The sequence below is a fragment of the Mus caroli genome, unplaced genomic scaffold (assembly GCF_978045245.1).
Source record: "Mus caroli unplaced genomic scaffold, Mus_caroli_1 scaffold_13, whole genome shotgun sequence".
NCBI lineage: Eukaryota > Metazoa > Chordata > Mammalia > Rodentia > Muridae > Mus > Mus caroli.
The window spans coordinates 91358318-91502496 of record NW_028227268.1 but is presented as its reverse complement, the minus strand read 5'-3'; the positions used below and the strand labels follow the sequence as shown (position 1 = coordinate 91502496).

The following is a 144179-nucleotide window of genomic DNA, read 5'->3' as shown; positions in this document are numbered from 1 at the left end:
ACTGTCTTGTCCTATAGAAATTGACATACTCTTTGGAGCCCAGTTGCCATGTTTCATCCTCAGTATGGCCCCCATCCGCAGGCCTTTTTTCTGCATCTCAGTGGAAAGCCGAGTGCTCCCAGAGTGCTCTGTTTCTCTGGCTATGCAGAGTCCTATGCATTCTGGAGGTACATCAGGGACTCACCAGCACCGGGACAAGGCTGTGCTCATTCTCTCCCTGTCCTTCCGGCATCTGGGCCTAGTGCACACCACACCAGGAGCCACACAGGTGACTGTTGTCTGGGATGCTGGGGACCCAGGTGAGGGCTAGGGCAGCAGGTGCCCTTCCTGGAAACAGAATTGCGGTTTCCACTGGGGTATCACTACCCTGCTCCTGCCCATCCATCTAGTTGGAGTGGAGTGGACTAACCAAGATATCAGACAGGTCCGCTGGCCCAAGGCAACCTGATCTGATGGCTGCCCTGCCCTAGAGAGGCCCAGCTATGACTAGTGGCCAAGCCTGAGTATCGAGAGCACAGCTGCCATGTTAGCCATGAGCATGGACAGGAAAAGACAAGGAGAAAAACAATGAGCCAGAGTCAGACATAAAATGTTCCCATGAAGCCCAGGCTATGTGACACCAACACTAGCAAGCCTAGTGGGTGGTAGCTCTCAGAGAAGCCCCAAAAGAGCCCAAAGGTCTGAGTGGCACTTTAGCTCTGTTGCTTACTAACCAAGCTGAAGTTTGTGTCCCATGACCTTCAGTCTCTTCATCAGTAATGGGGATTAGCAACTTTCAAGGCCACTGTAAAGGCTACAGATCATATGCACATGGCAGTTAGTCCACTACTCTCTGTTCTGTGTTGTTAGGAGCCATGGTCTGGGTCTGTAAAACAAGGCAAGGTAGGTGACATTCAGGCAGCAGTAAGCCTCAGACAATGGGAAAATACAGAGAGGGAGGGACACTGGCAATATAGACAAAAATATTACGTTTGAGAGAAACTCAGCTTGAAATGTGTTTAGACAGAGAAGGCATCAGCCCCATAGCTGGAGAAGTCAGAGGCTCGTGGCTGTGTCTACCGGCCTGCCCATGGGGTGCTCTCTCCCTCAGTTAGTCACTGCACACAGCTACCTTGGCCCAGACACCTAGGCCTAGTGGATTTTTTTGTAGAAACGAAAAAAAGTGTCTTCATCAGCTTTCCTGACAGTTGGGAAACTTATTTCCAGAATGTTCCCATTCTAGAGGCCATTAAGGGCTCTGGCTAAGCCTGGGTCATGTGACCATCTAACCTGGAAGCCAGGGCAGAGGGAAGGAAAGGCCCCCACCTTCCCCTAAGCACAAATGGGCTGTGACTAGGGGAAAGGGCTCTCTAGGAAATATGGGTGTGTCACTCAAACCCAGGGTGGGGTGCTGGGCAAATAAGAACTTCAGGTGTGCCCTGCAAATGATGGGCCTCTGGTGGGGAAGGCTGAGAGGTCAGAGCAGTGAGCTCCACGCAGGCACCCTGAGCTGCAGCCCCAGCTGAGGCTCCTTATGCCACATGAACATGACTCAGCAGAAATGCTTGTTTTTGCAACAAGCTTCCCTCTGCTTCCCAGATTCTGCTTAGAAATACCGCTTGCCCTAGTCTCTGCCAGGCCCCATAGAGGCTCTCTACTCTCTCTGCAGTCTTTCCTTTGCCTAGGCCTTCTCTGCCCAGGGCAAAGTCTGGTGATTGCTGATGAAAAATCCAAGGCCAGCTTGCTCTTTGGATGGGGCTTTCAGCCAGCTGTGTTGCTGTCTCTCCCTGTCCCCATGCTGGCAGGGAAAGACCAGGACAGCTTGGTACAGAGACCCCAGTCAGGCTCCAGAGACTAGCAACCCAAGAGGCTGAGCCTAAGGTGTCAGCAGAATCCCTCCTGACCATGCTCAACATGTCTCCCCACCTGCAGAGGCAGCACTGGAAGTTGGAGAACTAAGATGGTCATGATTGAAGGCTCTGCTATGAGAGGAGACTCTGCCCACCGCAGGCTTTTCCTGGATAATTCTGAGCTCTGATGGTCTGAACCGCACACTGGCTGAAGAGCAGAAGGAGAGGCAGAATCCTTTGCAGGAGAAAGCTAGAGACATCATAGAAATGAACACAGAAACTAGACAAGCCAAGCCTGGGCAGCCTCACTGGAAAGAGCTGACACAAAAAAAAGGGACAGAGCAGTGTTGGCAGAAGGCGCTGTGCAAAAGGGCTAGGTGGGGACTGGGGTGTGGGGAGAGGAAGCTGGGGTAGCGACAAGACCACTGTTTACAAGTCCCAAAAGGGATGCTGAGGTATGAGAGAGCCCTCTGAATCACCTCTTCTTTTCCAAAATGGAGTGTACTGAATGAGACACCCCTTCCCTCTGAGACAGACTCTAAGAGGACTCCGGCCTCCTGAGAGAAGTAAAGAGAGCCTGACTTTCTAGGAAAGAATCATAACGTGAACGTATTTCATGACTGTTAAATCAAGGTCTCTTCTGAGAAGTTAAGATGGTGGTAGATGCTTGGACGGTAGCAGGAGTCAGCTGGACAGACGCAGAGCCTCCACGTACCCAAGCTATGTGGCGAAGTGGTTGAAGTCCGTTCACCAAGGAAAGCTACAGATACCAAACATTCCTTCCATGCCTACCCAGAGGTTCAAAACACCTTTCTTTTCCTCCTTCATTTGACACTTCAAACTTTATCAGGAGGAAAGTGAAAGCCATTTTTTTCATAGATTCCTAGCTGGGTTTATCAGAGTTCCCTTTCTTTCTTTCTTTCTTTCTTTCTTTCTTTCTTTCTTTCTTTCTTTCTTTCTTTCTTTCCTTTCTTCTTTCCTTTCTTTCCTTTTCTTTTCTTTCTTTCTTTCTTTCTTTCTTTCTTTCTTTCTTTCTTTCTTTTTCAAGACAGGCTTTCTTTGTGTAGCCCTGGCTGTCCTGGAACTCATGATGTAGACCAGGCTGGCCTTGAACTCAGAAATCTGTCTGCCTCTGCTTCCCAAGTGCTGGGATTACATTGTCAGCTTCAAAAGTGATGTGGCCTAGGAATGAAGAGATGGCTCAGAGGTTAAGGGTGCTTGCTGCTCTTGCAGAGGACCTGGGATCAGTTCCTAGCACCCAGATGGAGGCTCACAACCATCTATAACTTCAGTTCCAGGTTATCTGACACCTGCTGGCCTCCTCGGGCACCATGAACACACACTGACTAGTTGTAGATAAACACACACTAAAAATAAACATATCATTCTTTATAAAAGTCTGGTGGCCCCAGGTCTAGAGTGAGCACAGCTGTGCTATGAGACTGTGCTATGAGATGGTATGCTCACCCCAAATGTCAGACCCAAAAGGTCTCCTCTTTCCACTACCTGTGCTGGGGCCATAAGTGGCCCCCAGGCTGCCGCGAGAACATAAGCTACAGTACCAATGGCAGTAGCCAAGTGTACAGTGGAAGACATCACTTGTCTTAGCTCCTCCACAGAGCATCCTGAGGACACAGAGCCTGGGTGGGGTTGCTCAGCTCTCTGGGTGCCACACCAGAAGACTTTTTCTTTCCCCAGAACCTACACTGTGGCACCAGGAAAGAGCTGCACACCAAACCCAGCTCTGTGCACATTCCTCAGAGAAGCTACCCTTGACCAGGGCCTGCTCCCAGGGCATCTCTTGGCTGAGGCCTACACTGGAGAAGCCCGGGAGGAAAACTTAGCATCAGCATTGGATCCTTGAAGCCCCGGGACTTAGAGTTCACACATTGGCCACATCCCTTCATCTCTAGGACTCTGTACTCCTGACATTGGATAGGTGTGAGCAAGGATTTCTGGGATGCAGGACCCAGGGGTAGCCCCATTGACCCTAGCCAGAAGGTGCTGAATGTCCAGGGAAGGCAAGCAGGTGGGTTTCACTACCTCAAATGCATTCTGAAGTATGTGTCCAGTCCTTTCTGGGCTTCACATCTGGAAACTACTTTGAAGCTTAGACCCAAGCTGCTGAGTCTGGTCCTGGCCAGTGGGTTTCAGCCACTAACTGGCCTTGGTTCCCAGGCCACCCCCATCATAGTGATCCTCAGAATGGAATATCTGGACTTTTCTAAACAACGTGTCTGTGACTGAGAAAGGAATGGCCACACTCAACTTAGACTTCTTCTGTCTGTGACCTGGGATTATAAAAGCAAGCAATCCCTGACTAGGCCTGCCTAGCAAGACTCCCCTGTCCCCCAGGCAGGCCAGGTCTCTTCACTGATATCCTAAAAGAAAAAATGAGCAAATTAGGGAAGTTCAGTAGGCAGCAGATTCCTGACTAAGCATAGGGAAAGCCTGATGAGAAGCTATGAGTCTTGCAGGGCTCAGAGACAACCCTGGAGAGGACAGACAGTCCTAAGGAGGGGAGGGGGAAGGAGGGAGAGCGGAAGGGGAGGGACAGTGTAATTGTAACTACTCAGTGACTCTCCCAAGTGGGCCTTGATGCTGTCTATGCTTTACCTACATTTTCTTAGTTCTATGAGCGCTTCATTTGCACTTCTTCCAATGTCCCAGTTCAGAAGAGGACAGAAGACCACTCTCTTTTTGTCAAACAACTAATCTATTCATTTTTTTATTCTGTTAACAACTAGTTACTGGGTCCCACTGTATCCACCATGAATGGAAATCCCTCTATGGGTACCAGCATCTGAAGACGGTCAAGCCCCTTCTATTAAGTGGCCTTGGGTTTGCATAGAACTTTTGAGGCCCATTCTCATATATACTGACAGGCATACCCATGTCACTTATCATGGGGATGCAAGGCAAATGCCATGCAAATAGTTGTAGAGGATTATCTAAGGAGAGAGACAGAGAAAAAGTCTGTCTGTGTTAAATGTAGATTCAGCTCTTGGATTTCACAGCATTTCAGTCTGTGGTTGGTTGAACCCACAGTGAGACAAAGGCCAAACTTACACACATATATGTTATATACAACAGAAACAAGTTCACCCTCAACACAGTGACGGAGGACTAGCTGCTGTCTGCTGATTAATTGCCCTCGTTTTTGGCCAAGCCTCGCCTCAGAGCCTCCCTGGCCAGTCACAACACACAGGCCAGGGCTGGAATCCCCAAGTCAGGGCTGTGCCTTACCCAGCAACCCTTCTGCCTTGCTTGGCAGCAGCAGCCCCTCTGCCTTGCTTGGCAGCAGTCAGTCCTCCCTCTCCCAGCGCTGACCACGAGAACTGCTTTGCCATCTGGTTTGACCTGATTTCCCTCCTTTTCTTCCTTACACTGCAGGCTTGGGAGTCTGGGTGGGTGGTGCAGATGCAGCTGAGCTGGCAGATCAGTTGGGAGGCAGACTTTGCTCTTTTTAGAGGCCAATGGGCAGTCTCCTGGCATCAGGCCACTGGGGCCTTTGTGAAGGTATTCGGCCTAGAGACCAGCTATGCTAGCAGGTGGTATGGAAGACAGCATTGCTACACGTTCCTTCGGTCACTGAGCACTTGGGGCCACCAGCCTAGCTTTGTGCTGGGTCCTCTGTGCACCTTCTCACCCAGATGAATCCTGTCAGCCAGACAGACAGACTGAAGGCAGACAGACAGATGCAGTCACTTATTCGCTTTCATTTTGACTTTCATTCTGTCCAAAGTTGCCGTCACCATAGCAGGCTCTTATGTTTTTATTGCGAAAGGCATAAGTGTGATATAGGAAGAGTCTTCGGGTGACGTGTTCAGATTGCAGAAAAAAATGAAGGTAATGGGGAATTTTGAGAGAAGGCGAGAGCTGGGTGGGGCTGAGTAAAGAGAGCTCCGGCCTGCATGGGCATTCAGGCAGGGGCAGTTTGGCTGAGCAAAGGCTGGGCAGCCATACAAAAGTGGGCGTGTTGGGAGCCCAGGGCTGACTCAGACTGATGTCCCCTGCACAACAGAGAAGGAAGTGGGTGTTGAGAGAGGAGTCTCTCCATCTGCCCAGTGCCCTTAGTCCAGTCACTTGCCTCCCTGACTCTCAGATTTCTATCTTGTAAACCACATTTCATGATCTTCATCTGGCCTGTCCTATGGGGAACTCTGAAAGAAGCAGATTATGGGAGATGGGAGAGGCTTTAGGGAGGGGAGGGTGAAAGGCCCCAGGGGGGTCAAGATTACTTCAGTCACAGGGTAAGAAGGAGGAATTCCTGTGGCCAGCAGACCGGCTGGGCTAGAAAGAGTGGGCACAGCCTGCTTGCACAGGTGGCTGGGTGGGTGGGAAAGGCCAGGAGGCCAGTGCTTCCTGCAGCCTGGGATTCCAGAGTGTTTACAGGGTGAGGTATGTCAGAGGTCTGGAGGAAAGGCCTGGAAGGTGGAAGAGCAAGTGTGTCAAGGGTGCCTCTCCCCACCCAGCAGGCCCCCTATCCCTTTGGGTAGCACATGGTGGGGTGGCCCAGTGGGGGAGGGGTGAGAGAAAGTAACCCCACTTGTGCTCACCGATGACCTGACCAGTGTAGGCCACCGTGTTTCTCTAAGTGTCTAAAGTTGCCTCTCCAGTTCTGGCATCTAGAATTCTCTTCCTGGTTGTTCTGGACAGCCGATCCAGCACAGGCCTCCTACCGTCTTGGTTGTCACCTCCACTCTCTCAGCAGTCCCATGGTGAGCTTGTGTAGTCCTGTTTGTTTCATAACAGCCTTCCTCTAGCCCACCTGATTCTGGAAGCTTCCAGATCCCAGAGGAACATACTCCACAGCCAGTGAGATAAATTCTTTGAAGAATTTAAACCAGGAGACCAGAGCAATTAGACAGCGACAGCCCCTGTGACAAGGGCATATGAGCACTTGATTTTACTGACCCCTACTCTCCTGTGTGCTCCTTATTCCAGCCTGACTCATGTCAGTCTGAGCTGTCAGGTCTGATTGATGCTCAAATGTAGACAAAACAGCATTATGAGGACCTGTCTCCTGAAGCTGGGTGTGCTACAACTCAGTTCTTCAAGGAAAAAAAAAAGGAATAAAAATTAGAATACTCTATTATCTATGAGACAGACTCATGCTTACACGTGGTGCCTGCCAGCTCCCAGAAAGAGACTGTGCTGCGTATTGCTGGTGGAAATGCTACACACCACAGGCTCAGAAAGGTTTCCTAGAGCTGACACACAGATGAATGTAAGATAGAAGGGAAGCTAACGTGGGCTTGGGCTCTGGCAGGACCTCCATCCATCATTCATGTCAGTTTGAAGTCCGCAACCTGGGTGGCTTAGTGATAAGGACTTGTACCTACTCAGTGCAGGAGGGGGGTTGCATGAGGATGTCCCTTCCGTCAGGGCAGTGACAGGTTCAGTGATGGGACAAGCCTGGTCCTTGTCCTTTGCTGTGCTTCCTCCAGGGGAGGTAGTGCTGGAGGGTGGAGGGGCCTGAGTCCTGAAATAATGGACTCCAGGCTGCCTCCCTGCTGGAGGGGAGGGGCTGTGATGTGGTATGGTCTGTAGAGGGAACTGGATAAAAAACAGTTTGGGGCCCCAAAGAATTAAAAGAGTGGCCTTTGTCTTCCCTGAAGTCTGGCACCTTCTTGCCACCCGAGGTACTTTGCTGTTCTGCCATGTGACCTTTTCTGAATTTTAAGCTATTGTAGCAAACATTGCATAAAGACCTGAGATATAGGACCAACTAAGAAACACTTGGTTACAAATCCACTCTATACACTCAATGTGTGTAGACACTCAATCGTGTCCCGGCGATGCCACATTATGCTTACTTCATTTCCTGGAGATCAAAAGAAATGTGACCCTGAGTGACATTCCTGCTGATGTGGCCCAGGCATGCCCCTCCCTGAGGGAGAGGTGGGGAGGGCCTTCTTCAAGACAATAAAACTGTCTGGCATCTACCTCTGAAAGCATCTGCACTCCACAGCTTCCCTCAGCTGCACTGTTGAATGCCAGGTCCCTGAAGGTCCCTGCTGGTCAGTGTCACCTTTACAGCTAGGCTGAGTTAAACACATTCGCAGTCCTAGGAAATCTCTGTCGCATGGCATGAAAAAACATGGCTTTTTCTCTTTCCTGGACCCAGGGGAAGCAGCCTGTACTGAGAACCTTCTAGAAGGCTAGAATAGTGTTGATGTTGAAGGAAAAGAAGTGCAAGCAGGGGCACACAGAATGGAGAAGGCCCACGCAGCTCTTTCTGATGCCCATGGGTGCTCCTAGTGGTTACACTACCCCCACCTCTCTCCCAAAGAGACCCTGAAGCGCCACCCTCAGGAACATGGCCCCCAGATAAGGCTATGGTCAGTGTGAGGGGACAGACTACTCCCAGTAAAGCTTCTTTGGATGTCCTCTCAGAAGGCTTCCCAGACCAGGCCATAGCTAATCCTTCTCGAATTTTCCTTGGTAGCTCTAGGCTTATGCTTCTTGGATGCACAAAAAGGGCTCACATGGGCTCAGATCTGACCACCTTGCTTTCCTATTTAAAACCCAAGCTTCTCCACTCAGCTTCTCAGGCCCCGTGTGAATGACTCCGTGACTGTCTTTTCAGCTTTGGTCCTCAACCTCCCCCTTTTCCCTGAGAGTATGTGCTTCCAAATCTCACATCCTCCTCTTTCTTCTCCAGGGTGTTTGGTCCTCTGTGACTGTGTAGCTTTCTCCCTTCTCAGCTATCTCAGGCCTTCTATGGTGTTAGAGTGGAGTCGAATGTCCTGGGCCCCAAGTCAAAAGAGTTCTGCTCTGTGCCTGGTGTGTGGCCTGCTGTTCTCAGAGATTTGGGCTTCTCACCTCTAAGCTGGGCATCACAAAATCAGCATCATAAGACCACAGTGAAGAGCCAGCAAGAAGACAGGCATACAATACTGAGAGTAGAAATGATATCCCAAGGGCTCACTAAGCAGTAACCTTTGCCATTCCTTCATCTACCATCTCCTCCTTGAACAACCCTTAGCTGAATAAGCAGAGCATAGATTATTTAGCCAGCGAGGAGATTTGCAACCAGACTCTCCATGAGGACTTTGTGTGATACCATATAGAGGATACAAGTGGTGGCCACATTTGCTGGCATTTACTATCTCCCAGGCACCATGTGGGATGCTTAAACGCGTTAATCTGCTTCATCTCCCAATCCACTAATGGGAAGTTTGTAATTTATTTACCTGGCCGAGACCAACTTATCAAAGCCTATGATTTTTTTTTAAATGTTAAAATGGAGCCAACATGATAAGTCCATAAAAATTGTCTTTGACTTCGAATATTCCTTATATCCTAGGCTAGTGATGAACCCAAGGATTCTTTCTGGGGTTGAGGGGTAGCAGGCAGCTGCCACTCGGAGTCAGTCCTGATTCCTGCTGACCAACAATGTAGTGTCCTCTGTCATCGAGTGTGACGCTTTCCACTTATTCAACTGAAGTGTTGCCTGAAACCATATATGAGAGATACTTTCTTGCTTGTTAATTGATATAGGAGACCCCACCCACCATGGGCAGTACCACCAAGGCAAGTGGGTCTGGGCCGTGCAAGAAAGCTGAATGTAAATCAGAGGAATCAGCCAATGAGAATCATTCTACTTCAAGTTCCTGCCTTAAATTCCCGCCTTGCCTTTGTTTGTGATGTGCTGTGGCCTAGATACGTAATGCAAGTAAGCCCTTTCTCCCACGCTGATTTTGAATAGAGTGGTTAATTACAACAAGAAAAAACAAACTAAAAGACACATGCCACACACATGCACACATGTGCACATGCAGACTCAGACGCACGCGCACACACATGCACAGGCACAGGTGCACACCAGAATATCTAGGAAACTAGTTGGGAAGGTAGGAGGCAGAGAGGAACGACCAGCAAAGGGGTCAATAGCACTCCCTTGTCCCCACCACAGATAGCAGCACAGAGTGGACCTCAGTGTCTGAGCTCTGCTGCTGGCCCTACTGTACTGATCAGCAGTGCGGACCTAGGGGCACACTGGCATTTCATCAGGTCTGGGAGCTGCCTCAACTCCTTAAGAAGCCTCTCCTCCCAGCAGTCCCTGTGGTCAGGCCCTGCAAAGAACGCAGGTTTGTTTTCTCCGGAGCTGAGACTGGTCCCTTATCTCAGGCACTCTGACCATCACGTGATCTGGCAAGCTGCGCACAGGTTTTAGGGAAGTCTTTTTCTGACCTCCCTACCTCTGACCTCAGTCTCTGGTTCCTGTTGCTTCGAGACTGCGTGGTTACCTTTTATCCCCACAGACCGTGGAGCACCTGTTAGTCTAAGAGTTGCAGTAAATTTGGTAAGAAAAAATATTTAAAGCGATGACAGCAAATAATGTCTATCAGTGTTCTAGGGTTTAAAACATATCCTCGGTTTACAGGTGGTGACAGCTAGGCCTGCTGGCCTGCGTAGTAGCATTCATCCATCCATTTGAAAAATATTTATTGAGCAACTACAGGAACTGTGTCCTGTTGGAGTGCTGTGAGAATGATTATGTACCAAATAGGCATGGTTCCTGTATTCAACCAGACCACAGAGCAGGACTGGAGCTCAATGGGTAAGAACCTTGCTGTTCTTGCAGAGGACCTGAGTTCCATTTCCTGCACCTATAAGGTGGCTCAGCACTACCTGTAACTCCAGTTCCCGGGGATCCTATGCCCCCGTCTGGCCTCAGAGGGTACTACATGCATGTGATGCACATACATTCACACAGGTTCACACTTATATGCATAAATAAGAAAAAAAAATCTAGCCAGGTGTGGTAGCTCGTGACTTTAATCCCAGTACTTGGGAGGCAGAGGTAGGTGGATCTCTGAGTTCCAGCCTGGCCTGGTTTACAGATTGAGTTCTAGGACAGTAGGAGGTACACAGAGAAACCCTGTCTAAAAACAAATAGCAAGAAAATAAATAAATAAATAAAACTTAAAAACATTTTAGATTTCAGGATAGACATGGAAAGTGAATTGAAAACAATAAAAAGCAAAATAAGATCATGTGATTAATGTGGCAAAACACAAGGTGTCTAACAAAAAATGCTTTAAAAGAGGGACCCTGATGGACACTGTACTGGCTAGTTTTGTGTCAACTTGACACAGCTGGAGTTATCACAGAGAAAGGAGCTTCAGTTGAGGAAATGCCTCCAGATACAACTGTAAGGCATTTTCTCAATTAGTGATCAAGGGGGAAAGGCCCCTGTGGGTGGGACCATCTCTGGGTTGGCAGTCTTAGGTTCTATAAGAGAGCAGGCTGAGCAAGCCAGGAAAAGCAAGCCAGTAAAGAACATCCCTCCATGGCTTCTGCTTCAGCTCCTGCTTTCTGACCTGCTTGAGTTCCAGTCCTGACTTCCTTGGTGATGAACAGCAGTATGGAAGTGTAAGCCGAATAAACCCTTTCCTCCCCAACTTGTTTCTTGGTCATGATGTTTGTACGGGAATAGAAACCCTAAGACAGACACATACACACAGGTGTTCACAGTATCACTGCTTACAAGAGCTCAAAGCTAGAAGTAAGCCAGTGTCTATCAACAGCAAGAAAATAAAACATGGATGAGTACTGCCATCAGTAAGATGTTATTCAGCCTTGTAAGGGGAAGGTGTTTTGGACCCAGCCACCTGAGCTTTAAACATGAGATGTTGAGATCAGCCAATGGTGTAGGGACAAAGGGCAGTGGTACAGTGGTATGCTGTGTGTGTGCGTGCTTCTAATCCAAGCACTTGGAGGGCTGGGCCAGGAGAACAGTGAGTTCGAGGGCACCTTGGGCTACATAGCATGTTCTGTGCTGGCCTGGGCTATGAGGCTTCAGAACCTCCTCTCAACAATAAAGATAAAACTTCATTGTTCCAACTTAAATGAAGTCTCTAGACTAGATTCCCGAAGAAGACAGAAAATGGAGTGGCAACTGCTGCCGAGCTGGGGAAAGTGGGTGAGGAGGAGCTGCTTGGGGGTTGATGGTGGCGAGATGAAGGTCTACAGGTTGGGTACAGCAAACACACCGCACTTTGAGACCATCATTATGGCAGACTAGGCATTAGAGGAGGCTATTTTTACCATCTTTTATATAAAAGAGAGAGAGAGAGAGAGAGATAGGGGGGAGAAGGAATGATGGAGAAAGGGAGGGATGGATCCAGATCTCCAGGATGAGAAGCCTGTGCTACATCCTGGATTCCCACATGAATGTGAACAAGTCTTCCTGTCCCTTCGGGTGGCTGTTGAGTGTCCTGTAAGGTACTCATGGGAACCCCTACAACTGCACATGGTACACACAGGATGAAGGTGAAATATTCCCTATTGTTATCTCCAGTGCTAAATTAACAGCTGTTGGAATAAGCAGAGCAAGCGGGGCTTGAAAGAGCCAGTGGCTCCTACTCCTAAAGGAAGAAGCCTGTAAGCTTGGTCTTGTCCCATCCAAGTCACGTCCCTTTTCTAACCCTGAAGTGACTTCCTGTTACCTAGCACGCCTCAGCTGTCACAACTGATCATTCTTCCTCAAGATGCTGCCTTCACCTGTCCCAGGGACAGCACTTATTTGACTTTCTTTTCCCCTCCAAGTACCTCAGCCTCCTCTGTGGCCTGGCCCCTGCCTGCCTGCCCTCTGTACTTCAAGGTGCAATGACCTCTTTTCTCTTCCCACTCATTCTTGAGACCCCAGCCAGCCTTCTGGCATCCCCTACCACAAATGCATTCAGAACAGTCCCATCTCCACCTGGCCATTCCTTCAGTCTGGACTCAATATCGCCCTCCTATTCCACGCTGTCACAGGATGTCTAACTCAACATTCTAATAGGTGAGTCTAACATACACAAAATAAATAGCCTGTACCCAGTGTCTTAGTTAGGGTTTCCATTGCTATGAAGAGGCACCAGGACCAAGGCAACTCTTATAAAGGACACTTAATTGGGGCTGGCTTACAGGTTCAGTGGTTTAATCCATTATCATCAAGACGAGAGCATGACAGTATCCAGTCAGACATGGAGCTGGAGGAGCTGAAAGTTCTATGCCTTGATCCAAAGGCAGACAGGAGAAGACTGGCTCCCACATGGCTAGGAGGAGGGTCTCAAAGCCCACCCCCACAGTGACACACTTCTTCCAACAAGGCCACGCCCACTCCAACAAGGCCACACTTCCTAATAGTGCCACTCCTTGGGCGAAGCCTATTCAAACCACCACACCTAGCAACTGAGATTCCCATTGCTTCAACAAAAACCCTAGTACCATTTTTTTTTCTATTCCTCTCATATTTCACAGTCAACACACCAACAAAACCTGCCTGGTTAGCCTTTACACCATACCTAGAATCTATTCATCCAGTCCTAAGACTGTCATACTGTTTCAAGCCCTGATAGCCAACCTGTGCTAATAACTGGTATCTAATGAGGATTTTCCCTGTCTTTGACTTAAACTCACCTCTAAACAATTTATCTCCCAAATAACAATCAATGTTGTTCTTTGAAATGGTAAGATCACATCTCCTCTCTGACCTACACCTACATGGCCTCTCCTTTCATGTAGGGTAAAGGGCAAATGTGTATCATGTCTACCACAGCTATACTACCTAGAGGGCCAGAGTGGCCCTAAGGATGAGAGAGGAGAGGAAGGAACCTCTCTCCTCGCCCTGAGCCTGCACCCAGGGGAGGCAGGAGCACACACGCCTTCCTTTCCTTTCCGTGCACATTCCAGTTACTCAGAATGGAAATTGTAATTATGCAAATGAGAGTCTTCTTGAGGTTCTAAGTGAAGAGGATCCGTTGGTCTCTCAGATGAATAACTAAAAAAGATTAGAGCTAACTCTGTACTCCACCTCAGAGGGTTTGAGTATGGAAAGTAGTCAAGCTAGCATTTTGCAAGTACATAGTGGATCTTTTTTTCTAAAAGCTGTTTTAAAGTTCCCTGTTGTTCAGAACCCAAGGAATTTTGCCATTCTGCAAAGAGTTCTTCCTACGCATGGAGCCACCCCAGCAACTAAGCCAGCATGGAGATTTCTCCCCAGCCCACAACTCACCCACACACGCACGCTGTTGCTTTACGGTCTGGAGCAATGCAGTGGTGAGATTCTGTCACTTATGCACAGGCACACTCACAGTTGATGTATGACTTTGCTATAAATTGAAAGAGGGCCCCAGCAACCACTTACTACAAAAACATCATTAATTTTCTTTTAGATCCAGGGATGTCATGAAAACACAGCTTGCCCAGAGCCCCACATACTGAAGACTTGTCTTTGATGTTTCATATCTTTGGCCTAAACATTGAGGTGCAACCCTGGGCCACATATAACAGCCAGCCTTCTGCATTCCTGACCCAGGTAGCTAGGTGGCTGTTTCCTTGGGAGATTTCTTTTGTTCCCCAAATCCTCGGTGTCACCTTTGGGTTCTGCATCTGCTTCCTCATTGTTGTGGTGCTGCTGATGGAGGCTGTGGTTATCTACTGACTTTGGCTGAGGTTTCTAATTGGAGGTGGAGAAGCTGTCTACAGCCTCCTGGGTGGGCATGTTGGCTGACTGGTCTCACTACTGGGTTAAAACATGGTGAGCTAGGTTTGTTCTTGTTAGTTTCCCTACTAAGGAGTTGGTCAGGCTCCTGCCTGGAGTCTATTCCCCTAGCAGCTGGTGGGGATACTTTCACTCTATATAGTCCTGTGAAATACAGCTTTGTACTTTATAGCTCCTATGCAGCACGGCATCTAGTACCACTAATTCACCTTCCCCACGGAAGAGCACCCTGGATCTTATTATGATAGGGGAGGGGCATGTGATTGGAGTCCCAGTCAGGGTGAAGGAGTGATGTCTGTGTGGTGTTGTTACTGATGGAGGTGATACTGATGGGGCCAGCAGCAATGATGGATTTGGTGACAGTGGTGGTGGTGAGCTGGTAGTAGTGGTGGTAGAGCTAATGGTGGTCTTAGGGGTCTAACCTGCAGCCATTATGGCTGAGCTGGCAGTAGTGGTGACTATGGTGGTACTGAGGGGGCTGCTCTTGCAGTGGTGACTGGGATGTACTGTGGGGGCTGCTGCTGCTGCAGTAGTGACTGGGATGTACTGTGGGTGCTGCTGCTGCTTCTGCTGGTTCCTCCTGCTCCTTCTCCCTCTCTGATGTCTCCTACTCCTCACCCTGGCACACAACCATTGGCACTCCTAACTCCTGTCAAATTCTGGACAACTCTGGCTTTTCTCTTAGGTGACTGCTTCCTCCAGTTGGCAAACACATTACTATTCAGCCACCTGCTTCCCTCCCTTTACAGAGGTTTCCTGACACAGCCACACCTCCATGTTCTTTGTCTATATAAATGTATCCCCGCTTCCATCCCATGATCATTTCTGTGGGGTTTAGGGATGAAGTGGGTTTTTAAATAGAAGTTCCCCACTGCCTTTGGAACAAGGCTTTATATCTTACATCTTCTTTTCAGATTTCCTCTTTTCATTTGATTTTCTATATAGAGAGTAAGATCCACCCCACATGTCCCGGGCAAGCTTGGATCCTGGGTCTCTATTTCTCAAAATCTGAAGAGTCTGGGGATCTTCAAGTTTTGAGGATTTTTATAAGAAGAATTTTATTTTTTTTTTTTAAAAAAAGCATGCTTAAGCAAAGTTTTGGAAAATTAAATCCAATTTTAAACATTTACATTTACCAAATATTTGCTTCCAATACTGAAAACAAAACACAAAGCAATATAATTGTGCACTGTTCACAAGATAATTACAGAATTTATTAAATATATTAATTCATAATACATAGGCAGAGTAGCACAGTAATGAGATGCGAGGCTGAACAAGGGTGAACCGGAATGATGGATGTGTTCTTTGCATTTCATTTCAACTCATTTAGACACAGAATTAGCCTTCAGAGTCAGGATTTCCATAATGACAGTGGCCCTGCACGTGCTCCACTCAAGCTCACATGCCTTGCCTCAGCCAGCTCCAGACAGCACAGCACAGCTTCCCATAGGCGGTGAGAACTTAAGTTGCCTGCCTATGAGAGGCAGTGCTGTGTGCAAAGGTCTGCAGCCTGCCTGCTTACAGCAGCTGCTTCTTGCAACATTGGCAAGCTTTGCCCATGAACATGTCTTGGGACTAAATGTCCTCTTGGGCCCTGACAAAGGGGATTAAATGGCTGTCTTAGGTACAGCTTCATTGCTGTGAAGGGACGCCATGACCAAGGCAACTCGTATAAAGGAAAACATTTAATTAGGCTGGCTTACAGTTTCAGAGGTTAAGTCCATTATCACCATGGGGAGAAGCATGGCAGCATGCAAGCAGACATGGTGCTGGAGAGAGCTGAGAGTTCTGCATCTTGAAAGTAGCCAGGCAGAGACTCTGATTCCACACTGGGCAGAACTTGAGCATAGGAGATGTCAGAGCCTATCCCCACAGTGACAAACTTCCTCCAACGAGGCCATATCTACTCAAACAAGACCACATTTCCTAATAATGCCACTCCTTATGGCTAAGCAGTCAAACACGTGAGTCTATGGGGGCCAAACCTATTCAAACCACAATGACCAACATGGCTTCTCTTCCTTTAAGACACTTAGTGCTACTGGGAATTCCACAAAGCCTTGGAACCTAGCTTGGATATTTCTCTTTGCAGCATACTCTAACACTTAAAGAAATACAAAAGGGGAAAATCTGCCTGCTTGCTCAAGAGAAAAATATCAAGCTTTGCTTTGCCACATTTTCTCCCCCTCAGTATTGTCACAGGTGTACAAGTATGCGCACGCGAGCACACACACACACACACACACACACACACACACACACACACAGAGAGAGAGAGAGAGCACGTGAGAGAATCAGCTTGAAATAAAGCAATTGGACCCGATCAGACTTGGATTCAGATCCCATCTTCTCTCTTCGCTTTAACAAATGCACAGACTTAGACCGACTTGAACCCTTGATAGATCCTCTGAGGTACAGTTTTCACGAATACGAGCAGAATAGCAATGGTATCAATCGCATATATTATTTCAGGATAAAATAATGCAAAATAATACATGCAGAATTATGCTGGTCACAGCTACAGCTGTTTAGTGTTCATGGAACAGTAGCTGAACTCCTTCCCTTGACTCCTGAATTTAGCAAGTCTTTATTAAGTACAAGGCAGCAGGGAACAGATGTGGACAGAGCCAGATGTGGACATTTCCACCGACGAGTGCTGTGTACTAAGGACTCCAGCTCACAAGACCAGCAAGCTGTGAGGATGGAACAGGCCTGGATCATGAACATGAGATCTGGCTGACAGAAGTAGAGGGGTTTTTTGAGAACTTGTAGAAAGAAGAGTTGGTACTTTCCACCTTTGTGACTGAGCATCACAGTCCAAGCACCCCTGATGCTTGCGATTGCCTAATTTTCCCATAACTCCTAATGGCTGCATGACATCATCCTGCTTCTAGGTGTTGTGATCTCACTCTCACCCTTCCCTGTCATTTGATTTCTCAGCTATCAATTTGGAGCTATCACAGGCATCCCTACAACAAACATACACCTGACGGTTCTGCCCCTTGGGAATTATTTCCAGGTCATCCAGCCTGGGTCAAGGGCTATGAGCACTCTTGTCAGCTCTCTGTCAAGTTCTTGTCAATGGATTCACACACCAGGTGTTATGACTTGATGTAGTTTGTCAGAATGGGCTGAAGTAGAACTTCCCCGTTGTTCAGTTTTGACTTATTTTGATATGTTGTCTGATGGGGAGAGTGCCCAGTCGCCAGGCAGGAGGGGAAAAGGAAGCATTTCTTGTTGATGTGAGAGAATCCCTGAGACAGGGCCATTTATAAAGAAGAAAAGTTTGTTTGCCTCATGCCTCACGGCATTGCAAGTCTAGGAGCCTGGCACCAGCACCTGCCTAACATGTGGGGAGCCCTCCTGGTGTGGTAACAGAAATCAGACAGGTATGCCAACCCAGATGTGTCTTCCTGCACTTGGCCATCATGGGTCCACCCTCATGACCTCACCTAATCTCAGTCATCTCACAGGTGACACCTCCAGCCACCATGAATGTGTGCTGCACATTACACTTCCACCACATGACTGTGGAGCAGGGACAGGGGAGGACAGACAGACACATTCAAACCACAGCATCCGTGGAAGCTCACCCCAGGACAGAGGGAGAGGGTCAACCTGGAGGAAGTCCTGAACTAGAGGAGGTGCGGGAAAAGGCTCTGTTCTTCTTGTGTGCCCCAACCCCCCCACCTCATGGCTGTTGATCAGAGAAGATGGCAGCGGGATGACAAGGCCAACCAGCCACACGGGATCTGGCTTTTCCAGCTCTAGGGGTGGGGACTCTGGAAGTGGGTATGGCAGAAGCATCAGGGAGGGGTTGAGAACATGGCCCTGGCAGGGCAGAAAGGGAAGCTGGTGCCAGCTGCCCACAACCATGGTGCAGGGACTACAGTACAGTGTTTGCCGGAGGAAGAAGCTAAGGAGGGCAATGGTGCACAGCGTGAGAGACATCTGCAGTGCCTTGGGCTTCAGCGTGGGGACACCGAGTGCCTGAGAAAGGCTATTGTGAATAGATTTGAGAACTGTGGAGTTCAGCAATGGGTGGCCACACTGCACCAAAGCCAGATGACACCAAGCATCCTTGGGCAGACCCCATCTGGGTACCAGACTAGACCAGGCAGTCCACAATGTGAAGAGTGTAGCAGAATCATCACCTCGGTTTCTATCTGTCTTAAACACCAGCTGCTCCCGTACGCTACCCATGTCTGTTTACCTACAACGAGGAAATGATGGAGTTTGGGTACTTTATAAAGAAGAGAGGTTCATGTAGTTCACAGTGTACAGGCTGAAAGACTGAATGGCAAGGCTCTGACAACAGCCTCTCTGGCTATGTCCCATCTTTGAGACAGCCATGAAACCTACATGACAGACAGGAAGACAGCACAGGAAGGGGACAAGTCATGCTCACAAGAACTATTAAACCACCACAGAATTACCCTGCTTCCTTCTGACATGACCCCCACCCACCACCTCTGCCTCTTAATGTCCTCATTCTGGGAACTGGGCTTTTAATGTAAGAACCCTTGGGGTACAGTCTGGTCACACCTAAGCCATAGCAATGTCTGCATCACAGAGGGGAAAGGATATGAAATCCCTGGGGACTTGGGAAGGAGGGAGGAAGTAACAGAGATGGGAAAGGGATGACTTAGGAGAAAGCAAGACTGTGGGCAGCGCGTGTACGGGGAAGTGGTTCCTCTTCCTCTACTCCCCCAACCCCCACATCGTCAGTTAAAGCCACGCTGCTCATGAACATGCTTTGTGGAAAATAAAGCTCAGATCCAGTCCTGAACTGCTGTGGGGTAGACTGGACGCGACCACATGGCGGCTGGGAACCCTGAGGTAGGTCCTGTAGAGCCCACCAAGGGCTGTGTCACACGGTAACTCTTTTCTGGACACTCCCATCCCTCTGTGTTAAGTGTCCTGCAGCAACCATGGCAGGACCCCAGCAAGAGACAGCCTCCATCCACCTCTCTCTTTGCCCACTTTGGAGCCAGCATTATTAAGCAGGCCGTTTGATTTCACAACCTTTTTCCTGTGGTCAGAGTGGCACAGAATAGCTAGGGTACTGAGTACCTGGGGGACCATTCTGCCGTGTGGACAAGGAAATAGCACAGCAGCAGCCTGTACAGGTGGGGGCTAGCTCGTGACAAAACTAGAGGTGGTGCTGGTGGGTGGAATGTCCAGAGTTGGCTTTCTACTGTTGCCACAGCTGCTGTTCCCTAGCAACAGCGGCAGGCCCAGGTTTGCTGGTGGATCTGTGAGTTGGAGGTAATTGCCTGCCACTGGTATTTCCTCTAGCAATCCCTTAAGATGATGTGATACAACTTTGACCAGCGGGGCTTAAAAGGAAGTGTGCCGAGAGCTTCCAGGGAAGTTTTTGTTTACCTCATTTTAAAAACTAAGTGGGCCCTGCTCTGGTAACACGCCCACCTTCAACCTGCCTAGAAAACCCACCTTCAACCTGCCTAGAACAGGTGCTACGAGGGCACTGAAGGCTTCGCTGTTTGCTAGGAACCTTACAAACCCAGGCAGCACTCTACCCACAAGCCTCATGCCCAGTCCAGCACTTCTTGCTTTTTATTCTGAGACAGGGCCTCGACAATCTGCTCTGGCTCATCTTGCACTACAGCCCAGGCTGACCTTGAACATGCTATTCACAACCTCACCCTCCTGAGTAGCAATGGTTTGGTTTACTCATGCCACTGGGCAGCTCTGGCTGGTATCATGTGACTCTGAGAGATAAATATGAGGAAAGAGGCCAAGGGAATTTGAGTCAGTGGCCTGGCATTTGTAAGCCTCAGAAGCAAGGCTACCAGCTGCCCGCTCTAGACTCTGGCTATAAACGAGGTTATGCATCAGCTACCTGTAGCCAAAGCCATTCCTAACAGATCCAACACTGAGCTGCGCAAGGAGCGAGAGACCCAAGTAGACCCGGAGACTCCACGGTTAGCAGGCCCTGCAAAATCATATGCTATTTGTTTCCATTCCCCAAAAGTGTCCTGACATCATCATGCCTCAGAGATGACTCAGGGAATCACCCCCCTGTGCCTGTCAGAGCTCAGCTGATTTCGAACAAGTATTGAGAATGTGGGTTCCATGGAAACTGACAATGAAGAAACAGCAACGGAGGAAAGGAGGCATTTGAATCACAGTGCTGCAACCCTGAAAAATCCCAGCTTACCTCTGTCTACTAGCAGTTCACGCCCACCTGTTTCTCTGCTCACCTAATCTAGGTTGTCCCTGTCTCACTGCATCTCTCCCCGAGGCCCAAGGTGACTATTGCACGAGCTTCCTGCAAGTGACAATCATTTCTTAGTTACCTTGTTAGCCCTGGTGCCCAGATAGGGCGTGGCATGGTTTAGGAGCCCAGTCTGGAATGGAGGATACAATAAATGGATGCAGGAATCCTCCTGGTAGCAGGAGCAGAGCTGTGGGTTTTCAAGACTGAGCTGTCAACTTTCAGTAGAGCTGAAGATGAGATGGAACTGCAAGGACGAACATGGGCGAACTACATGGGCAAACAGCTACCACTTGTATTCTAGAATCATACGGCCTTGTGTGGTTTGAGACAGTCTTCCAGCTCTGTGGCTAGCCCCACTTGCGTACCTCTTCCAGAGTGTGGCTTTCATGGAACCCATTGTCATTAGTGGGGGCTGCTGCTTATACGGCATGAGGAATGGGGGTTGCAATATTCCTGCCTTTGTGCCTGAAGGCCTCAGTCTTCTCTCTCTCCACCAAGGCTTGTTACACACTGCTGGCCTCACCCCAGCATCTGACCCAGTTAATCTGGGATACGGCTAGGGAGACATTTCTAGAAGGCAGTGACTGAGCAGGAGAGTCATAGAGCAGACTATACTTGGTAAAAGGTGGGGAGGAGGAAAAGCAAAGCAAAGAGAATTACAACAAAATCCCCAACAGAAATTCAACTACTTGGAGGTTCTAGCTCAAAGCATACTAAGGCTTTATGCTACAGGTGGAGAAACAGGTCCAGAACGTCCCCTTGTTTTCCAGCCATCCCATGAGGACAGCTAAACACGGTATTGCTGAACAAAGCATCTATCTAGCTTTAGCTTCAGAAAATGAGACCAAATTTTCCAACAAATTGCCTTGATGAGGTTTCTGAATGCCCTTTTCTTAAGGTAGGGAAGTTTGAAGGAGAGATGGAAAACAGGACACCTGTTTCGTTACCCCAACTGGAAATAGGCTCAGCTATTTCCCCCAGGGTAGCATATGAATATTCTCTCCTCCCACATTTGCTGGAACCCAAGAACTTTATTCTAATTTTTAAAAAATTATTACTATTATTTGAGTTTTTGAGATACTTACTGTGTAGCCCTGGGTAGCCTTGAACTCAGGGATCCCCCTGCCTCTGCCTTTGCCTCTGAGTGCTCAGCCCTCACAGCCTTGTTGTAAAGGTGCAATACCCAACACTGTAGTCAGAAAAGTGGCCAGACAAATGGAGCTAGCCCCTGAGAGTGAAAATACCAGTTTGCCCAAACCCTAAACATAGAAACAAGTGGGGATTGGGGGAGTTTCTATCAGCCAGGCTCAAGAGCCAGGCTAACTCAGCATCGAGGCTGCACTCCCTGCCCTGGGAAAATCAGAGCAGGGCATGTGACTGTGGGTAGCCAGGGAGATGGTTTTGAGCATTTTCCATTCGTGAACACAGATATGCCTCGAGCATATCTATGTCAAAATCTATGTCGAATCCCTGGCCTGGGGTGTTCCACCCCTAATCTCCCAAGGGCAGAGGGTGAAGCCCTGCATAGCAGGTGAATATGGCACATGGCTGCTCCATTCTCATAGTTTCACAATTTCACATTTTGCTCAATTTGCGTGATGTTCCAATGACAGATGACTAAGCCAAAGTACCGATGTGGTTACCATGGCACCCTGCCATCCAACACAGCTGTGGAGCCACCCAGATTTGGAAGGAGTGTCCTGGGGGTCAGTCCCAGCTCTCAGATAGGTGTCAACAGAAGTCAGCTGGCTCACTGTGCTGGGCGTGGCTTGGCATCTGCTGAGCAAACACGCAGCATCTTCCTGGGAGGCCACCTTGACACACTTTGGCCCAACCTGTTCTCCTGAAGCTGGGGTTTTGTAAGAGGCCAAATTCCAGGCTGGGGCAGAATAAACAAGAGTACATGGCTAATGATTGTTGAGTTTGCCTGGAACACAACTGACCGCACATTTCAGAGGAGACTTTCCAACCCCACCTGACCTATGCCTACTGTTTATAGTGAAGCTATGAACAACCAGGGGCTTCCAGGTCCCCATGGTGTCTGCTGGTGATTTCTCTCTGTCCTTTGAAGAGTAACAGAGACATACCTGTTATCAATTTGGAGTTCTCTGTCTTAATCTGCTTAACAAGTAAATAATATCTTTCTGCTTAAAACCTTACACCCATCTATCACTTCACAGTCTTCAAAAAGATTCCCAATTCTACCAAGGTTTCAGTTTTGGGAGAGTGGGAATGGCAGTTCAAGCTCAGAGAGGGCCCAAAGACACACAGCCAGGAGATGTCTGGGTCAGAAGTTGAGGTTTTTTTACAAGCAAGTCAGGCAAAAACTGTGCTTATATTTGGTTTTCTGGCTTGGGAGATAAACTTCCTCTCTTGGTGGAGATACTGGGTCTAGAGTTGGAGGGTATGAGAGGGAACCAATGTATTTCCACCTCGGAGGTGGCTCAGAATATTGCCTCCACCTTCTGTTTAAATATAGCCACAGCCCTCCAATTGCAGTATCTATTTACCCTCTTTTGGGGTTCTGGGGAACCTCATACTTCTTAAGCATACACACACCAGTGAGCCCCATGCTCAACCCCCCTGAGAAGTCAGAGAAAGCAGCCAGCGGTTAGACAGTTGTTTCTGGCCTGCTACCATCCTGCCAAGATCTGAGCTTTCTAACCACTTATGACTTTGCACTTGATAGACTTCAAAACACACACACACACAGATGCGCACACTCATGTACACATAAACACACATATTTTAGGTTTGTTGTTTTATTTTATGTGTATGAGCATTTTTATGCATGTATGCATACTGTATGTATGCCTGGTGTCCTCAGAAGCCAGCAGGACTCAGATATCCTGAAACTGGAGTTATGAATGGCTTTGAATTATCACGTGACTGCTGGGAATTGAAACTGGAGCCCCTGGAAGAACAGCAAATGATCTGAACCACTGAGCCATCCCTTTAGCCCCTGTACTTGAAAAACCCAAGGTATATAAACTAGGTTAAAAATCAAGCATTTACCGATAGTAAATCATAAATAAATTTATTTTAAAATAATTCTTACCAGTTATACACAAATAATTATACTGTTGCTTAAAGATGTGTTTGTGTATTCGTACACAGAAAATTACTTCTTGGCTGGAGTGCTGATATCAAGGTATACAGAGAACCTTCAATATTGTTCAGAGTTGGTCAATATTTTGATTTTATAGTCGTGAATGTTGAGAACGCCAATCCACATAAGTTGGTAATAAAACAAGGCAGAACAATGTTTAGGGCCATTTCACAGCTTGCTGGGAATTCTGGCCTAATCCCAATACAAAATTCATCGAATAATTTTAAAAAATGAAACTCAAATGTGATGTTAACTTAACTCAAACAGCAAACTTTCTAATCAAACTCTACATCACAGCACAAACCAGAGCTGTTCTGATTGGCTGTGTGCATGCTGAGAAGTGGTGGGAGGGTACATCTGAAACCTTTGGAGTTTTGTTTTTTTGTTTTTCACTTAAACCATTCTGCTCTTGTGGGAGAAGAAAGTTTTGTCTGCACAGTACAAACATGGGAACGAGAACACGGCGGTCTCAGACATGAGCTGAGGCGTTTCTGACATCGGTCAGCAGCATTCTGCCAAGTGAACTCATGAGCTGTACAAAGAGCTCAGAACCAAGTCTGCAGTGAGGTTGCCGTGCCAGAAACACCGCAGACCCATTATGCACTTGGTTTGAGTTAATTCTGGTCTTTGTGTGCCTTACCATTTTTACCATGGTCAACTTAACTGTGACCCACATTTAGTTATGTGACTGTAAATGGGGTGTCCAGTCTTGGTTTTGAAGGAGGATCTAGGTGACAGTGACTTCATCACTAACCACAGCAGGTGGGCTAGATTAGTTTTCTAATCTAAAAGGAGCATGGAAATCCTCAGGGAGTCGACAGCGCCCACCCCATGGCTTTTGAAACAATTGGCTGTAAACTTCCAGTTCTCTAACTGCTACTCAGCTGCTGAGGACCCATGGGCCAGTTGATGTAAGCCTCTTCCGGTACACCATGGCCTAGCCCTGATGCCCAGCCATGGGTCTCCCCAGGCCTCTGGTGGGTACTCCAGATTCCCTGTCCAGTGCAATCAGCTGCCTCACTGGCCTGTCCCCTGCAGGCTCCTAGGAAGGCAGTGTTTAGCAAGGCTCTGGTAGGCAGGCTCCCCTAGCTGCATCTCTACACCTTTCAGGTTGTTTCTCCTGATTAATTCCCAGTTATTGCTGGGAAGCCCAGTTTAGGTTGGATTCTGCCAGTTCCCCAGAGCCAGGTGCCAGCTACTTTTAGCTTGATTAATTCTTAGGCCTTCCTGCTTCCATGATGGCTGCCATTCATTCGTGAGTGAGTGAGTATGTGTGTGTGTGTGTGTGCACTCGATCTTTCAAAAGCCCACACATTGCTACCCTCCTGGCAACACCATATGACACTGGCCTTGGTTTAGTTTTCCTCACGTGGAAACTGAGGTTGCATGAGGGATGGGTGAGGATAGGGTGCCTCTCAGATGTGTGGCAGTCAGTAAGGCCTCCATTTTCTCCTACACTCACCCCAACTCACAGCCTTGCCTCTGAGAACTGGAGTCACATAGGAACAACAAGGCCACAAATGTACTCCAGGCCTTGTGTTCCCAGTTGGAAATCCAGATTCTATGGCATTCGAGCAATTTCTAAGCCAGGCCAGCAATCTCCTGGTCATGTTAGCGCAAAGCCATCTGGGTTTGAATAACTCAGTGAGCAAGCAGTGTGACTTTAAAGACCCAGCTGCCCTGGAATGCATTTCTAAACAGGAATTAGCTGACACAGGCAGCATCAGCTGGAAAAACAAGGTCTGGGTTGGATGGCCCAGAGCTTCCCACTGACTTTGCCAGCTGGGTAGCACAGGCCTGTTGTCACTGCCCCCTCGGTAGCTGTGCCATTAGAAGCCTTGCAGTTGATAGGGGTCAGCAGTGGCTTGTTTAGTCCTTAGGGCTCCTGTTGTCATTTTTAGGAAGAAAATTATAGGTCTTTCACTCTCTTAAACCTGTACAGTAATAATTAGCCAGGCCCCAGTGAGAGGCGGGTTATCCTTGACCTTGGCTGCTGGACAGGGAAGTGACCCTTGGAGTCTGTGCAAATCCTTTAATCCTGACCAGAAGGGGGGCTGACAGGGAGGTATTTAACAGAGAAGGGTTACCATGCATATTAGTTCAGTTCTCAATTTTCCAAGTTTCAGGTGACCTTGAGGTCAAGAGCAAAGAACACTCAAGTAAGGATTAACAAACTAGGACCTACCATGCAGTGTGGCCTGAGTACACTCAGGCCTGCTTATCTATACCTTGTCTGGGTCTGTTTTCCTGTAGCAAGTAGCTGTAGCTTCCAACTCTAAATCTTCACTCCTAGACCCTTTATAAACCCAGGTCAATGGCCTCTGCCCTACTTCACAAAAGCCACATTTAAATTACTTAGTTCTCATTTTTAGACCTTTGTACTTGGATAGGTATGACTCTGTGACTTGCCATACCTATATCCAAGATACCTTGGACCCAGGAACTATGCAGGGTTAGTATGAGTCACTTCCAGACAGAACTTGTGTTCCTAGATATGTGCTATAGTTTAGTTCTCAAGTCTCCATGAAGGGTTATATGTCAAGCCTTGGTTCCCAGCTTGGTAATATTGGGAGCTGTGAGGGCATGCTAGGAGTCCTTAGGTCACAGGGAGTGTGCCTCCAAAAGCTATTGTGACCCCTGGTCTCTCCTCCTTCACTGACAGCCCGAGGGTGGGTGGGTTTCCTCTGATAGATGTTCCCACCATGGTGCACTGCCTTGCTGCAGTCCCAAAGCAAGTGTCCCCAATCCTCCAAAACCTTGAGGCAAAACAAACTTTCCTCTGTTTTTGTTTTGTTTTGTTTTTTGTTTTTTTTTTTAGAGACAGGGTTTCTCTGTGTAGCTTTGGCTGTCCTGGAACTCACTCTGTAGACCAGGCTGGCCTCAAACTCAGAAATCCACCTGCCTCTGCCTCCCAAGTGCTGGGATTAAAGGCATGCGCCACCACCGCCTGGCTAACTTTCCTCTTTGTAAATTGATTGGCTCAGGGATTTTGTTACAGTAGTGGAAAGTTAACTGACACAGCACAGGCCTTGGATATTAGAGCCACCAGATGGTCAGCTTGCCTTACAGTGCCTAGAGGCCCCTTCAGATCAAAAAGGACATTGAGCATGAATTGAGCATTTTAAATCCCTGAGATTTGATCACTGTTGCCTTATGAATAGGGTTTGCTAAGTAACCGGCTTATTCATACAGCTTTTTGTTAGAGTTCAATATAAAGTGTATAAGATGTTTAGAACAATGGCCAGCATATAAGAAAGTACACAATAAAATCTAGTGAAAATGATTTGTGTTAATTACTATTGAGAAAATATGCATTATTTTCATATATTATCTCATTTTCAACTTCACAATGACTGGAAAGTAGTGACTTTTTTTTTTTTTTGATACATACAGGCAATGATGCTCTAAAGTAAAGAGATAGGCGTTTGTTAAGAAACCCACCAAAAGCCACTCTGGGGGCTTGGGGTCTAGCGGGGTGGAGTAAAGAAAGGGGAGGGAATGGGAAGTGGTTTGTGGCCAAAGTGGGAACAGGCCTGAACATCAGAGAAAACATCTAGGTTTCCTCCATGGGTCATACGAGACATGGAAGTTTCTTGAATGAGGTAGGACACCTCTGTGCAGACACTGCCTGGGTTCCACGTGGGCATAGTGGGCATCACCACTGCCCTCCTTTTCATGACAAGATGCATATCACAAGACAGACGATGCCAGGGCAACTTGGGGACTGGAATTAAACATGACAAACCTGTATGTTGAAACTGACTGCTCCTCCCCCTTGCATGAGGAGGTCCTCTGGTCCTTTTGAGGAACTGTCCCAAGAAGGAGGGATGATGAGATTTCTACTTATAGAGAGCACAGCTCAGTTCACGTGACCCTGTGCCATGCTGAAAACAAAATGAGAGTGGCCAAATTAAAAGTTCTATCACCAGGTTACTGTGGGCAGTCGTGGGTAGCCTGGGTTACCATCTTGTGGTAACAATACCAGCATTGTGCTGACATTCAGGATTTAGTCCTTTAATATGCCACTGAGCAAGCAGAGAACACACCCACCTTTGTCAGGCTTACTGTCCTCTTTAATAACCCATAAGGTCCTGATCGGTTAGTATGAGAATGAAACAGCAACCATGAAACAGGTCAATAAAAGTCTGCTTGAGTTATGGGGGGGGGGGGGGCGCTCTCACTAAATTAATTAAGCTCTTTATATGCCCTGTGTTCTTCCTGACATTTTTCCAGTTCACTCTGAATGCTTGCAGAAGGATTTGTGCCAAGCTCTCAGAGGACTAATGCAAAACAAAAGCGGGGTTCCAGAGAATTCCTGACCCACCAGCAAACCGAGAGCCAGTGACTTTGGGTTGGTCAGCATGCTTCACTTGTGATCACACTCTGCCTCCCAGAGAAGACAAAAACAGGGAGCCACTGTTCTAATTCCAACTCAGGGTGAACCAGGAAGTGGCACCGTCCTCACTATGACTTCTATGTGTCCCCTCACCCCCCATCCCCAAATCAGACTGTTTTAGATAAAGGCACTGATAGTGGCTTCCCACTTTCTAGGCCTCTTCTCCATCTCGGGATAATTTATGTCTTTCCTGCTCACACTAGCTATTCCCGGAGGCCCCTGGCAGCTTCCTGAGACATCTTTGCAGGCACATGGTCTATTTTTGGCCTGGTAGGGACTAGACAATGATTAATGGATGGGAACTTTGGTTTTCTGGCAAGAGAAGCTTCAGTTTAGGCTGGAGAGGCCTTTAGGTATTGATCAGGTGCTCATCAAAGTCAAAGTGGGAACAGAGGTGTGTGTGTGTGTGTGTGTGTGTGTGTGTGTGTACATGTGTGCAGCCCTCACATGCATGCCTTGTGTATGAGCATGATACTGCCTCATACTCTTTCAAACTAATGTTTCTGTCCCTTTGGAGTTACAAGGAATTGTTCCACTTTGCAGCTCTTTAACATTGATGAGACTGTCCTTTACATTTCAAAGAACTGTGGAGCACAGATAAAAACATACAGTCCATCTCATTTTCATTTAAAGCACCTTACAGGAGCACCTGCCATGTGTGAGATAATAGTGTCTTACCATGCTTTGGGTGAGCAAGATGAAACCGATAGAGTTGCCTCTGACTTCAAGGAAATTAGACTGTCCTAATTTAAGAGGGGAATGGTTGTGATGAATGGGAGCCTGCTCACAGTGATAAGCCCTGACATTTTCATTACCAGCTACAATATGCAAAGTGCATGTGGATGTGCCTGTGTGTACATGGTTAGAAGGCCATTCTTATCTCCTGCCAGTGGATGCTGGTGGTCTCAGATTGCATTCCCACTGGTTCATAAAACTCAGTGCAGAGAAAAGGCAATCAGCTGGAGTCACGGGCTGTTGCAAAGGAAGAGTGAGTGAGCTGGGAGATCGACCAAGAAACTCTGGGCTTTTGTAGTAACTTAGATCGTGTAAAATGGGAAACAAAATGCTCATTTCTCAAAACCACTGGAACAATTGCCATGGTTTCTTACTCCAGGGTCCTCGTGGCCAGTTAACAAGCCTGTCCCATCCCTTCCCCTCTGGCTGATGCTTCCTTTCTCAGAGAGAGTAGTTTCTTTGCTCTCTGGAGAACAGGTGACTTGTCTTTTGTGGAAGGGAGGTTACCAGGAAGAACAGCAACCCTAGTTGGGTTACTTCCTGTTTTGAAACCTAAGGACTTGTTTGCAATCAAAGATGGGTGTAAAGGTAGCTAGAGAGTCTCTAGTGTGCCCTAAGGACTGTCTGTGGTGTGTAGTAAGTGCGCCTGGTAGGGGACTCTCGAACCTGTTTCTCACATAACAGTATGCGCTTTTTGAGAGGCTAAGTTGCTCTAGGTGCACGGCAACACACGGCAGCATGTGGTGTAGGAAAGGGGGCCTGCTGGTAGATGCTGCTCATCCTGTGATCTTCCTCCCTCACCACACAGAGAAGGAGCTGTTGGAGCAGTTGAGAACTTTTTACTTCCTTCAGCTCACAGGAAGCACAATACAGGATTCTCAAGCCTGACACCACAATCACCACCTTCTTTTAAGGTACCATCATCTTCCCCTGCTTTGATGCCTACAAAAATAGGCTATGAACCTCTGCCTTCCCCACTCACACCCTGGCCTTTCTGCAATGCTTAGTCCTTGCTGCAGTCAGTTCAGAATGTTACTTTATGACCCGAGCTTGGCTGGCCAGACTGTGACATCACCTGACCAGTGTGACTGGTTCAGGGATGGGCTGGAAGCTAAGCTAGGAGATAATTATAACTCCATCCATTAAGCACTTACTATGTGCCAGACACGGAACATCCAGCACTTCAATTGACTCTTCCAACAGCCTTGTGGGGTCAGCACTCTTCTTGCTAGAGGGGCTAAATAACCCATCGAAGGAACCTGATAAGGTCACTGTCTGAACCTGACTCCAGGACTCCAAGTTGAGACTTTTAAGTGTGAGAGTAGACATCAAGTGTTCTCTGGGTGTTTTCTTCAAGGAGATTATCCATTTTAAGTATGTATCTTCCAATGAGGCTGGCAATGTGGTGTGACAGAGGCCAATCTGGAAAGAGAAGAAATTGTAAGGCAGATGGCCATCCGGAACTTGGGAAGCTCCTCTCCTGCTCTCCTCAAACATCAGGGCAGCATGCGTACCCTTTATGTTCTCTCTCTCTCTCTCTCTCTCTCTCTCTCTCTCTCTCTCTCTCTCTCTCCATTCCCCTCCCCTCCCCCTCTCTCCATCCCTCTCTCTCTTTCTTCCACAGATGATCACCATATTATACATCTTGATTCATTGATCAGTTTTCCCAACTGAAACTGGTGTGTGTGTGTGTGTGTGTGTGTGTGTGTGTGTGTGTGCATGTATTCATCATAGTGTGGGATCTTTGAGATCCATTCCTTTCGGTTCAGGGTGAATCGTGGTCTCATCATTACTCATGCATATAAGGGGCTGACCTTCGAGAGGAAGGGCCTATTGTACCCTGGGATCTGAGTCACAAGGATCATGGTAAGAGGTGCATAATCTCTATAGGGCAGAGACCTGGCTAACCCCATTCTGATGGGACTGCTGGGCTCAGAAAATACTACCCCAAATGAAGCCTCAGAGCCAAGCTGCTCTTTGGCCTTCTGTCTCTCTTTGGTCTGTCACTCTGTCCTACTGAGAGCCTTATGAGCCAGAACTACTTCCACGGGTCAGAGATCCTTCCCCAAAGTCACTGAGAAAATCTAAAAAATACTAGTCTAACTTTCTTTCTTTCTACATGACAGCAGGTTATCAAAACAATCAAGACCCTCATTCCAAAGAGTCTTGCCCTATCCCAGAGAGGAGGAAATTCCACAGGGAGGGGCTTAGAAGGTTCTGAACCCAGGCTTGGCTGGGTTGTCCACTTGGTCTGTTAGTATTAACTCAGCCCCATTCATGTTGGCATTCTGCTGTCTCTCCTTTATTGTGTCTGAGCATAAAAATGGATAATTCTTTCGAGGGCTTAGAGTCCTAGACGACCCCCGTGCCTGCCAAACTCAAAATTACATCAGTGTGTTACCCTTTCTCTCTTCACAGGGGTGTCTACTGAGATCATGTGGCAAGAGTGACTGTCTACTGCTCCTCTGCTGGGAGGAAATACCAGGTCTCAGGTCTGTCGGCCTGAACTCTTTTAGATTGTGTGCTCAGTGAATTCACTTTCCTACTGAGAAGAGTTGATGCTAACACTCAGGACTATTGGATAGATTTAGCCTTCTGAATATGAACACACACAGTTGCTGCATCCACAGTATAGCCTGCCTTTCTCCACACACTCCCTTTGTCAACGGAGCAGTATTATTCTAATAAAATGGTTGCCATGCAACTGATGCTGGTTTCTTTGAAAACTTGACCATACACATGAAGCATACGTTATATGATATCATAAAAGTCCATAACAAAGTACTTAGAAGTAGTCAGAATCACAGAGATGATTGGCAGAGTGAGGCCAGAAGGTGAGGCAGGGAGGGAGCTACATTTTGGGACATATAGTTTCAATGTGTTTCATGAAATGAGTCATGGAGACCTGTTGGTGATGTTTCAACACTGTTAGAAATATTGAATGCCACTTGAAATACATACTGGACAATACTGACTTTGAATTTTCCAATTGCTTAAATCTATTTGGATTTCAGTAAATAGAAAATAAAATAAAAACTCTAATGTGTAGAAAACTTTACATGCCAACAAGGGATCCCAGAAAATCTCACAGTGATGAAGAAAAATACACAGTTTGCAACATTGAGAAATATTATTAAAAAAAAAGTCTTTGTACTGGGTGTACTGACTCACACCTTCCACCCCAAGACCTGGAAGGCTGAGGCAGGAGGATTTAAGCTGGAGCTACATAGGAAGAACCTATCAAAAGCCACGTGATTTAATTTGGCCTTCACCTGTGACCCATGAGGAGCTGAATAGAAACACTAGATCTTGTCTCTTCCCTCACTGTTTTTCAGTGTTAAACTGTGAGTGACGAGGTTCTTAGCCTTTTCTGCTTTGATGACAAAAATCCATCAGCTCTTTCATGTAATTTCTATATTTAAGTACACTCAGTTCCCTGCACTGGGTCTTCATCCTGCATTCTAGAATTTGCTTTATGTCTCTTAAGAATCATTACAATGATAATTTACACAAATATTTTACTATAAAAATATTTTGAAAAGATCGCATTTGATTTTTCTAATAAATTTTGTATTTATGTGTTCTGGAGAACTTAGGAGTCTTAGGAACGCAAGCATTATTTTTGCCATTTCGCCATGCAGAGAACTATGATCAAAGACCTGGTTTATTTCCATTATTTTTTTTTCAAAACAGAGTCTCATTGTGTATCCCAGGCTGACCTCAAACTCTCACTATCCTCCTGCCTCAGCCTCTCTAGTCCTTCGAAATGTGAGTACGTGTATATTTGTTTCCTTAAAATAAATAGCATTATTGGTGTAAATATGTGGGCTAGTTTTTGTTCCAATTTCTCCTGCAAGATTAGTATGTGCTTCTTTATGTGGTATATATAAAAAAATGTATGCATGTATATGTTCCAGCCCCATATTCTCTCTACATTTCAAGCACTGTCATGTTCTGGCTCCTACGAGGCTAGGAAACTACATGTATGGTTCTGATAAGAGCTAGACTCACCGGATAGTTTGTTTACACCCTATCGACCCTCCTGTCTCAGCAAATTCAACCTTTTTTCCTAATCCTACTTGGCAATTTCTCTGGCTTATTGTAGTACTGCAGTGTATTTGGTTCTATAAGTGCAGTTTTGTATCGATTATTGCAAGTGACACATGGATGTGAGCTAATTTTATATTGCACGGGTAACTAACCAAAATATTAAATTTAAAAAAAAAATTGTCCTAACTGCCTAATCTAGTGCAGATGATAGCAGAGTGGAAGGATGTCAGTGTCAGAAGGAAACAGATACAGACAGACAGACAGACAGCTGCTGATGGCTGTCTGTCTCTGAGAGTCTAGATGATTTCCTTCCTTCTGGCCTGCACATCTGTCAGGCCTCCTGAGCACTCCCTGAATTCCTGAGTCCCATCTTTTACGTGGTTTTCTTTTGTTTTTGGTGCAAACACCCTCCCATGGCTCTACTACCTTTACCTTTCAGGGTTCCCCCAGAGTGCACCAGGGTACTACCTGAGTTGGTGATGCCCCTCCATGTGGAAAGAAGAGCAAACCAAATAACAGAGACAGAGTGAGGCAGTGTTGCCATCCAGAACAGAAGGAGAGGTCCCCTCCTTTCTCCATTTGTGCCCAACAACTGTGTCTGAGGAATAACAGGTGTCAGACACATTGGAGGCTCCAGAGATACAGACACAGGGCCCCATGCCTTCAGACTCACATTCTGTAGGGACAGGACGCCAATAAACAGGTGAACACAGAAATGGATGAAGTGGCTTTAGATCATGCTGAGTGTTGTACAGACTAGATAGGGGCATCACACTGGAGAAAGAGGTGACGGGCAGCTCTGTAAAGGTGCAGTAGTCTGCAGGGGCTTGTGGATGGCCTTCATGTACGAGACTGCTCTGGAGGAGGGTACCTCTTGACTCTTCCTGAAGTGGTAAGGGCTCTGGGTAGAGGTGTGGGCAAAGAGGTTGGAAAGACAAGCAAGATTTCCTATTCTGTCACCTGACTCTTGTTCCAGAAGCTTGTCATGAACTCAGAAGTGTTTCAGACCCAAGGCCTCAGCAGTAAGGGCAAGGAGCCTCTGTTCCTCCCCTGCCCCTCCCAAGCTCAGACCCTTTCTTGCAGCTCATGTTTAACCTAGCCTTATTTTTAGCTTCCAGCTAGCTTTCCAGCTTTGCCAACATCCCCTTCATGAAAGAAGAGACACACTTCTCTTTGCAGTGGGGACACACCTGCCAGTGAGAGGCAGCATGGCAAAAGGAAGAAGCATTGGAGTGACAAGGGCAAGATTAGAGCCTTTGCCAAGTCCTCAAACTCAACGCCATGTTCAGTCAAAAATATCTCACTAGGTGATGGTGGCAAATGCCTTTAATCCCAGAACTAGGGAGGTAGAGGCAGGCAGATCTCTGAGCTTAAGGTCAGCCTGGTCTACAGAGTGAGTTCCAGGACAGCCAGGGACACACAGACACAGACACAGACACAGACACAGACACAGACACAGACACAGACACAGACACAGACACAGACACAGACACAGACACAGACACAGACAGACAGAGAGAGAGAGAGAGAGAGAGAGAGAGAGAGAGAGAGAGAGAGAGAAAGAGAGAGAGAGAATTCCTATATTGAAGAAACAAACAATAACAACAACAAAAAAATCTCACCTCTTCCAATTAGGGTCCCAACTAAGCAGCCGTATCCCTGACCTAAGATCTGACATGAGGAGAACGGCCACAGAACTCTTCTTCTGTGCAGGTGCTCCTTCTCCCCTTTTGTGAAGGGCTTGTCTTCTGGGCATGCCCATTATGGAGGATTAAGTTTTACACAGTGAATCCACTCCAGCATTGCAATTTCCCTTCATCAACACTAAGCCAAGGAAAATCTGGCATCTCCAGCTCCTTCTCAGTAGGCCATCTTTTGACAAATTTGTCAGCCAACCAATCAAATGCTTGGCACCATTTTAACTATACAAGCTTCAATATCAAACTGGAATCTCTGCTCAATGGGCTATATCAACAAGTTTGTACTGATTTAGTTTTATGTTCCTTCCAAAATTATCCCACACCCTTAAAATCTATTCCCACACAAATTTTCCAAATATATGCTTGAATGAATCAAAAATTTTAAAAATTTAGGTACATGGCATGCTTTGGAGTTTTGTGTCTTAACATGGTGACACAGATCTGGACCTTAAGAAGTATTCATGTTCCATAGTTAATAATGAAAGATTATGCCTAAAATTTCAATTTCTAAGTCCATTTGGAGAAAAATAAGAGTACGTTGCCATCCTGAGCTGGTCAGTGGGTGCTAAGTGGTAGCAGCTTCCTTTGGTTTAGATGGGCTTTCTAACCTTCTCAAGCCCCACTATTCTCCACAGTCTCACACAGAAACCACAAAGATTGGCAGCCACCACCAGAAGTCAGCAAGAGGCAAGGAGATACTTGCTGGAGTTTGAGAGAAAAGTGTGGCCCAGCTGATACCTTGACTTGAGGCTTCTGACCTCCAGAAATGGGAGCGAACGTTTCTGTTGTTTTCAGGCGCCTGTGTTTGTCACAGCCACATGACACAGCTTTGTCTTTGGATCTACAAGAGACAAAATTCTTTCAAATGGAACCAAATAAACTAAATGATTTTAACTGGGCAAGTTTGAGTAGAGTATTAGAAACAAATACATACTTTTGGAAGAGTCTAGAAAAGGTCTGATTTCTTCCAAGTTATCTTTTTCTTATCTAGATCTGAACTAGTACTAATGAAATCTAAGGATGAAGGGGTGGGGGGTGGGGGGGTGGATAAATGGTATAGGCGGTGAGCAGACACGTCATGCGCCCTAGGCCCAGCACATGATCAGCCCTATGGTCTCTCACAAGACTCCAGAGGAAGAGGTCTTACAGCAGATGGTTCACAGAAAGAAAACACATAAGGAGTGCAGCAGGGTGAGGGATGTATCAAGGAAGTGAAGTTGGCAGTAAGTCTATGAGACACTGTTCCATTGAGGGACACAGAGAGGGGCAGACACGTGACACCAACCAGGCAGGAGGGAGGAAAACCTTCAACCTCTGTCTTCTCGTGCCAGGGCCTCCCATTGGCTGAACTGGCAGGGAGCCCAGAGGACACAGTAGCTGCAACAAAGAGAGGGCGAAGGGCAGGGAGAGGATCCAGGGAACCAAATGGAGAATTTCCAGGGCAGCCAGGAATAATTCTTTCTGAGCTTAGTGTTCTCATCCCCACTCTGCCAACAGAAGATGAGGATGGCAACCTGAGAGTGGCTGGGGGAGGGGAGGGACACTAGGTTGGTAGTGAGTCGTAAGACCCAGCGGTAACTCCTTACAAATACCGAGCAAATAAAGGACCAAGGGACTGAACCAGCTCTCCTAAGGCATGCATGTTACTGTTTTCCCCAATGATAGACTTGGATGAACTATGCTTCAACTCCCTGTCATAAAAAGCACAGAGGGAATTGTACAGCATATTAGAGATAATTAACTTCAGCCAAATCAGGGCTGCCAGAATTCAGAAAGGACAATCTTATCCTAAACGGGCACCAAGGCTCACGTACAGGAAAGAAAATAGAAGGCAATTGATTCAAAACGTTCAGTACCTCGTAGGCTCAGGAGGTTTGAATGGAGGCATTAGTGCCTGCGACTAAAATAGCAGGTTCATCTGGCCGCATGTGACAGGCTGCAGAGAATTTCCTTGGCCATTGTGTAGTGGCTCAAAGTGGTGTCTGTTATCTAGGGGCTGTTAAAGCAGAGGCAGCAAGATGGAGCTTCCTTAGGGCAGCTGGGTTCTGAAGGGGAGATGACACGAGGCATCTCTGGGGAGCTATGTCTCAGCTCTCCTCTGTCCACAAGGACTGAACGATGGCACATCTGCCATGATGGGCTGACAGGGTCGGAGGCAGCGTTGCATCCTCGGAAACAATACTCAGGAGCTTTGCCTGTGTGCTGTCTTAACCAGGGAGGAATTCAAACTTAGGTTGTTCTCAGCACCCCACCATATGACTCAAGCACATTAGCTAGGCTCTTGGGGCATGGTCTTGGCAAGCCTTAAAGAAACAGTGTTGCTGTATGTTAAGATCGCCTGTGGGTGCCTGGGGCTGGGCTCCGAAGGTGAAGGATGCTGGAGAAAAGGCACCAGAGACGTTCTCCTTTACTTTCACATGGGTCTCCATATCCATCGGTACCATGGGGGGACGTGGTGCTGCTGGAGCCTGAAGGGCAGTGGTACAGAGGATCCCTGAGCCCTGATGGCAGGCCTGAGCAGAGCTGTATCCTCCCACTGCCTACCTTTCCACATCAGCACTTCCAGCTCAGTAAGATGGAGGTGGCCTTCTTAAGGAGGCCATCTAGAGCTTGTCATTTCTACTTCTTTCAGTGTGTGGGGGTGGGGCTGTAAGGGGGTGGGGCTGTTCTAGCTGGTACTCAGCTTCAGAGCTGTGTGACACTATTTCCACACATGACTCCTACTGATCCTATGGTGTCTGTCAGGTCCCGGTCAAAGTTACTCTTCCCTGTTAACTATGTGTCTCACCTATCGCTCTATCCCATCCTGTCTCTTTCTGCAGAGGCTCTGGGTCTCATTTGTGTCTCTTCCTTGGAAATAGCAACCCCTCCCCATATTACAAGATGGGCCTGAGGGCAGGAGCGTGTCTGTCTTCTTCTCTCCACATCTCCGGGACTTAGCACAGTACCTAGCATATAGTAGGTACTAAATAAGTCATTTCAGAACCATAGGCAGACGGATGGGGTTCTAACCTAAGCTAGATGCTTTTCAGATCTCTTTATCTGTCTCTTGGGATTCAGGTTTCTTGGCTCTCCAGCAGTGCCTGTTTCTGTAGCTCATGGATACAGCTTCCCTGGCACGTGCTGCCAACCATAAGCATGCTTTCTTTGCACATGAACTCCTAAGAAATAGACAAGCAGCACTTCCACTGGGGCTGCACCTCATTTCAGGTTTGGAGACTATATTCTCTAGGCCAAGATCTTGGATACTGACCTGAAGGGCCTTATCATCTCCCTCGCTACCTCCCCTCTCCCTACCAATTCCTCTACCCAATCTGATCCTAGGGGAGTAAACTGGGGCAGCAATGACATCATGAAGCCCAAGAATTATCCAGAAAATGGAAACTGAGGCTCAGATGGAGAAGTGAGCTTGCTGTAAGCAGTAAGTGGGTGATGGAAGAGAAACTGAGTTCCCTTTGGATCCATAGTCCATGCTTTTTCCAGTAGACTTCACCAGTTTTTAATAGGGTGAACCAGAGCCCATCAGGATAATCCTGTTGTCTCAGCTTTACCATCAGCAGATTGGGGGGTGATCAGTCAATTTCTGTATGTTATGTGTGTGTGTGTGGGGGGGGGGTGTGCGTGCAAGAGCGTGTGCGCATGCATGCGTGCATACAGGTTCACACTCCTTAGAAGGCTGTGTAGAGGTTGAAATGAGGGTAATAAAAGCGCCAAAGTAGCTTTCCCTTGACAGCTAGGTTCAAAGATCAAACCGGGAGTTTTGTGATTCGATCACTATAAATACACAGATGTGTCCTTCACAGGATGCCTGGTGTGAAGCGCCCATTGTCTGTTGGCTTCTCCACTGGGCCATCTATCTGTCCCCAGCTCCAGGACATCTGGTGTCTGTGGTTGATCCATTAGCAGTCCTGCCTGTCCCAGAGCAGAGCAATCCAGGACACCATGAAATATTTAAGCAGTCTTGACAGCAGATAGCTTCCTTTAACTGGATTCTGTTAGGATCATGGGTTGGGTTACAGATGAGGCCTGACCAGCTAAGGCTGAGAAGCTGAAGGCCTAGTGCAGGATTAACCACACCCAGCAAATGGACAGAGAAACAAACAACAGCTATGGTTCCCTTTTGAAAGATACATGGATAGAGAGCTCAAATGTTGGTCTTGCAGACCCCTAATTTTTAAGTCCTTGGTAAGAACCAAGGACTTACAAATCCATCCCAGACGCTGGAAAATCACAGTCCTGAGTCAGATCTGGGTTCCAATCCAGCCTGGCCTATTTCTAGCTCCTATGGTGAATTACTGCAGTGGGCCAAGACTCAGTTTCTTAGTGTGTGAGTTGGGGAGGAGCCACCTTACCTTCCAAGAATGCCATGAAACTTAACTGCTGTAAGGTGTGGGGAGGTGTGTGGCAGGCACACGTGTTTGTTTTGTCATGTTATGTTATGTCATGTTACGTCATGTCATGTTATGTGTTCTCTCCTCGCTCTGTGTTAGAAGGTACAGCTAGGCATGGTCTGGGAGGTGGAACATAACTGTGTTCAAGGTCACCTTCACTGAAACTTAATCCATGCCATTGGGCATCAGAGCACAGTACTCAGTGTATTTTACGAAACAAGTCTGAGGTACAGTTAATGCTCAGAGGTGTGAGTTAGGTACTGTGTTAAGTGCTTTGTCCACCATGCTAAAGGATAAAGAGTCATAGAGCACACTGGCAAAGCCTGTCTCCTAAGAACTGATGGCCCTCACTGGCTTTGTAGGCAGACCAACCCTGACTTCAAGTTCATGGCTATAAAGTAAATTGTTTCAATGGGACTGAGGAAAGCTGGTTGGGGAGTATATAAGAGTGCTTTAGAGTCACAATAACGAAAATTATTTTTCCTGTAGAAACGCCAACACTGAAAGTGTTTTTATAGCTGCATGTTCATGGCCATAAAATCCAAATTCTCCCAGCTCCCTTAATGTTACATCATGTTGGGCCTTCCCTTTCCCCACCAGCTCCGGCACTGGGAAGCATGCTGGCCCCTTCTTACCCTCTTTGTCATCTTTCCTCACATGTGATGATGAAGTCTCTTCAACAAGGCCTGTGTATGTTCACAGCTGCAGCCTTTCAATTTGTTGCTCCTGTGGTTTGGTGAGAGGAAGAGGAACCCTATAAAGTCAACTGTGTGTCATTTGTAAGACAGACACTTAGTGCAGAAGAGACGCTTATAGTTAAATGGCTGTGGTCTTTCTAAGCAACCTGGCAGCCACGGCCCAAACTCTAAAGTCCGAGCAGTTCACTTCTGCTGAGAGAAGCAGATCCTCTGGGCATTGTCCCTGTTAGTGCAAAGCAGGGTGCAGTCGGACAACACTTTTGATTTGGTGGTAATTCCCATGGCTGCACATGGGGTCTGTTCAGCCTCTGTGTAAAAACAAAAAACAATAACCAAGTATCTAGAGGCCCTTCCCCTCAAGGGTGCCAGATCCAACTAGACACATGGACTCTATTTCATGGAATCTGGATGACTCCTATCTCCATTCAACAGCCCAGGGGGAGGAGAGAGCCTTCTGAAGCTCACACGGGAGGAAGCAGTGGGGTTGAGATCTTCTCCAGAGAATTACATCATGTGCATTCAGGGCAGGATTCAACGCCAGCTCACACCCAACTCTACCACACAACCTACTGGTTCCCATCACTTGCCAGGGATGATTGGAGATATTAGAATATGGCAGTGAGCAAGAGGGGCAGACCTGTGCCCCCAAGGGGTTCCCTTTGAGAGAGCAAGACAAGCAGGCAGGTTCTGCTTGAGATGAGTCTTGCGGTAAAAATGTTCAGGTCTAAAACAGGCAGAAAAGATGAAAGCACATGGCCACTGTAGTAAGGGAAAGTTCTTCTGGGAAGGTTCTATTTATGACCCAGAAGCTGTGTGGTGAATAGGAGTCAGCCATAGCAAGGACATCAAGGGTGAAGGTCCAAAGGTTAGAACTAGCTCACCCTGGGACACGTGTGGAAGCAGGAGCAGCATGACCAGAAGGACATAGGATGATGGTGGACAGAGGCTGACCACAGGGTACAAGTAAAGAGACAGAACATCAAGTTGAGTTCAGGCCTGGAAGGTTCTGGAATGGGGGTGACAAATCAAAATGTATTTAGACGAGCCTTTGATGCTAGTGTGTCTGTGTCTGCATGCGTATGCATACATGTGCAGATGTGCATGCTTATGTGCACTGAAGTGGAGCACAGGAGGCTGCATAGAGATCAGGGAAGCAAGGTGACACCAAGGTGACACCAAGGCAAGCAGGAGTGAGCTCTGTGTCCTAAGATGGGGGAAGATGTGGGATCCATTTGAAAACAAAGCCATCTGGACTCAGAAGGCTCGGAGATGAACGGCAAGGGAGGAGAGGACACTCAGAATGGCTGCCACACTAATGATTCCAGTCTTGTGCCTTGAACACAGCAGGTTAGGTACAGGGATGTCTGCCTGGGGCTGTTGTAGCACAATGTGGGAGCACTGAAGAGCCCTGTTTCAAGACAGGCATGCCCCGCCTCTGCTCACATAGCAGGCAAGACATATCCAAGATAACACTCCTCTCTGCCCAGCGTCTTCCCGGAACATCAGCCAGCCAGGCCCTGCAGCAGCCAGGGTGCTGCACTCTCTAGATTGGGTTCCTGGAAAAACTGTTCCATTATTGATAAGGAGCCCTCCTGACATCACAGCAAGATGAAGAGGCGTTTCCTTACTGCCCTGCAGATCTGAGTTCTCTGGCTCAGCAGCAGGCTGGGGAAGGGACAGTTTAACCATGAAACACTGTCATCTGAAAATGCCAGAGAAACAGCATTGTAATAACTCACATTTGCTGGACACTTGCTCTGCATCAGCCATCTCCTTCCAAAGGACCACGGTCCTAAGAACTCTTAAGACAAAGGGCCAAGTCCTCCCCACCTCACAAGACTAGAAAACTGAGGCAAGGGGAAGCCAGGCAAGTTGCTCCAGGTTACCAAACTTGAAAAGGGAAGGGCCAGGACTAAACTCTACACATATGGCTCCAGTTTGCGGCACCCCACTCTGCTGAATAGCCCCAGCCCGTGTGAGAGGTAGGTCAGAAGTAGAAGGTGCTCTCTGCCTTTCCTAACGTAAAAGGAATTAGTTCGAGCTAGGGGGGCTGCTATGTGGTAGAGCATTAACCTAGCACGTGCATGGCCCTGGATTCCACTCCGACACCACATAAACATGAATCAGTGAGATGAGATGCCATGGAGAAACACTGAGCGAAGGCCATCCAGCCTGCCTGCTTCACTCCTCTGAGTAAGGAATCATGCCTAAACTGGGACAGCTAGGAAGCAGAAGTACTGGGATCTGAACAGAAGTAATATAACCTGAGGGCAGAGACTCCCCAACTCCACTGTACATTCTCATGTGTGCATACTGCACAGAATATTAGTGTCTCAGTGAAGAGCCCCCTCACAAAGCCCAGTCGAAGAATCACTCCAGAGCTGGGCTCCTGCTGCCCTGCTCCTCCTTAAGTGTCTCATTCTCTGACCTGGAGTCAGTGACTTTCTTCTTGTAACCTCAGAAGAGAGCCTAGATCCATTCCTCTAACCTGCCAGTGTGCTGCTTAGAAATCCTGGCTTGTTTCTTTTTAGTTTGCTGGATCCCACACTTTTCACCTCCCCCTCCTGCCTACTGACTTTGGCTGGGCACCTGCAGACTAGTGTGAGGCTGGAGGAAGATCAAAAGGAGAAGCAAGCTGATTCTCAAGGCCAGTCTCACTCTTTGCTATCTCTGTGGCCTGTTCTTTCACCACTCTCCTCTACCTACCATGTACACCATCTAAACTGTCCCAAAGAGGAAGCAGTCCTAGCTCTGACATACATGATACACTGTGTGACAGCTCATACATGCATGATGTGGTGCATCACAGCTCTGACATACATGATAAGCTGTGTCACAGCTCATACATGCATGATGTGGTGCATCACAGCTCTGACATACATGATAAGCTGTGTCACTGCTCTGACATGCATGGTGTGGTGCATCACAGCTCTGACATACATGATAAGCTGTGTCACTGCTCTGACATGTATGATACGCTGTCTCCTACTCCCATATTCTAGGTCAGGAAATGTGAGAGTTTGGGCCTGGAAGGGGACAAAGAAGAACTAAATGCTGAGCTGCCTTTAACTAGCTTCCTGCTTAGAAAGAAAGGTAAGGAGTAACCTGAGACAAGGGCTGCCCCACAGGGGTAGAGAAAGAGCCCTAAGGACTCAAAGGAAGAAGAAACACTTGTCACAAAAGGCCTTAGGTTTTAGAAAGCAGTCTGGAAATAAGACTCTCCCTGCCTGCCTCCCTATCCCAACCCCACACCACCTACCACGGTCAGGAACACGATTTTCTAGACCAGATCCAAATCTTCTTTGAATCCTTAGTAAAATAAAGCGAAAAATGATGAGCCTAGGTCTGGTCCCACCCAAGGACAAGAGCCAGACAGGCAGATATGCCCCGTGGACAACTCCCTTATCACCGCAAAGCCATTGTCTCCAAAACACAACTAACATATATGAGGCATGGGCATATATGGACCCTCATGTATTATGTATCATGCATGTCAGAGCTATGCGTGCCTCCTCTTTGGGGCAGTGTAGACAGAGGACACAATAGGTGAGAGGATAGAGGTGAATGCAGGTTGTGTTCAACGGGGAGCAGCTTTCAGTATTTATCCTCTCTTTGCAGTTTTAAAGTTGTTTATCAGTGGTGGGAGGCAGTGCAGGCATGTGGACCACTGCTCCTCTGTGCAGGTCAAAGGACAAAGGACAACTGTTGGTTCTTCCACCAGGGATCCAAGCCCCTGTTCTGTCTGTGTCTGTGTCTGTGTCTGTGTCTGTGTCTGTGTCTCTCTGTCTCTGTCTCTGTCTCTGTCTCTCTCTCTCTCTCTCTCTCTCTCTCTCTCTCTCTGTGTGTGTGTGTGTGTATGTGTGTGCATGATTCTTCTAAGACAGGTGGATGTCACTGGCAAATATTTTGGCAGCTCCATTTCAGATCACCCAAGGGGGATGAACTTGACAATTTCATTTCAACCATTCCTCAGAAGAAACTGCCAGCAATGAATGTGTTCTGAATTAATGGAGAAAGCCAAATGTGACAGCGCCAGACTCCTTGCCTCTAAAGTAGAACGAAGACCAGCGCCAGCATCCACCTTACTGGATCATCACAAGCTCATGCCGCATAATGGGTTCTAGTTAGGCAGACACTATGAATGCTCTTGTTGGCAGTGTGCTCAGAGGAGATGAGCAGTTTGGGCATCAAAGACATTTAGACAGAAAAAATAAGTGCTAGTGTTCTCCAGCACAGGGAGGACTGCACCTCACAACGGTCCATTGTCTGGTTTATGAATAAGTAGTGGGGAGGAGCTCAAAGGCCCCAAACAAAATAATGACAGAAAGGGAAACAGAAACTCCCTGATCGGTTCACATGGTGTGCATGTATTGAGACATCACACCACAGCCCCTCATTATGGACAACTATGTTAACTGAAATTATTTTAACTCGGTTTTAGAAAGTGGGATGACAACTGCCAGCAAGCCAGCACACTCGGTGGTAGGCTCAGAGATGCACAAAGCACGCTGCAGACTCTGGGGGACTCATTCATGCCATCAGCCCATGCATATGAATGAAGTAACTGTTCAGTGACCAATCCAGAGACAGCTTCGGAACAGAAGAGGATGGAACATTCAATCAGGGAAGCAACCAAAAACCTTATTAAAACCCACGGTCTGCCTCTTTCGTCTTTCTGAGCCTTGGTTCCAGTGTTTATAAAAGTGAGGGTAAGATAAGTAGACAGGTTATGGATATTAAATTAGAATACTGAGATGAGAATGGCCAGAGACAACGCTTGGAAAGTAGTAAGGGCTTAATAAATGCCACTCAGTGGGAATCTGAGGGCCACAGAAACACACACATAACAAATGCTTATTGGTATTCTATGGTATGTCAGCCTTGTGCCAGGTTCTGGGCATACAGAAACAAATAAAACATGGCATTGTGCGCTGCAGGTGCATCCCGTACTTTAACTGGAAATACTCGCCCCTTTCTATCTATGGCTCCCGCAGCCATGGATTCAACCCAAGGTCAAGAATAAATAAAGAACAACAGTACTATGGCCAAACATGTATAGACTCTTCCCCTTTTTTACTTCCTAAATAATACAGTACAGTTACTATGTATGTAGCATTTACATTACATGAGGTGCTGAGATAATCTAGACATGTACACAGGCACATATATGTGGTTATATGTAGGTACTACATTATTTTATGTAAGGGACTGGAGCATGTGCAGACCTTGGTACGGGGGAAGGTTCTCCAAAATAAACCAAGGAATATCACATGGTTTATTTGTGCATATGAAATGAACACAAACAAATCCATGAAGACGAGCTGATTGTGAGGGACATAAGGGACTAGCAATCCTCTTAGGTTATCTCTTGCATTCAAGAGCATGGCCATTTTCAGACCCAATTCACTTTGAGTGGGTTAAGAGACTCTCATATGATATGTAAGGGACAGAAGGCAATGTCAGGCATGCCTTAGTTCCCTTTCTTCACAATACAAGAATCAGACTATTATCCCTGGGACTCCAAACATAAGCTTTGCCTGGAAATTTTCAGTTTCAAAGTAGCAATAGCTTTCCTGGGTACCAATGTTCCTGAGACTTCCCCTTGGGAATTGTACCCAGGAAATTGTACCCAGACCCTTGCAGCCTGTGCGCTCTGTCTTCCTGTGCCTTGGGAGACTGCTACTTCCCCTGTAGGTCCTGGTGAGGAAAACAGGATTGAGAACTCTGATGAAATGAGGATGGCTGGAATATTTACACCCCATCTTCTCACTTACAAGTCCACAATGTGTTGTGTGGGTCCCTCTGACAAAAGCCCAACTTCCTGCCAGATGGTTGCCTCCAGGGTGCTCTCTATCCCTGTACCCAAAGGCCCAGGGGAGATGACCAGCCCCAGGGAATTGTACCCTGTCTCATGGGTCTCCCCTCACCTTTGGTCCATGTGAACTCTGTCCCCACGTGTTGTGTGACAGGTGCACAGTTCCCATGGTCCATGTAAACTCTATCCCCACATACCTCTGAAGTTCTTGGTCTGAGAACAGACCTCTTCTTTATTAAACTCTCCTCACATTTTGTTTAATTTGAACGGTGCCATCTGTTTCCTCCAGGCCACTGACTGACACCTCAAGGTATCTGTCCTGAAGGCTGCTATGCCTTGTGCATATATTTTGCTGGACTGGTGGAAAATAAGCCTGGAAATTTGGCCATAACAAGGTTGTCCTTTCAAATCTTCACACATCCTGTGTGCTGGTCAGCTGGGGCTGACAATTGGAGTTGTTTTTCTTCCCAACTCTTAGGAAAAGCTCTCAGGTCTATTCTCAGACCAAGAACTTCAGAGGTATGTGGGGATAGAGTTTACATGGACCATGGGAACTGTGCACCTGTCACACATGTGGGGACAGAGTTCACATGGACCATGACCTGTCCCTCTTGGTGTTTCACAGGACTCCATAGCATCATACCCACTAAGCTCCCAGGGGAACAGCCAGCACTCACTAAGGAGTTTGGATCCTTTCTTCTTCCATAGTTGCCTGGCTTCATTTCCCAAGGACTCCATGAATATTGCTCTAAATAGCTGTTCTGCTCTGTAGCCTTTTTTTTTGTTTGTTTATACTTCAGCAATGTGTAGAAATGTCATTCATATTTTTTAAAATCTCCTACTAGTGCCAAGCACCTCAAACCATAGAGAAGACAGTGGTCATTGGCATGGTAAGGAGTCTAATTATCCACTTACTAACTTTTGGGTTGAGCCAGTTTCTTAACCTACCTGTTAATGCCTCCATTTCCTTGTGTGTAAAATTGCATATATTACCTATCCTTAGATTTGCTAAGAAGAATCAATGGGTAAGATTTGAGAGGCGCCTATGCATAAGGGTGAGTATACCCATTGTTCCAGTTCATCCCTGTGACAGTCCTGGAAACATAGGAGACTGCCACAACTTTGCAACTTTCTGATGAAGCTTGGTTCCTACAGACTGTTACTGAGGATATGTTATATGACAAAACTCAAGCATCAGAGTGTAAAATATATATTAGCAATGGCTGCTGGGTATTAGGTCATTACCATGTACCAGGAACCATGATAAGCACTTCATATGCAGTATCCTGATTTCAGGTCAAAATGATTCCACAGAGAACCTGGGAACCCAAGGGTTAAGTTTCGTGCATAGGATCATGCAGAGAAAGGGCCTCCAGTGGAACTGCAGCCTAGTCTCTTGACCCAGGCTACCATGCTTTTAACTACCAGGAAAAGACAGAACCCACCAGGCCCCTCCACTTCAGGAATCGTCGGAAGTTGTCTCTGTAGTATAAACTACCATAAACCAGGCTGGCTTTCTGCTGTGACAGTGAGAAGCACAGCTTAGTGCTGAGGCTGGCAAGTGCAGCATCTGATGTAATCTGCTCTAGTATGGAATGTGCAATGGCTCACATTAAAACGAAAGATGGAGAAATAGCAGGAACACAGGGATGTCTAGAGCTTTACCAGCTGAAAAGTAACAGTTGACACCAGCAAAGCTGATCACAACAGCCACCAAATGGAGACATGAGAGAGCCCTAACTATCCAGGCCATGGTGTCCCCAGCCTGCAGAGCAAGAAAGAAGGGTGCTCTGACAAGGGCCATTCAGGAACCCATGGCTAGACCCAGCTGTACAACCAGCATCCCTGCCTTAGAGGAGCCCACCCAGAGAACAGCAGTTGTACGGTCACCCTTTCAGTGTTCTGTTACTCCTGACTCTGTTTGAGCTTGTATCACGAAGCAGAACAGGGAGAGTCTGCATTTCCCCTTTAAGAAGGTTCAGTCACTATCCTAGCTTTCTTCCTGCTGCTGTGACAAGCCACAGCAACTCAGCAGGAGGAAGGATTTATGAGGCTTCCACATCTAGGTCACAGTCTGTCACTGAAGGCAGACAGGGCAGGGACCTGAGGCAAAAATGATAGAAGAATATTGCTTGCTGGCTCATTCACCAGCTCATGCTTAGCTAGACTTCTAAGACATCTCAGAATCACTTGCCCAGGAAATGGCATCTTCCACAGTGACCTGGGTCAGTCTACAGCCATTACCTATTAAGACAATTTTTCACAGACAAACCCAAAGACCAACAAGATCAAGAAAACTGCTTGTCTGAAAGTCCTTTCTAAGGTGATTCTAGCCTGTCAAGTTGGCATTTAGTGCTAACCAGGACACTTCGGTGGAGAAGGCGAAAAATATTTGGAAAAGATGTGGTTTAGTCAGTTACAACATGAATATGGAGCAACTGTGGGTCAAACGTAATATGAAAGAGACCAAGATGAGGATAAAAATATAGAGGCCCCCAGACAGAACACCGATGGGACCTTGAAGAAAGCAGTTACCATGATAGAGGGGCTGGACTTTTGTTAAAACTAGCTCAACTGTGTATTGAAGCCTTCTGGTCCAAGGGACTTCTGGGACAGGCAGTCTGGATTCCTCATCTGGCTCCTCCCCCGGAACTGGCTTTTAGCCAGGGCCACATGACTCTTCCCCTGGGAATGACAATTGGATTAGCAATAGAGATCAGCTGACCATTCATAATCTCACTGGAAGTGATACCTCCAACAGAACTGGGGCTTCTCTTCTTCCTCTTTCTTCCCCTTTAAAATTTACACTACTATAGCCCAAGTGCTCCAAGTAAAGCTTAACACTCGCAGGTACCCTTTCTGTGTGTTTCGGGCCAAAGTTCTCTCTAAAGAGAGAGCTGAGGTTCCTTTAACCCAGGAGTCCATGGGCGCCCATGCTGTGTAAAACAGATGGAAACTGTCTGAGGGACAAGGAGGAGAAGAAGGAGAAGGATGGAGGTCACGACAGGCTTCTAAAACTCCTTTCAATATTCTTATCTCCTTAAGCTAGTTTGCAGGGGTCTCAATATTTAAAACCACATAGCAATGCCCCCCCTCCCGAAAACCTTTCTCAAAGGGACTGAAGAGAATTCTGTGAACTCTAAGTATTTTTAGCTGAGTGCACTTGGGGCACCCTAGGGACAACTTCAGTGTTTTTCCCCAGATACCTTGTCTGACCTGCCTCCCGAGACAGGCACAGGAAGGTTAGGATGCCAGCTCCAGAGTCTAACAGCCTGTTTCCAATCTTGGTTCATCTCAGACAACCTGCAGCTAGAGGCAGCTAATGCAACTGTGTTGAGTTTCAAATCCTTCCTAACAAATGGAGGCTGTAGTTGCACCCCATTCTGCAAGTGATCTTGGGAAAAGAAAAACACTGTGGACATGCTGGTACTGGATACTGTATGAAGACACTGAACAAGCAGGGCTTCTCCTTTCTCCCACCTTTCTTTGAAGGTGCTCACAGTGTACCACATGTCTCTTGCTCCTGAATGATTGTTTTACAGACAGATCCATGCACTCTGTGATCTCTGGTAATGACAATAATAAGAGGCCTGTGGCCTCTCTAAGTCAGAGACACTGCCTCAGTTCATTGTGTAATTCTTCCTTCTTCTTCTTCCCGCTTGGGCTGCTGCCAGCCAGAACCTGTGGAGCTGGCATTTCTGCTCTTCCACTAGCTCGGAGACTTAGTTTCTCATCCCTCCAGGAATCATGTGGGGGTAAGGAAGGAAGTAAAGGGGGTGGAAAAACTCTTAATTGGTTGGTACTGTCAAAGGTTGGCTTTGTCTTCTCAGAGGCTAGCAGGTGCTTTCAGTTAACATTCTCCTTCCCAGATGAGCTGTACAGTTTCTGGAGGCAGCCTTCCCTGGGCACCTGTGATACTAGCTCTGTTAATGTGGGCAGGTATCTCATTTGGCTAGCCCTTCTCATTTCCCAACATGGCCTCTCCATTCAGGTATTTCCTCCTAGACAAGGTAAGTTCCTCCTAGATCCTAGACTGGCATTGCTATTGCTGTTCTAAATATTATGTTCCTTCTTCCCCTCCTTTACTTGTCAACAATATGGGTCACACCCCTACTTCTTCCATGCTGCCACCAGCCACTGTAGCTTCCATAAGCAGGGACAAGACTCAACCCCATCTCATACCTCAGTTGCAAGCCACAGAGCTCTCCAAGACCCTCCCTGGACCAGAGCTGAACAAAGTCACCAACACTCCAATTCAAGCTTTGAGAAGTTTGTCACTCGCTTTTATACTATATTTTAAGAATTCTGCATTTGCTCAGCTTTCCTCAGCTAGCTGTAAAGTGTAGCAGCCATGGCTCTCTAGGTCTCCTATGGGCCAAGGGGCTCTACTGATTCTGAGGCTATCCCAAGAGGCCTGCCTGAAGAGGCAACAGCAAGGGAGATGCACAGGGGAACTTCCTTGAAGTGAATGGAGTCAGTTTGTACGAGGTTGGAGCTGGATCAGAGAACTGGCCAAGGAAGGCCTTATTTCACATATTACCTTCTCAACCACCCACATTGGTGGACTCACAGACCAGAGCTGCAAAGTCTCAATAATTAAACAGACATAGGAAAGAGCAGGAGTTTTGCCCCACCCCCTTTTCTGAACCCAAACCCAACTAAACACAAAATATTTATATGCAATGCTCATATGCTTTTATCATTTTCATAGAGAAGGTTGAGATTACTTGTATCAAATTTTGAGAGGCAGATGGTAAGGGAAGGTATGTACAAAGATGGCTTGACAACCTATGAGCATTTCCTCAAAGGCTGAAAAGACAGCAGCTCCTTCCTTCTCCCTGGCATGTCTTCAATACCTGCTAGCCTCCATTCCTGAGCTAGCTAGCTATAGTACCATGAGATAATCAACCCCCTTCCCACTTTCCAGAGGCACCAATGAGTGAGAAAAGCTAACAGAAATCCAAGGCAACATTGCAATGATTGGTATGGTCTAGAGCCACATGGTGACATCACAGTTAAATCCAAGGAAGCACTTATTTAACAGTGATCCCACAAGGGTAATAGAGCACTTGAAAAAAATCCTTGTTGGTTCAAATGTAGTGCACCTACTGTGTGTCTGTGATGCTGCAGACATAACACTAGTAGGTAGTACATTTGGTTATGGACAGTACCTAATTCTTGATTGCATACCACCACCAGTAATTTATTTACTATTCATTTTAGAGTCTGCTCTGGTACTTATAAAACAAGAATTTACTCTAAATGTGTGCTGTTACCTCAGTAGCAACCATATACTTCATATTTGTCTCACAGCATCAAAAAGATCACACCAAGAACTTGACCTGAACCTACAGGTACATTTCCCAGAATATCCTGCATCCCTGCTGTGGGCACATAGAGTGAGGTGAGCTCTGAGGTGATTTCCAGTGTTTCATGACTGGTACTGATTGACCAGTCTGAAGACTGCCTGCCCATGAGAATGGACTGCAGCTCAGTGCTGACAGAAGCCGTTTCACGAAGGACTGATGCTCGTGGCCAGTCATGACTTGTGTGCTCACTCTGCAGACCTACTTTGAATAGGAGCTGCGCTTGCTAGAGAACCTGCAAAGGCAGAGGACACCAGGCCTATTAGGGGAATGCTTAGGACCTCTTCTGTTTTGACCCATTACAGCTGAATGCCATAGCCAGGAGATGTTAGTCAAATTTACAAAAGAATAAAAAGTGACTGAAAGAGGAGAAAGTGTCATAGAGAGCCACAGTGGAGGAGGCTGAACAGCAACAATGTAGCTTCAGTCTACTGCAGTGTATGGTGTGTGCCATACATTGTATGATTCCATCCTGCCTGCCATGGCAAGAACAGCGGCCAGGATTACAGGTGTGAAGCCATGTGGGATGCCTACACTAGTCCCTACCATATATTCTTACATAGGGATTTGTCTTATGCAGAGAGAATATCAGCTTGTACAGACAAAATCTCTTGTAGAGACCCAAATCTCTTCTCTTAGCCCATATTCCCAGAGTGTAGCGAGGCAACTCAGTTTAGGTGAATTGGGCACAGAAAGAAACAAAGTATTTTGGTTTATGTGTATGATTTGCATACAGCATCCACTATGTCACATGGGTTTCAAAAATACTACAATGAATTTGGGCCAGCTGTGGGAATCTAACAACCCTTACTATGCCCGGAGCACCCAATATGAAAGATAGGACCCTTTGAGAGGTGATTTTGGTAATTTGCAAGGCAGTCGAAGCTGTCTTTGGAAGGTAACAGACTCAATAATTGCAACTGTGTTGTCTGTAGCCTGTGGGTCAAAGGAATCTTGGCAGTAATCTTGATGTGTTGGGTGCCCTGTGGTCTTCTGATTCTCAGTGGCCAAAACGTCCAACTTTTATCTAAAATCTCATATTTTTTTCTAGCTCTGAGAACATAATCGCATATAATAAATGGCTTCCTGGTTTTGTAGATGCTATTCCCAGGCTCTCTCCACAATTCTGGCATTTCTGTAATTAGCCTTCAGATCCCAGAAAAGGCTCTGTAACAGTCCAGGGGCTCTGAGGGTGGGCCCTTCCCCCTGACAACCTGTGCATTCAGCCCACAGAGAACGGCCATTGCTGGATGCATCTCTCTGAAGTACACCAGCCTCACGAGGCACCAACATTTTAACTTGTGCAAATGTTGCCTTGCACAGCAAACAGAAAGGGAAAGCAAAGCAAACTGGTAGCTACTCCATGTGTTTCTCTTGAACAGAACTGATTAATATTTTCCTTCAAATGACGGATGCATTGACATGTAGAAAACCAGATTTGTGTGCATTCGTTAACTTTGAAGCATAGTCTGGTACTAATTATTTTTAACTAACTAATCAGAACATTTCACTCATAAATAGGATTTATCAGTATAGTACATGGAAGGAGAGAACATATTATTATTTTAATTTGGTTAATATGCAGAATTGCACTGTGTATGGAATCACCTGCTTTTGCTAAGTAGCAGCAGCTGGAGCCACCAGTGGCTGTGAATGAGAGCACTGGCTTCCAGAACCGGCAGCTCAGGGCTGGACATGTAGTTTGCACCCTGACCTTTGATGTACATGCACTCCCCCCAAAGCCACAGTCTCCTGTTACTTCTGCATCTAGAACCAGTTACATTTGCTTTGGTGGTGGCAAGTGTGGGGAGTGGTGGCAGTGAGAAAGTGTCTCCCTTCCTCTCCCATCTGCTTGCTCATTTCCCTCCCCTTCTTCTCTCTCTCCCTCTCCTTCCCATCTCTTGCCTCCAGATACTGACAAGAAGAAGGCCCGAGGGAAATGCAGCTCAATGGCGAGAACATATTTATAATGCATGCTATTTCTTGCACCAAAAGTTAGGTGCAAGGACCACTAGTTGCATTTCCAGCACCCACATCTGGTGGCCACTGTCATACGAAACCCCAGCTACAGGGGTATATGACGCCTCTGCCTTTGTGGGCACTGGTACTCAATGCACGCACACACACATGTTCCACCCCCCCCCCCGGGGGGGGAGAGAGAGAGAGAGAGAGAGAAAGAGAGAGAGAGAGAGAGAGAGAGAGAGAGAGAGAGAGAGAGAGAGAGAGAAAGAGAGAGAGAATTAAAAATAAAATAAATCTTGAACTAGGTATAGTGGCTTAAGCCTTTAATCTCAGGAGGTAGAAGCAGGCAGATCTGATTTTGAGGCCAGCCTGGTCTACAGAACAAGTTCCAGCACAGTCGTGGCTACATGGAGAAACCCTATAACAACAACAACAACAACAAAAATGAACTTAAAATAAATAAAGATATTTTTAAAAATTAATGATTGCAAGTCAATTATGTTAATAAGGGATTCCGCACTAATCTACTGACTCTTCCCACACTGGGCCTGGCCATCACGCAGCCCGGCTGCTCTGCAAGCCAGCTCCCTGCTCTTACATCCTCCCATAGCATTTCACTCATGGATGTGTCCTCTCACAGTCTGATTTGAAGACCAATCCGGACCTCGGGGTTATGCAGTCTGTAAGGAGCCTGGGTGACCTCCCCAGGCCCTCTACACATGCTGTTTACTTCAGAACTGGGGTCTGCGCGGCTCCCTCACCAAGACAAGAGAACTTCTTTGGCCTCGCCTAGCAATGAAGAGTGGTGGCTAGTAGGGATCACTATGGCCTTTCTGTGACACACTGAAGCTAGGTCCAGACATGTTCTTTCTGTCCAGTTCTGGAACCAGACGGCTGAGGTCCCTAGCCTGGGAACATCCTGCTGTAGCACATTCTAGACATAGGCCTTGCCTTTGTGTTTTAAAAGAGGACAACTCCTCGTATGTTTTCTGGCTGGTTTGAAACTCTTCACTAAGAAGCTCTTTTTAGATTGTGGAATGCACGTTCACTGAAGAAGATTCAGAAGGACAGGAACCTATCTTCTTGAGAGCTTGTTCTAGCAGGGGGGCGCAGCTACTCGGATACCCTTGACTGAAGACCGGTCCTCCTTTATTTGGGGAAGGTTGTCCTCTTCGACTGAGCGCATGGCTTTGGGAGGGACGCACATGGAGCGGTGAGGGAGGAAGGGGACATCCGCCTAGCCAGCCAAATCAGCCGAATCAACCCTGGCAATCAATGTGGTGACAGATGTCAAAGCCATATCATCCTCACATCTGAAATCTATCTTATTGAAGTCTGAAAAGAGATATGGCTAAGAATGGAGGTGCATACTTTTAACCCCTGCACTGAGGAGTCAGAGGCTGACAGGTCCTTCTGAGTCTAAGGCCAGCCTGGTCTATATAGAGAGATTCAGGACTGCCATATGCAAAGAGACCCTATCTCAAAAATAGGTAGATAGATAGATAGATAGATTAGATTGATGATAGATAACAGACTAGATGATGATAGATAGATAGATAGATAGATAGATAGATAGATAGATAGATAGATAGATGTTAGTCTGTAATCCCACTACCAGGAGCTAGTCAGCATGAACACTCACCTTCAGAGTAGCCACTTCAGGCTGACTGTGCAGTGACAGAACTCAGCAGTAGGGGAAGCCTGGACTTCCTCTCTCTGAAGCTAAGAGGGTTTTGGTGTGTATGTACCATAATAAGAGTCTCATGGAAAAAACTGCACGCTTATGTCTGGGATTATGCCTGATATAATTCAGAACATCCTTCTGCATTATACAGCTGCACATAAGAAGCCGTGTCAAAGCCTAAATAAATACAGGCCCTGGTCAAATGGCTCTTCTGGCATCTAACATCCCAACCCTCTATATGTACTGCTATTTGCTCTTCTGGCATCTAACATCCCAACCCTCTATATGTTCTGCTATTTTTAATCTAATATACAAGAGCACACCATCTTCATATTTTTATATTGATTTAGTGTTATTTTGTGAACCAATACACAAGTCAGTAAAAACTCTTCTATAGCAAGGACTTAACAGCTACCCATAATTCCATATAAACTTACCATTTAAACCCACTATTAGACAACTTAGATGAATCTGTCCCCTTTGTCATTATAAATAATAACCACATTGAACATCTTCCTGTGAAAATCACTATTAATAAATAGGGCTATCTTGTTTGGATAGATTCCTAAAAGAAAATTACTGGGCCATGGAGTACAAAATGTTTTCTGAATGTCATGTTTCATGTTGTTCAATTTTTTTCCAAAGAGATGGTACTGAGTTACCATGGAAATTAGGGAATTTTCATTATTTTCACTAATCTTTAGTTATACAAGTGATTCATGGAATACAATCTCCTTGCAAAAAATATTTTTAAAGAGTTATGTCTCTCTTAATGGCCTCTTGAATGTCTTCAGCCTTTGGGGCTTACCAGTTTTCAGTTACACAGCACCTCTAGCAATACACTGGCTTCATTATCTTTGTCTCCTATAAACTGTGTTGGTGAACTAACTGAGCATATGCCTACAGATAGGCAGCATTTCTGTATAGGGACAGCCTCTACAAGGGCAGCCTCGCCTCCACACGGGTGATCCCCACAAGGGTGTCATGCACATCATGTGTCTTGGTTCATGCCTCCAGCAGTGGGCCTTGGAGGTTTCTGCAGCAATATGGATATTTCCATACTTTTCCATGGAACAGACATCAATCTCCTTAGTCATTCCCTACACAAACAGATTTGAAACATCCCAATCTAGTTTTCCCAAGCTGTGCTGCCAACAGTACTCTTTCAAGGAACTGTCCTGTTGTTATTTGTTTGTTTTCTCTGCTTGAAACTAAGCGGTGGGATTTCTGAGTCATTCATGGGATATTCACACTTTCAACTTTAATAGATTCTGTCAATTGTACAGGGTATTTGAAACTACTTTTATCGACAACTTAGGTATAGTTATCAAGGCTGTAACTTGAGTGTTCTGTTAGGTAGATTGCCACCTAAAGGCCTCTTCACATTTTATCCATCAGCTCTCCATCCCTATCTGTCCACTGTGGTCCCAGAGCTGTGGCTCCTGAGCTGTGGTCTTCAGTGAACAAATGTGGGTTACGTGCTCTCCATCCTCTCAGGGCCCCACTGGACACCTGAATCCTTTCAGCATCTGCCAAACCCCGGCTCATCTTTCCAGACACCACTCAAATGTCCATTCTTGGAAGCGTTCCTTGGAGATGAGGCAGAGCGAGGCAGCTAAGCTTCCCTGTCCCCGTGGCACCCTTATTCATGGGCTCTTCTTGCTTACTTCAACTTGTGCTCAACTCTAAACAGAGTGATCCGGATAGTCTGTCCTTTAATGGTGCATCAGAGTTGGGGGTCACCTTAAAAATATTTGTGGGTCACTGGAAAGGGTGTGTTGAAAGGAAGGGACCAAGCACATATGATACAGACAACACAAAAAGAAAATAAAAATTAAATCACCAATAGTTGACTCTCCACAGTGCTCATGAGTTCAATAAAAAATGATGAAAAGTCGGAAAGTAAGGTCAGGCAGGATCTCTCACATGCACATAAAAACTGAGCCACATCCACCCCTCTGGAAAGTATAATACTCTTTTTTTTATTACGTATTTTCCTCAATTACATTTCCAATGCTATCCCAAAAGTCCCCCAGACCCTCCCCCCCCCACTTCCCTACCCACCCATTCCCACTTTTTGGCCCTGGCGTTCCCCTATACTGGGGCATATGAAGTTTGCCTGTCCAATGGGCCTCTCTTTCCAGTGATGGCCTACTAGGCCATCTTTTGATACATATGCAGCTAGAGTCAAGAGCTCCAGGGTACTGGTTAGTTCATAATGTTGTTGCATGGAAAGTATAATACTCTTAGTTCACTAGATCTTCATGAAATCTAGAAGAGTTTAATAGAGAACGAGAGAGACCTGCATAAGGTGTTGGGATATGACGAGCTTGCTGTCCTAATGGTCTAGTGAGGGTGTCAACTCTGAGGGGATGTGGATGAGGAAAGGGGTCTGGGAGCAAATAGCACAAACACCCAGGGCAGCCACTGCTGGGGGGCTGCATGGCAGGGCAGCTGCCTGTATTTGCATTTCTAAGCATCCAGCTTGTTTTGCCATGAGCCTACTTTTAAACCAGAGAAACAGAAATGACCAAAACACTTTTTAAGACAGTAATCCAGTTTCTCAGAAGAAAAAGTCAGATACACTTACATGGATATGTGTGTAACAGGAGAAAACAATTCCAAAAGAACTTACTCCCCAAATCCCTCTCTCAGATTAGATAGTCACTTCTTCAGTATGGGGCAGAGAGTATAGTAGCAAACAAGTCCGGTACAATCCCTCCTCTCACAAAGCTTCCACTCTAGTAAGAGCCAGCAGCTCAAATACCAGGCAGGGTGGAGAGCAAGGGGGAAGGGCGAGCCCACCAGCAGGCAGTGCACTAACATCTCAACACTTGGGAAAAGAAGTTAATGGAAGCCTGTCTCCCACATGTTTAAACATAGCTATGCCAATATGCAAAAATACTACTTCCAAGACCCCTCCAAATATTAAAATCCGTGGGTGTTCAAGTTCTTTATGTAAAATAGCATGGTACTTGCATGTAACCTACACAATCATCGCTGACATGTTTCATCACTTCTAAAGTACTAACACAATACATTTTATGGAAAAAGTCTGAGAAAATATAGTTTGAAGAAATAATGCATGAAAATCTCCATATTCAGTAAAGATACAGCTTTTCCCAAATATTTTTGACCAGTACTGACTGAACCTACAGATAAGAAAGACAGCCAGCTTTTGTGTAGCATCTAGGAGATCTCTGCAGAAGGAAATTAAGAATTTTATTTATATGCTGCTTGACTACTGTCTACTTTTGAAAATGATATTCTTCAATCCTTTAATACCATGTGGGTCTGTAAATAAATGATAGCAGGCTCAATGTCTGTCTAGACACATGCTCAAACTTCATGCATCCTTTGCTCCCCAGTAGGAATCCTGTATTGGAATTTGATGTGTTCCCAGGAGCTAAGAGAGGCCTGACGTAGGAATCTGCACGTCTTCCTCTCTGGTGATGACTTGGACCACATTCTCCTTCTCTGACCTGGTGTCTTAACCTAGGCACATGGCTCTTAATGCATTATACATACACTGTGGTCATTATCTCTGGCATACAGTTGTCACTTCAAAAATTATCAGCATGTCCCTAGGACCTACAAAAGAGTCTGTCAGATGTAGATACCTGGTAGATTTTGTTTGTTCCGGGGCATATTCATTGGTGTTTGGCACCGTAGAATGACACATATGTCCAACCAAAGAGTTAACAATAACCATAGCTGATACACTGCTAGAGACTATAAACTACCCTAAGAACTTGGCATGTCTCCATTTATTTAACTCTAGAAAACTGCCTGGACATCTCTGTCATTGTTTTCCAGGCATAGAAACTGAGAGTCAGAGAGACAAAAAGCCACAGAAGTCACTCAGCCGGTGACAGAGAGGGGACTTGAACCATTACCTAATTAAAACATCTGTTTTTTTACCCAGTGACCTAGTATTTCCTGAAATGTCCCCATCAGACAGTTCACAGAGCAACAGTCTCTTTGATTACAACATCTCTTGGACTCAATGTGCATTTATTTCAGCATGTATTAGAAAATGGTTAATGATGGCATAATATATGTGCTATGTTATACTGAGCTTTTAAAATATGTATCAGCTACACAAGTTTTCTTTTAGCTTATTTACTTACATTCTAAAAACTATGTCAATTTAAACATAATGTTGAATAACAGGCAGTAGAACAATGAATACAAATTATGAATCTGCATATCTTAAAGGAGAACTGGAAGAAAATGTCTCATAACAACCATATATGGATTTAAAAGAAATACACATACACATGCATTCACACAGACACACACACACGTACACTTGGAAACTAAATTTTATATTCTCACTATGCACTTACAGGGTTATATAATGCTGCTTATTATTTAAACTGTATCTCAGATGTTGTCAGGTGAGACTCTACACACTCCCTAAATTTCTGCATTTGAAGCATATTTCTTTCTTTTTTCTTCTTCTTTTTGGAGCTTAAATAGCTGAATAGATTAAAAATTGCCTTTAAATAAAAAATGAGCTTGGGGCCCTGAGCTCTCTCCTCTGCCTCGTTTCAACTCAGAGCAAATGGTGAATTACTACACCTCGGGATGTGGTGGTTTCTAACTACCAAGCTGTCAGCAGCACAGAGTGTGGCCATAATGCTACCTATTTTCCTTGCTAAAATATTTATGCATTTATTAGACTTTACACAGGCTTCTGTACGTGAAGGTGCTCCAGTGGGGGCTGGGTCGTTTCAAGAAACCCATTACTGAGACTCACCTCAGCTACATTAGAGACTGAAGCATCCACTTATCTGTGAGATCACCCATTAATATTAGACAATTTCTGTCTGTGCACTTGTTCGGAGGTGCTGATAACATTATGTATAAGCATGCATGTGTGTAGACACGCATTGGCTGATGGCTTCTGAGCAAGCCACTTCATTAAGAAGTAGTTTAACTTGGAGGGTGTATCAATACAGAGCAGCTTAATGCAACTACAGCACTGTACCTAAGACAATTCAGCCATAATAATCGAAGCAATTATTATGTATAAAGTTTTTTTTCAAGGTTGAAATGGCTCACTATTTATAAACGAAATCTCTGGGACTTATAATGACTGACTTGCTATGAGATCCATGGCAGAGCAGAAGTTCTATGTTGATAGAAACTTCACATATGCTTGTAGGACACTGCTGTATCTCCCCTCCCAGCAAAAACGAACTGAAAAATGAAACAAGGAGTGCTGTTTGTAAAATGGTCAATGTTGTTTTCTTTTTTTTTTTTTAACCTAATGTATATTACTTCAGACTTGTGTTTTGTATAGAAGGAAAAGAAAAACTTAATTTCAAAAATGCTTGCTAAAGGCCTACCACGGCTGGTACAAAAAGGAGGGAAGAGCCCTGAACTTGAAGGATGGTTAGTCAGTGGGAATCAGTTGATTACACAATGGAGACTACATGCTGAATGTGAATGTCCACCTTGGAAGAGAGGCCACATCTGCTGGTGGCCAGAGAAGGGCATTTAGGAAAGGACCCTGGAAAAACCAAGTAGGTGCTCTTGGCAAATGGGCACAAATGGGCACAAACACAAAGCTGTACAATGGCCGTGGCTGGTGTGGACACACTTGCTCTCTCAGGACCTCCCCTCCTCTTGTCTAGAGCAGCTTACTGTTTCAGCTTGACACTGGATCCTCTAACTTAAGGGAAAGTAGGTCCAGATCCGGGCGTATGACTCAGCCCCCACCAAAAAGTTCTAAGAGTGGGTTGTTAAGGATGTGGTGGGCCTCTGCAAAAGATCCTCAGATGTGGGGAGAAATTAGGCTCTGTAGCCCTAGTCTCTGAAAGGCACTATATGACAACTGGGCCTGGGGACTGGAATTGACATTTTATGACCTCAAAGAAAGCCAAGAACCCTGACATCACTAGCCGGCCAGCATCAGCAAACACACATAGTCTTCTTTAGGTGTGACAGAAATCTCTTCAAATGGCCCAGAGCGCTGTTGCCCATGTTTTGTTGCTTATAGCAAATGGCACTCATGGCTCAGAGTTCAGTTCATGGAGACAAGTCTTGTGGGACAGTGTCCCACACAGCAGCAAGAGAGGTTCTGAGACAAGTCTTGTGAGACAGTGTCCCAGGACAGCAGCAAGAGAGGTTCTGAGACAAGTCTTGCAGGGTGCTGGGCAGTGACCCAGGAGAAGGCAAGAGAGGTCAGGTGGCAAGTAACAAGTGATGGGCCCTTTCACTACATTCTAAGAGTTGGGCATTGGCTTTCAAACAACGAAAGACTTTCTACAGGGTAAGTGAGGTGACTGTGGTGCACAGACAAAGGAAGGACATTGAATCATACAATGAGAAACTTCACTATTCCTTTCCAGTACTTACAGTAAGAGGATCTGACACAATTTAGACTAGGACCTCTTTAAAATCCTCTCCCACCTTATTACTCTCTTCTTCAAAACAGAAGCTCTCAAAGCCAGGGCCTTTGACATGCACACAGGGTCTAGGAGAAAGTCAACACCATCTTTTGTTCCCATTGGTATAATTCTCAGAATCGTTTTTTGGTGATACTAAGTTATACTAGGCTTTTAAATCTCTGTTTCTTTAAAAATATATTTATGTTTTTTGAAATAAGCTAAGTAACAGAAAAATATCAAGTAAGACAAATGGTGATTTCAGAATGAAAATCATCAAGGTTTGATCGGAGTTGAGTACACATGATAGCCACTGAAAACATTTCAATCATATAGTAATATAATTAGATTTCCCCCATAAAGATTCTGTGAACAAAACCAGGCATTAAGTCTGAAGATTGCTTTGACAAAAGAATGAACAAATGAGAGAAAGAAACAAATATACAAGATGAGACACGATCATACTTGATCCAAAGGAGGAGAGAAGAAAATAAATGGTAAGGAAAGGTAAAGAAAAAAAACAAAAACAAAAACCTCAAGGGTTGGTCAGAAGAAGGTTGGGACGATGTCTTAAGGTTGGTGTAGGTGGCCAAAGGATGAGCCATACCACTAAGTGAGCTAGAGAAAACAGGAGGAGGGTGGGAGTGAAGGAGGGCAATGCAGACAATGGGCTGCATGAGCCCATTACCCTGCAAAACCCAGATGAGAGCCAAACCCTATAGTCCAGTTCTCAAAGTGTTTTCACCAAATCAACAATGCCAGCATCACCTGGAAACCCGAGGGCCACAGGGCCAGGTAGAGAGCACCTAGCAAAGATTCCTGTGCAAAACCAACTATATGATTCCACATAAGGCCTTTTGTCAGGCTCCAGTTTCCTATGAAATCAATGGCAGTAAGACTGCAAGCAAGCCACTAAACCTTGCTGCTTCTGAGAGCCCAACACTCAACCACCTGTCACCTTGCTTTAATAGCTGAGCCAGACCTTTTTTGTTTGTTTGTTTTTTTGAGCATTGTTTATTGGTAACTGATTATATAGACACAAGGGAATACAATGGCTAGACTCAGTCACATCTATTATGCAGTTCCCAGGGACTGGCAATTCTTTTAGAGAGGACAGAGACTACTGGAGTCCTTAATATGTAGGAGGCCAATCGGAGGTTGGGAGCCCTGAAGAACAGAGCCTTACAGGTAGTCTACAAGCTGGCCTTGGAGGTTATCTGTCAGCAACCTCATTAATCTGTAAGTGGAGGGAAGAGGAATGAGGCATTCAAGGCCAATCTAAGCTACAATACATCATTAGAAAGAAAAAGGATTTTAAAAGGTTGCTGAGGCTCCATTCCTTTGTTCTTCGTTGTTTTCTTCTGGCAGAGCCCAACTTTTAACAGAGAATTAGGGAACACCTACACCGCCATGCTTTCTGCCTCCTTCCATGTGGTCTGTTGTGGCCAATAGGAGAATGGAAGTGATGCCTGCATCTTCAAAGAGAAGACTTATATCACTCTTCATCTCCTTCTCTGCCCTCCAGTCTGGAACACAGACCACACATCTTGGCTATAAGGGGGAAGGTACACTTTGAGGAGAGAAGGGTCATGGAAGAAGAAGCCTAGGTCTCATGAGTCCTGAAAACCACTCACTGTATCAACTCTCTTTTAGTCCCCAAACTATTCTGTGTACAAAGGGGCATTATTGTTTTACCAACTCTTAATTTGGCTTCTCTGTGTTCTTACATTATCACGAAGAAGCCTGTTCTACCTTGTAATGTTATAAGAAAAACCCCCAAAGATTAAGCCAGCACAGTTAGGCAGATCTCTGTGAGTCTGAGGCCAGCTTGGTCTACATCCAGTGTTCCAGGATAGCTGGGGCTACACGGAGAGACTCTGACTCAACAAACAACAAAAGCATGATCTCCTGTATCTTGGGGCCCAGCCTGGGAATCTGCATTTTATGAGTTCCCATGGGCTAATATTTGCTAGTCACATATGTTCATAGGATAGGAGAGGAAGAAATTTGGACACAAAAGATAAGAATCATTTTTACTCACCCTCTTCCATAGATAGATAGCACATTTTAAACATAGAAAACAAAATTCAGAATTGATTCTCTTTGCAATATGAATTCCAGACATGACCAAATCGTAAGACCAGCTAGACCAGTATTTGTGAGTTTATTCATATATTGGGATGAATTGTGATCCCTGACTCACAGTTCTCTGTTCTCTGGACCCTAGAGTTGGCAGCACGATCCATGGTTTTGACGCAAGACAAAGTGAATCTACTTAAAGTAGCAAGGTTAGAGAGAGAGAGAGAGAGAGAGAGAGAGAGAGACAGAGAGAGAGAGAGAGAGAGAGAGAGAGAGATCAGCATCCTGCCCACATAGAGGGCTAGAGTCCTGAGAGAGGCCAAGTTACTCTGTGTGTGATGCCTGGCAGAGTTTGCAAGAGGCAGCCCTGCTCTTGCTCACCTATGTCTGCAGGATGAGGCACTTCATGGGAAGCATGTCTACATGCTGGGCCTCACCTTTTCAAACCAGTTGTTTGGTAAGGATGCATTAAAGAAGCTGGCTATTCCCACCCAAACAGCTTGTTAATTAGTGCTCTGTGCCAGAACTCTGCGGGAAGGTGGGAGGAAAACTCAGAGGCTTGCACACATTGCAGAACATCAAGCAAGAGAAGAAAACAACCTATCATTAGTCATTAAAAATGGTGTGTTCTAAGTAAATATGCACCATTTTCCAGTTCTGGGTCTCAGTGAAGAGCAGAAGTGGAATTTGAGAAAAAAAATCTGTCCTGGGGGTTGGCTCCACCTCTGTCTAGCTCACTTTATGATAGCGAGTTGCAGGCACTCCTAAATGAGATGATTCAAAGTTATCCCATCTTCTCTTTGCCTTCACAGGCTTTGCCTTCACAGGCATTGCCTTTAACCCTTGAGATTTTTATATTCATTAAAAGGTGTATCGTGGCATTTTATTAGGAAGCTCATTAATGTTGCTATTGAGTATTCATTTCCTATGCAGTCAGTCTTTATACCTGTCTAGACTTACCTTTTTACTAAAACCAATACTAAAGACACTAAGTTCTTCAATTCAGTTAAAAACCTTCTGGGTTGCTGACTCTAAAAAGATAAATTGCTTTAAATATTTCTGCATGCATAGGTATGAGCTTATATCATTTATGTTAGTATCTGATAGCTTCTTCTGTAGGGGTGCCATATTTTTTTAATGTGTCCCTATGTTTTATAGAAAGGAAAGGTACCAGGGCCCATGTACTGTATAACTCTTGTGGATCTCATTCATATACTATTCTATGGTACCTTATGGAACTGCACTGTACACAATATAAGCAGCCTTGGGTGGAAGCTATGACTGCTAAAGTCATTAGATAGGCTTCTAGGTAGCTTGGGTGTGGGTTATTTGGAAATGGCTGGCAATGTATGCTTCAAAAGCAGTAGTGAGGACATTAGAGTTCTAGGGGGCCAGAGTTTACCCTGTGTGATTATGGTATGAGAATTATGTCATCTGCCAAGCTTTAGAAGAAAGAGGCTGGTACAGACATTAACATTACTTCCTGGAAGGCTCCAAGTTTGGGGTATGGTTGGCTTCAAGACCTAGAGGGGGCTAGGCAGCAGCTAGCAGGCTATAGGCATTCCCTAGTCTATAGTTTCTCTAAGGGTCTGTATTCTAGACCGGAAGGGAGCTTTTAAGATTTATTTTTGAACCAGGTAGCACCTTAATGGTTGGGCAAAGGATGCTTTCCCTGCAACCTGCCAGTTTCCTGCTGAGCATACTTCATGGATAGGACTCCTACTGCCGGCTGAGTGCTCCATCCAGCTCTTATCTGCAACAATAGATCCCTTTAACGATCCCAAATAGAGTTGCTGAATTGTTGTCATAGTTACCAGGGGACAGTTGTTGAGGCCACAATGTTTTCGAGAAGGGTAGTCTTGGGTTGAATATCCTGAGTTTCTGAGTAGATTGCAGACTTAAAGGAACAGTTTCTCCCTTCCTTCTCTCTTCCTCTCAGTGTCTAACCACCAGCTTGACCCTTGATGACTCAGATATCCCAGTGATCATCCTAGTCTCAGCCCAGACCAAACCTTAAACAAGTAGAGTGACCTGGGATGGAAGCACTGACTGATCCTGGAATGTCTTCTCCTGCAAACCAAGAGAGGTTCCTGAACACTGGTCCATGCAACTTCTTCTAGGTAGAAGATGCCGCTGAAGAAACTCTCTGGACTCAATGTGTTAATAAGGAACACGTATCTTGATCCCTGCATGTGGGCACTGCGCTTACACAGACCTCATGTAACTCATATCCTAGGAAGGCCTGGGGATAGTGTCCACATGGCTCTATGGGGAAGAAAAGACTTGGAGTGGTGATGCTGAAGGCTACACAAGGAGGAAGCAGCAGAGCTGAGTTCAAATTGAGGGCTGTTTGGTTTTCAGGTCAGTTTCCTCTAAGTCACAGTTGCCATTTTAAGATACTGAGAAGAATTGATAGCTCCAAGTGACCCACAACCATCTACTGGACACAGAACATCCAGCTAGTCATTAAGTAAACATGTACTAAGTCTGTTCTGAGCCAGATCCTCTCCTGGTCACTGGTGACATAAAGACAAACCACACACACACACAAATCACCCTTAAGAAACTAACCTTCTGACACCCAGTAGTAATTTAAAAAGAGGAATCTTACAAGACTCTCTAGTAAGGGGAAGTTAAGGAAATCATTCTGAAAGAAATGGTACCTGGCTGAGCCAGCTCAGTCTCAAGGTGTGTGTGTGTGTGTGTGTGTGTGTGTGTGTGTGTGTGTGTGTGAAGGGGAGCGGCAGAAAAGGAAAACAACAGAGTAAGATCCAACCTTACCTATGCTCAAAGAACTCACAGAACTGCAGAGGTCAGTATGATACATATACATGAAAGGAGAATAACATCCCCGAATAAGATCCACATAGGCAAGCCATACAGGAAGTGTTGGAGAATTGAGACACTTGATATAGAAGGAAGGGTTAGATAACGGTGATGATGAGTCTTTGAGACGAGGTGATAGCTCTGGCTAGCCTGGAACTTCAGGCCCCAGCAGAGCAAACGATAGTAGGCCTATACAAAGGCAAAGACATGGAGGCCTTGAGTAGACAGCAAATAACCAACATGTGAGCTCCAAACCAAATGGCATAAGGAACTAAATGATGAATTCAGATTTGAATATCAGACCTTTCAGAAAAGATTTCATTCTTGCTGCTATTCTCTATGTATGTCTCCATTCAAGATTCCTCTCTGGTGCTTCCAATCTTCAATGTCAAATCTTTCCAGCAGTGGCTCTCAACCTTCCTAATGCTGCGACCCTTTTATACAGTTACTCGTGCTGTGGTGACCCCTCCCCACCATAAAATTACTTTTGTTGCTACTTCATAACTGTAATTTTGCTACTGTTATGAATCGTAATGTGAACATCTGTGTTTTCTGAGGGTCTTAGGCAACCCCTGTGAAAGAGTCATTGGACTCCTCCCTGAAGGCATCACGACCCAGTAGTTGAGAACTACTGTTTTAAGCACTGATTTAGAGACATAAGCCACCTATGTAATATAATGCCATATACAAGCATGAGCCGTATCGAGGGTCATGTATGCCTGTAAAAAGAGATTCCGAAGGCAGAGTAGGTAGGTTGGAGACTTACTCCTCAAACGAAATGAGAGTTTGCCAAGAGGAGACGGCAAAGGCGTGGAAAAAGGCACAGAGAATACTGCCCACAGGACAATACGGAGTTTGGTTTTTATTCTCCAGGTAACGGACTGCCATTTTAAAAAAGGTATGAGCACAACAGGACCCTGACTGGATTTTCGTTTTTAGGAAAATCCCTCCGTTCAGCTTGGAAGGTGGAGTAGAAAGCTAATAGTTGGTGGCTCAGCCATGGACGCCTACAGCATCTGCATCTCAAAGGGAGGATGGGAGAGTAGGTGGTTCGGGTGGAGAAATGGAGACTGAAGGGAATCCCTCCGGAGACGTGCGTTCAGGATAAGGACTATGCAGTTCTAGGCACAGCAGAGATGCCGGGAAAACCCGCCTCCCCTTCCATCCCTCGGGGGCGGAGCTCGGGCCAGAGCACGTGATGCCCGGGGCACCCACCTTTACTCAGGGCAGGCCTCTCGTTTATTCTCGGTTTCATGGGTTTCCACTTCGATCCCCAACACTTTAGCTCAGTGTTTCAGTGTGCAAGATGTCCATTCTCTTCCGAACATCTCTCTACGGACTTTCTAAGAAGCCTACTTTGGGAACATAAATCGCGAAGGAATCTTTGCCCATAAAAAAGATGGCGGTGCACCGCTAGCACTGGGTGCGCAGACCGGAGGCCGACGCCGGCCCCGCTGGGCGAGGCGCAGGCGGAAGAGGCGGCTCTGAGATGACCAGAGACCTTCCTGGGTGGAGCTCTGAGGCTGGGAGGCGTGGCCTAGTCGGGATTGTGGTGTCGGATTGGTCTTCCGGCTGCTAGGCGTGGCCTCCGCAGCACCCCGCCCCTCCCTCATCGAACCGGAAGTGTCTCTCGGTCTTTCCAGCTGGTTGTCATTTCACTCGGCTCGGTCCTGAGGAGAAGGACTCAGCCGCGGCTGCGGGACCTGGGCACCGGAGGCAGTGGCGGCGGCGGCGGCGGCGGCGGCAGCGGCGACAGCAGAGGAAGACGAGGAGGAAGAAGGAAGAAAAAGAAGAGCCAGACGGAGTCCGCAACGACGACAGCTGGGACTGCGGGACCGGGGAAAAGCGGCGGCGGCGGCGGCCCAGCAACCGTGAGGAGAAACAAAAGCCTTCTAAATTATAGTTTCCAATCAGTCTAGGGGAAAAGAGAGCGCGAGCCGAGGGGGGAGGCTTTTCTCCTTTAGAGTAACTACGGTAGCGGGGTTTTCCTTTTTGTCCATCCCCCTTCCCCCTCCCCCCGGCGGAGAATCGAACTGAGAGAACTGAACAAACCGCCCCTGGGTCCCATGAGGGAAAAAAATCCCGGAGCCGCAGAGAGGGGAAGAGGCAGAAACCGCAGGACCTTCCAGGTCGCCCCCTTGCTCCCCGCACCCCCGGGCCGCCAGCTCGCCCTTGTCCAGTCTCGCTAATCCCTCCTGATCGCGACACCCCCCAGAGGGAGAAACGGGTGTTTCCAACCCCTTTCATGGGGGAAAGGAGGCCGAGGGGAGCCCAAGAACAGCAAACGCAGCAAGATCTGCACCCGGAGCCCAAGGAACAGCCCCAGAGGCCCACACTGCACCCTACAAAAGAACAGAAACAGGACCAGGAACAGCAGAAATCTCCCTGCAATCATCTTTCCTTTAGTCAAGGCTGATTTCCTCTTTGGCAACCAGAAATTCACCTCCCGCCCCAGATAACCTAATATAATCTATCTATATATAAATATATAATATATAATGTTCTTAAATTATTCCTGATTTTTTTAACCAAGCTGCCAAGAAAAGAACGTATTCACCCCTTAATCCTATTCTAATTTTTATGTGAATCTAAACTGCTGAGGAAGACCATATGTGATTGTTAAATTTTATATATATATATTTTTACTCCGCACAATGCTTATTCTTCTATATCCATAGATGCTTGAGAAGCTGTGTTTTTGTCATTCATGAACATTTTCCTTTGGAAAAAGAAAGCGCCTATTTTACTAACCAAAGACTTGATTTTTACCTTTTTCCTTTTTTATTCCCTCCTTGAAATAAGCCCAATTGGATTCATATCAATATTTTAAAAGGTTTTTTTTTTTTTTTAGGTTCTTTTCCATTCAGAGAGACCAGAATTCCAAATCAGAGATACGTAGGGTGATAAGCTGTGATCTTTGAGTTAGCTATAAATAAGATACTTCAAGCAAACATATTTGAGATACAGGGGAGGAAAGACGTGAGACATTAGGTTGTCTTTTTTTTATTGTGAGATTCTGATCCTAAAAATAATAAATGGGGGATTACGGGTTTGGAGTGCTAGTGCAAAGCAATACTGGGAATAAATCTGCTTTTCCAGTTCGATTCCATCCACATCTGCAGCCTCCACACCATCACCAAAATGCCACCCCCAACCCTGCTGCTTTTATAAATAATAACACAGCTGCCAATGGCAGCAGTGCTGGGTCAGCCTGGCTCTTTCCTGCCCCAGCTACTCATAACATTCAGGATGAGATCTTGGGGTCAGAAAAAGCAAAAAGTCAACAGCAAGAACAACAAGACCCTTTAGAAAAGCAACAGCTCTCCCCTAGTCCAGGTCAGGAAGCTGGAATACTGCCTGAAACTGAAAAGGCAAAAGCTGAAGAAAATCCAGGGGACAGTTCTTCAGAAAACAGCAACGGAAAAGAAAAACTACGCATTGAATCACCAGTGTTGACAGGGTTTGATTACCAAGAAGCCACGGGTCTCGGGACTTCCACCCAACCCTTGACATCCAGTGCATCGTCCCTTACTGGTTTCAGTAACTGGTCAGCAGCGATAGCACCTTCTTCCTCCACTATAATCAATGAAGATGCAAGTTTCTTTCACCAGGGAGGGGTCCCTGGCGCTTCAGCTAATAATGGTGCTCTCTTGTTTCAAAATTTTCCCCATCATGTCAGCCCTGGCTTTGGTGGTAGCTTCTCCCCTCAGATCGGGCCTCTCTCCCAGCACCATCCTCATCACCCCCATTTCCAGCACCATCACAGCCAGCATCAGCAGCAGAGGAGGTCTCCTGCCAGTCCCCACCCCCCACCTTTCACACATAGAAGTGCTGCTTTTAACCAGCTGCCTCATTTGGCGAATAATCTTAACAAACCTCCTTCTCCATGGAGCAGCTACCAGAGTCCTTCTCCAACCCCCTCTTCTTCCTGGAGCCCAGGAGGTGGCGGCTACGGTGGCTGGGGAGCATCTCAAGGCCGGGATCACCGCAGAGGGCTGAACGGTGGAATAACACCCCTGAACTCAATCTCACCTTTGAAGAAAAATTTCGCAAGCAATCATATTCAGCTCCAGAAGTATGCTCGCCCTAGCTCAGCCTTTGCTCCAAAATCCTGGATGGAAGATAGCTTGAACAGGGCTGACAACATTTTTCCTTTTCCGGTAAGATGTTGTTCCATTAATATATTAAGATGAATAAGGAAGTAGTGTGGTGGAGTATCTGTGGAATGAAAGAATCAGAATTGTCTGTGCTCACATTAGAGATCTTAGGAAACGAATCGGTTACCAGCCTTTATTCTAGCAAACGGGTGTAATTGGAAGAAAATAGTTAACTGTTTCTTGGGCCTTAATTTTTCCATGTATAATTACAGATACCGAGTAGTTCGTGATGTCCTAATTAATTATACCTTTCTTGCTTAACGAGAATTTTTCTCACTTGAGGAAGAATGGTAAAACAGTAATATGTAGCAGAAATGTATGAATTTTATTATGGAAACTAATGAATGTTTTCTGGCTAGGAAAATGACCTTTTTTTGACATTGTAAGGTAGGGAGTCACTGAAAGCAACGAGTTCCAGATTTCCTCCTGGTTATATTTAGATGTGGACCTTGCAGTCTAAGCAGTCTGAACTGATCAATTCAGCAATTCCTTTAAGACTTCTCTGCAAATTCTGACCTTTCTTGTGTCAGTAGGACTACTAGTTAGGGAGAAATAGTACAGATGGTTTCTTTGTCATGCTTAAAATGTATTTATTTATTTATCTATTTATTTATTTATTTTGCAGTGCTGGGTATACCCATTTCTTTTTGAATACCATGAAGATGTTGGTTTCAGAAAGCCTGTTTTGTTTTTGGGGGGTTATTGTTTATTTTGTTTTTTGGTAGGTGATGCCTTTCACCTACTTATTTATTGTCCAGTGTTAACACTAGGGGTGTAGATAATTAAACCATTCCTAAAAATAGGTCCAGGCAAAGATCACTTGTCTCTGTTGGTATTAGTATATCCTTTTTTCTGGTAGGAATCACATTGTTTTTGAACTAATGAGCAGCCAGTTTGTCTTGCAGAAACAAGGTAAAGGGAATTTCATGTCTTAGCTCAACATCACTTGCCATACTCAATTTCTATACTGTAGAACGGTAATTTCTATGTCTTTAGAAAATGTATAGAAAGTAGTAAGGTCCGTTGAACCTGTCCTAATATCAAATGCGAAAGGTAAGTTCTGTCATTATCCTACTCACAGATGAGGGACATAAACATGGGCATAAAGCCCATGAATGTGTCATGCACGTGTGTTACAGCAAAAGTTTTTTTTTAGATACACTTCTATAGGGACTAAAGCATATTATAAGACAGTTGTAGTGTTCCTATTTAAGGGAAGTAAAAGTTTGCTAGACAGAGAGTCCCATGTCAGTCCAAGGAGCTAAATAAATATCTTTTCATTCCTTAAGGATACAGGTGTAAGGCATCTTAAATATTTGGTCAAATTTAGTTTTAAATTTTTGCTTTTAGAAAACATTATTTTTTGCTCAAGCCAAGTGCAGTTGTCATTTAGTGACAGATAAATAGCTGTTCAGAACATTGACAGTGGCTTTTAAAAGTTGTTATTAATATTCCTTAGAACATAAATATTAAAACAATATTTAATTTAATTTAATGCAAAGGTGACTTATGAACTATTTATATATTGCTAATTTTAAAAAACCACACCTTTTAGCTAGATTATGATTAGAGTGGGAATTGAATCTAGATTATGATTAGAGTGGGAATTGAATACGCTTTTCTTTCTTGCTGCTTCTTATGCTAACATTAAATTTATGTGATGTTATGGTCATTTTCTCATTCTGAGCATCCTAATTTATAATAAAGATTTGTTTGGGGAAATTGAGAAGTGCAGGAAATGAAATATCTATATATGTGTGTCATGTTTTCTCCCTATGGGACTGATAATATTTGTTGAACATGTGGAATCCTTTTGATCAGTTTCATTAGTAATTAAACTGGTTTATTAAATAATAGACTAAGACTGATACTAAAAGCGGTTGTTGGAAACTAGTTCTTTCAGAGGGTTGGGGATGTCACTCAGTAATAATAGAGTATTTGTCTGACCTGTAGAAGGCTTTGAATTTGATATCCAGCAATGAAAAACAATTAATTACTTTCCTCTTGTCTCTTCTTGTCTATTATGTTGAGGATAGAAAAGGTGTGGTCAGTAAAACCAGTTCAAATACAGAAAAGCTGGGTATGATAGTGCATGCACTATCTAGCACTTGGGAGGCAGCTGGATCTTTGTGAGTTCAAGGCCGGCCTTGTCTACATAGCAAATTTTAGGCTAGTCAGGCTACATAAGGATACCCCGTCTCAAAGAATGCATTATTTTTCAAATATGAAAAGATTAGAAAATAGATTTTTTCTTGTCCCCATCTTCATCATTTTTCTTAATGGGTTTAGTATGAGGTTATAATATTCATATATAATCAGGATAATTTGGAATTCTTATAATAAAAAGAAATCACCTCAAATATATCTAATATTGGGCAACAGTTATTTAGTTTAAAATGAACCAGAATGCTTTTTACATTCAGTTTTTACAGGTATGTTTATGTTCTGACTATATACAGGGTTTAAAAATTAAAATTATTTTATTTATGTTTGTATGTGCGTGTGTGTGTGCACATGTGTACATGTGGGGGTCAGAAGATAATTTACAGGGCTGATTTTGTTCTGTCACCAGGACTCAAACTTTTTTTGTCAATTTTCAACTTTCTGTTTTGTCCACATTTATGAAACCTAATTAGGCATTCCAGTAACCCCCAAACTGATCCACCAAGGAGATATAGTTTGAGGAAAAAAATTGATTAAAAGTTGCTTTTGACTTTTTACTTAGCCTAAAGCTTCAAGGTATGAATTGAATAGGCATGATTTAAATCCTGTTTTTTGATACATTAAATTAATATGCATTTAATAATATATAAAATGCCTTTATATTCTAAGTGCTTTATATGTATTTACTCAATAATACTGTGAGGTGGAAATTATTATTTACATGAAAGATTTGGCTCTTAACTATTAGTTATACTATGGTGCTCTTCACAAAATCATAATATAGATGGGGATGAGAGGAACTCCTCCCAGAGCAAGTAAGATGAAAGAAAAATAGTTAACTATATGTATGACCAAAAGCTGAGTGTAAGCCAGATACAGTTTCTGTTACCCTGGAGGCTGAGGCAGGTTGGAGAGTCTAGAAGTTCTGGGCAGCCTGAGTAACATAGTGAGCTTTTCCATTAAACAACAAAAGTCGGCTTATGGAGTTTTAAAAGAAAAAAAAAAACATATTTATCAACTCTAAATGTTAAGCTTCATAAAGTTAAGGTCAATATTTAAAAATTTTTATTACATTTATTTATTACATATATTTAGTTATATAGTATTACAATAATACTTAAATTTATTTATTACTTTTATTTATTATATTTATTCATGCATGCTAGTGCTACAGCATGTGCCTGGAAGTCAGAGTACAGCTTGCAGAAGTTGTTTCTCTTCTTCCACCATGTAGGTCCCAGGGATTGAACTCAGGTTAGCAACAAGGGCATTCACCCAATCTCACTGATCCAAAATCCTTTTGCTTTTAATTCTTAGTAGTTACTATAAGTCAGGAATGAGTGAGGTGCTCTCACATAGGCTATCACAAGATCTCTCAACTCCATGAAATTTGTTGTATTGTTCTATCTTTGAAGTAAAGAAACAAGGCCCATATTCATGTGACAAAGCAAGGGTATGGTTTGACCCTTATGTTAAAAAAAAAAAAAAAAAAAGTCCTATCTGCCCTGCTAAACATATCCTGAAGCTTCAATTTCCAAATCAAATAATAGATTGGGATGCTTGCCAGTAATTTTATTTGAATATAGCACCTTTTTGGAATGATGCCTAGATCTGTCCTTATAGGAAAAGTAGGGCAGAATCCCTCAGTCTGTATACTATAATCTAAAGCTCCATTTGTGTTCCCATCTGCATTAGCTAAAAACCAGGAAAGTGGCCACACAAAGATTATCCTCCATCTTGATTGGTAGAGAGAGAATTCAGTACTTTACTTAGGACTCTGTTCGCTCTTACCTTGGACACATTGCTTTGTTAAGTTTTCTAAATTACACAAGTAATTCTTGTCACTATAATAACTTACCTGGTGTTGTCATCTTAGTATCCTTAAAATTATATCTCACACTGTGTGCTTAGAAACAAAGTTAATGCAGTGCTTTAAGTCAACCAGTCTTGGTGAATTATTAAAAATCATAATAACATGTATTCCATTTTATTTTTTTCTTAATGTGATTCCAAGAGAAGGGTTTTTTGGTGGTGGTGGTGGTGTTTTTTTGTTTGTTTGTTTGTTTGTTTGTTTGTTGCATAGGGAATCTCTTGTTTGACTTAGAGAGAAACCAATTTTGTAATTGGGAAATATGTGCTGGATGGCATAATTGAAATACTGGAAAACATTCTGGGAAAATCCTATGAGGTTATAATATCTTCCTCTTTGTAGAGAGCTTCTAACTAGGTCCATTATTGCCCCATGGAGCTGAAAATAACTGATTTTTTAAAAACCTTTACCTTCTATGCTTTCCTCATTTTTTATTTTTGAAAAGAGATTTATTAGTTCTTATTTTTTGTGGTCTGGGTGATTTGTCTATGTACTTTACGAGGCCTAGTGCCTGCAAACCTGAAGAGGGCACTAGATCTCCAAGAACTAGAGTTGCATATGGTTGTGAGCTGCCATATAGGTGCTGGAAACTAAGTCTAGGTCCTTTGCAAGAGCCCTTAGCACCAAGCCTTTTCTCTAGCCACCAGGGTAGGATTCTTAACTGCATTGTGTGTGTATTTGTATGTTCAGGGAAGCCATGACATGTGATCAAAACTTGTTGTAAAATCTATCAGGAAATGTTTACTTATTGCAAGCCTAGTGAATGTGGTTGTTGCTAATTAAAACTAGGAAGGTAATATTCACCAGGGTAAGTTTGTGAGAATAATCCTGGCGGTTCTCATGAGAAAGAGACAGTTGAAAGTACTCTTAAAATTAACTTAGGTTTATGTTTGAATTTTACAGTCTAAATTCATTTTTCTTTCAACTTTTCTGTCTTGGTAGAGTGAAAATAATCTTGACAGCTCATGCTGTCACGTTGTTTCCAACAATGTTTACAAGCATACAAAGTAGCTTATTTAAGAATTTATTTCCAAATTTCCAAATATTTTTGGAAATTTCTATTTTAGTAATTTAGCATTTACATATCACTTCTGTTATGCCTAAACTTCAATCTTTTAATTTACCTTAAAGCTTAATCAATTAGCTCCTGAATTAAAGTGGAATTAAACTACTAGGTTAGTTTATGATTTCCTTATACTGTTAAAAAATGCATGCTAGTACCCAAGGAGCTAAAGGGGTCTGCAACCCTATAGGTGGAACAACAATATGAACTAACCAGTACTCCCCCCCACTCCAGCTCGTGTTTCTAGCTGCATATGTATCAGAAGATGGCCTAGTTGGCCATCATTGGAAAGAGAGGCCCATCGGTCTTGCAAACTTTATATGCCTCAGTATAGGGGAACGTCAGGGCCAAGAAGTGGGAGTGTGGGGGAGGGGAGTGGGGGGAGGGTATGGGGGGACTTTTGGGATAGCATTGGAAATGTAAATGAAGAAAATACCTAATTAAAAAAATAAAAAAATAAAGTTAAAAAAATGCATGCTGAATATTACTCAATCATTAGAAAATGTTAGAGAGAGATTATAAATATATTATCAGTTCATTTTTGTTAGAGTCCTGTACCTATTTCATAACATAGTTGCTCAATAAATTTATGCCAAAAAGTTAAAGTATAAAGTAAAATTAAATTATAATAAAAATAATATAAAAACATAATATTTTAATATATATATATATATAAATTTAATATTAAAACATCACACAATATCCAGTTTACATCTCTGATACTATTTCCAACTTCTTATGAAAAGTCACACATTTTCTATTAAATATATTGTTCTTTTAAGATATAAATTTAATGTATGTATCCTTTAATATATACATTTTCGTATTTACAGCAACACATAATAAAGTTCATTTTCATAGTTTAGTCATAGTGTCACTGTACAGTCCAGGATGACCTGGGACTTGCTATGTAGCCCAGGCTGGCCTTGAACCTGTTATCTCCTGTATCTACCTCCCAATTTCTTAGATTACAAGCATTTACCACCATACCTGTGCCTAAAACTTTTAATAATCCAACTCAGTGTAAACATTTGGAGAGCACAATTGTGGTCCTGCTTCATGTCAAATAAAACTCGATCAATCATTTAAACTTTGATTAGCATTAATCAGCCTGTTTCATTCAGTATTTTGAAAGATTTTTACATAAAGTTGTTTTAGACATCAGGTATGGTGATAAATGCCTGTCTCATGTTTATGGCCCTAATTAGTAAACTTTAAAGGTATATATAAACTATGTAAGTATTTCCCATATTGTACTGTACTAAAGCTAGACAAATTTGAATTTGCTGAGTATTGTTAGTCATCTTATACACCTAAAGTAAGGTATAGTTAATCTTTTGGTATTATGTATTTCAAAGCCATACTTGTCTTTAAAATGTCATGTAATATTTTAAATAATAGTTCTTTTAGGAACCCAAGAAGGGTATATCTACTTTGTAGGTTAATGGTGCTAGCTAGTGAAACATATGCTGTCATTTTGTTGTCTATGACCTCAAGAACATTTCTACCCCTAAAAGAATCTTAATTTTAATAAGTCTTATCTAGACTCTAAATATGGCTTTACTACCTAACTCATCATATAATCCAGGACATGCATGCTACTTTCCTGATTTTTCCTTTGTTTATTTCTTCTCTCTGGCCCTTTTGAGAATACAATGAGATTATGTCTAATATTTATCTTCGAGAAGATTCTGTTACTAAAAAAAAAGCAAGATTTTCAATAGTAGTATTAGTCAGAGCCAGCAAGTTGGCTCAGCAGGTGAGAGAACCTATAACCAAGACTGACGATGTAAGTTAGATTCCTGAAATATGTGAGGTAGAAGGAAATAGCCAACTCCTACAAGTTGCCCTCTGATCTTCATACATGCACCCTACTAGATAGCATTTATGTGTACATGCACAGAACACTCACACACACACACATTAAATTTGAAAAATAATAAGTTCTGGAAAGAGATGGATTATTGGTAAACAGTACTTTCTACTCTTGAGAAGACTTGAGTTCTATTCCCAATGTCAAAAAACAGCTGGTAAGGTAGCTTAGTGGGTACATGCACCAGCCACCAAACCTGGTGACTTGTGTTTGATCCATAGAACCTTTGTGGGAGAAGTAGAAAACTGATTCCATCAATTTTATCTTCTGATCTCTATGAGGGGTCCATGGCACTCATGCACCTGTACACATGTGTGTGCACAACCCCCACCCCCACATATACACACTAAATAAACAAATGTCATTTATCATTGTATTACTGGTACATTATGATTAAACTTAAAGAATTTTTTAAACAAAATTGTTGCACATGAATAATAGTGGAACTTGGGCTATATAATAATCTTTATTTTTCTGAACACAGATAAACACAGTGTCTAACAGGTGACTTTATTCCCCTTTTTGGTAAGGTTTTCTTCCCCCATGTGATATTTAATATTATGGAAAATTTTAAACATTGACTAGACAAAATAGTATCCTGAACTCCCATGTACATATCACATGGCTTCAGTAGTCACTGGCTCCTGGACAATCCCTTCACCTACACTCAAAACTCTTCTCTGCCATATATTTTAAAGCAGTTAAAGGAACTCCTAGACATGGTAGGATTTCATTGTAAAAGAACACACTTCTCAAAGATACAAAGTCTTTAGAGGATATACACAGTGTCTTCCAAGGGTCTTTTAAAGATAGTGATGGCTCACTTATCTGTCATGTCTGCTTTAGCCTATTTTCCTTACTCAACCTAGTGTTACTCCCACAAACACCAGTGGCCTCACCTCTTTCTGAGACATCAAAAAAAGTAAATAAAGTAAGATCAGCTAAAGCAACAAATGAGCTGGGGACTATAAAATCTAAGTAGAGTGTAATATTTAATTTGGGCCTTCTAATTCTAGGCTTCTGTGGAATTGTAGGTATGTGATCTGAGACGAATTCAAAAGAACAGGACAGGACTGGGCTTTGGGGATTGTTTTTCTGTTTGTTTATAAAAGGAATTCAGGGATTTGAGGTCTTTTGGAGGCCTGTGGAGTTCTTTAAACCTTATTCATTCACCTCTCTTTCCATATACAGGTATTCACTTTTTAGTGTGTTGTAGTAGAAATATGTCAATGGTCAAAGAGGGCCTTCTCATGAAGAGTACAGTCTGGGAACTTCCTATTTTGTTCTTGTGAGTTGAGTGTGTTCTGCCTAGGAGACTATGAGTATGGGGTGGCCTTGTTAGAAGCTTAACATTGGGTGCTTTTTGTCATCATTGTCAAGGGTCACAAAAAAGAAGAGATGTCAAGGGTTGCAAAATGTTAAGTCTCAGCTTAGGCATAAAGATTGTACATTTTGATTTGTAGTCCCTTTGCTAACTGGGCCCTGAGCTGGCCAGGCAGACATTGGAGAAGAGGAACTCTCACAGCTATTTAGGATCTTTCGTGTGTCTTTATGACCCAACTTAGTCTCTCAGGACAGCATTTTAGTTTTGTTTACTTTCTTTAAAACAATGGCCTCTTGTGGCGAGTAGCTTGTTAAATAGGAGAACATTGCCTGTGATCTTTTTTGGATGCAGAAGTTTAGGTTTATATGATAACCTGTATGAAACTGGCCATAATAAAGCAAGGAACAACTGGATTATTCAGAAATGCCAGTAGCCTGTTTTCAAAATGTGACTTGTGCACTCTTTTCTCATCTACCACAGAGAGAAGGCATGCAGGAATGTATACTGAGTGTGCCTGCTAGCAGGCAGCCATTGGGCCTCACTTTCACATACCATGTCTCTTTCATTTCTCACCAATTTTCTATTTGTGTGCGTGCATGCATATGAGTGTGCAGGTGCAGATGCCTGTGTGCACACATGCATAGACCAGAAGAGGGTATTGGGGAGAAAAGACTTCTCACTGTACAGAAAGCGTCACCATTTTGACCAGGCAGGCCGGCCAAACTCCTGAGTTCTGGCTACCTCACACCTCACAGTGCTGAAGTTACAGGCACATGAAGTTGTGCCTAGCTTTTTTTAAAAATGTATTTATAGATCCTAGGTATTTTTCATTTTTTTGTTTTTATTGAAAATATATTCTTTTCTCATATAGTATGTCCTGATACAGTTTTCTCTCCCAGTTCCTCCTTTCCTTCCTTCCCTTCCCTTCCTTCTGAATCTACTCCTTTTTTTTTTTTTTTTGTCTCTCATTAGAAAAGAACAGGTAACCACCAGACATGACAAAATAAGATATAAGAAGATAAAGGAAAAAATATCATATCAAAATTGGACAAGGCAACCCAACAGAAGGAAAAGAGACATAAAAGCAGTGAGCCTAGCTTTCCAAGTAGGTGCTTTGAGCTCAGATTCCCATGCCCTGCAGAGCAAGCAATCTTACCTCAGCCATCCTTTTAGTCCCTCATCACAGTTTTACAAGATATTTGTGTGTGTATGTGTGAAGAGTGTCAAGATTCCTTGTCCAATAAGTAGAGATTTAAAAATCAAGTCTTACAATGGACTATTTTTTTTTTTCTTCCAGGCAAGGTTAGAATGACTAAATAGCCTAGAAGAAGTAAGTCCATTGAACTAATGGAATCTAAATTACCAGTTTTGTTTTTTAATTCAAATAAGTGGCAACAACTTTTTTAAAAATCACTTTAAGGATTTTTATGGTATTCAAAATATATAAATACATGTTGCATTTAGTGAAGGGAAAATAAAAGGCAGTTTCCTCAAAGGCTTTCTGAAGAGATCTTCTGATTTATCAATTCATATGGGAACCAAATGGTTTATGAACAGAGCAGACTGATTCAGCTCTAGTTTAGAATTCTGGGAGGGAATATTTAGTAACCTAAGCAAGACTCTTTACTCTTGTTGACGGTGTTAAGATGAGAAAGTACAGATTCTGAATAGAAGGGGTGAAGAAATGTGAAGTGCTATTTAATGTCTTTACTTTGCTCCTCTTCACATTACATAATTACCTCTTTTATGTCAACCCCTGACACCTGCTTCCAGGCCATGCTGACCCAACAAAAAGTTGTATATCCTGTGGATGACACTAATGAACATTTTAGGTTATGGCATGACTTAGTTAAATAGATTTATTTTTTAAACTAGGTCTTCTGAAGCTAGACTTCTTACCACTTACAGTGTGACCTTAAGCTACATGTCCCTAAAATGGGATAACAACAGCTAGTGACTCCATATGATACTTGTAAGAAACTTGCAGATAAATGAATACATAGTTTGTGAGAGAAATGCAGCTCAGAGCCAGGAGAAACAAGGCAGCCTCCTGCTTTATTGGTGGTAGCAGATTTTTAGCAAACTGTACCTGTGCTGTGGGAAGATTATAGTCATATCCAGGGAAAGAAGCAGCAGCCTGTCTGTCTGCTGCAGCCTGACAATGTGGAGGGACTCTAGGGAGAGAAGTGTACTCTGTGCTGGGGTGAGAGGCCTTTTGAAAGCAGAGTCCTGAAGGCTAACTGTACAGTCACCTCTCTGGGATTTGTGGACATAAATAGCATCTCATCTAAGACGAATATTTATATTTTGGAAAATCTTGGATTAAAACTCCCATCGTTAGCTTTGATTAACTATGAGCTCTCCCAAGGCTTTTCAAGCTTCCTATTTGTTTTGGCAGCTGACACACTGGCATAGTCTTTCCTTTTGAACCAAAATATTTTCCTTTCCCTTCTTCACCAGGGAAAATTTAAGCCAGAGACTTCCACAGCCTGATATGGATTAAGAGCAGGCTGAAAGTGATCATAGGAAGTGAAGGATGAAAGTAGGCAATTGAATTTTGGCTTGGACTTTACTAATCTGGTTACATTAAAATAATTATATTTTATGTATCATAGCAGTCTGGTAGCGCCCAAATACAGGGACACATGTTCATAAAAAGAGCCAATAAAGAGTTGTGGTAGTGGTTAGCATGGGATATATTTAAATGAGATTTAGTCTGAAGACAGAATCTCTGAACACAAAACCACATCCATTACAAACATGATGGTCTGTTCTTACCTAGTGAACATGAATATCCCTTTAAATAAGAGTGAAGCATGAGAAAAATATGCCTCAAAGGTCTCAAATACTAGGGAATTGTCAGAAGTAATAATTGCCCTCTAGAACTGATTTTCAAGGAAATCCATAATGTTAAACAAATGGTAGGTACTGATATTTTACACAAAGATTCATTCTTGGTGTATGACGAGATCACATTTGGTAAACAGTATGGACCAGGATATGCTATACAGCTCCTTAATGGTAGGCCGTGAATTTTAAAGAGGAATCTAACGAAAAGGAATCTAAGAATTTTAACTAAAGAGGAATGAGCATGTGTGTCACCTACCTTTTTAAAGGGAGATGGTTCATAGGGCATTTGATCAACAGTTTTGAGAGGAGATACATTCAATTAATAAATGTCTGAAGGCAGGTATGCTATGTTGTTGGATGAGAACAGAATGATATGCCTAAAGTAACAGATTATAGATGCCAGAGGTAGTAGTGACAGTCCAGGTACCAGGTTTGTATTTTGTTTGCTGTTAATGGTGAACTACCTGCTTTCTTCAAGAGCAGCTCCCCATTTGCTGAAATTGAACTCCCAACATGCACACAAAGGACATAAATGAAAATGTAATTTAAAAAGGAAAGCTGGAGATCAGCTAGAGCTACACAAGAAGAATCTACCTTAAAATTAAACCTGTAAGATTACAAAATAAAGTGAAGTCAGAACATTGCAATAAAGGTGTTTGTGGAACCTTGATATTATTGCTGTTCTTTCATATTTATGGGTAGTTATTAAGTTCATAGGTTTTAGAGCTACAGGCCTGGGTTCAAATTCTGTTGTACTACATACCTGGCATGATAGTCATCTGTCACTGTAAGCTTGTTTTTTCATCTGTGAAAGGAGATAATTGAATATACTGGATTATATAAAGCTTTTGTGAGGGATAAGTGAGAGTATGCATCTAATATTTGAAATTAGCTGACAGCATTATTACTATTAGAACCAGTTCTGCTAATTTGGTTTGTAGTTGTTAACTTGCCAATGTGTTTGTCATGGATGTAATGTGTATTCCTTACCTGACTGTCATCCCAATGGAGAGACAGGACAGGGCTTTGTGTTCTCATGTGCTTCTCAGATTTCTGTTGCATCCTTGTCACCATTACACATGTTGCTCTTTGTTATTGTTGCTGCTGTTGGGCACTATTTAAGTACTTACTGTTTTCCAGACATTTTCCATATGGGTACCCTCAGAGGCCTTTAAACAGGCCTCCTCCCTCACTTTGTAAATAAGTTTTAGTGATCCTGTGATGTCTAATGTAGGGTCACTGACTTTGGAATGAGGCTTGAATCATAGCTGTGCTGCTGAACTCAGCAGGGACTTGCTTATGCAATAAATTGTATAAATTTTCCTTATTCTTAGCTTTTATTATTAAATGAGAATAACAGATTCTAATTTAGGAAGTCTGAAGCTTATATTAAGACAGTGCCGATGCAGTACACAGACTGATTGTAAGTACTTACTTGGTGCTCAGTACAGAGAAGTTCAACTTTTCTTCCAAGGGAGCCTGGCAAAGGTAGTGTGAAACAAATATATTTGTTGGTTGTGGGGAGAGTGTTGTTTAATTTTTACAATATATTTTATCTTCTCAACAAATTGAACAGGCAAATTTTTTAAAAAGTTTGTTATTTTGCTTTATGTTTGCATAGTGGGCTGCTTATCCTTATTAAAGAGGGCTGAGGCTATAGTTCTGTAGTAATTTTTTTTTCTTTTTAACCCCACAGAAGGCCTCAGGTTCAACCTCTCATATCCAAGAAAGAAAACATTCAATTTCTTACTTTCAATGACCTCTACCTTTTGTAGACTAAAAAGTGAACTTTGAGTAGTAATTCAAATCCACATCTTTCATTTTTTTACATAGATGTCAAAATTGATAAAATATACATCCTTCAAGAGCTCAGACAGTTACGATATTGGCAGACCAAAAGAAGAAAATTGGCTTAGGATATAGCTTCTTTTTTTCTTTTTCTTTTTTCTTTTTTGGTTTTTCAAGATAGGGTTTCTCTGTGTAGCCCTGGCTGTCCTGGAACTCACTCTGTAGACCAGGCTGGCCTCGAACTCAGAATCTGCCTGCCTCTGCTTCCTGAGTGCTGGGATTAAAGGCGTGCACCACCACGCCCAGCAGGATATAGCTTCTTACCAGAACACTTGCCTAGCATATGGAAAGCCCTGGATTCTATTGCCAGATCTGCAAATACAAACAATTGAAAAGAATTTTGTGCTAAGAAAAGATAGTAGACATCTAATGAGATTCCTTCCTTTTCTGGACCAGGAAAACCTTTTTCAGGACAGCAGTGTCCTGCAAAAGTTGAGACTTCCTAGTGTCTAACACTCATGGCACTGATGTGTTCATGTTTTGGTCATTGGCTCAAGGACAATTAAGAAGAGCTGTCACTTGATAAATTTTCTGTTTTACAGATACTTTCTGGGAAATAGATCCTAGAAACAAATCAGCAATTATATGTGGTTCATTTTAGTTGAAAGAGGCAAAAGGGGAAAACATTTGGAAATCAAACCCTTCTTAATAAACTCCACTTTGAATAGGAAAACTGGCATTGTTTGTTCCGTTCCCTTGTGCTAGCCTTCCTAATGTATCTCTATCATTCTTCCTACTTCCTGTTTAGCACAAAATAGGATTGTTAAAAAATTAAATGTTAAAAATAGAAAAAAATCACCAAAGGAGAAAATTAAGAAAGATAAACTTTGAATCCTCGTTAATAAAAAGCTAACTTGACAAAATATGTGCCGTTTGACCCCTTGAATTACCAGAGCACTGAGGAAATAAATGTTCTATAGATGTAGCTTATAGTAAGTCTAATTGCTAGTATTAAAAATTGTGGGCAAAAATACCCATTTCAGTGAGGTTGGAAAGATGATGGTGCTATACCACTGAGCTCTTAGACTTTGCGTCTCATTATCAGAAATCTTTTGTGGCTCTCTGTCCTCCTAAATCATGTAGAGTCTGGGAATCTGCCCCAGCACACTGCTCCTAAGTGTCAGTGTCAATTGATCCAAGTTTATGTCTTGGCATTTACTTGTGAGACTGTAATTACATCACAGTGAATTTAAAGAAGAATAGTATGATATAAAGAGGATTGGGGTAGGATTTTAATTTAAAAATTACTGAAATTTACAATTTCCATTTAAGATTCTAGTTGGACATACTTTTTCAGTTAAAGTGAGTGGTTGTTAAATTTAGTAGACGTCTATGTTCCAGGCAGTATACATGGGGTCCAGGTAGCCATGGAATTGTTTACTACATTTTTAGTAAAGCTTTAAGTAAGTATACTAAGTCACTTACTAGTGTCCCATTAACAAACAGAAGCTTTCTTGACCTATTAGAAGTAGCTTTTATAAAAGAAGCTACACAAAACCAGTTATATTTTGTATCTATATATGGAAGGGACAAGATAGGAAAGAGTGTTTCTATTTCTCAGAAGTATAGTGCAAAGTGTCACAGAAGAGGGGAGAAATGCCAGGTTAATCAGAAAATCATCTTAAGTGGAAGATATGCCCTGTTAGCCTAGAAGTTAGATATCAAAGGGGGAAGAAAGTAATGTCCCAGCAAGAGTAGGTGGACAATAAAATCAAGAGCAAGGCAGAGCAGTCTAAGGCGCTGAATTAAAAGAATGTTTTTTTTTTGGGGGGGGGGGTGCTGGCTTGTGTTGGTTGGTTGGTTTTGGTTTTGGTTTTAAACAAGCTGAAACTCTGAGTTAATAAGTAACTCAGAGCTATGTGGATTCTTAGCATCCATAAGGCCTGAGTTTACTACCAGGAAGAAAGCACAGAGACTAAGTGAAAAGTCTGAGTAACTGCAGAGAGATGCAGAGCTTGTCAGGCTCCTGGGAAGTCCTCCTGAGACTCAGTGGTCTTTGAGTCGGGGGAGGGCTCAGATGTCTGCATTATCACCTTCTGTCTGAATTAAAACCCTCCCACTTCTCAAGCTGAGCTTCACTTTTAGTCATTGCTACATATTTCCCTTCATCTGAGGAATACGAGCACAGTAGAGTGGTTGTGACTTTTCTTGTTCTCTCTCCAGACTTGATTAAGGTGGGGCAGGCCCTACACCCTTTCTCTGCTTAACTTCAGTGGCAGCAAAGTCTAGCCCAGCTTGGCAAGTAAATAGGCACTGAGAGGGATTTGGGGTTTCTTGTCCAGGTACGCAGTCTAAAATAAGGCTAGGTTTATGAAGAGTAATTGCCTTTTTATGTAGGAGAGAATAGGTGGACAAACTTCATTCTTTTTGGGTTTTTTGTTTTTGTTGTGTTTTGGTTTTGCTTTTGTTGTTTTTTGTTTTGTTTTGTTTTTGCTTTTCAAGACAGGATTTCTCTGTTTAACCCTGGCTGTTCTGGAATTCACTCTGTAGACCAGGCTGGCCTCGAACTCAGAAACCCGCCTGCCTCTGCCTCCTGAGTGCTGGGATTAAAGTCGTGCGCCACCATACCCAGCACAGCTTCATTGTTAAAGCAAGCTCTGTCAAAGTGAGGAAAGCAGTGTCTAGTGTCATTATTCTGTCATAATTCATAGAGAGTGGAGATCCTATCAAAATCACTATTTTTTATGTGTACATGTATTTGTAGTGTAGTATATGCTCTGGTTATGATAGGAGTGTGTGTATATATCTGTGTGCCCATCAGGTTTCTCCCCCCCTCCCCCATCTCTCTCCTGCTTTGATTTTGAGACAGGGTCTCTCATTCACTTGACTGACTGAATCTAAGACTTATTCAGTTGGCTGCGCATTGTGTTTGAGGGATCTGCCAAATCGATAGAGAGCTACTGGAACAGTTTGAAAAAAGCTTATCCTAATATAGTCTTAAGTGTGGGAGAAGATTAATTTTCTTTTATATTTATTACTTTTCTTAAGGTGAAGGCTCATTTTAATAATTTAGGCTTTATTAATAAAAATGATGCTTTTGTTGAATTCTTGTCAGAAATAAAATCAGTCCCTAAAGAGCTCTGTGCATTTTTGAGGGTCTTGATGTTTTAGAAGTGCTAGGGTATGGTCTGCTAAATGCAACTTAATTTCCTCTTGTGTAGGTAAATATAGGGGAGGGGATTACTTGGAACTGAGCCTCAGCACATAGTAGTGCTCTGCTGCTGTGCTATCTCCAAAACTTAAAATACTATTTTAAAGGTGGTCTGTGACTGTTTGTGTTCACAGGAACGCCCCAGGACGTTTGACATGCACTCACTGGAGAGCTCACTCATTGACATAATGAGAGCTGAAAATGATTCCATTAAAGGTAAGTTAAGAAATAGAACTGTTCTATTTTAGTAATGCTTAAAAGTATATTATCTACATATTCTGGTAAGCAATATTATTACTATAAAGTCATTGTATCTAGTAAGTTGTATCAATTCTACACATAAACTTTTTGTTAAAAAGTCATATTTATTTGATGAGCATCTGCAGTAGAACCATTATGATACTAACTAAGAGTACTGAATGAGTCCTCATTGCTAAGAGTAGGCACTTAACTCAGACCATACACATCACTGCTGTGTGACAGGCAAAAAATCTCAGAAACCTAGAGGTTCTAAAATGTGACAGTAATTACATAACCAGGGAGAAATCACATGTAGTGACTTTTGGCTTAGTTTTACAACTTAAAAAAGTATACAATTTTTTGCCCTACAATTTCTGATTAAAATCTTTTATAGTTAATATTTTCTATATATGATGATTTAAAAAATACTATTCCTACTTATATTCTGGCCTCAAGTTTGTTAGTGACTATGTTACAGATTTTAACAAGTCTCACTAGGCCTTTTCTTCTTGATAAGAGACTCACAGTCACTTGAAGCCTTAAAAGCTAAATACACAAGCATGGACCCCACCTCATACATGTAATATAGATTTATCATGTTCTTTTTTAATGTCTCAGATCATGCTACCATGTAGCCAGAGTGATAATTGTTCTCTAGAGTCCTAATGAAAGCTACACAAAAGGAAACCTTTTTCCTTGTCAGAATCTCAGTTTACTAGGAAGCGCTACACATAGAACTTTGCACTGAGGCAGGGTAGCCTGTTATAGTGGTGACTAATCAATCCATTTTCCCAGAGGTTAGTTAGCATGTCATATCACTGATACAGTAAAACCCTTAAACTTATTTTTCCTTCAGAACTACTTAGGGTTTTTTTTTTTTTTTTTAATTTTTGAAATAGTCATACCCCCCGCCCTCACATACACACACATACACATATCCCTCTTCAACTGCTTCCATATCCCCCATAAGGAATTTTTGTGTTTCCTGAAGATATAAGAAATAATGTGTATACTCATCCATCTCATGAGGTCACTTAGAAATAAGGACATTTTGGAGATGTTTAGGCATTTTTGAAGATCCTTACTGAATGCCTTGTGGAAATCTGGGTGCATGTTCCAAGATCATGTTCCATATGTGAAGAGACTCTTTTAGAGTTTGCTGGGTTTAGTAGGACTGTGACTCAGCCTTTTCCAATTTCTCTTTTGTCATAAAAATGAGATCTAAGGCCATTATTAGCACCAGAAAATTGTACTTTTTCAGAGTAGCTCAAAGAGGAACATGCCAATTTCCTGCTTTTGTCCTCCATAAGAGGTTACCAGTTTGGGGACATAGAATAAAGGGTATATGAGGGTTTCTCTGTAGTGCCTTTTGTTACTTGTGAGCTTATTGTCATTGTAAAGATTAATTACAGGAAAAGTTTGTAAAGGACATTTAAAAAGCATTTACTAGATTCTTACAGCAGGTTCTTGAGAACCTCCCTTGTACTAGATGCTGGGGAAAGTAGGTAGAACAGCAATAGGTACAGTTTGTTAGGTTATGTTTCTGGGAAGCAAGTCTCTAACTAAGATTTAAATATAAAGAGTTTTGCACCTATTGTATAATTAATTGAAAGATTTCTTTGGTTTATCAGTTTTACCCAGGATTTCTAAGGTTAATTTTTCTCTTTTAGTTTGATAGATTATTATTGTTTAAGCTTCACTTTTATTTTATGTTCTATATAAAACTTATTCTCACTAATATTTACTTAGGTCTCTTTAGCTGATTCTGTATGGGAAGTCAAAAGTTAACTGACAGAAAAGAAATCTGTGTAGATAGTCTAATGTGGGAACTTAAGGAGGCTGTGGAGCTGTAGCAAGGCGGAGTGGCAAGAACAGCTTTAGACTTAACTGTCCTTCCAGCTGTGCGATGAGTGTGCGGTTTACATGGCAGCATGTGTCTGTCAAAGTCGACATATGGCCTGGCTCTGGAAGATGCTTAAGAATTAATGTGGATTTTACTGTTATCTACTAAGTCTTTCATTGTGCTTTATCACATGAGAAAGCCAGGTTCAGTTCTTTTCAGTATTAAATGAACCTGGTAGCTGTCTTTTTGCCACTTTGTGGATTATTCTTTCTTCCACCCTTAGTCCACTTTTTTTCTCTCACCCTTTCACCCTAACACTAGATAAGAGAGAAAAAAGGGTAGAAGGGAAAGGAAAGAGTTCCCTGAATAAAGTCAGGGTGTGGAAAGGGGGTGATGTTTATCATTAGAGTACTTCCTGCTGATCAGGGGCATGAATTCCTTGGGGCAAGTTTGATCTTTGATGTCAGGATATCTCATTTCTTCTTGATTCTTTTTTGCACACAACAACCAACAACACCCCTGTCCCCTTGGAGCCCTAGCTTTTATACACCCTCTGAAAAGTCCCCAAAAGTCACACAGTCACAGACACTATCTGCAGATGGCAAAACCACTACAAAGAGCACAGCCAAATCCTAGAGCACAAGCTACAGACAGCTGCTGGGGACAGTCTGAAGCAGCACTGTATCCTATACCTGGGATCAAAAGGAAAACATAGTCTTATAATATTTCTGTGTTTTTTAAAGAAACAAACCTCCAAAATTGTAACTACAAAACTTCACATTTTTTTCTTTAAAAAAACAAGGAAGAATTCATAGATGGAGGCATGAGCCTAAAACACCAGTTCATAGTTCTGCTTGGCTTTGAAAAGTCCTAACCCTTGTTTCAGTGCAGTCTTCACTAGCAAATGAGGCTCCATTCAGGACACTGCTTCATGTCCTGCAGACTCCTCTTTGACCTAGCACTTTTCATACTGTGATGCTTAATTCTAGTAGTGATTCTATCTTAAGATTTTGTTTAAAAGAGATCATTACCTTTACCTTAAAAACAATCCATTGTCCTCTAAGTCAGGCACTAAATCCTGCCAACCCATCTAAACAGTAAATCATCCTCCTAGTGCTCCTTCCTCAGACACAGGGCAGAAAATCACCATTCATTCTGTGAGATCATCAGACCTCTTAAAAAATGTAGATTTTAACTTGAGAATAGTGTTAAAAGATTTAATCATACACAGACATTTTGCATTTGGGCTAATTTTGCATTGAAATAATTCCATAGAACATGAATGACCTCATTTATTTATCTCTTATCTATAGTTCCTCCTAGATATCTGTGTTTAAAATCATAAAGCCTAAAATTTATGCGGGCACTATAATGTGAGTCATTGTTTCTATATATATTAGTTTAAGTGAAGGGAAAAAAGTTACAAAGGAGAACTTGCATTTTCTGTTTAGGACAATATTTCCTTGGTATGGAGGGTTAAATTTTTTCATTTTTGCCATCAACAAATAAGATACTTGATATGTCTAGAGGCTTCAAAGGTTGTGTTTGAATTTTCTTATGGATGTGTTGTTGATTCCAACTGGTTTCTTCAAAACTTTTAACAGATGTTTAAAAGGACTTAGCTTTCGTTTGACCATGAATATCAGAGGTTTTTGTGGGTTTTTTTTTGTTGTTGTTGCTGTTTTTTTTTTTTTTTTTTTTTTTTTTTGGAGACAGGGTTTCTCTGTGTAGCCCTGGCTGTCCTGGAACTCACTCTGTAGACCAGGCTGACCTCGAACTCAGAAATCTGCCTGCCTTTGCCTTCCAAGTGCTGGGACTAAAGGCATGCTCCACCACTGCCTGACCTTTGTGGTTTTAAAATAATGTTTAAGTACTGTTTTTTTAAAAGAGCTTTTAAGTTCCTGTCATTTGCTCCATGGCAGGGGCTCAGCTGTTTGGGGAGGAAAAAAAAGTCCTCCATAGGCTTTTTCTTTGTGTCATTGCTAAGGTCAGTTGGCAAGTCCTTATGTTATTTTTATCCTGGAAACTGTATTCCCTTCTCTATAACCAGTGGCAATGACAATCCACAGAAGCTTATCCCCACAGACCAGTTTTGTTTTCTTTGTTCCACACCCAGACTCATATGCCAAGAGCCTGAGTCTGTGAGTTTTGATTTCCCCATGTGGCACCTTGAGCACAGCTATAATCCTGTTAGATTATCAGAAACAAGCGATGTTCTTCTTCTTTTTTTTTTTTTTTTAAAATGTGTAGCCCAGGCTGGCCTCGAACTCGTGATCCTCCTGCCTCTGCCTCCTTCAGCAAATCCTACCGGCGTGTGCCACCACTACCGGCAAGCGATGTTCTTCTATTTAGATGTCCAGGAGATTGTTTGGGGAAATACTGATATTTACTGTACTTTTTTCTTGCCTATGACATTGGTACTTTTTACAAAGGGAGTAGTAGGTCAGAGCCAAACCTGAACACAGCTGTTTTCAGCCTTCTGAAGCATAGGTGGACACATGAAGTAATCATAAAATGTGTTTCTCTTATGTGTATATAGTAAAAAAGACCCTTAACAAGCATGGAGCTTTCTGCCTCAGCATGTGCAAGGAATAAGCTGAAGTAGGAATGAAGTAGGAAGTAGTTTATGGAATGAATCAGATGCACTGGGTAAAGAGACAAAATTAGTACTTAGAATATATCAGCAATTCCATATCATATAGTATTGAATATTTTAAATCTAATATATAAAGGCAATTTAATATCCAATTTGCTTCATTTCATTAGAAAGCAAATTAAATAGCAAGATTACTGCAACAGCAAATGCAGTCCATAAGTCTTGCAACACTGCGGTTGTTCTTCAGTTATTAACTAAATTATGAGTCAATACCATATTTTTCCTTTGAATATAATGAAAATGGAGTCTTTTGTATTGTTTTAGAATAAATAGAATAAATTTTGCTTTCAGTTTTGGGGAGGAATGAGACTCAACATACTTATTAGCAATGATTTTTATGTGTGTGTGTGTCAGGCATGTCAAATGCTAAATCTGCATGTAAGCAATAATGGTTATTTGCAGTCCTGTTGTTTATGAAACCTTTCGTGCCTAAGGACTCTTTTAGAGATGTATGTGATGCATGTTTCTGCCTTACTTACTTCATAACTCATGAGGATTTATTTTAAGAACTGTGGACTTAACACAAGAATGTTCTGCATTTTATTTCCTGATTGCCAAAGGTGCTGTGGCCTTCCACTGTAAACACTGTGGATGCTTTTCTACTTCTTCATATATTACATTCCAGGGTCTTTCCCTGCTGTTTCCATTACTGTACATTTTCCCCTGAAACAAAAGATTAACTGCATGGGCAAGTGGGGATTCCATCTGTGCCTTTTCTTTGTTGCTGAGCAAAAGAATTTATAATAATCGTTTTAGAAGAAAATCATGAAACTCAGTTGAAGTTCAGTGCATATTGCTTGTTTCATTAATTTCATATGAGTGGTGGTTAGGATAATTATGCAAATTCTTTATCTGTAATTCAAAGAAAATGAATTTAGTGCTACTTTTTTGGGAGAGATTAAATAATGGCTGGCAAACCTTTCTTATATACAGTTCTCTTAATGTTTTTATGTTCCAAAATGTAGTCACTTGGTTCTCTATTTTAGAGACCAGATAATATATACTGATATGCTGAGGCCTTCAACTTGATTTCATGTAGGTTCTGATTCTGAGAGAACTCTAGACTGAAAGCTATTGAATGAGGACTACAGTTGGTCATTTATTTGTGTCATGTTTTATGAACCTGAAATAATTTGGCCATAAACAAAATTTTCAAAAATGAAAGGAGTTCCCATGAAAACAGGCTGTTTAATTTCCAGTCAGAAGTGTGTATGATGTGGGATGTGTGTGTGTATGTGTGTGTGTGTATGTGTAGTATTTTCCCTTTTCTATTTAAATGATGGCCTCTGTCTATATGAAGGCAGATCACTGCAGCCTCACTCTACCAACCATTTAAAGGGTTAGACACTTTCCTTCAAGGGGCAGATAGCAGACAAGATACAAACTGCTATGAAGAAGAGCCAAAAAGAACAGGGCAAAACACAGCTAGTTTATCTTGGATTCACAACCAAATATCCCCTCTCAGTTACATTACTATTTATGTTATCAAGTGCCTTTAGGAAAATTGGGGAAATCTTAAACATTACATGTATTTGAGTACAGACTCAGCCAAGCAGCTTCCCTGCTTATGGGACCAAACCTTCTGAGAACACTGGTTTCTTCTTGTCCCCTTTGGATGATACCAAGTAGCTCAAAGCAGCTGAGCAGGGAGTGGTCGTGGTTTCCAAAGTAGAAAATTGCCCTACTTATAAAAGTCTCCTGAGGAATGGAGTGAGAGACATAGCAAAGAGTATAATTTCAACTGAACTACAATTAACTTCGTGTGCGGGTGGTTTGAAATGAAGGGTGTTTCCTCCCCTGCACTTTCCCTTTCCTAGCTGGGGACGTGGAACCTCCTGAATAGCCTTCTCTTGGGCTGGTAGTACCTAGGACTGGACCTTGGCTCTCTATGGAGGCAACAGCACTCATTGTGAGGAAGAAGAGGTCGGTGGGTTACCTGGAGTCACTGCTGGGGTGGGTCCTGCTGAACTCTGAGCAGCTGCTAGTTTTCAAGGTTACTTCCGAGCAGGATTTATTGGATACTTCAGTCGCTGGGTCAACAGAAGTAGACTGTGAACTTGCTGGTTTACCCTTTCAGATTTGGGGGTTCTATCTTTAAAAAGGAGGGGAGGAGAGACTAGGGAATGGCCTAGGTGAGAGGGAAATGTGATGTTGAACATTGATTTGCTAGTAGAATTGAATTGACATCATCCCCACTGTGCTTCTGAACTGAACCAGTTACACAGAGCACACACATCATGTTTACCTTCAGATCCACTGTGTCCTGCTTGCATACACAAGTTGAACGTAGTGATCCTCTTTCCTCTGCCATACATCTGTGATAGAATATTTGATACTTCTTTTCATTCTAAAAATTATATAAGCAGTTGTCACAAAGCAGGAATTTATCTTATGTTATCTATGATGGGAGTTCAAAATTGCCTAAGCAGTTCCATATCTTCTTTTTGAACATTGAGCACAAAGAATCCTATTTTGAGTCTGCAAAAACTGGGTGGTCATAGTCACCTTAGAATGGTGCCACAACTCTGACTTTATCTGGATGGCAGGTGAGGGTGAGGAGGGCCAGGGCAGAGGAGTAATACTAAACCATTTATGTTATTAGAAGGTTAATGAACATAAGCATTTTCAAAAGTTACCACAGAACACTAATATTTTTCATCCTCACTAAGGCTCCCATATCCTATAGCTGTTGTGACTTAATTTTGTTTAATATACAGTGGGGCAGTGGCAGGGGTGTGTGTGTGTGGAAACTGATAAAGGTACAAACCAAATTTGGTAGACACTTTTGAGATAACAAGCACTAGTAAAGTAACACATTGCAAATAATTTAGTGTTTTTACACTGCCACCTTAAGTATTGGATGTAGCTTAAATAAGCATGGGTTATACCAGACAGACAAAAAAATAGTACTATTCTCCATTTACAAGTGAAAGCTGAGTGATATTTTAGCAAGTTTTCAGATATTGTTAGCAGTTTGTCAGTGATAAATATTAAACACTTCTGCTCTATAAATGAGAAAAGGGGTTCAAAATTATACAGCCCCGTGCTGCTGCCGCTTCCTGCCCGTATTAATGCATGCACTATATACTTTTTGATGATGTCACTTATTTTTCTAGTTTTTTTCTTCTCAGAAGTTTCTATGAAACTTTTATATGGAGGCATTATTGCTAGTGCATTTCCTGAGAGCTACTAAACAATCCCATATGAACGTACCCATTTAATAAATACTTCGTTGTCTTTATTGAGTGGTCCTCAGGCCTTCCTTGATCATGGTGTGTAGCCCCACCTATGGTATTGGGGGATTTTGGCAAAGGGAACCAGGTTGCCTGGTTCATACCTGTCATAAAAACATCCAAGATTCCTTTTGCTGTTAACTTAGCTACAGCAAGGAAAGAACAGTCCAAAGTGTGACGAAATTACTTCCTGGAAAGGGAGAAATGGCTCAGTGGGTAAGAGCCCTTGTCACAGAAGCATGAGGACCTGAGTTCAGATCTGAACCCCTGTAAAAAGCCAGAAGTAGTCATGTGCCCACTCATTAACTGTGGCAGTGTAGCTCCAGGTTCAATAAGAGATCTGTCTCTGAGGAGTAAGGCAAGAGAAGGATAGAATCGGACACCTGATGTCCTCCTCTGGCCTCTATGTAAGCACCACCTGCATATACACTACACTAACGTGCACACTGTGCACTCATACACATGCATGAGATTTTTAAAAATGTTCCTGATCTGCTTGGAATACTTACCTAAATATTGTGTACAGTTAGTTCTTTATCAGCTGTTTATGCCTGACTTACATTTCTTTTTTACTTCATGGTGCCCATGTACTCAATACCAAAACTTAGAAGGGAAGAAAATGGCAACAAAACCCAGTGAATTGTTCCTGTTTGGCAGTACAGTTTGAATAAACTTAACTAGTTTTACATTGGTTACTACTCTGAGAAAGACATGAGAATGGCAATGCTGCCTCCTGAGCTTCAGTATTCTAACTGGCTGTTCTACACTAGTGCACCCAACTCTAAAAGCCAGGTTTTGTTTTATTCTGAGTTGCCTGGAAGCAGCCCAGTTGGACTCTGAAGGAAAGGTAGTTCTAGAATCTTTCTGGAGCCCCCGGGGGGAACATGCCAGTGTTATACATCAGAAAAGAGGAGTCAACTAATTAGAAGACCTCCTTTTTAGTGCCTGAGAAATTAGCAATAGAGTGTAGATCTTTGTTCTAAAGAATAGTCCTGACTAATAGAAACTATAAATAACTCAAAAAATAAAAAAAAAAACTAAAAATGTCTACTAGCTATAAAATTATGAATAATAAATGTCTGGCATGATTGAGTAAATAGACATGTGTAAGTCAACTGATCTCACCCTGATGACCAGAAGCTGTCCACTCAGTGGTTCTCAACCTTTCTGGTGCTGTGACCTTTTAATACACTTCCTCATGTTGTGGTAACTTCCCAGCCATACAATTATTCTGTTGCTACTTTCTAACTGTAATTTTGGTACTGTTATAAGTCCTAATGTGAATATCTAATATGCAATCCCTAAAGGGGTTGTGACCGATAGGTTGGGAGCCAGTGGTCTAGAGGCAAAATCTTCACATAACTGATTTAACCCTAACAAGTTTCGGATTATATTCTTTCTGCAAGCTACTCAATACTAAACATTGTCAAGTCTTCTAATGTAATATACAGATGGCTGATGATAATTTAAAGATTGATAAGTTCTACCCTTTCATTTATAAGTGAGGGAAATAAGATCTAGAGGAAAGCTATCAACACACGGCCACATCACTGGTAATCAGAGAGCTAGGTCTGAACACAATGCCAAATGTGTTTCTTAATTATTTCTTAATATTCCAGGAAGTTTATTATAGGCTAACACAGGGGTTCTCAACCATTGCAAACATATAACTCTAATGGTGTTGGGAACTAAATACTGTTCAATAGCAAAATTACATTCATGCAGTAGCCATGAAATAAGCTTATGGTTGGGGGCACCACAACATGAGGAACTGTATATTAAAGAGTCACAGCATTAGGAACCACTGTTCTAGAAGGAAGTGTTAATTTGCGCTTTTGCTTCCAGAGCATTAGAGTCCATGATCACGATGGTGGCAGGAGCAGCTAAGAGCTCATATCTCAAACAACAAGCAGGTGGTAGAAAGTACAGTGGGAGTGGCACAGGCTGTTAAACCCTGCAGCCCAGTCCCACTGACATACCTCCTCTAACAAGGCCACATCTTCTCAGCCTCCTTAAACAGCTCTGCCAGCTGGAGACCAAAGAGTCAAATGTCCAAGCCTATGGGGAACATTTTCATGTAACTCACCACACTTTGCATATGCATGATTGTTTTCCAAAGTGTGTGGATACTGATATAATGCAGTTAAAATGCATTTATAGGTGTTACTGAGTTCTTACTGATACTTACTAAGGTTTTAGTTGTTTTGTTTTTATGTCCTGGATGAGGTAGAGCTAGGTGTCTTTGTTATGTAGTGAAGCCACTATGAAATATTTTCCTTGTAATAGGTCTTAATATTTGTTAAAAATTATGAGATAGTTCTAGAGAACTTCTCTAATTGTTCTGCTTTATGCTTCTGCTGTTAGGATGTTCCCTAGGACCCCAAAGAACTTCCTTTATAGTACTATAGAGGAAGAAGAAATAGAAATAGAAATAGATGAGGAAAGGAGAATGGAAATGTATGAGTCACTTACCTTATATTGTCATCTCCAGCAAATAGCATTTTGGAGCTTCATTTCTATATTTGAAGCATTATTTGTCATTTGAGACAATTCTAGAAGAATGGGGACAGCTCTGATATGATGAGACATAGCCATGTGGCTTGGACGTCTCCTACATTTGGCTCCTGCCTCTATTCCAGCTCCCAAGATTGTTCATATGCTGTGAGATCCCTTCCACTATATGTTTCTGCTTTGAAGTAACCTGGTCACTATCTGTGGACAGTAGTGTTGTTGTGTGTGTGTATGTCCAAGTGGGAGAATTCTGCCGGCACCATCTCTTTTTAATTCTCTGCTCTTTGGAGAATTGTCTCCAACCTAAATCCTTACAGAACTTTTTCTCTGAATTTTGTGATCTCTAGTTTATAATTTAAAACAGATAAAGCCCAGAAAGGTAAAACAACTTTACAAAGGTAAAGTCGCTCAGTTTCCCAGTAAGGGGGAGAGGATCACTGAAAGGAGCATTGCCTCGTGCCTCCTATTCAGTGGCTCAAGCATTTGTAGTGTAGCTGGAAAGAAGGAAACAAACATAAGATGTAAGCAGTGTGGCTTTACATGTGTCCATGGAATAGGCATGAATGTTTCTTAGCTTCAGTTTAGGAATTCAATTTAAAATATGTATTATCATGATTCACGGTAATCTTCTATAGAAGGTGTGGTCCTCACACTGTCTGACTCCTTGTTACAGAATGGATACTGGTATTCTAGCCACTGATTCTGATGCCTCAGGGCTGTCCTGGAGCCTATGTGGCCCGGTCCCTAAGTGACTCAGACCCACTGCTTCCCCTTCCCTTACTTGATGGTCTGTTTTTCTACTTTTCTTGCCATTAGTTACACCTTCCCCTCCTTTTTTTTTTTAATTTTTAATATTTTTTTTACCAGCTATAGATGCTTTAATTGGACAAAAAAAAAATTTTTTTTTAAATTTAAACTTTTGTCATTAATCACTGGTATCATAAACATCCTCTTAAGGCAAGCTACCCTGTTGCTGTGTCCTCTTACTGCAGCATCCAGAGTCAAGAAGGCTTCTGGTGAGGATAAAAATAGCCTTCCTGCTTGCTGGTTTGTTGTTAGCTTTCCTGGCAGTCGGAAATCTTTCGAATTCCTTAATTAGGTCAGCTCCTTGGTAGCTTCTCTGCAGACATTTCCTTATGCTTGGAACTCTTAGCTGCTTTAGACCTTGCAACTTTACAGCTGCCTTGAATTAGTTGGGTAGTCTTTCATTCTGTAAAAAGATATTACATTGGCTTTTACAATCTTGTTTTCCACTGTCCTATTACAATTTAAAATTGGAATTTGAGGTTTTGGTACAAAAAGAAGGTGCCCTTCGTTTATATTAATACTCGTAACCTAGGTAAGTTTTGAGGTTTCCCTTTCCTGAAATCTTTCTGCTGCTGTGCTAGTTATGGTAAAAGTTGGGGGCTTGAGTTTTGCTTTCTCTTTTTTTCTCAGAAAAGATATACACCCCTGTTTGCAACCAAAGATACTAGTAAACATCTAATTCCCTGAAGCCAAAAGATTCCCTGGATTATTTTTGCCTACTCCAAAATTCCAGTTTACTACTTACTAGACAAAAGAAGCTGCCTGGGGTCCTTTCTTGTGAAGGTGGAAAATCATTGCTTATCTTTGCTTGTTGTTGGAAACAGGAAAGGAATTGCTGTCAATTGCTGAACTACTACTACACACTAGGGGTAGAGGGGTGTTATCACTCTACAGAGCTCATTTCAGGACTCTCTCACAATGCCTATAAATGGAAATAGGGATCTCTGTGTCCCTAATATTCAGCAATATGAAATAATTACAAGACTGTGATTTTATCCTTTTCCCTGTATCTTCTAAGGCAAGAGACATCACCACCTTCTGCCCTTCTGCCCTTCTGCTCCCCCGCCCCCAGTTAGTTTTTATTGACAACTTAACACAACTAGAATCACTATGAAGGGAGGATCAATGAGCCTCAATTTGGCCTGTGCAGGATTGTTACTTGAGTTAACTGAAATAGGAAGACTATATCCTGAATGATAACATTTTAATGGGCTGAGCCTTGAACCAAGTGAATAGGAGAGAGTTAACTGAGCATTAGGAAGCCTGCTCTGGCTGCTCTTGACTATGGATGTACTTCAGGTTCTTGCTGCCTCGATTTCCCCACAACGATGGATTGTAATTTAGAATTATGAGCAAAATAAAACCTTTCTTCCCTAAGTTCCTGCCTGGGGTATTTTATCACAGCAGCAGGAAATGAAACTAAGACAATATGTATGAGACAATATGTAACCTTGTATGAGAGGTGCTACCATACAGAGTGAACCAGAGCATGGCTGCCATGAAATTGGGAAGACTTCCATAGGAAATAAGGCCAATGAGGAGCTGCCTATAGCAGCAGGGTAAGAGATGGTAGAGGGAATGGAGGTGGAACTTGGGTGGTGAGACACTGGGGCTCAGAGAGAGGAGGGCATTCCACAGGGGAAGTGGCCAGAAATAGAGGTGATGAGTTAGCAGGTCTGGATGTCTGGTGGATTTTGTAAGGGTAGGGAAATGGCTCTGTGAACAGATAGGAAAGAGCACAAGTGTAAGGATTTTTCCTGACTCTCACATTAATGGCCACATCCATCTTAACTCTATGTATAAAGTGTTTTAAATGGGTCTTTAGAAAGAGCAAGAATCTGTAGCTGGTATCAGTGGCAGTTCTTCCTTTGTGATTTTACATAGAAATGCTATAAACAGTTGGTTCTAGGACAGGTAGGTCATGAGACCAAGTAAGGGTATGGACTTTGATTGTTAAGCAATTTTCTTATCATAAGGTACAGAGCATAGTAAGTACATTGCATTAGGTTATACTGACATTAGTTCAGCATTTGTGTAAATACAAAGTTGGTATCATAACCAGTGAATTTATAATGAGCCTTTAGCCTTTGCTATATGTTATCCAGGTATCCATAGCACCATCTTGCTACAAGTATCAGGTAGTGTTGATTAAAAACAAAATTATGTAAAGGCCATTTGTTACCTTTAATCAGAATTTGTGATAGTATAGCTTTGACTTAGATGTGAACTAAATAAAATTAGCACTCTCAGAGTTTTTCTTGAACAACTACTACAATGTATGTCCATATACAAACATATATGCATATGTGTATATGTATGGAAGTTAGGAAATTTTAGTGTGAGTCACTGAAACCCCTCTTCTTTTCTTTTGGAGTATCTAGGTTATTTAGCTTGAGCCAATTAAAAGAATAACTTAGAATGTCATGCTAATTGGGATTGTATAGGACCAATATAATACGTAGGATTGTATAGTTATGTTCTACACAGCAAAGCTGTTATTTCTTATAGAATTTGACTTGTACCATGTCACAAATTGACTATGAAGAATAGGTCATAGCATGATATCCAGTGGCACTGTAGAAATCTTGATAGTTTTCATTGTTTGTGTTTGAAGTATATGCTTTTATTATATCATTTCCTGATGAATCATCTGCAGTGATAATATCTGGCTCCTCCTTGGAAAATAAGTTCTAATTATGAACGTAACCTGTATATTTATTACTAATAAAATAGAGCACTGCCTCTTATCTCCTTGATGGACTTGCTTAGTCCTAAAAGAATATGATAGTACATACTGTTGTACTCTTCTTACTATTAAGTCTATCCATTTGCTAAACAGTGGTTCTTTCCAACTAGCAGATGCCCAGCATGGAACTGTCAAGTTGGTACACAGACCTTTTCTAGCTGTAGAATTTGGTAATGTTTCCCAGAGTCATACTGTATCAGTTGCCTATATTTGGCTAGGTTGAATAGTGTCTACAAATATAGCCTCCGGCTTCTGTATGAGATGTGCTAGACTCTGGCTCCAAATGCCATAGCTGTCTCCAGAGACACATTGCATCTCTGGTGATAGTGTCCTTTAAGAGAAGGAGTGCTGATCAGGTAGAGGGTGTTCTGGGTTTTGTTTTGGTTTGGTTTGGTTTTATGTCTACAACACAATCAATAGCAAAAGCCTTCAGGGATTGAATTTTAGCCATCAAATATGTTCATTTGCTTAAAGTCCTAATGTCATCCTTTTTCCTTCAGGAACTAAACTTTAAATGTACAAACATATTTATATAGAGACAAGTTATCAAAAATGAACCCAGCAAGACTGCAGGCACTCTCCAAAAAGAAACTGAAGAGAGCTTACACTAGTAGCTTGACAGCCCAAAAGCTCTAGAACAAAAAGAAGCAAATACACCCAAGAGGAGTAGATTGCAGGAAATAACCAAACTCAAGGCTGAAATCAACCAGATAGAAACAAAAAGAACTATACAAAGAATCAACAAAACCGAGAGCTGGTTCTTTGAGAAAAATCAACAAGATAGATAAACCCTTAGCCAGACTAAGCAGAGGGCACAAAGACAGATCCAAATTAATAAAATCAGTAATGAAAAGGGAGACATAACAACGAGATATATCTTAAAATTATTATTTTGTTTCTTGAATAGTAACAGTTGAAAATATTTAAATCATGTTCTACAAACATCATGGAAATATTATTGATAAATTTTCTCACTTTGCTTGAAATTAGCATTTTCTTAATGTTTAACTTCAAAGAGTTTTTGCTATTTTGAAATTTTTAAAATATACTTTAATGATAAAATAATTTCCCTCCGAGAAACACTGATCTTTTTTAAGTAAACTGGTTGTTAGAAAATATACACAGATATATAACACATTTTAAATACTTTGTCACTGTGTCAGATGGTATCATATAAGGGCTTTTGAATATATTTCTTTTTTAAGATTTATTTATTATTATATCTTAAGTACACTGTAGCTGTCTTCAGACACACAAGAATAGGGCATCAGATTTCTTTACGGATGGTTGTAAGCCACCATGTGGTTGCTGGGATTTGAACTTAGGACCTTCAGAAGAGCAGTCAGTGCTCTTAATTACTGAGCCATCTCTCCAGCTCTTGAATATATTTCTTAATGATTCATTTTTAATATTTTATGCTCTTTTACTATGCTTAACTCCCCAAGAATTTTTTTTTTTTTTTGGTTTTTCGAGTCAGGGTTTCTCTGTATAGCCCCAAGAATATTTTATATGTTTTGAAACAATTTAGTATTCAACATTAGATATAGGATCCTCAGTTATAGATAGTATTAAATATTCATTAATGATATTTTTAGGGTATGAAAAGATATAAATATAAAATTTGGACAAAATTTTTATGTATTATTTGATTCTCAAAATACTCAATATTATTAATATGTTATATATATACATATATATATATATATTGTATTTAAATAATAAAAAACTGTAGATAAAAAGACCACAAGCACTGGATTATATTTATGTTCACCTATCTCAATTATTTTTTATTTTATCCTTTATTCATTATGAAATACTTATGTTTTAAGTTCAGTGCAATGAACTCATTGTTTTCTGGTGCCCAAACAGGAAATGTAGAGGTTTGGTTTTTTTTAAATGTTTTAGTTCAAAAGAGCATTATATAAAAGAGATGAGAGAATTTATCTACTAGCTGAAATGGTTACATAAGACTGGCTACTGCTTTGACTAGGATTTAGAGAGCTAATATAAAAAGAGGTTTCCGTTTTGGGAAAAGTGTCTTGAAAAAAGACAGCCCTGAAAATGTTTGGAAAAGCTCCTCAAAACGCTTGTCTCCTTAACAAAATCCAACACAAAGGTGTTTCTAACAGATTAGCTAATAACCGCCATACTCAGAAGTATTCAAAATAGCCTTTAGTAGTTCCATACTACTGTACCAAACTGTAATATTATACTAAAAGAAATGAGCTGTTGAGCTGTAGAAAAGATATAGAAGAACCATAAATCTGCAGTAAATGAAGGAAGCCAGTCTGATAAGGCTTGGTTCTCTGGTTTCAGCCAGTTGATACTCTAGTAAAGGGAAAGCTATAAAACTAGCAAAAAAGATCTGAAGTTTAGGTGATAGGACAGAATGAATAGGCAGAACAGAGAAATCTTAGGATAGTGAAACTACTGTGATTCAGTATCAATAGGTGTATGTGGATGCATATTGTTATACATTTCTCTGAACAGTAAGAATGAAAGTAATGTGATCTGTGATTTTTTTTTTGGTATTAATAAAATTCTTATTTAGATTCATCACGTAAAACAAATGTACTACTACTCTGGAACTAACTTTTGCTATGAATTAAAAAAAAAAAAAAAGAACTGTTTAAATAGGCAGATAGGTCCCGAGACCCATTAACATGATATCCAGTCTTTGGCTAGGAGCATGCAATGAATCCCACTGTGGATCTATGGGATGGACGAGTCAGGATCTTAGTCACTGAATAGGAAAGGGAAGACGATGAGCAGTATTGGCATCCAGAGAGCAAAGAAGACAGAAGGCACAAAAAAACACTAGGGGTAGCTTGTAGAAGGTTCAGGTCCTCCATAGTATGATGGCACTTTAGGAGAATTTCCAGAGAAGGAGAGATAGTACCCATAATTATGAATGACTTTTTAGATTTGTTATATATTTATTATAGAAAGAATTTACAGAATTGGAAAATACTGTGAAACTTTTTTTAAAAATCTCTTAATGTCACTGCTGATTCTTTAAAAGTAGAGGAAAAATTCTTGATTGTTTTAGTAGGATATCACATGCATAGTATATGGGCCTCTCAGGATCAAAGCGGATACTCTCCTAGCAGTAAACCTTATCAGAAGGCAAGTTAAAGCTGTTAAAGGCTCACAGTCAGTGTTCCAGCCGGGACTATGCTGACAGTGGCAAAAAGTGTCATGTTGTATCTTGGGTGCAAGGTAGAAGGCTAAGGAGCAGACCAGCTGTGAAATGTCACTCACCTAAAAGTAGGCACATACCTGAGCTGAGCCAAATTTTTGTGTCTGTGAAATCAAAATATTTCTCTGTCCTCCAAAAATACCCTGAAGATATGTTTCTGGTAAATTTGAACTTTGTTCACCTGGGCCAGCCAGCATGGTAATCTGTCACTTGGATTCCCATTGTTGTTTGTAGCCTTTCTTAGCCCAAAATAAGAGACATTATGGTTCATGTGGAACAGCCCCAGCTTTGACTACAGTATCAGCTCCAAAGAAATTAGAGCATGTCCTCAGAATTACAAAGACAACTCTTCTCAGCCCTTAATTTTAATCAATATAAATGCTTTTATTTATGTGTTGTCTTCTTAGTTCATATTTTTAAAAAATGTTTGATGATGAAAGAAAGTGGTTTTAATAGCTCCTGTTAACTCATTTCCTTAGAGGATTACATAGCAACAAAATCTAGACATGTTTCATTAAGAAAAAACAGGTGAGGTTTAATGGTTCATGTCATGCTCCTGTTTCACACATCTCAGGTCTTTTTGTTTGTTTGTTTTAAGTATGTTGTGACAGGAATAGAATCCAAGCTGTAGTTAAATCAGCTCCAGTAGCATTTACCAGAGTTGAGTACTTGATCTGCACATTAACAGTAAAGAAACAAAACAATATTTAGTCAGAAATTGAAGTATCAAAATCAGGTTTCACTTTTTCCTTAGCTCCATTTCTCCACTCATTCCCTAAATAGCAACAAGCTGAAATCATAATGAGAGCAGCTAATTTTATCTTGGAAAGCCCCTTTATTTGATTTTAAATTGGTTGCAAAGTTTAACCAGTTGTGGTGTTGGATATAGGTTAGTTACAGATTCTTCTCTTTTTGTGACATGGGGCATTTCTGTGAGTTCCTTTCAAAGGCAAGAGTCTCACATTGAAACTTCCTTCTGAAGACTTGTTTGTACATGGTGTTGGAGTGGTGGGACCACATTAGCTCTGGTTCCCAGAGTGTTCTCTGAATTGAGGAGAGACTTGCTGGCAGTTAGAGAAGGCTTGGCAGAGTCTCTGCCTCTTCTCTGCTTTTCCACAGCCCATAAGCCTCACTGCTCCGTGAGGCCAGAGCTCAGTGCTATTTCCTAAAGGGACCTTTGTACTTCAGAGTCAGTTAGATACTGGCAGCTCCTCCTGATCATTGTAGAGAATTAGCAGCCAGGTTTTTCAACCTTTGCTGAACATGCTGAGGGCTCTCCACCATGTTTTTGAAGATTGGTAAAAATGGATACGTGGGGTATGGAGGCTTAAAAAATGTTGCCACAACAATATTTATTTTGTAACTTATTGTGTACACAATGTGTATTCAATGAGGATTTGTGGTCTAGATAGCTCACTTTACATGTAGAGGTACTTCAAAAAACAAACAAAAATACAGTTTCTTAAAGGCAGAGAAATTCCATTGCCTTCCCTGCCTGGGAGATAAGTTCTTCCAGTACCGTGAGTGCTTTCACAAGCTCTTTTTTGGGAATAGCTTGAATAGTGATTTTAGCTTCAAAATTTATGAACCATTTCAAGCTTGGAAGCCAAGTGACCAGGGCATTTATTGAATATTCACTTTGCATGGCCCAAAACCCAAATTTAAAGCCTCCTACATGCCTTTACCCATGAAAGCCTTTTTCCTAAGGAAAAAGCCACATAGGAAAATTTGGAGTTAAGTGCATCCTTTAAAAAAAGTAACAACCAACACAAATGAAAAATATTTCATACTTACAGGGCATACATATGGTGTACAGGAGCATATTTTGGGTGGTGATTTGGAAACAACAATGACCTTACTACTTAGCTAGTTCATATGTTTGAGTAACTAAATATGAGAGACACTTTATCACCTTCAGACTTCCCCTTTGGTACATCAATGCTTGGCACATCCTCTGATTAGCTATGTTCCTTAGAACAACAAATTCATGTCCTATAATGGAGATTTGTAAATAATTTGCATATTAGAAGCCACCAACTCCGTTCTGTTATTGAATAAGTTTAAACTATCTATGAAAAAAAAATTAGTAACAAACGGCCTTCTTTTACCTTCAGGTCGTCTAAACTATTCATACCCAGGATCCGATAGTTCTCTGCTTATTAATGGTAAGTGATAATTGATTTACCTTAGTGAAGTGCACAAACCTGAAATGAGTATTAGGTTAAGAAAATATAGTATTTGTGCTTCAACAAGTGCAAAAGTGGCACTCATTTGCTCTGCAGTGACATTTATTGATTGCTGTTAGTCACCTATTTTAACAACTTTTGTCCCTCAAAATTGTGATAGAAACTTTTCTCTAAAAATACTGTGAGCCACTTGATTCTCCATTCTGAAATTAATGAAGAGAGTGAGTGTAAATCCCATGACAGCCCACCATCATCAAATGCTAGTTAGCTTCTGTAGAGCAAATGAAAAGAGAAGGTAACGAGAAACTTAGAACCTGAAAGAGGCAGCCCACCAAACACAGTGTTTTATGTTCCAAAGAGAAGGTCATGTATTATTTACCATCATGGAGAGCATGAAGAAAGATGTATTAGCCTTTGTAGTTCTTCCATAGTCTCCTTCCCTGACCCAAACACTAGTAATGTGCCCACAAATCCTGTTTTATGTGTGCATGCCAGAAAAAAGTTAAAGGTCACAGGGAAGGCAACTACTCACAGAATTAAAGAACTTTAAAGTACAGAGGTATTTTTGGTATCACAGTGTGGAATAAATAGATAGAATATAGAAATCTTTTTTATCTTTTTATTTGCTAGTGTGTGTGTGTGTGTGTGTGTGTGTGTGTGTATAGTTAAGATTTATTATGTGTATTTGTGTGGATATATGTCTCATGTATGTGGGTTCCCGTGGAAGCTAAAAAAGGCATTGGATTCTTTGGAGCTGAAGTTATAGGCTGTTGTAAGCTGCTGTGTAGGTTCTGGGAACTGAACTCTGGTCCTCTGAAAGAGCAGGAATCACCCTTAACCACTGAGCGATATTTCCAGTTCCTGAGGGTTTTTCCCCCAAAATTTCTGATAATTCAAATCTCTGTTAATATCTCTGTCCAAGAATTATCTTTGCTGTATTCTCATCATTCATCAAGCAAACAGAAACAACAAAAACTACCTTGTCTGATTCACATGGTAAACGAGTGGTTGAAAATAATTATTATAATTGGATCTCCTTTTGGTTACTACTTGAAAATGGTGACCTATGTAGAATATAGGTTTCTTAGCCACCTCCAAAAAATCAACAAGAGAACAGATGAGTGAGAGGTGCCGAGCCCCACAGCATTTCTGGAAGCTATGTAGTGCATTAAAACCTCACTCTTTGATCAAAGTCAGGTCTCCTTATGCTCAGTGCCAGAAATTTATCATCATTGTTACTATCATCAAGATTTTCATCATCATCTATAAAATAATGCTACTGTACTATTCTAGCAGAAACAATAATAATATACTCATAATATAATATAGTAGGCACAAAAGTATCTACACTAAAACCTACCAACCTACCACCTAATGGTGATGGCGTGAGGAGGACATCCCGTCGTCCACAGAGCAAGGTTTACCTTTTCCTATAAACTAGATCCAGACTCAAGTCCAACCACTGGAAATTACAATGAGTTGAGATTTGGGGTATGACTGAATGATCCCAGGCACAATAGTCGTCTTTTATTTGTGTTACTTACTTCATGAAGTTGTTTAGTTGGCTCAGTTGCCTCTGGGATTCATCTTTGTGAAGTGTGAAAAACCCTCTAGTGACTTTTCCTTACAGATCAACACATTTAAATTTTTAAAATTCTTTTGTTATACCTTTCTTTTTCCTATTAATATTTATTTTTCATGAATAGTTAATTTTCAGTGACTCTTATTTGGCAGAAGGGAAAATAATAAGGATAAGCTTTCCCCCCCAAGTATTTATGTTTTGAAATTATATTGGTTCATAGACAATAGAGGGAGCCTAGATACTTCCTTTTCATTGCTTTTTATATAGAGCTTTTATTTATTATAAAAGTATACTGACTGGGGTTAGTATCATCTCAAACTGAAAGATATAAAGATGAAAATTTATATATATATATATATATATATATATATATATATATATATATATATATATATATATATATATATATATAAACTCTGGCTCCTTAAGCCAGACCCAAGCATGTGAGGTCATGATTGCCATAGACTCAGGTATAGTATCCAGGTTCAGAGGGCCCAACAAACTAGGATTGGTCAAATGTGACCTAATGTTAGTTTTTAGTAGGAAACCAGTAGGACCAGATGCTGATCTCTTCATTTGTAGTGAAGAATGAAACCTGTGGTTAGACCAGATAGCAGAACTGCCAGACTCATTCATTCTCCAGTATTAAAGTCAAATATACTAGAAGATTGTTTAAGTGGGGCCAGGAGAGATAATTCATAAAGTTAAAATATAAAGTAAAATATTTTTAAAAGAGGCTTAAATCAGAGGCTTTTAGTAAAGGACAGTGAGACCTCCAGCACACTGATTTAGGTGTAGGCGTTGGCTATTCCTTCAGCCATGTCTATGAAACACTGTTGTGAATAGACTACTTCTATAATAAACTGATCTTACAACACTGGTGCATTGGTAGCTTTGTTCTTAGGTTTTGGATGTATTTATTTTGGAAATCTGACATATGGAAGTAAATGTGCTTAATGAAGAAAAATTCAGAATTACAGAAACCTCCCTTCTCGCAGGGTTGAAGATTAAATAAATATAGCTAAATCACTTATCATCATACCAAACACATATGAAGTCAAACTAAAATCATTCATTTTTTAAGCTAAGAATAATAACACTAAAATTTTACAAACGGGAGCAACAACAACAAGGGATTTAAAATGAATCTGTAAAATCTGCCTGGGGTAAACACGGGGTTTTGTTTGTTTGCTATTGAGATAAATAACACAAACCGCTACTTTTTTTGATCATCACTGTTTTAATAACATGAAATACAAGTACAAAACATTGTACAAGTATACTTTTTACTACGCAGAGATGGAATAACATGCATGTGTTTTTACCAGAATCTATATCACCAAGTACTTTTACCACAGTCAGTACCAATGACTTTCCAGAGATTATATCCATCCTATGTAAATTTTATCATGAATAAAAAAAGCTTACAACTTTTTTCAAGTAATGCAGATTTATATTTATGTTACTATTCCTGTTCAAGATGCCTTAGAAAACTGTTACATAATATAAAATTAGCTTAGCTTACAGTTTTGAATGGGTAGTGCTTTCTCACATTGATCAAGTCTCCCTTATACTGTCATTGCAGACATACTATACTTACTTGGGATCAAAATGTTATGTATGTCAATAGCCCTCATACTGTGTAGGAAAGCAAATAACAATTTTCTGAAAAGTTCAGAGTATTATAAAAGCTACTGGTTAGGCAGAAATGCATGAAAACCCATTTACAGAACAAAACAGCCACAAAAGATAATAATGTCTTTTAAGTACTAAAGAAGAACAAGCTTACAAATATTAGAACTGTCTGTCTTTCCTGCCTCTAAAAGGTTTACCACATCAAGTGAGAGTAACATCAATCACTAAAGAAAAAGAAAACTTCTCTGGTGCCCAGCATTCAGCAGCTTCCATAGCATTCCTCACGATTCTTGGCCATTTCAGTTAGGAGTTGTCTTATAACAGATAAAATAAAACAAAAGCAGCATTATATTTTAGGGAAATATGAAAAAATATTCTTAATTTCATAAAATATTTGAAAGTAACTCTTTTCATAAATAAATAAAATGGTGTTTTTAAAATTTAATCTTGCTGTGAAAAAAAATCAGTGAAAGTTAGACCAATCTTTAAACCTTGGCTTATTTAACATGTTTGGAAACCTGAATCACATTTTCAATTGCCAGTTTTATGCTTTATTCTAGGTAGAATCATCTTTGTTTCTTCATTTAACATTCCAGTTATAAACCCTGGCCATATTGACTTCTGTGGTAGTAAACTGATCTCAAAGAAAGTCAAGGTCTTCTTCAAGAGAATCAAGATTTTTTTTTTTTTTGTGGCAGTTGATAAATTCTTTTCCAACAATGCCTGAGCTTCATCAATATCATATTCAAGCATTACATTAGCCCCAGCCACAGGCTCACTTTATCAGTAGGAGGAACTGAAGCTTTGCAGTACAGGTTATCTGGCAGTAAGAATCAGGTCTCCATTGAATTGGACTCTTTTTTTCTTCTGCATGTGTTTCAGAATTCCCAAAGTCTGTTTAATTTCAGGAATCTGACCTTTTAGCCTCTTATTATTATTATTTTTTTGAGCAAGGTTGAATTCCATAAACTTATGGTATTGTTCATCCAGCTTCTTTAACACTTTATCTGCAGTCTCTTTCCCAGACTGTTTCATGAAAAAATCTACATCTTCCACAAACACTGTTTTAGGAATCCCTAAGTGGAGCCGCTGCCCGTTTCCAGCAGCAGTTTCTAAGCCACATCCATCCTTAGCCGCAGCCATCTTAAGAAAGCACCAGAGCAGATAATTGCCTTCTGAGGCGTCTGCTGTTGGTGCCAATGATTAGCAACCACTACTTTTAAATGTAGCTCCCTCAACTTTCCACTGTCTTTCAAAAGGGATGATAAAAGCCTGATATCATGTCACCTTATCACCAAGCCTAGACATGCTGCAGGGAGCCATCATAGTTTATTCTGACTTTTAAAACCATGGGAAGTGATTCTGTCTATGAAACACTGTATTTCTACATCTTCCAGAGCATTATCTCACAAGTGTCAGTAGTCAGAGCCTTTCCCTTTTGTTTGGATTGGAAATAAGAGCTACTTACCCCCTCCTTTTGCACATTTCAATGCAAACATTCTAATTTTCACTGATTTTTATTATGTTACTTGTTTTGAAAATGTCAAGCAATCTCAGAACTTTAGATGGGTAATGGGTTTAATCCTAACAAAATAAAAAGAAGAGGGACAGAATCCTTTTCCAGTTTGGGGTGAATAACATTGGAATTTGTATGCACAATGCTAAAAGAGCTCACTCATCCATAGATCCCATGACTTCTTGTTTTGCCTTGCTTTAAACTAATTTTCATACTATCAAGTGACCTTCAGGAACTGGTGACTTTTCAAAGATAAGCTAGTGTAATTCAACCAATAATAATTAAAACCTCAGTAATATTGTTACAGAATATTATTACACACCTTGCTTCTGTGTTAATTATAGAAGGTTTTTTTTTTTTTTCCTGGAGGGAATTCATGGGTTTAAATGAATTTAAAAACCCAAGCTTTCTAGCTACTTTTTGAGTGCCATGTTAGTGTATTAGCTTGCTGAGGGTCAGTAATAAGTACACAGACTTATATGACTTAAACATTAGTTATTCCCCACACTTGTGGAGGCTAAAAGTCATTTTGTGGGGGGTTTAGAGACTAGAAGTCTGACATCAAGGAATGCTCAGTAGTTATTTCTCTGAGACATATTCTTGGTATGCAGATGGTTTCTCCTTACATGGTCTACCTTTTTATACATCGGCATCCTGCTTTCTTCTTAGAAGGACAGAGGTCATGTAGGATGAGGTCACCAAATGCCCTCACTTAACTTTATCTCTTTAAAGACCATATCTCCAAAAGCCATCATATTCTAAAGTCCTTCAAGGTAAGACTTCAGTGTAGAAATGTGGGTGTGGGAAAATTTCAACCCACAGTGAATGTCTTTACTAGTAAATTTTTATGTAATAAACACATACATTTTATGGTTCAGAAACATAAGCTTGAAACTTAGTTTCTCGGTTAAGTAGAAGTGCTAAACATGAGCAGACTTAGCAGTAAGCTTTTTTCTCTGACTTAGAGAATAAGCGCTAAGTTAAATGTTGTCTGAAAGATTAGTTGTCCTCATCCCTGTGTTGAAGATTAATTTTGTCAAAGAGAACCAATAGTTACTACCACTGCTAAAAAAGAGAAGTCTGTCCTTTTGTGTTCTATCATTTTTCCTTTAATTTTAATTTTCAATTCTCTATTCTCCTCTATTTTAGCCTTTAGAATTAACTGTTTGAAAGATAAATTTTGAGCACAAGGAAATCCACACCAACAACAGAGTGTTAGGGATTGGACTCACTTGTATAGTTCTTTCCTCTAATAATGTCTGTTCATTTAGAAGCATCAAGCCTTCACATGTTCCAGAGAAGGAGTGTTGAGACCCATCTTGTAAAGGCTGTCAAAGACATGTCTCTTAATGATAGGTTTTTAGAATGAAGCAGGAAGATTATTTGCCTGAAATGTGGGCAGAAATCTTATCAGAAAAGGGAGGCTGTAAAATGTATAGCTTTGACTGCTACTGTCCCAAGAAACTAATGTGACATAGGAAATTACTAGCTATCTGTGTAAATTAATTTTGACAGTGAATTTATTGAATTAGATTGTAATTGTAAAATCACTTAAAGTATAATTTTTGCAACTTTGTTGGACTGGATGTAGACATAGTGTTAACAGATTAATAACTATAAGCTTCAGATCTTTGAATTTTATCTTTGTGTGTATGTATGCGTGTGTGTGTGTGCTGGCATATATATACAGTAAGACTTGTATATGTTAAAAGGGTCACATAATGGATGTTTTCTTTTCATAAATATATTCTAGAATGGATACTTTCAAGTGAGGATAAAAGGGTGCTTATTAAGAAGCAGATAGTAACTCAGCTTTATAATGAAAGGCATGCAGAGAGAGAGAAACCAATTATTCTGTACCTTTTTTGCAATTCTATCCCACAGACTAATGGAATATTTTACTAGAGGAAATTTGACTGAATATAAGTTTTATATGAAAACCATTTGTAAGCAGTCCTGTAGAGGTGCTTTAGAAATGAAGCACTAATTAATAGATTAATAATATGGATCCAGAAGTTGGACATTTATGACCACAATTTTTCAAGCATGCTTTACCATTCTTGACTCTTGTTAATTCTGAACATTAAAGCAGTAACAACTCTATAATCCCAAATCCCAATAAAAGTAAAAGTAGAGACACACAAATAGCATTCATTTATACTCTAATGGAGACTGGGAAGGCTTTTACTTAGCAATACAAGCATGTGTCTAAAAAAAATCATACCAGTCAGCCCCTTAGTAATTTGGGGAAAAGAAAATTCTTAGCAGAGAGTACTTCAGCTGACTTAATGAGAACTTTCCCAAAACATGTTTGTCATTGTGAACGTTCCCCCTTGTCACTTAACTCAGTGTTTGCAAAACATCAAATATGTTAGACTTTGTATCATAAGGTTAGACATCTGTGTGACATTTTCCCCAGGAAAGTATTTCACAATGTGTGTTCCAGACATGACTTGGAGTCAGTGAGGAAGAAGCATTAGCTATTTATCTATGTAAAGAGGCAACATTTAGCATCCAGTTACTATATGGATCTGGTTTTATAGGCATGTTCATCAAGTACAGTTTACTTACTTTTCCATATATGTCATATGTCAAAATTCACATGCACACATGTACAAAATATAAGTCGAAATAAAAAAAAGTACATTCTCATTTTTGAGTTCCAAATGTCATTAGTTTTCAGTACTAGTTTACACTAATTTTGTTTGATTTTTTTTTTAAGTTCGTATAGTTGTAAATATAGCCTACAGCCTACTTTTCCCTTAATATGAAAAAAAGGTGTCTGATTAGCTTTCAAACATTAATCCCAGAACTTGACCATAAATGCCTGCACATTAACTACTTAATTTTGTGGTATATAAATTAAATATTCACATGTGAAGATTTTGTGGATACTTTAGTTTAGTTATTTATCTGGAGTTCTTACTACTCATGAAGGTTTTGGGTTTTATTGATTTTTTTTTTTAATGAGAACCATGTGAGTTTTCTTGTTGTCTTTGTAGCTTTTAAAAGCCATTCTTTTAAAGAAATATCTGTTTTCCCAGGAATGGATATAGTATCAACCTAATTTTAAAGATAGAACTCAGATTCCCAAGTCATTCTTTTCTCAAACTGCTTTGTCTTTAAAGTGGTTATCTAAATAGAATGTTCTCAGGCAGACTCCCACTTTTGTGATGTCACTTGTCTTTCTAACCCCTGTCTGGTAAGTTGGAGAGTAGCTCATGACCTCCTAGCCTTGACGTTGCCAAAATGAGCACCCATCAAACTTTCCTGGAGGAAAGTCTCAGTGCTGTTGTAGGCCATTCACCCCAGCAGTTCAGTGGACTACAGTGCTATGTAGAAAGGTATTTTTGTATGAAAACTAATTTTATTTTGCAAAATATTTGCCTGGTACTTCTGAGTTAAACTGATTTGTATTGAGTCTAGAAGATTAGAAGTGAACGTCCTGGCAGTTTTTAGAGTTACATCTGAAGGGTCTGCCTCAGTGTTCTATTCAAACCCAGTCCCCAGCCAGGCCTTACTCATGCTACATTCCTTGCCTGAACATGGCAGCACCCTTGCCTGTGCATGGCAATCCTAATACTCCTCCAGGTTTTCTTTAAGATCCCACCTAGGTTCCATCCCTGCCACCCACTTTACTTCAAGACATTTTTTCCTCTTCTGTCCCTGTTGCATGTGCTATATAACCCGTAAAGCTATGTTCCCAGAGACATCTAAGGTTAATGGTTGTATTATATACTGTGTTTTCTCCTATACATACATACATACATGCATACATTCACACACACACACACACCTATAATGAAGTTTAATTATAGATGAGGTATGTAAGAGATTAACAACAATAATGAAAAATAATTTAAATGTACTGTATAATAGAGGTTATATAAATATACTCTCTCTCAAAATATCTCAGAAGTGACTAACAGGCAGGTAGCACAGAACAGAAACACATTGGACAAAGAGATGATTCATACCAGCTTGCATAATGCTACTCAGAACTTATCATCAATTGTATTTCTGGATTTTTTTTCCATTTGATATTTTCAAATTGAGATGTACCATTGGCAAATGAAACCATGGAAAATGAAAGTGAGTAAAGAGAGATCTGTAGCCATAGGCATAGTTCATTATCATTACAAATTCTATGTGACCCTGTGGCATATGTGATCACTAGTTCCTTGAGGTCAAAGCTTTAGATTGTTTGATTCACTGTGCTTAGCAAGACCACAGGGTGAGGAATTATTGAAGCGTGCCAAGGCCCTAGAACGGGATAAGCCTTCAGTGCCAGTTTATTTCAGGGAGAGCACATTTCCTCAGATATTCTTGGTCTAAAGTTGATGCTGTTTCTTGTGGATTCAATTAATTACCTTTTCTCTTCCTTTGAACTGCAACTGACTTGATGAGAGAATCCCAAACTTTCAGTTTTGAACATTTGGGACTGGGTAGAAAGTTTCTTTTTGTTGGTCGTGAGTCATTTGTTTATTTGACTGAGGCCAATATATAAATTGCCTAAAATTTTCATTAGTTATGATCTTCTTCTATTTGGAATGAACATAAAAATACTGTAAATATGTATTCTGTAATGGTGAAAAGTCATGAATTCAATATTGATATGTTTACTAAATTGTTAGCATAGAAATCTGAGAGAAGATATAATGAACATAGTGGCACTTGGTGTAGATCATGTCACACACAGCCTTAGCTTCATATTATCTTGGTTCTTGGATGCTGACTATAGCCAATGGTTTTCTTTAAAACAAGTGAGGTTTAGTAAAGATTTATAGTGTCTTTGAAGTTCTTTTTAAAAATGCATGACCACCACCATCTAATTTCTTGATTTTTGATACCTAGACCAGGAAATATAAAGAATATGGCCATCTTTCCATTTCAAAAGCTCATAGATGAAATCTCAGTGGATTCTTTGACAATGTTTGAAAGGTTGTTTTTGTTTGTTTGTTTTGTTTTTTCTTCTCATTTGACATGCAGCAAGGACTTATGGGCGAAGGAGAGGTAACATCAATGTTTCTCACTTTTGAATGTATCGGTTCTATATGGAGAGAATTGGGCTTACCCAGATTATAATCGCTGTGGGGAAGGAGTGAAGGGAAGTGGCTGGGTTTAACCTATATGGAGTCTCTGTGTTGTAGTTGGAGATGTAGACATTCTAATTGAGGAGACTTAAAGAGCTTGATAATGTGAATTTAAATTCCCTATATTAGATAGTTAGCTTACTTATAGCTAAAGATTTGCCTTTTTAACTCCTTAGAAGAAATTAAGAATTTTTTTAAAGATTTGAATATTTAAAGGCTAGACTTGTCTAAAAATTATCTCATTAATTGGAAAGTCATTTATACTTAAGTAACTTACAAGAGCTTGTTTTACTAAGTAAACATGATACATGCATTTAGTTTTAAATATGAACTGGATAAATGAGTAATTCTATAAATGCTTTAGGAAAAAATTGGGATATTAGAGACTCGTTTCTTAGACATTCCTAGCTAAACTTACTTTTCTTCTATGTAATACTTTTGCTATTTTATAAGACCATAAAGTCACTTAGACTTAAAATGTGATTAAAAAAAAAAAGGTCATTCAGAAAGTACTCTCCAATTGTAGAGCCATTTTGAATCATGATTTACTAATAGCATATAGGATACATTTGTGGCAGAAACACTGTTGTTGTCTATGCTTGGGAATGGGACTTACAACTGTGGCAACCAAAGGGCTTGTGAGCATCCCAATAAAGGAAGAGACTTGGGATCATTTCAAGAGGACCATTAACCATTCCTTAGAGAACACCTAAAAGTAGATAGAAGCCTGAGCAGGGCTAAAGGTTGAGAGATGCAGCTATCTGCCTTTGTGCTTTGCTTATAATATAGACATTTCTATTTTCCTGTCAGGTGAGTATGGGGAGACTTACCGACATTGGTGCTTCTAGTCTTTCTACTTTCTTATGTATTCCAAATGATTGGAATTTCAGTTTTTAGAATAGTTTTTCAAAACAGATAGCATCCTTGGTAAGCTGATGATTATCAGCTTTCGCATGCCTTCAGATCTTAAATGCTGTAAGCCTAGAAGCTGAATTGGGTACCAACATTAAGTGGGCTTTGATTATATCCTATTAGTTAAGGTAAATTAAAATGAGTGCTCATTTAAATTGACATGCTCATTTAAAATACATTCTTAGGAAAGTGTGCAGAGACTACATAGTTTGGTCCATTAAAGAAATGTATGTGACCAGCATTTTATAGCTAAATTTAATATTCCATGTCCTTGTATAGTTTGCCATGGGGCACTTGCCAAGGCAGTGCAGTCTGCTGCCAACTGGTTTCAAAAGAGTACTCTCTTCTAACAGGGCTTCCAGTTCACATCCTGAAGCTTCTGCATTCCTGGGAAATACTTGAGTAGCCCTCTGTTTAACCATAGAGTCTCTCTGATGCAGTAGACCTTAAGTTGATAATAATTCAAGAGCATAAGTAATCCTGTAGTGAACAAATAAAAGCAGCAGTTCTATCAACTCATGTCTTCTTTGGTGTGTGTAATAGTCAGTGGCAAGGAGTCTTTTCTATTAGCTTTCTGTTCTGCTTTCTGTTCCAGGTCAGTCTTCATTGTTTCCGATGGAAGATGGATTCCTGGATGATGGCCGTGGGGATCAACCTCTTCATAGTGGTCTGGGGTCACCTCACTGCTTCACTCACCAGAATGGGGAGAGAGTGGAACGATACTCTCGCAAAGTGTTTGTGGGTGGATTGCCTCCTGATATTGATGAAGGTATGTTCAGAAAGGACTGACTATTTGGAGCCACGTGCCACTCTGTGGCCCAAGGGGAAGTTGTATCTAGGGTTTGCTGTCACAGCCCCTGTCTTACCTGGCTCTGACTGCTCAGTCTCACTCAGCTTGTTCTCTTGTCCTGTCATCCTATGGTAATAAACCATGATACCATCTATGGTAAGATTAGCTGCAGAAGGAGGAGGATGAGCTGAGGGCCAAATTCAATGGGAAGGAGGGAAGACCCCAGAGAAGATTCCCCAAGGAGTCTATTGTAGACAACATGGGTTTAACTGCCATATTTTATTTTCTCCTATTTTATTGTTATTGTTTTTTTATTTCTTTTCTATTTTCCATTGCTTCAAATTTTTAAATTTTAGATTAAACTTGAACTTCTTAAAAATGTAGTCTGTAGTTGTACTACAAGAAAGAATCTTAAAAGTGATTTAAAAATTCATACATATATATATTCATTCAGCAAACATTTATATATTCTTTAAACAGTGGCACTGTTCTTCAGCTTATTTATAGAAGTAAATAAGATAGAGAAACCCTGTTTGTAGAATCTATATTCTAATGGGGGAAAGTGCATCAAAAATATGTAAACATAAGAGAAGGTATCAGAGAACAGTGTTGGAAAGCAAACAGTTTTATGGGGTCTAACGTGCAAGGATTCTTCTTAGTTTGAATGGCTAAGGAAACTCACTTTAAGAAAGCATTATCTGAACTGAGACTTGAGTCAGTAGCCAGCTATACAAGGAAATGGAAATAGACTAATTCATGTTCTATAAAATAGAATCAATTTCTGTAAAAGTCTGTAATATCGAAAAATATTTAGTCATTTGTCACTTAGACTGAGATCAAGTTTATCAAACTTCTAGAAGGTTGACAGTTATAACAAACATGCTTGTTAAATATCTTGATAAAATTGCTGTAATTTTAGTTTCATTCACTTCCATTCTCCATACCACCCCCAGAATACAGAGCTTGAAAAATACTGTAGTCTACACAATTGTGCAGTACAAAATTACAGAATGTCTGTGGGATATAGGATGAGAAGCAGATCATTTAAAGTTGAAACAGGAACAAAACCAGCATTAGTACTTGGACACTCTAAGCAAGTCAGGTAGCATGCTGTGACAGTGATCCTAAAGCAAGAAAGTGGAAATGCTGCTCTGCTTGTAGTCCTGGAAACATGGTGAACACCTGAGGTGGGGGCAGGGAGGGGGCAGGAGCCCTCAAGGCCGGTTCCTCCTCTCTGGCAAGAGAGCCTTGCTTGTTGCATTTTGATTTAATCTTAAACTAGAGCTGAGAGGGTTCCAGCTTCTCATCACACATGCAGAGGCTCTCCCCATCCTAGTGCAGGTTATGGTTACTTCTCCTCTCACAATCTAACTCAACTTGCTCAGGAAAAGTGACTTAGGAACCATACAACTCCCAAGTTAGCCTAGTAGCAATCTCCTGCAAGCCAATCTCATTCGAGCTAAATTGTACTGCAGGAACTGGTAGAGCAGAGTAGACTGCAATGTTTCCCAGCTGGAGAGAGATTAAAACAAGAGAAGGAAGGAATAAGGCTAGGAAAACCACAAAAGATTGGAGTTGCGTTGGAAATATCAAAATATGTTACTTTTATTATACATAGGTATAAAAATAGTTATAAGCACATTTGTTTGCATGTATATTCATTTATTTCCTAGCTTTGTCTACTGAAGAAGACTTGGAAATAATGAATACCCTCTATTATATAGATTATATAGAGCATATGGGATTTCCTTTTTGCTGTTAAAAGGAACCCAGACTACATTTTTAAAAAAGCATTCTAAAGGTTGACATGATTCTAGAGGTGAGGTAAGACAAGATATGGAATATTTTCCTGTGCCACAAAGTATGGCAGTGCAAATGACAGGGAAAGGTCAGAACATCCTTGGAGCTCCCACTGGTCCACCCAGAAAAGGAGAAAGGAGACAGAGGGAGGAATGGTTAGGTGAGTGGATGATAGATAGATAGATAGATAGATAGATAGATAGATAGATAGATAGATAGATAGAATATGAAAATAATTAAAGAGGGAATTGGAATGTTTTAACTTGTTAAGTAAAGTAAGTGTGGACAGATATAATAAACAACTAGAAGAGAAAGAGAGCTCTTCCATACTGTGCAATATTGATGAGCAAATGTAGAAGGAACAGTGGCAACAGATCATCAACATTTGGCAGCCCTGGTGGTTCCCGATCTATCAGTGGGCACCTTCTAAGAGGTACCATGACTAATGCAGCAGGATGCTGATAAGTAACACAGTATTCCTTGTAAAGTGCAAGTCAGATACAGAGAGGAAAATGGTTTCTTGGTAGAGAAGCCAGGCAGAAGCCAGTGACCAAGATCATTGTGTCTAATTAATGATGATGTGACACAGCATCATTTGTGTTTGGGATATATAGCATGACAGTGGTCATGAGGAAGCAGAATACAAACCCAAATGAAGACACTGCTAGATGCAAATACCATAGACCAGAGTGCTTATCAACACAAGAACTTTTCATAGTTCTAGATTTTGGGAAGCTTCAAGGTCAAAGCATTAGGCAACTCCTTGCCTGATCAAATTTTTTATAATAGTCATCATTGTAAGTCCACATGATAGAAGTGGCATACTCTTAATGAGGCTTCTACCTCCATAACCCAGTCAACTACCTAAGACTCCTCCTCTAAATTCTCTTACATTGGGGATCTGATTTTAGCATAAAGATTTACAAGATTGAGTGTACATTTAGTCTATAGCAGCATACTATAGAACAGTGGTTCTCAACCTTCCAGTGCTGTGACCCCTTAATACAGTTCCTTATGTTGTGATAACCCCATCATAAAATTATTTTCATTGCCACTTAATAACTAATTTTGCTACTGTTATGTAATATAAATATCAGATATGCAGATGTTCTATGAAAGGGCTATTTGACCCTCAAAGGGGCCAAGGCCCACAGGTTAAGAACCAAGGCTATATAGAATGAATGTAGAGAGCTAAGAAGGGCTCGCACTTCAGAGAAGTGACTCTCATACAACATATGCTCTGGATGGGATTCTTGATCAGATAGAGTTTCAGCACTGGAGAATAATTGAATCAGTATTGATTACTTGAATATGGAAGCTACATATAGAGTTATAAAAGAAAGCAACCTTGCTTTGAGCTGATAACAATGGTAGCATTTGGGAATTATAAAGCATAATGTTAGTAAAAGATTGTGGATGGATGAGTTGATTCATTTATGTATCTAACTAGAGGGAGAAAGAGGAAGAGGAAGGCGTTGAAGGCAGATGTGCCAAGTCCTGAGTGTGATGTGTACGTGAAGCAATGCAGGAGCTGTTCATACTGTTGTTGGATAGATTTGTTTTAAAAGGAGAACACAAAAGGGTAGTGATGAGGTCATGAGGAAGGAGGGAGCATGAGTCATGATGAGAGATAGAAAGCTAATTGTGGTCTGGTTTTACCTGTCATTGTTCTCTTTTTTTGTGTCGGGTATATAAAAATGTATAGTATATAAAAGTATATAAAAATGAGATTGACAGTGAAAATGTGAAGCTCCAGGTGAAGCCCTACAGCTTGAGCATGTGTGTTCTGACTGCTCAGGCACTCACTGAGACACTTGGGTAGACTTGGGGACTGGGCACATACTTGTTTGAGTGTCCACATTATTCTAGCTACAGGCTATTTTATTTGTGACTTCATTACAGTAAAGTGATTTTATATTATAAAAAAACATCTAAAATTAATACTACTTTTTTGTTGTTTTTCATTAGATGAGATCACAGCTAGTTTCCGTCGCTTTGGCCCTTTGATTGTGGATTGGCCTCATAAGGCAGAGAGCAAATCTTATTTTCCACCAAAAGGTAATTCTTGAGATTCCAATATTAAAGTACATTTTATTCTCAGATTGTCTAATTTGGAGCGTTTTCATGAATGTTTACTTTGACTTCACAAGCTTTTGTTGTTAAATTTATATTTTTCTAAGTGTGTTTTTAAATATTCTACCTAATATACTATTAATTCAATTTTAATTACACATTACAAGATGTTTCCAGATGCTACCAAGTAGAGCTGGTGAGAAGGATTAGTACTTTTGCCATACCTGACAACCAGTGTTCTGTCCTCCTGGACCCATGTGGTAAATAAGGAGAACCAGCTCCTGCAAGTTAACCCTTGACCTTTGTGCCTCTCTCTCTCTCTCTCTCTCTCTCTCTCTCTCTCTCTCTCTCTCTCTCTCTCTCTCTCTCTCTCTCAGGCACACACACATACACACATACACACACACAGTGTATGTTTCTGTGACCTATTAAGATTCTACTAAAAATTATATTCTACTAAAGATTCTACTCAAATGAGGTATTGATGTGTTCAAACTTTTAGTAGGAATGTTGTTTTAATTTTTCATATTTTCTATTCTTTTTCCCTTCCTTAATTTTAATCTAAGCTTTTTATCCTATGTATGACAAAGATAGAAAAGCATTTAAGTCTTGTATTGTTTCTTCCTTCCCAGGCTATGCATTCCTGCTGTTTCAAGATGAAAGTTCTGTTCAGGCTCTCATTGATGCATGTATTGAAGAAGATGGAAAACTTTACCTGTGTGTATCAAGTCCAACCATCAAGGATAAACCAGTGAGTATAGTTTAGCATAAAATTGCCTTTTGTGCATGTATGCCTCCACTCACCTGCTTTATGTGAAAACTTCTTATGATTTCTACTTAAATTTATGTGTTTGAAATTGAATATAACAGGTTTTATTATGTGTTCTTTGGTAATTTCATACATGAATACAAGGTATACCAACCCCCCTCCAGCTTTTAGAAAACATCCTTCCAATACATCTTTCTCCCAACTACATTATCTCTTCTTCTTTCTCCCCCTCTTCATCTTCCTCTTCTTTTTCTTCTATTAACTTACTGAGTCTAATTAGTGCTGTCTATGTATGTGTGCATGGCTGTAGAGCCATCCTCTAGAGCATGGTCAGCCAATACCTACCAAAAGCATTACGAATGGGGCCCTATGAACATCTCTCATTGGAGCAGGGCCTGGCTTATCTTATGCAGGCAACCACAGCTGCTGTGATTTGGTAAAGACACTATTTTTTCAGCATCCTTCTCAACCTCAGCTCTTCTAGTCTTTCTACTCCCTCTTCCTGAACCTTTTGAGGGTAAGGACATGTAAGATAGATGTCCCATTACCTGAACACTTCACAGTCACATATTCACAGCACTTTGAACAATTGTGAATCTCTGTATTAACCACCAACTACTGCTAACCACTATCTACTGTATAAAGCTTCTCAAATGAGCAGTGAGATATGCTTAATCTATAGGTGTAAGGATAAATATTTAGAAGGGAGTTTAATACTATATACCTTTAGCAAAATCATAGTAGGTTGTCCTCTTATAGCCAATGACCTACCCAGCTTGGTCCAGGTAATGGTACCATAAAGTGGGCCATATTTCCAATAGAAGGCTGTTGGTTACTCCATAACATTTTTGCCACTACTGTACCAATGGACAAATCTGGCAGGCTGGTTGTTATTATAGCTCACAGGGTTCACAGCTGGGTAAGACTGTTAACATTTTTCTTCCCCAGCAGCCTACAAAGTACCTTTTAGGCTATAAGTGGGAAGGTATAATTGCAGAAGAAGATTGGGGATTGTGGGGAAGAGGCAGAGGAGGGGTTAGAGGAGGCTAACACTGAGGGTATTTGAAAAACCATATGGAAACATGGAAATAAATCTTTAAATACATTTTTAGAATTAAAATTAATTTATTAAATTATTTATTGAGAAATAAATTAAAGCATTTAAATGAAACTTTGAACATGTTTTTGCAAATATTAGCAATATTTTTACTTTGAAATAGTTTTGAAACTATTCTATAGACATATATATGTGACAGACATAGTGAGAAGGAGGGAATTAGAGCTACATTACATAGAGGGACAATGCTCCTACTTGAAGTCATAGGTTATCTGACAAAAGCCCAATGCCAGGTGTGGGATAACCTCCCTCCACCTATTTGAGTAATATAATATAGGCTATTATCATTGTTCTTGGCTACCCACAAAAACTTGATGGCAAGACTTTATTGCTAAATACAATCAGACACAGTAACTGGAGAAGTCAAACTGGTACAGAGGATGTACAGGCTTGCAACACCAGGCCTGGCGTATTATTCTTGATTAGGCTAATGGACACTAAAGTGTTTATCAACATAATACTGCTCAGTGGTTAAGAGCACTTGCTGCCCTTGCAGAGGACCTGGGTTCATTTTCCAGCACCCAAATAAATAAAAATAAATAAATCTTTTAAGAATGTTTGCAAATATTAGCAATATTTTTACTTAGAAATAGTTTTGAAACAATGTAATAGAATCGTTAGTATCAACAGTAAGTCTGCATTGCCTGGAAATACCCTGAGTCCTATTTTATTTAAATTTAAATTATATATATCCTGTAAGGCTGGGTAACCTGAAAAACAGATAATTAACTTGTAGGTAATTAAGGATGTGTAATGTGTTAAGGATTTGGCTTATAGTAAGTAAATACTTCATGGGATATTCTTACTTTGAAATGAAAGACAGGGAGAGCTGTTTCTAAGCCTTTTGGTCTTACAGCTCTATTGATCTATGATAAGATGGGGAGATTGTAAAATACTTGGCAACAATTTTGAACTTTTCTTGATGTGAGCATCTTTATTTACACACTCTGTAGGTGCAGATCCGGCCCTGGAATCTCAGTGACAGTGACTTTGTGATGGATGGCTCACAGCCACTTGACCCACGGAAAACAATATTTGTTGGTGGTGTTCCTCGACCATTACGAGCTGGTATAGTTAAACAGGCAAAGTTCCTGTATTGTTAGCATATGAACTATAAAGATCTTCAGCTGAAATACTCCAGGAGCTTTGAGTTAATGTAAAAGAGAGAGAGAGTTCTAGTGTCTAAGTGTTTAAGTTAGAATTAATGTGCTCTGTTTCCTATTAATAGTTGAGTAACCTTGGACAAATGATATAAATTTCCTAATTCTCAGTTTTCTAACCTGCTAAATGGAATCAAAAGTGCAGAATTTTATAGAACTGAGGAGTAAATGAAATGACTGCTGCAGAGTGCCTAAGTGCAGTACTACAATGCTGATCATGTTACTGTCCTTTATAGGAAATCCAAAGCCCTTTGTGTGCTGAGATGTGCAGAGCTTCTTTTCTATGTCCTCAATTTCTCAACCGCTGTTTACGGAGTTTCTAATCCAACTTCAGCCTCTCATAGTTTTAGAATAATAACTACAAAGGAATCACATCCCCAACTGACTTGAATAACTTGAGGTTTAAGAATATAGTAAGATTAAAATAAAGTTTTATGTTTTAACATTTCATGGGGAAGATACATTGACTATTTCAAGTTTTTAAAATAGAGTGTCTTATTTATTTTCTACAATTTCACAAATGTAAACAGCATATCTTGATCATACCCACCCAGCTTTCCCCAGGCATCCCCACCAAATCCCCCTCCTCACTTTATGTCCTTCCCTCTTTTTTTTCTTTCTTTTTTCATTTTTTGTCACCCACAAAGTCCATTCTGTACTGTCTGCTGGAATTGCTGTCTGATCTTGTTGGCTTGATCATAAGCAGGTGACCACAGCTGTAGTGAGTCCATGAGTACAGTGGCCATATCATGCCTAGGAGACAGCATTTCCGGTGTTCTTCCCCTTATGCTCTTACATTCTTCTGCCCCCTCTTCTGGGCTATTTCCTGAGACTTGTGAGAACAGATTGTTAGATTTCCCATTTAGGAGTAAACACTCAATAGTCACTTGTTCTCCCTTCTGTGACCAGTTAGGAGTCTCTGCATTGACTACTGCCCACTGCAGAGCCAAGCGTCTTTGGCTAGGTTGAGGGCAACACTAATTCATGTAAAGAAACAAACTTTTGAGAGGCAGTTTAACAACACTTAGGAAGACAACAACAGTAGGTTACCCCTTGTGCCTAGGACCTAAGCCATAAACAGTACCTGGCATGAATTCCCTCCTGTGCAGAAAACATCCAATCCAATCCAAAAGGAGTTAGTTACCCCTCACCCTTGTGCTACTACTGAGCACTAGTGAGCACATGCTATCTGATAGGTGATACAGTAGCATCCAAGGCTCACTGCAATGTGATACCATTGATGGCTTTTTCTCCCTACTACTGAGCACTAGTGAGCACATGCTATCTGATAGGTTAATACAGTAGCATCCAAGGCTCACTGCAATGTGATACCATTGATGGCTTTTTCTCCCATCAACCTTCACTGCACCTTCTAGTACTAGGAAAACTAGCCAGTATGTTGTCTCTTCAGCAATAAAGTTTACTCTCTAGTTATGGTGGACAACTCAAGAGCAGTGACAATGGTCTGTATTTTTTAATGGACCTCTAGGGTATCACTGATCAGTAACTCATAGGGAGGTTTCCCAAGCCTGGCACTGAGATTTTCATTTATTAGTCATTATCTTCTGGCAGAAGTGTTGTCCTCCCATGCAAGGTACCTATGCTGAAATTTCTTATTTTTTTTTAAGATTTTGCTTATTTTTATCTTATGCATATGAGTGTTTTGCTTGCATGCATACTGTTCACCGTGTGTGTACAGTGTGTATATAGTGGCCCCAGAGGCCAGAAGAAGGCTTTGGATCCCCTTGGACTGGAGAGTTGTGAGTTGCCATGTGGGTGCTGGGAATCAAACACAGGTCCTCTGAAAGAGCAGCCAGTGCGAGATGTGCTAGTGACTACTATATGTAAACAAAGGTACAGACTTTGATGGTGAGAGGGCCTTCCAGAGAATCTACCCATTAACTTTCTAATGTTCAAATTATAGGAATCAATACCCAACTAACCAGTACAGATATGACAGCAGTGAGAAAGATGTGAAAGTGCTTACAGATATGAAAGCAGACAAACCTAGGTTCCAGGCCTGACCCTGTCACCTAGACAGACCACTCATCTTGGAGCCTCAGTTTTCTCAGAAAATTACTTCCTATTTTATGGGTTGTGAAAATTAAGAAAGCACATTTTAAACCAGCCAGCTTGCAGTTAAACAGTCACCCAGCATAAAAGTTACTATAATAGATATTATTATAATTATTTAGATTTTAATAATGACTATAATCATATATACTCAGAGGTCACATAAACTTTTTTGGTGAAACATTAGGTGAGCCAGATGAGTTTTCCTGATAGTAAGTGTCTTGTTCCTTTTCTTTTAGTGGAGCTTGCAATGATAATGGACCGGCTGTATGGAGGCGTCTGCTATGCTGGAATCGATACTGACCCAGAGCTCAAATACCCAAAAGGAGCTGGAAGAGTCGCGTTTTCTAATCAACAGAGTTACATAGCTGCTATCAGTGCCCGCTTTGTTCAGCTGCAGCATGGAGAGATAGATAAACGGGTACGTCCTGGAATGTGTTTGGAGAATTCTAGAAATGGTGCACCATCTAATGTAAGCCCTGTGTTTGATGTACACTGGCACTTCCCTTGGAACTGGGACTAGCAGCCAGCATGGTGGCACTATACTCCACAGTCTTAATCAGTCAGTTTTTATTGTGCTGTTCACCGTCTGAGCTATAAACATGGTCAGTGGTGTTTGATACTCACTGTTTCAGGTCCTGTATCCTCAGTGTCTGTGGTCATTCTCTAGTGTGAGTAAAGAGGAAGCTCGTGCTGTAGCTACAAGTGATGGGCAGGATATGCTGGAGCACAGTCACCTGCCTGCCTGCTCTTCATTCACACGTCCCTGCCAATGGGCTGGTCAGAGCTGGGGGTTATCATTAGAAATGAAAATTTTGGTTTTCCACAGTGAAATCCCTAGGTCAGTGTTCAGCCTCTCTCCAGATCCTCTGCATTGTGGGACTCAAGTCTTAGGAGGTTCCATCCAGGAGTCTCCCAAGACCTAGCATCATCAATCTTTTGTAGCTGGTAAAGTAGTGACCGGGTCATTTTAATACCTGAGAGGTTCAGATGACAGCTGGTCTTTTGAACACTGGTATAGGCCCAGTTCTGTAAAGTCACCTCTAACTTTTAGATTCAAGTAAACTACTCTGACAAAGAACACATCATGTTGTACCAGACTCCCAACTTTGTGATTACAACCCAAGATGTAGACACTTAAACCACCAGCCAGGCTCAGCAACCACTCAAAAGTACGTGAGGCAGAAATCAGACATCTTTTTGCCCACTAAATCTTGTGGTACACATTTTGTGAGAGATGGAAGTGCTTAGATGGTTTTGTTTAAATTATGATAGTTTCTGATAAAATTCTTCTTTTGTTTCTTTTTTGTCTGAAACTTATTTTAACATGATAATCAATATAGATATCTTATGAAAAGTATTTAAAATGGACAGTCTTCATTGCAATAAGTGCATCACTGCTCCTTCCTGTGGCACCTTGGCACAGGGAGGTGGGAGCACAACACAGAAGTGGACTTGCACATGATACCAAAATGCCAACTCCCTTTTTGTCTCTCCAATGCAGGTGGAGGTTAAGCCATATGTCTTGGATGACCAGCTGTGTGATGAATGTCAAGGGGCCCGTTGTGGGGGGAAATTTGCTCCATTTTTCTGTGCTAATGTTACCTGTCTGCAGTATTACTGTGAATATTGCTGGGCTGCTATTCACTCTCGTGCTGGCAGAGAATTCCACAAGCCCCTGGTGAAGGAAGGTGGTGACCGCCCTCGGCATATTTCATTCCGCTGGAACTGAAGAATGAATGACTCCAGAGCTCATTTGCAGGCCTCAGAAGAAGTGCCCTCTTCTGTTAATTCCAACTCTTCCTCAGCCTCTTCACACTGGCATGTCCTGCACAGCAGTGTGTAACTATCAGTGGTAGAATGAAAAGAACAACCTACAACATAGGTATTTTGTAGACTCTCATGTCACTGCAAACAGTATGTTCAACTCCATTTCACATTGCCATTATGTTGCATGCAGGTTTTAATTCTCTTGTTTTGCTGGAGGCCAAGAGGATCCAAACTTGCTGTAGCATTTTCTTAGAGGAGAGAAATATTAACAGAGAAATGAGACAATATGTTGAGGTTTTAATTGCTGGTAATGATATAACATATAAGAAAACTTTATTGAGATAATCACCAACAGTAACACTATCGTCTGTTCTGACACGTCTGGTCTCCCCCAGGAAAGTGCTCTTGCCAGTTCTTTTCTTTCATTCCTTATCTCTCTCTTTTCTATCCCTTTTTATTCTTTAACAGCAATGGAGGAAGTTAACAGTTATTAACAGGAAAGAGTATGTCAGAGCAAGCAAATGCATGAGCAAGATTGAGCAGCATAACTATAAGAGCTTTGAGGCTGACGATAGCTTGATCATGCCTCAAATGCCTTCATACATCAGAAAAAATAAAGTAGGCAGAGCTGAGTTTGTTTTCTTTGAAATAATTCTTAAAATTCCGAATGTAAGAATTGGGTGACTTTACTACTGAGGGGAGTGCGCTTATTTATTTAACTGACTTCCTAATCACAGCCCCAGGAAACCTACCAAAGCTAGAATTAATGATGTCTGGTGGGAAAACAGAAGAACAAATACATAAATTTTATTTTTGTTATTATATATAAACTCTATATCCTAATTTACTAACAGTCATCAGGTGTCAGCCTTTGCTCTCCATTTTGACATTAAAAACAACATATCTAGACATACCTCAAGGATATCATTTTTGACTTTGTGTTACACTACACTTGTAGCCAAAACTGGAAGATTAAAAACAACATACAGATCGGCTGCCCATTGGCCTTGTTTTCCATTTGAAGTTACTTTGGAATCCTGTAATTTAGTTGTAACATAGAAAATGTGGGGGGGAAAGGTTAAAAAAAAAAGTCAAGTAGTTGCAAAGTGTTTTTGCACTGTTGAACTAAGTAATTGTGTAAATCTGTGCAAAAGTCCGTATGGTTATCTTACTCTTCCTATAAGGTACAATAACATACACTTTCCGAACTTAGCATGGGACATAGTGTTTGAAGTGCCAACTTCATCAAGTAATGCATGCTTTATTATAAATACAACCCTAGCTTTGAAAGATGTTCTTATGTTTTGAACAGTCTGCTTCGGGGGGTAAATTTAAAATAGTCTCTTGAAGCCCCGGTCATGGAAGTAACTTTTGGTTTAATTGCCATTCTCTTATTAAATGCCCTACCGTAGTTCAAAGGATTACTATCAGTGTGCAAAGCATTTAACAGCAGCAGTCTAAGTGCAGTCTTGCTAGCTGTGCTGCCTAACAGTACCATCTTGGATCCTTCAGAACCAAAGACTTGCCTGCAGTGCTGTCACCGCCTGGCTGGTGACTCTTCTGCTGTCTGTAGGAAAAGCAGCCCTTTATTTTTAACACAGGCTTTAATGAACTACACCTGTTAAGTTCCAAAGGTCAAAATGGAGGCACTTGCTGTCTAAGAGTCCAACAGAAAGAGGGAGCCACTGTCAAAGAATCCCCTGCTAACAGAACAGCGAAGCAGCTGTGTGGTGGAGGGTGCTGTCTCTCATGTAGCTGGTCAGGGACATCTTTTTCTTTTCTCCTGAACTACATGATTCTAATTGGAATGTTCATTTGCCTCTTTTTCTTCCTTTAATGCTTGTAGGTGGCTTGGGGTGTGCTATTGTGCTGGTCCTACTCAGTAAACAGGTGTGATGAGTTCACAAGAACTAACACTGCTTGAGAACTAGCTTTGAGTAATCCTTTTCCCTTTGTACACGGCCTGCTGAATTCCGGTACAGTGTCTGTAGCTGACTTATTTTGTCATGCACATGATGTACATTTGTTATGCACTACTTTTGTATACCTTGTTTTTCCAACAGTGAACATTTTTAGGCACACTTTTCACTGACGGGATATCTCTTTATGCAATACCTCAATTTTTCATATTGCAAAGAGTAGCTTTTTGTACTTTTATTACTGAGAGATCTTCATATACTTCATTTTTTAATATAAATAATTTTAATAAATTTTATTTTCTTATATTCTGCTTTTTATACATTTCAGTGCTCTGCATACATTTTAAATTATGAATGTTGTGCACTGGCAATGCTATTTTAGAGTCTGCAGAGAAGAGAAAGCATGTTGCTTAAACATCCTTCCCCAGCACCAGCTACTGGTGTACCTATAATTTAAGAAATAGTCTATGTAAAGTCACAAATTAATGAAAAAAATTCGCATGAAAATGACAAAATAACACTGTAGTTCCTAAAAAAAAAAATTAAATGCATAACCATAGGGTAGAAATTTAAAATAACAAAATTGTCTACAGCTTCTTACTAAGTTTTTTAAATTATTCATAAAATGCAGACATTTTGGGTGAATGTTTAATCATTTTTAATCTTAATTAATTGATGTTACATGTTTGATTCAGAGATGTCTGCTCTTTTAAATTCTATATAATGAAATCGCCTGCCACAGGACAGGTTTGTAATGTTAGTATGCATGACTAATGTAAGAAATTGTTATTCTGCTAATATTTACTTGTGATTGTGTGACAAGCGTGTTTACAGATGATTTGGTTCCACTTCTTTACAGGGCATAAACAATGATTATCTATTACTCTGAACTTTATGATTACATGTCCTTCAGATTACATGGGATTGTAGCTGGGAGTTACCATGTAACTCAAACATTATTAACATGTAATTAGTTTACAGGTTTTAGGGTATCACTTCAATTTACCAAGCATGTAGTTCTAGCGCACTAGCATGGCACCAGCCATGTATTTACAATGTAGTTACAGAGTAATTACATGGTTATTTTTGCAATGTAAAATAAAGTGTTTCTGATTATTTTCTATGTAAAGGACCCCCACCCTACCCGTGCCCCCTGGCTTTGGTATAATATATTTACTTCTCCATACACAGACCTCTGCAGAATGCAACATAAAACGTGCAGTGAATGAACTTAGCATTTTATGAGAGTGCTGTTGGAAAGACTTGATAATTCACCCCTTTTTGTTTTGAAGAGTTGAATCTTCTGTTAAAAGGTGATTTAAAACTTGAATGTGATGAATTGTGGCAAGCTCACTCCAGTTATGTGCAATACTTATCTCACACTTTGGAAGATCTTTGCAGTGTAATTCTTTGTTTTTAATTGCAGACATTAAAAAATGTCATTTTCTACTGTTAAGAGTAATCCTCTTTCTTGCTGGTGTTTCTAAAGAAAAGAATCAGAAATCAATCTTTCTACTAATGTAAATTTGAGATTATTTTTAAAAATGGAATAAAAGAGGTTTTGGTCATTTGCTTTATTTTATTATCTTATTTTAAAGCTACTGTGATTGATAGCATTGTAAGAATTGGGACAATATTGTATTCAACTGTTTTATTTTTTATATTTTTAAAATTTAAAGTATAATTAGTTTTTATAATTTCATCAGATTTTTGTTATATTTTTTTGGAAGTGAAACTTTTAGCAAGTGGGTGTCTAGTTTTTACTAATCCCTAATTTTTCCAGTGTATTGCTCATATTATCAGAAGGGAACGTTATTTAAGTGCGTCAGTTAATTGTACTACTTGGCTGAATTTCCATATAGTTTTTACTGTGTATGGGGAGGTTGTAGTATTTATTCTAGCATTTTAAATAAGGGTAATTCATTTTTTATTAAAGTCATTTTCACGTTAAGTTCCTATTTTTGTATGTTCTACTCTTAAGTTATATAACACAGTTTCTTTTTTAAAAGAGTTCATTTGTTGAAGTGCTAGTGGAAAATTAATGTTATTAAATAGTTTGCAAATGACTATTTATACCAGTATGCATATAATTTTTAAATATTTGTAATGTGAGATGTTGAATGAATAAAACTTTTAACTCAGATTTCTTTTACTATACTTATTTCATTTTAGCATAAGTAGACTCCCTTTTGGGAATATGACATTTTTAGAACACTAAGAATGTCATGTTGGGCCCTGGCCGAACAAACCAGTATGAAAAAGTCTTTAGTCATGTGAGTGCTCATGGCAGGCATTCCTGGCTTCTGGAAGTTGTAAGAGCTGTCAGCTGTAGTGTCTTTGGCCTGACTGTTAATTCATGTGCTGCTGTGTGGTGTCTGGGGGTGGGGTGTATCAGCCTGCAATCTGAGTGTTCTTTCTTCCTCCTGGAGATTGACCCCTGCACCCTCATGTGATAAGCACATGTTCTACCACTGAACCTCATCTCCAATTTCAAAACGTTGAACTCTCAGTACCTTCAGAGACTGGGGTTCTAATCCCATAGCTCGGGAACTGCAGGTGTTCTCTTTTACTTGGCCCATGTCTCATGTAGACTACTGAGTATTGTGATGTGTTAATACTTATGTTTTAAGATACATTTAAGTTTTCAATGGTAAATTAACAACAAAGTACACCCATGAATACCCTGTTTGGGAAGTAATGTAGCTGCACTTCCCTCCCACGATAAACTATTCTCAAGAATAGGACGGCAGGAGGCAAATGGACTGTGAGATGTTTTACTTCTCAGGTTTTTTCCCCAGCATGGAAACCAGCCACTGGGAATTGTGGGGAAGTGGGCTGCATGGTGTATTTTTGCCCCGGAGTTGTGGGTTGCAGGAGCTTCAGCAGAGTAGGTACTGCTTTCTCTTAATTGGCAATTTCTAAGACTTGCCTTGACAGTATACTGAAACTGCCCTAGGGAGCCCATGCTCCTATTAGTCACACTCTGACAGCTGTTTCCATTGTCCACCCACATGTGACAGGTTCCAGGTTTGCTTCTAGACCCTGTCATGCCCAGCTAGTCTCTTTAATCCCTATTTAGAGGACTAGAAATGAGAAGCTACTCTGTTGCTGTTTGAATTAGCTTCCACTGACCTGGACCAGCACTTATATTTGATCCAGACACAAGCATATCTCCACATAAGCCACCAGCTTTGAGTCTGCCATCCTGGGTACACTGTCTGCCTACTGGGTCATATTGCCTCCTTAAAAATTATCCTCTGAGAATTCCCTCAGTATTCTCCCTCCCTCATATTCCAAGGATGGGAACTGCTAGATTTGAAAAACTAAGAATTTGGGATTTATCTCGCCATTCCAGGTCTCTTATTAGAGAATATTTCTGTTTTGAGATGCCATGAATCTTCTCTAGATAAATTCAAATCTTTCTCTAGTCAATTGGGCTTTACCACTGGCCGTCTGGGAACATGTCTTACTGTGATTGCGTGTGGTGACGAGTTACAAAAGGACTACTTGTCTCATGGAAGTTAAAAATGAGCATCAGCATCAACTCCAGGATGCAGCACAACATCCATGGTTTGTGTTGCACAGTCTTTGATTAGGTGTCCGTGAGAGATGATGTAGGCCGATGGGGCCTAAGGGCGGTGAACTGGGGACACAGATGCTGAGATCTAAGCTTGAGCCTGCTTTATCCTCTGCCTTCTATTTCAGGAACTAGAGCTTTGATGCCATACAAATGTCTGTGTGATCAAGCAAATGTCACCATTTTAAAGAGATTATTTTCATCTCTTCTCCCACACCTCTGTGATATCAAACACAGAAGAAAAAAGAACCAGGCAGACCTAGAAATGATTCCCTAGAATCTGCCAAAGGCAGCAAGGCACCTGAGCTCATTCTGAAATAAGTTACCCGTAAAAATAGCTGGGGTGGGGAGGGATCAGTCATTTAAGTGTGTGAGGTGGCATACATGATTTTAGGTAGCAGCTAGCAAAGAGCTCATGCCTCCATCTTTGGGGGAATTGAGGCACACTTAATATGAGAGGGCCACCTGAAGCTACATCTCATGTCATCAGCTGTTGAAAGATGTGATGACAGTGGCGCTGAGCAGGATGGGGAAAGTGGAGCAGCCTTAATTATCATTTGTCTCTCCGCAGCCCTGACTCCACAGTGCCCAAAAGATTTGGTTCTAGGAAAGAAATCAGTCATGGCCATGCACCTGTACCCATCAGTAAGACTACACCCTCAGAAGGACAGGCTATTTAAGTATCCTATGGGAAGGCAGACAGTGTAAGCAATTGTACACCACAGCTATGACACAGTAAAGCCCAGATTTACATTCTCATCTGTCAGGTCCCCGTTGTTTTCCCTATGGTCCTCAGAATCATCACTGCCACCAGATCAAGGTTAAAAAATAAAATTGGGCCAGGCAGTGCTGGCACGTGCCTTTAATCCCAGCATCCAGGAGGCAGAGGCAGGTAAATCTCTTGAGTTCAAGGCCAGCCTGGTCTACAGAGAGAGTTCAAGGCCAGGACAGGCAGGGCTACACAGAGAAACCCTGTCTCAAAATAATAATAATAATAATAATAATAATAATAATAATAATAATAATAATAAGAAGAAGAAGAAGAAGAAGAAGAAGAAGAAGAAGAAGAAAGAAGAAGTAAATAAAAACAAAAATTAAAAATTAAATTGTATTTTTTTTGTTCTGCATGAAAGATTTGGAATTTTTAAAAAGTGCCAAGCTCCTCAAATTCAGTAAAATATTTTTATTAATGACAAAAAGGAGTAACAACAGGCCATATGAGGAAGAGTACTCAAGAGCATAAACTGTTTTGGAGGGCTTACTTTTACAGGGTTTAAGAGTAGGGGAAGTTTGGTTACTAAGGGTATTTGAGGGTGATTTTTTTTTTCTGTATTGATTACTGCATTTGGTCATAAGTATTTTTCTATTTTTTCGTGTACCTTCCCACAATGCATCTGTTTGTTTTTTATTTTTTCTTTATGCTCCTGAGAGCAGTTTTCCCCTCCCTCACTTTCTCCCAGTGCCACCATCTTTCCCCAGATCCCCTCCTCTTCCCGTTCCCCTTCAGAAAAGGGGAGGCCTCCCAGGGATATCAACCAAACACAACATAACAATCTATAGCAAGACTGGGCACACTCCCTCATATCAAGGCTAGATGACATAATCCAGGAGGAAAGGGTCCCAAAAGCAGGCAAAAGAGTCAGAGACAGCCCCTGCTCTCACAGAAGGGAGTCCCAGAAGAACACCAGGCTACCCAGCTATACCATATATGCAGAAGACCTAGGTCAGACCTATCTATACAGGTTCTCTGATTGTCAGTTCAGTCTCTGAGTCCCTATGAGCCCTGGCTGGTTGATTCTGTGGGTTGTGTCTTGTCTCTTTGACCCCTTTGGCTTCTCCAATTCTTCTCCTCCCCTCTTTCACAGGATTCCTCAAACTCCATCTATGTTTGGCTGTGGGTCTCTAATGCATCTGATTTTAATCATATACATCTTCAATTATTCATTAAGCATATGGTGATGATCAATAGAATTTTCCCCTAAAAACTCACACAGGGAATGCAGTTTGTCCTAATCACATGTGCTCTCAAAACTAGTTTATGCCTAGTTGTACTAGAGTACAATTAAATAGAAACTGATAACTGTTGGGAGAGGAGGAGACTCCACTGTTCAAGGTAGGGAGGTATACAGCTCAGCCCAGGTCCTGGCTTGAGAACAGGTTGGTAGGTATATTGTTTGGAGAGGGATGTGTATGCACAGTCTATGCAGGTGAGGGTTCCAGACTGCCAACTGCATCATTAAAAGAGGGGTGTGTGCATAGCTCACACCCAGCAGAGTCCCTATGTTTGCCTGCCTCCGTGTGAGTGAAGATAACGCCGGCTGGTGTTGAGGGAATGCTTCCCTCTTACCAAGGCTCCCTTCAACCTTCCTAACATCTAAGAAGCTATGTTCTATAATTACACTCAGCTTAAGGTGAACAAGGTCCAGATTGGTTAGGCAATCTGTAAAGCAGGCTTTCAACCAGGCACGCAGATTGCAGGTCCTGTCTCACCTTTTTGTAAATTTCCTTTTTCATTTTTTTAATTTATTGACATTTTATTTATTGACATGTTGTCAGCCTTCCCAGTTTCCCCTCCACAAACCCTCTATCCCCTCCCCCTCCCCCTGCTTCTATGAGGGTGCTCTCTACCCACCCACCCACCCACTCCTGCCTCAGTGCCCTAACATTCACCTACCCTGGGTCATTGAACCTCCACAGGACCAAGGGACTCCTCTCCCAGTGATGCCTGATAAGGCAATCCTCTGCTACATATCCAGCTGGAGCCATGGGTCCCCCCACCCTGCCATGTGTACTCTTTGGTTGGTGGTTTAGTCTCTGGGAGCTTTGGGGGTCTGTTTGGTTGATATTGTTGTTCTTCCTATGGGGTTACAACCCCCTTCATGTCCTTCAGTCCTTGCCCTAACTTCTGCTTTTTGTAAATTTCTAACCTATGAAGAAGTCGTCGCCAAGATGTTATGCTGACATGACATGACCTGAGATGATGTGCGTCGTCTCCTGAATCTTTGGTTTGACAAGAGTGCCTTTAACAATAGCAGGATAGTGACTCCGAGGGAGTCAGGTCCCCCTAGATTGTTCAGACATGTTTCAATTTACCAACACCACATACATGCCAAGAAAGGATAGCCACCTGGCTAAGTACACTTCTGGATGCTAGTACTTAGGTGACAGAGAAAGAATAGAGGGAGGAGGGAGAATAGTCATGGACACTTTTTAGTTCAAACAAAATCCCACTGAGGAGAAAGACTTCAACTTTTTTTTTCCTGTAAAACTTCATAACCAAGCGTCTTACGCATGTTACATATTGATTCTCTGGATAGTCTCTGTGATACCACAAAACTAATTCTGAAACCCGCACGGTAGTAGACACTTTTTTCCCCAATTTTTTATTAGGTATTTTCTTCATTTACATTTCAAATGCTATCCCGAAAGTCCCCTATACCCTCTCCACTTCCCCTACCCACCCACTCCCACTCTTTGGCCTTGGTGTTCCCCTGTACTGAGGCATATAAAGTTTGCTAGACCAAGGGGCCTCTTTTCCCAATGATGGCCCACTTCGGTAGCAGACACTTTTGCCCTCTGTCCTTGTGAATTTTTCAAGTCAGTTTTTGCTTCTGCCCTGGAATGTCAGCAGGGTCAAAATAGATTCCTTTTGGAAATTTCTAATCTTGATTTTGTATATATTCACAAAAGAGAGAAAAGTATTTGCCATTTTTGGAGTAATGGGGCTTTGGAGCAGGCACAGGCTTTTGATTTGTGCCCTGGCCTGAACAGCTGCTGCTGGACAGATGTGCCACAGTGGAGCCTGAAAGCATTTGACTGGATTACAGCAAGACACCTTCAGAGGCAGCGGGTCACGCCTTGCACCCCGTGAGCAAGTCCCTCAAAGTTCTAATCCGACTAAGATAAATCATGGAGCTCTAAACGAGCTAAGGTAGGCTTTGACTTAGTCCCATAAGGGACTTTAGTAAGTCAGAATCAGTACCTTCCCTAAGGCTGATTAGGGATGTGAGTGAAGGGGCACTCGTGGCTGGGGCGGAGGGCAGAGAGAATGAGGAGAATGGGAAGAGGAGAAGAGTGGAACACGCATGCGCTTGCAGCAAATGCGGAATAGACCACCTCCACACTCCATCACACTCTGGGCTTGCCCAGGGTAGTGCAATTTCACAGTGATAAAGTCTTTATGCAAAAAGGGAAAGTGGAATCCTCCTTGGCTTTCCTCACTCCCACACTGCGCTTCAATATCCTTTCCTCTGAGCTCCAGATAGAGAATGAAGTTCTGATCGGAGGATGTTTTGAGTCTGTCATCTGTGCGGAAGCAGCACCAACAGCCACACCTTGCTACAGGCCGCATGTCCGGCCTGTCAACCTTTGTTATACCAGAAGCATTGCGGTTGCTCCTGTGATTACCCCTCCTCTAACAACTCCTGCCCCTGTGCTGGGTGAGGGCATGGGGCAGTGGCAGAGCCACTGCTGCAGGTGGGAACACTCAGATGTCCCTTGCCCAGGTTGATTTTTCTCCTGTGTATCCTCTGGTCCCCATCCTTGGCAGCCCACGGCAGTTGCCATGGTAACAGAGAGCCATGAGACTCCAGGCTGCCAAGTTTTGCTATGCAAAGCCAGCTAGTCAATCAGTCTCTCTCTCTCTTTCCCTCTCCCTCTTCCTTCCTCCCCCTTCCCATTTCCCTCCCTCTTTCCCTTTTCTCTCTCCTTTCTCCTTCCCCCATCTCTCCACAGATACACCCATTTCCAGGAACAGAAGTAGTTCTCCCACTGCATGGGGCTGTGCAGTGCAGCACAGGGTATGAGTCTGTGTTGGCAAACGGGACACAAACCCCAGAAGGGCTGTATTCTAAGGCTTTAGTGTTCTGAGTATTTTTGGATGAGCCCAAAATCTCTTTGGAGGAAAATGTAGGAAAGAAGTAGGAGCTGCCAAAACGTAGGCTTGTGCCCCTTGGTAGCCTATCAATGATACTACCTTTAAGGAAATAACAATTTTTTGTTCTTCCCTCTTTGCCCTGAATGTAAGAGTTAACATGAAAGTAAACCAAGGCACAGTTGGATGGAAGCATCCAGTTGGATTTGGGATTTAGATAAACTTGGGCAAAACCCCAAAGCCTGGCATCACTGTGGATCTGGCTCTGGGTCAGTCTGAGTTTCTATCCCTGAGCTGCCTGCCTATGACTGACCAAGTGACATGACCATATTAGTAAACCCCTGACAACCAGCTTTGGCATCACTAGGTTGAGGTGACAATGAAATGAAGTGTTTACAAAAGCGCCTGAGCCAGGAACTTGGCAGTCCCCATTTTCACTAGCATTCATTAACAGCAACTCCCTGGTAAAGGCAAGTTCCTCCAGTCCCTGAGGTGGCCTATGCCCCCAGCTTCCTGCAGCTAGAGCTCTGGTTTGCCTTTGCTCAGCAGGGGGAGCTGTCCCCCTGCCTTAAGAGAAAACCTCCTTCCCCAACCTCCACTGTAAACTCCCCTATTTCTTCTTGATCACAGACAGCTCCAGCCACTCTGCATGGGCCTCTGTGCAAGGGCCTCTATGCTTGGGCCTTTGTGCATGGGCCTCTGTGCTTAGGCCTCTATGCATGGGTCTCTGTGCATGGGCCTCTGTTCAAGGGTCTCTGTGCTTGGGCCTCTGTGCATGGGCCTCTAATGCAAGGTCCCCATAGTGGTACAGGGCCTCTCCTTCACCCATCTCCATATTACCTATTCCTGACTTCAGCTCCACACAAAGCTGACTCTAAATCCTTCAGGGTTTGGCTGAGATGACCCTCATCCCTGCACCACTTTCTGAAGACCCCTAAGTCCATGTTTTGCTGCCACCACAAAATACCATAGACTAGAAAAATTATAAGCAATAGTTTTATTTGACTTGTTGTCTGGAATTCTAAGAAAACAATGTCTACATTTGATAAATCTGTTAAGGGCCTGAGTACTATATTGTAACATGGTGAGAAGACAAGAATACGCTCTTAGTTTCCATACCATGAAATACCATGGTATGATTAAATACCATAGCGACTTGAGGAAAAAAAGGTTTATTTTATCCTACAATATGTAGTCAGTCCATTATCCAGGGAATTCAGGACAGGAATTCACAGCACAAACCTGGAGGTAGGAACTGATACAGAAGCTATGAAGAGATGCTGCTCACTGGTTTTCGCCTCATGATTTGCTCAGCCTGCTCCCTTACAACATCCGGAACCACTAGCCCAGGGACAGCCCCTCCCACAGAAATGATCAATTAAGAAAATGCACCACAGGCTTGCCCACAGGCTAATCTGGTGGGAACATTTTCTCAGTTGAGGCTCCAATCCCTCTTCTAAAATTACTCTAGCTTGTGTCAAGGCGACATAAAACAAGCTAAGACAGGTATATAGAGGACAAGGTAGGGGACACTGTATAGGTCAGAGGACAACTTTGGGGAGTTGGGTCCATTCTCTCCTGTAACCTTTACATGGGTCCCAGGGAACAAACTCAAGTCCACAGGTTTGCCCAGAAAATGCCTTTCCCTGCTGAGCCATCTTACCTGGCACATTCCACCTCTTTTGTTGTTGTTTGTTTGTTTGTTTGTTTGTTTGTTTTTCAAGACAGGGTTTCTCTGTATAGTCCTGGCTGTCCTGGAACTCACTCTGTAGACCAGGCTGGCCTCGAACTCAGAAATCCGCCTGCCTCTGCCTCCCGAGTGCTGGGATTAAAGGCATGTGCCACTATGCCCAGCCACATTCCACCTCTTAACATCAATGTCTCAGTGACAAATTAAACCAGAGTTCTGGAGGAGACATTCAGACCATGAGAACCCCCTAGCCAGCTTCCCCTTCCATCTGCTCTGTGCCCCCTTCAGAGGGCCCTAGTTACCACGTATCACATCGGTTTACTCTGGGGAAGAAGGGAAGACATGTCATGTTGCATATGTGCTCATGGTCTCTGTGTATCTTGCATATGGTGGGGGGTTAATAAATATGTACTGATTTAGTGACAGACAGTCCTAGAGTTTAGTTCCCTTTCATGCTAGCACAACTTCCAGGGAGAGATTTCTGCATTGAGGGGAGGGTCCAAGGTTCAGACATTCTGCCAGGCCCCTGGTGGAGAGTGTGTAGAAGGTCCTGAGACCGATGTGCTCAAAGTGTCCCTGAGGATGCCACCCAAACACAGGTTCTGAGTCAATAGCTAGCTCTCACACCTGAGACTGCATTTCTTACCAGCTGTGACAGTTTATATGTGCTCAGCCCAGGGAGTGGCACTGTTAGGAGGTGTGGCCCTGTTGGAGTAGGTGTGTCACTGTGAGTATGGGCTTTAAGACCCTCGTCCTAGCTGCCCCTGGAAGCCAGTATTCTGCTAACAGCCTTCAGATGAAGATGTAGAACTCTCAGCTCCTCCTGCACCAGCCTGCCTGGATGCTGCCATGCTCCCACCTTCATGATAATGGACTGAACCTCTGAGCCTGTAAGCCAGCCCCAGTTAAATGTTGTCCTTTTAAGAGTTGTCTTGGTCATGGTATCTGTTCACAGCAGTAAAACCCTGAGACACTTGCTGAACTGTGTTCTGCCCCATCTCTGAGACAAGTGGGCAGCCGCCCGAGAATAGCTTGGCTTTTCTGAGTTTAGAGATGAAGATAGGAACCCAGAGAGCTAGAGAAGCCGGGATGGCCTATAGTGGGCTTCCTGGGCTGAAAGCTGCTGCTGGCACTGGCTTTGAGATTGGAAGGACACACACACGGGAAGAGCTGGCTCCTTCCATGAGCACACCATCCAAGCGCTTTGGTTTGGAGTTGGCCTTAGTTCACAAAAAGGAGTTTGTTCAACCTCACCCCCTCCCCATTTCACCCCCCCACACCAAATTTTGCCCCTAGCTAGTAGTTGAAGATACTGCAGGGGAATATATAGACAAAGAAAACTCCTGTCCTTGTGGTTTCTCTACTCTTGAGACGAGGCTAGGGTTTGAACTTGCAGCTCTGCATGCTCATGTGTGCCTATCTTGTGGGTTTGTGACTGTGTGAGTTGCCATTGGGTGGTATGACTGGGCACACTCAGTGTGAACAGTTGCTGGTAGGATGCCTCAGGAGCTTCACACTCAACAGTGTACATCCTGTGTAAGGAGGTGTGATTGGGTGTCGACGGAAGGGGGGTGTTGGGGGGTGCTGATGAGGGGGAAAGTCTGCACATGCTCAGTACAGACAAGGGTGTCTGAGTATTTCTGATGCAAAGTTGGTTGAATCTATAGTTAAATAGATCTGCAAAAGTGGAACCCAGAACTGTGATACATCCTCTATATGCAGAATACACCTGACTAAGGTCTGTACTTAGTGACTATTAGCTAAAGCTGCCAATCTGGAAAGGAGAATGCCGCCCAGCAAAGTCCTCACCATCTTGGGATTCATATTCCGAGAGGAGAATCCTGGTATAGCACGGGTGCACATGCATAGACTAGAAAATAACAAGCATGCTGAGCAGCTCGGTGATGTAGGAGAGACTCGTGTTGGGGACAGGAACTAAGGCCACTTTTCTTGCCTTTAGTCTGAATTTTTTAGCTTCATTTTCTTTAGAGTTCATATTACCTAAATTGTTTCCTATCCTAGCATTGTGAAATCCTAGAAGAATGTCCAATTCTCCCTTGTTCAAATGGAGGCTCCTTACATTGTTATTTCAATTACTTCGTCCCTTTCTGACCTAAACATTGGGGTTGGGAGGGCTTGCCCAGTTTCCTGTGTTAGATGCCTCTTTGCAACGTGCAGGTCAGTACAACCCCCTACCTGGGTTAGAGGAAGCCAGAACACTGTGTGACATCATCAAGGGCAGCCACAGGATCTTAGACCTCAGCTCTACACTCACTTCCTGCAAAGGAATGTCTCACTCCCATTCCACTCCAGGATGTCCCAGCCACCAAGCAGTAGTTTGCCCTCTTCACAGCATTTCTTGCCGTGGCCTTTGCTTGGTAGCTGCTGTTCTTGTTTTGGTCCCTCCCTGAGTTGTTGGGGAGTCTTCAGTCCTGGATTTCTTTATCAGCCCAGGAACACCAGAAACCCAGCCCCAGGGACTGCTGTAAGGAGGCTGTTGGGCAGTGTCTCCTGGAAGCTGATTCTGCTACCCCACACATGGGCTAAAAGTCCTGGGTGCGCCTCCAGATTGTTGGGAAAAAGACAGGTTGCAGATCAAGAAACCACTCTGCTACTCACATTAAATCCTGACTAGACAATATTCCTCCCATTCAGAAGGGTGAGTGGCCATCTCAACATAGAGCAAGCTACCAAGTCGAAACAGTGTACATTTTTAACTCCTAAAGCAAAAAGGAGCTTGGCTACTCATTGATTGAGGTTTAACCTTAGCATCTATACTCAACTGGCTTTTAAGAGGAAGGGAGGCCTTGAATGTTTGTTGTCTAGACAGTGTGATGGCTCAGCACATGCACAGGGTATTCATGAAGAAGGGAAGAAATTCAGGGGTTGGCAGGTGTGTGTGTGTGTGTGTGTGTGTGTGTGTGTGTGTGTGTGAGAACAGGCACACCTGCCTGTGGGACTCTTAGGGAAAGCATGGCTACTGTGATGGGTGGAGGGTTACCTACAGGAGCAGGGGCAGCCAAAAAGTAACCATCACTGAAAGTGCATCCCAGCATGGCCTCAAAAGCTGCAACCCTGGAGCTCTCTGGATGGCTGCAGGCAGCTGGACGGGTCCAAGCGTTTCCTCCGGGCGGTTTTGATGGGTAGGGTCCTCTGCAGGTGATGCCTTCTCCTCCCTCCCCAGCAGTTGTTTACTGCTTCTGTAAAGTGGGGAGGGGCTTTGTGAGTCCTGCTTGTTTCGACTTTCCAGGACTGGTGAGGTTTGCCAGCTCCCTGGTCACAAGAGCATTCCTCCTCTGGCCAGGACAGAGGGTTACCATCTGAATGTCCACGGAGAACAGCCATTCTATCTGGTGTGACGTACTATTGTTCTATGGCTTGGTTTTTGCTTCCCTGGTGACATTTGCCTGTCTTCCTCTGAAGGCTGTCTATTCAGATCTTTTGTGCCCATTTTAAATTGTATTGTTTTCTTGCTTATGGGTTGTTTTAGCTCATTATATTCTCTAGATAACAATTTTATCCATTTTATGTTATCGCAAATGCGCTCCCATCCTGCAGGTGGCTTTGCTTTATTCAGTGTTCCTTTGCCAAAGCTTCCAGTTTAATTTTTTTCTATTTGTCTGTTTTGTTGTTTGGTTGGTTGCTTTGGGAGTTTCTGGAGTCTCTCTGTTTACTCCATACTCCCCTGGAACTCACTATGTGGGCCAGGCTGGTCTTGAACTCATAGAGACTCTCCTGTCTCTGCCACCCAGTGCTGAGATTAAAGATGCACACCACCATGCTCGGCCTCTGTCTGCTTTTACCTCTGAGGTCTTTTTCAAAGCATCCTTACCTGATCCAAGCTGTTCATGAAGTATCTGTTTCTTTCCAGTAGTTTTGTAGTTTTGGGCCTTACATTTAAGTTCTCAAAATACTTTGAGGATATATGTATGGAGAACCACTAAAAAATAGGCCACAAGGGTGGGGCATGGCTGGCAGTCATGAGACACTAGGTTTCTAGGGTGGGGTATTTAGACCATGTGGGAGGGAAGGGCAGTGGTTTGGGTAAGTGATACTAGTGGACATTAGTGGGTGGTGGTGGCTTGAGCCAAGCAGGATGCTGGGAGCAGTCTGCAAGACATTTGGAAGAAGTGTGGGTATTGGGGACAACATATTTGAACCAGTTGGTTGTTGGCAAAATCCTGCATTCTCTTTTGAAAGGTAACACAGCTTACAATGCATTTCTAATCCCTTTTCCTTGGGACCCATCAGCAAAGGCAAAATATCCCAGAAGCAATCAGAACCTGCCCTAATTATGCCCCAACTAACAGGACCTACCAAAGATGGTGTTGC

At 42.1% G+C, this 144179-nt stretch overlaps 1 protein-coding gene, 1 long non-coding RNA gene and 1 pseudogene across 4 annotated transcripts; 1 reads left to right on the top strand and 2 right to left on the bottom strand.

The window, feature by feature from the left end:
• Positions 1-28825: 28825 nt before the first annotated feature.
• Positions 28826-67216, bottom strand: LOC110305842 (uncharacterized). Its single transcript, XR_002379196.2, has 4 exons — positions 66994-67216; positions 39589-39679; positions 35301-35403; positions 28826-30234 (listed from the first exon to the last, which is right to left on the bottom strand). It is a non-coding gene; the product is annotated as an uncharacterized LOC110305842 (long non-coding RNA).
• Positions 67217-67462: 246 nt separating this feature from the next.
• Cpeb4 (cytoplasmic polyadenylation element binding protein 4) lies at positions 67463-131848 on the top strand. Of its 3 annotated transcripts, XM_029483793.2 has the most exons (10): positions 67463-69938; positions 86212-86293; positions 105427-105477; positions 115221-115244; positions 116832-117005; positions 120795-120884; positions 121532-121650; positions 123739-123853; positions 126258-126439; positions 127523-131848. In XM_029483793.2, exons 1-10 carry the CDS (start codon positions 68814-68816, stop codon positions 127748-127750), a joined length of 2190 nt encoding a protein of 729 aa, XP_029339653.1. In that variant the 5' UTR covers positions 67463-68813; the 3' UTR covers positions 127751-131848. The 3 variants fall into 3 exon arrangements, with proteins under 3 accessions (XP_029339653.1, XP_021034170.1, XP_029339655.1); XM_021178511.2 differs by lacking the exon at positions 115221-115244; XM_029483795.2 differs by lacking the exons at positions 105427-105477; positions 115221-115244.
• LOC110306352 (prefoldin subunit 3 pseudogene) lies at positions 109260-109858 on the bottom strand (annotated as a pseudogene).
• Positions 131849-144179: the final 12331 nt, after the last annotated feature.

Coding starts and splice junctions, on each gene's coding strand:
- Cpeb4 (XM_029483793.2), top strand. CDS start 68,814: ATGGGGGATTACGGGTTTGGAGTGCTAGTGCAAAGCAATACTGGGAAT. Junction 69,939..86,211: donor ACAACATTTTTCCTTTTCCG/GTAAGATGTTGT, acceptor TTGTGTTCACAG/GAACGCCCCAGGACGTTTGA. Junction 117,006..120,794: donor GCCTCCTGATATTGATGAAG/GTATGTTCAGAA, acceptor GTTTTTCATTAG/ATGAGATCACAGCTAGTTTC.